Source organism: Leptosomus discolor, chromosome 7, assembly GCF_034619465.1.
Source record: "Leptosomus discolor isolate bLepDis1 chromosome 7, bLepDis1.hap2, whole genome shotgun sequence".
In the NCBI taxonomy this organism is placed as follows: domain Eukaryota; kingdom Metazoa; phylum Chordata; class Aves; order Leptosomiformes; family Leptosomidae; genus Leptosomus; species Leptosomus discolor.
In genome coordinates this window covers 495154-638267 of record NC_141397.1, presented here as the reverse complement: position 1 = coordinate 638267, position 143114 = coordinate 495154, and the positions used below count along the sequence as shown (strand labels likewise).

At 46.6% G+C, this 143114-nt stretch overlaps 1 protein-coding gene across 1 annotated transcript; it reads left to right on the top strand.

The window, feature by feature from the left end:
- Positions 1-84874: 84874 nt before the first annotated feature.
- Positions 84875-142806, top strand: CALCR (calcitonin receptor). Its single transcript, XM_086468196.1, has 12 exons — positions 84875-84922; positions 94558-94711; positions 98184-98294; positions 106588-106700; positions 108568-108659; positions 114253-114379; positions 124045-124198; positions 128964-129024; positions 129115-129181; positions 131676-131894; positions 135483-135524; positions 142585-142806. The coding sequence occupies exons 1-12, from the start codon at positions 84875-84877 to the stop codon at positions 142804-142806; spliced, it is 1410 nt and encodes a 469-aa protein (XP_086324322.1).
- The last annotated feature ends 308 nt before the right edge of the window (positions 142807-143114 follow it).

The following is a 143114-nucleotide window of genomic DNA, read 5'->3' as shown; positions in this document are numbered from 1 at the left end:
GCTATTTTTTCTCTCTGCATACTTCTAAAAGTAAACGCTCCTGTGTGTCCAAGTCATTAGAGGAACTGTCCAGATGCGCGTTCCTTCCCACTTCTCTCGTGCTTTATTCTAAGTCTCTCTTTTGGTCTCTCTGACACGTATTATTTCTATCATATCTTCAGAAATGCTGTTCCTGAAACCTTCTTTCTCTTACTTGGGAGCACCAGAGCCTCCATTGCAGAAGGACTCACAGAGGCTACAATGGCAGCAGAACTAAGACACACGGTGCAGGACAATCAGAATCAACCCTCACCCAAGCGCAGTGGTTCCCATAGTTTGAGAGGACACTTGTGTCAACATGACAGCGCAAGGTGCGTGAGAAATTTGCAGTGTTTTGCCCTGTGGGAAGTGGCTTCACCCATCACAGAATTTCAAATACGGGCAACACCAATGATTGTTATTGTCTCTGTATTTGCTGACAGAAGGAAAATTTGTGGAAATGTATCTCTGAAGACATCTTATGTCACACAGCAGCTCTTTTTAACACCGTGCTAACCCGCTAGAACCAGGTTCTGAGTGGTGCGGTGTATCAGAGCCCAAGGTTCCCAAATAACTCACACATCCTGCCTCATTTCGAGCATCTCTGTTCTGCTCTTCTAGTTTCACACCTCCCCATTCACCAAATGCACTCACACACCTTCCTGTGACAGCTTCCCTAAGCCACACGTGTCTCGCCTGGCACAGCACCGTTCTGCCCCCTAGGAATCCCAGTCTGAATTGTTCACGTGCCTTCCAGCCGCCTGAGCATTTCAGTACTTCTCCTGACATTGCCTTCATGTTTGGAACAGACTTCTTCAACGGGCAGTAGCTTCACAAAGCTGTTCACATGTCATTCACCAAATCCCTAATTCCAGAGCAACCTTTTCTTCTGAAAACGCAGAGAAGTGACCTGGGTAGGGACGCACGGCCCGACCAGCAGCTGCACCCACTCGAGACATCTCCTTCTGGCAGAGCTGACAGGGTGACAGGCAGGCGGGGTTAGGAGGCCTGCACTGCTGCTGACAGTGCTGTAACTGCTCTCAGAGTTTTCCATCAAGTCACTTCTAGGAGTGCAAAGTCATGATTGCAAAGTCATATGCACAAGAATTAAATGTTCCCATGGAAGCCTTAAAGGGGCTGGTCTAACTTGTGCTAAAGCTAAAGGCAAATTCCCATTCTTTTCTCCCTGAACTGGATTAAGCCAAATTACTACAATTTTGATAAATGTTGTCTTTCATTCCTTCCATTTTGTCGTCCAAATTAAGAGTGCAGCCCTTACTCAAGTGCATTATCTATAACCTGCTTATCAAAGGGTACAGCATGGCTGCATGGTCTTCTGGAGACAGCTCAGTGCTCACTCTTCCTGCGCTTCAAACAAACGAAATGTGAACAAACCCTTATCTGAAGACACCGTGCTCCAGGTAGCCTGTGGGGTACAGCATGCCACGTAGGAAAGATACACAAACTATGACAGGAAATAGTTCCCCTCCATCAGCTCGCAGTGCAGGCACAGAATCACAGGATGCCAGGGGTTGGAAGGGCCCTCTGGAGATCATCTGGTCCAACCCCCCCTGCCAAAGCAGGTTCACCTCCAGCAGGTCACACAGGAATGCTGTCCAGGTGGGTTTTGAATGTCTCCAGGGAAGGAGGCTCCACAGACTGCCTGGGCAGCCTGTTCCAGTGCTCTGTCACCCTCAGAGTAAAGAAGTTCCTCCTCAAAGGCACCTGCAAAAGAAGGTGGGAATACCTCTGTCCAATTCATGGAGAGCTCATAGGTCCAGCTGGGAACTTGGATTTTTATTTCAAATTCTGCACCTGACAAACAAAACCAGGACAGCGCCTGTTTCACGAGCGGCATCCCTACCTGCAGTGCTGCTAGAGGTAGACAAAACAGATCTACAAAAAATAAGATGGTGTAAATGAAGACAAACCACAGAGATGCACAACTTTCTGTATTATATGGAAAAATGTTTTCCTTCATAACAGAACGAAATCGTGGAAATCTTGAACCAGGTTTTGACTTTCTTAACTTGTCATGTACGAAGCAACGCTACAATCTCACAACACAAAACAGGAGCTCGGCCACCTCTTTCGTGCAGTAGTCAGTGTTGTAAGGACTCCTGAGCACTAACAGAAATAAAGCCACCAAGGTACAGTTAATAATAATTTTCCAGGAGTTATTTATATATCAGTATTTCACACACCTGCCAAACAGTAACTACTCATGCTTGCAGTCCCACGGGGCACGACAGACTTGCTTACGGCAGAACAAATCAGAAAGTGTTGCTTCTGTGCAGAAGGCAATGGTTAACAAAACGGGAGTTTACAAAAAAACCACCCAAACCTTAGAAAAGCTATTTCCAGATTACGGGATGACAGATTTATACTCCGGCAGATGAACACTACTCAGTAAGAAAACAGAGCGACACAGAATCTGTTTTGAAATAAGTATAAAAACAGTCCCTGAGAACGCGACGCTTTCCAGCCGCAGAAAGAACAGCATTAGCCAGACAACGGGCACAAAACCCCCACGGGTGGACTATGGAAGAGGCCACCGGTGAACAGCCCATCACCTGCCTTCCCGGAGTCGCGCCGCTTTCTGCCTCTTTTAAAGCCATCTGTGCTCATTAGGTGACCCACTCACCGCCCCCCCCCCCCCCTCCCCCTTAAAACCTCTGGAAAGGACAACATTCCAGGCCATCGGGCACGAAGCAAGCTCGCTGGTTTCCCTCTCAGCTCGCTGCTGCAGCGCCGGGAAAGCACGTTCTCCTGCTCCCCCTCGCCTTCCGCGCAGGGTTTGCGGCCCCGCAGCCCCCCCCAAGCACTGGGACCCCGGCCCGCCCCAGCCGGGGGCAGGAGGGCCCGGCCGGCCGCGGGGGCGGCTCCCGGGGGCTCCGCGCACGGCGCGGCCCTGAGCGGCGGAGCCCTCGCGGCGCTGCCAGAGCGCGCGGAAGCCGCTCCCGCCACCTCGCGTGGCCGCCTCCGCAGGAGCGGAGGGTGAGACCTGGAGCGGAGCTGAAGTCTCGGGGGGATGGTGACCCCATCGGCGTTGCTCGAGGTCCCATCTTGTGCTGTGAGTTCCCTGCTGCCCGCCGCCCGCCCGCGTACCCTGAGGAGGACGAGTCTCTTCGGGGGTGCCACCCCCCCCAACAGCGGCAGGAGCGCCCTTCTCTTTCTGCAGCGGGGGGGTGCCCAGCCCAGCGCCCCCTTCCCCGCTCCGAGCCCCCCCGCTGCCCTCCCTCCCGCCCCAGCAGGGCCCGCAGCAGGCAGCGGCCGCGGGCAGGTTTCTCTGAGGAGGGCGAGCTGTAAATCCTGCCCCTCGCCTGCCAGAGAAGGCGGTAGGTGGAAGAAAAACACTGGAGAACCACCTCAGGGGGAGTTAACTTTCCCCGCAGCAGCAAGCCAGGCTTAAAAGCCGGTACCGAAGCGCCTTTTATTTGATGGCAGCGAGGTCCCCCGCGCAGGAAGGCGACAGCAGCGGGCGTCCCTCGTACCCCCGAGCCGGCCGTCGCCTCCGGACTCCATCTGCCGGGAGGACGCCCCGCTCGCCGCCCTGGCAGGGCTGAGGGGGGAGGCCCCGGCGCCCCCTCGCCCGTCCAGCCGTGCCGCGGCTCGCTGGGCATTCAGAGCCCGGGCGGCCCGGAGCCGTCGCGGCTCGCAAGGCCCTCCCCGGCCGTACCCCCCCGGGCAGTCGGTCACTCGACGCTCTCCCGCGGCGCGGCGGGGGGGCGGCTCAGCCGCCTCTGGCTGCCCGTGTAGCGGGGCTGCTCCTGTGAGGAGACTCGGAACGGGCTCCTCCTCGGCCTCGCCGTTTCTGTGGCAGGCTCGCCTAACTTCGGGGGCAGCGGCGGGGACTTAGATGACTTTGCCGTCCGGTGAATGCTGCGGCCACCCCTCGTTCGCTTTCCCCGGCTCGGCGGACGAGGTAGGTGCACGGTACACGCAAGCTGCAAGAGCAGCAGAGGAGACGGGAGGACGCGGGGCTGACCCCCGGGGCGGGCAGGGTCCCCAGGGCTCCGCTGCCGCCCTCCCGGCCGGGCAGTGCCGCTGCCGCCCCCCCGGCCGGGCAGTGCCCCTCCCGCCCCGGTGCCCGAGCGCCGGGGTCTCACGGAGGGAGCTGCCCGCCCTCCATTCCCCCGGCTTTCCCCCTTCGAAAGGTGCCCGCGGTGGGACCGAAACGCTGCCTGGGGGCAGGGGAAGTTATCCGAGAGGAGGAGGAGGAGGGTGGCGGGGGCTCCGGCCGGGTTCCGGGGCGCGCAGGGCTCGCGCTTTTCCCAGGAGCCGGCGCTGAGGGGAGCGGGGCGCCCGCATGGCGAGCAGGGCCGCCGGCGGCAATCGCGGGACCCCCGGCGCCGCACCGGCGGGACAGAGGGGAGAGGGGGCTTTGGGCCGCGGGCAGCCGCGCTGCCGCCCCCGCCTCCTCGGCGGGGCCGAGCGGGAGGACGCGACCATGGCCCACGGGGTGGGTGTCGCTTCCCCTCCGCGCAGCAGAGACCACCCCCCCCACCCCACCCCCCCCTCAGAGGAGGTGCGGCGGGAGCGGCGTGCCAGCCCCTCGCCCCGCCGCCGCCCCCCGCCCCGCCCGCCGGCGCAGCGCCGGCTCCTGCGCGGCCGCCTCGCCGGCAGCCGGCGGCCGGGAGCGGCGGGGAGGCGGGCGCGGGGGAGGCTCTGCCGCCGGCGCCGGGCGCTCTCCGTCCGCTCGCCGTCCGCCCGCCGTCCGCCCCGCAGCGACGTCGGCGCGAAGCTCCTCCGGCGGCCGGGGGGGAGCGGCGCTGGGCGCGTCGCGGGCGAGAGGAGGCAGATGCTTCCCGGGGCGCAGCCCCGGCGGAGGGGCTCGGCCCTGGCCAGCGCCGGTTCCCGTGCCGACTGAAGGGCTGGGCCCGCCCGCCCCCTCCGGGACGCGGAGCCGCACCGGGCGGGTGTCGGGGAGCGGACGGCGCCATGCGCCCCTCCGAGGAGTGAGGGGCCGAGCCGCCGCGAAGGTGGCCCGAGGTGCCGGGAGGCCGGAGGGGTTCCGCGGGAGCGCCGGGAGCCCCGCCACCGCCGGGGAGTCCTGCCACCGCCGGGAGCCCTGCCACCGTGAGTGAGTGCCCGGGAGAGCGGCCGCGGGGCAGAGCCGCGGGGGTCCGGCCAGCGGCTGGGGGGGGCAGAATGCCAAAACCCCCGTTTGGGAAGAGGCGGGTGTGCCGGAGCCGTGAGCCGCAGCGGCTGCGGTGCTTCCGCGGGGGAAAGGGCGCGGGGGCAGCGCGGGCTCCGCGGGAGCGGGCGGCGCCGGGGGTCCCACGGCCGCGGCGGCAGCGGCAGCAGGTGAATGGGGCTGGGGGGGGGCGGCCGCTGTGGGTGTGGAGGCGCGGGGCGGTCGGATGCCGCCCGGTCACCGGGCCGGGCTTCTCCCGCCCGGCCGGCGTTGTTGCCGCGGTGTTTCCCTCTGCCGGGCCCGCGTCTGCACTTTCTTGGTCGCTCCACGCCGCAGATGTGAAAACAACATCAGCAGGTCTCAGAATATCGCCAGTGGTGACGGTAGACTGGTGCAGGAGACTAGTTACTGGATGCGTCCAAGGACAATATCGATGCCTGCCAGTTTGGTCTGGAAATTGCTGTGTTGTTTTCAGTCTTGTGGGCTTTTTGACAAGGTTAACGCAGTCGACAATTTGTAAAGAAAAGAGAAAAACTTCTGTTTTATTTTAGTTACGGAATGTCCGTGGTAACTGAAATGATGACAAGATCATTCACAGAAAGAGTTAACAGAAAGATGTGTGTCCAGGAGCTCTTGAAGTCAGTGTTGTCGGTACCTGTCAGATGCCCTCCTGCCGTGCTCTTACGGACACTGGCTGCCACTCGAACTTCTCACGGTGATGCAGCCGCTGATACTCCTCCCAGGAGCGTGCTCTTGCCCTGGTACAGTAGGGAATTTAGAATGAATTGATCGAGGCGTCGCATTAAAATGGCTTTGTCTTTTTGTAGGCGCTGAGTGAAATCAAGCTCTTGCTTCTGCTCGTTTTCCCCTCCAGCGCTGGTAGGGCAGGATCCAGGTGGGGAGCCCTTGTGTTGGGTGGGTGGAGGGGTCCCTGTGCTGCTCCAGGGCTGAATGTGTCAGGGCTGCATAGGGTGACATTTCTCTGCTACCAACAGCTCAGACTGCAGGTGGTGTCGAGCTGAAGAGCAAATTTAGCTCACCACTCGGAATCCTAAGCATAATTGTCAAGTAGGTGAATTAAATACAGGAGAGCTAATATTTCCTTTTAATTTCTTCAGACATCTGACAACCTTTCCCGGTTGGTAACCTTTGCTCATTTACCTCTCTGGTGCTTACTCTCGCTGTCATACGCTGGCTGACCCGAAATTGTTCTGAATGAACTAAAACATTGTGTTTCAATACCTCCTGGCATGTGGTAAAGTGCACTGACTTCATAGATACTGGGGAAATGTTGGCCCTGTTAAGACCAATGGCAAAATCCCAGTTAACCCCTCCAAAGCGTGGGCTTTGCCCCATGTCTTCAGTATCATTTATAGGGCGTGCCAGCCAACTTTTGGTTACAAATGCAAGTGGCAACGTTTCAGTTTGGCTGGTGATGGCGCTTCTAACAACTCTCCGTAGCACTGCTGTAGAGTCATGGCTAAGAGCCACACACGTCTTCATATTTTAGAAAAACCTATATATAGTAAACTGTATTGTGCTCTCCAGAGGAGTAGGCAGTTCGAATTTGTCTTATACGCTGATTTTTATGGGCAGTTTCATCAGAATGGATCGTAAACAAGTAAGATTGCAGTTTGCGTATGTACTGTGTTTCAACAGAGGTATCCAGACATCAGATTATGTTGCTTATGTCAAATAAGTTCACAAATAAACTGCTAAATATTTGGCTTACTATAAAAATGTCAGCGAACAATGGAGCTGTGTTACAGTTTAGTTCTTTGCGGCTCATAAGCTTTAATGGGAGGTGAAGGAACAGAAGCATCTTTTCTAAAAACCTTGTTGAAATACTACCAAATAATATATTCACATATTCACAAGGATTAGCTTGATAAACTGACTGAATCCAGTTTAGCAGACTTTTTTTTTTTTTCTTCATGTCTACAGCAGAATGGTTTTGAAAACCACCTGAAAAAGTTGAGAGTTTTCATTAGAGATGAAAAACAGTGTTCTGCAGTGTTTGCTGAATTGTTTTTCTTCCAACTCTCTTCCAGATTGCAGTAGAATGGAACAGTACTTAAAAGGTAGCCAGCTAGTGCTGGATGTTAGTTTTAAGTCTCTGTATCTATGGGCCTGTAAGAAGCTGGACGAGCACTTGCAAGTCCTGTTATATAATAATACTGGCATGACCAGCATAGCTGCCAATAATTTTCACTGATTTTGTGTAAGTGAAAATGGAAGAAGAAAGGGCATATCATGCCTTAGAGTTCCTGAAGCACAGAGTAATTCTCGTTCTTCTGAAGCAGGAGAAGCAACTGTGAAAGATCGCACAGCTAAAGAAATCATTAGGTAGAAAAAAAGCCTGTTCTGTATTTATTTTAAAAATGATGCATGCAAACACAGTTTTTTAGGAAAATGAGCAACTAAATAATGGAGCTACACTTGGCTGGAAGCTGTGCTAGGGAGTGCCTCTGTTCTGAAAATGCCCCTTGGTTCTCCATGCTAGTGCGCTGGTCAGGTCCGTTTTGTTTTACTTCTGGGAGTTGGTGTTTGGGTCCAGACTGAGGCCACTGAGGCCAGTCCTGAAGCTCACGTTAGTGCCAGCACGGGTCCTGCCTGGGCTGTCCCATTGGGCGCGAGCACCTGCAGCCGCTGGGTGTGTTGGAGCGGCATCCAGTGGCATCCAGTGGCATCCAGTCGGGTCCCTGCCTGGGGCTGCAAGCACCGAGTAACATGCACTCTCTTGAAGAATTTGCAATGTAAATAGTCAGGCGACAAAGACACGTGCTGAAGGCTGTGTAATAGGCCCAGAGACGATCTAGGTCTGAAACACGGAGCACTCTGCACTTGGCAAGGGTGCACCCGGCGCTTTTTAACAGGGTGGAGTGTTAATTGACTGTTTGATAAAGGTGCCCAGGGATGAATGACCAGTGCCTTAAGCCTGTCTGTTATTCCCCTCTGTATTAACCTCCGTGTTTCCTAGCAGTGGCCTGACAGAGAACAGCACACAATTACACGTTGTTTGTTCCCTGCTGGCTTTTGGTCTGCCACCCCCTCTCCATTTGACATGGCCTGTAGTCGCTGCAGGGTGAGCCTGGGGGTCCCCGCATGGTGCTGGTTACAGAGCGGGTGATTTCTGTGAGAACCTGCTGCAATAATGGTGCTGTAAGGAGTGGGTCTGATGCAGAGAAAGCCTAGATGTAAGGCTCCTGAAAGGTAATTTTTGTTCTTCTGAGGCAGGAGAAGCAACCGGGAAAGGTCACACAGCTAAATAGCACTGTTAATTTGAAAAAAATAATTTTGCTTGAAGGTCAGTAACATGTGCACCCTAGATATTTGGTGCTGAAGGTGTTTGTTATTTTTGTTACAGTTATGCTTCTGTGCATAGCTTTTGATGGTGGGATTTGGCAGGTGGGAAGAATGAAGAGTCTGTATGCAAGAACATTTTTAAAACTGTCCTTCATGTTGGATAAAATTTGAACTGGTTTTGCCTATGAAATGGAGAGACATTGAATTGCTTCTGTGGAGAACCAGCTAATACAAGGTGATGATGGCAGAGATATTGGCCACACCTCGGTCCATAAGGAGCACTGCTAACAACGCTGGGCTTGGTGTTCACCCAAAAGTTACAACTGGAAAACCCATGCCTCGTTGCTGTAGGTGGTATTTAGGGGCATTGTTTCAGCTGGATGCCTTTTTAATAACGATGGTATCCACAGGCTTCAGGTGATCTGCTGAACAAACCCAGGACGTGGTTTTGCCCCACCAGTGAGCCTGTGAGCTGCTCCGTTGGCTCCATGTGTGTGAGGTGACCCTTGGTTAAGGATGTGGATCCCCAGGGTGGGGAGGACCTGGGGCTGTAGTTACCCCCTGGTAGTGAGCTCCATTTGACTGCCTGTGCTGCTTTGTGTGGACATAGGCAAAGACTTACCACTAAACCAAGGAAGAACATGAAATATTGGTGTTCAGCCCTAAGGAGAAAGTGGAGTCATTGGCCGTAGTGGATAGGGAGTAGCACTGGACGTGAGAGTGGATAGAAAGCATGTCAGAGGTGTGCTGCCATGTATTTTCCATGGTTCCCGACATGCCTTCTGAATTCAGATCGTACAGTAGACAGGCAAACTAGTACTGCTTTTAGCAAGTTGCCCTCTGGAGTGCTGTAGTCCTGGAAGGTGGGTTACTGCAAGGATCAACTTAGTCTGTGCCCCAGAGACGGGGGAGCCCGCAGGGAGGAGCTCTCCTGGGACCAGGAGGAGCTGGACCGGTGGTGCAGTGCTGGTGCTCTGAGCTGTACGTCCTGTACACAGACCAGGCGAAAAACGCAGTTCGTGGGAGTGCATCCTGCCTGCTGCACCTTGACGTGACTGCAGGACGCCTGGGCTTTGGGACGGCAGTCCTGTGTGCTGCAGTGAAGGTGACAGGCGGTGGCATCAGTTGTAAACTGAGCTCCTGGACCTTGGCTTTTAAATTGTCACTGGCTGCAGCGACACCTCCTGAAGGACTGGGCTCAGGCCTGGCAGAAGTGGCTGTTCACACCACAGTTGCAGCAGTGGGTCTGGAAATAAGCGTGCCGTTCAGTTTCGCGGGTCGCCTGTCAGGGTTGTCCTTTCATCTGACGCTGGGCGGGAAATCATTTCCTGCTTGGCCGTGTCCGGCAGTGTAAGGTCCACATCACTTTGTCTGTGGCTTTTGGTGAATATCACTAACTATTACCGAGAGTTAGATGAGTATTACATTGGATAATTTTTGCAGTGGTTTTGAATGTATGTTTTCACTATATTTTATTCATGGTAGCTCTGGCGGTATGTATGTTAAAGGAGTAGAAAGATACGATGTAAGCTTGTTGGTGGCTTTGACATGTTGGATTTATTTTGTGATGGCCTCATTAGCTTGGGGTAAAGCACAGGTTAGACAATTGCTGTTATTCAAAAGCAGGTATTTGAAATGCCGTTCCCTTCCTGGATGTGCTGCAAAGTGCTGAACTACACCTCCACAGTTAGAAAAGCAGCTTTTTATTCCCTTGATTTGTCCTAGACATTGGACACTTCTGCCGGCAGTGCCAGTGAGTGCCCAGATGTATCTGGAGGTTGCTTGGGTCAAGATGAATTGTGTCTTGTCTTCAGAGTTGTCTTCTTAGAACTAAGCTGACAAAAATACCTGTTTTACATATGAGAAATGCTTCTGAAAACACAGTGTTACAGAGCTATCAAGGCCCAAGACTGTGCTGGGATACACTTGCAAAAGAAAGAAGAAACTAAACTTCTATTTTACTTTTTTATTAGTGACTGGAATGAGGCTCCACATTTGGCACAGTGTTCCTTCAAAGGTCAACTGAATTTTCTGCCTGTGTTTTTTTTTACGGTGGAATATTTACTTAGTTTTCAGTGCTCGCATAACAAAAATTGCTGTCATCCGTGGCACTGTTTAGCGCTTGATGGAAGAGTGAGAAAGGTAATCACAGGCTGAATAAATTCGTAGAGTGAATTAGCCACTTCTGCTCCTCTCAGACAGCGCCGAGGCGTGCTCTAACTCGAGAACGATGCCATGCCTGTGGCATCTCAGCGGTGCTGCATGCAGATGGGTGTCGCCATTTCTGTTGGTTTTGATTTCTCTCCAGCCGGTAGCAGTAACGAGTGTTAACTGCTTTGAAAAACCACAGGTAGCTCTGCAGTTGTGTTTCATTGATACTGTTTGCATCTTGATCCTCCCATGCGGGTTGCTGTGCCAGAGCAGTTATCTGTAGCAAATCAAGCTGTCTTGATTTCAGTGGGCTGTGGAGGAGTAACGTGAACCTCACAAGTGGTTTTTCCTTTTAAATTTACCCCTGTTACGCTGCAGTACCAAACTGGTGATGCTCTGCCCTGCCTTCAGTGCCGAACCTGTTTGTGTCTCACTTTCTGGTGCACAAGCTACGTTCGTTTGTGCAGAGCCACCACTGTGTGATTTGCTCCAGCTTTCTTTCTGGACGCCTGTCTCCACTCGTGCAGTCACCTGTAGCTGTGCAGCTGCAGCGTCCCTTGGCCCTTCACTTACACCGCGCTCCCTTCTCCATGCTGGAAGGCAATGGGTGGTTCGCTGTACGGCAGCTGACCAGCACGTGGTGAGCAGCTCTGCATGGACGAGTGCGATGCCTCGCAGAAGGGGAGTGAATGCTGTCCCATACAGTTACAGCTCCTTGTGTGTTACGGGCTGTCATCTCTCATCCGTTGGGGTGCAGTGAACAGCAAAGGGTGCCTGATGGTCTTCAGACAGTTGTGATAGTCCCTCTCAAACTCTTCTAGCAGCCTGAAACACCCCGTGGGCGTGAGCATTTCATGCTCTTAAACATGCTGTGTGCAATCTCCTCCAGTCTTAAGTGCTGAAGGAGAGGGGAGAGAGGATGCTTACACCATCACTGCTTTGATTGCTTAGAGAAGCTTCTTAGGTTTTTCTTGGCTTTGGCAGTGAAAGGTATCTGTGACTGCTGAGTTTCCTCTTGTGACTGCAAGTTGGATCTCTCCTGGTAGGAACTCTTTCTGTTCTCACCCTTCAGTCCGGCTCCTGACGGGATCCTCATTTTCTTTTCTCTCCAAAGCCCTACTCTGCAAACAATCTGGAAGGGCAACGGTAGGTTCGCTGCTGTAGTCCTCAGCTGTGCTGTTGCTGCTGGGCTGGAAACACTATGAAGACTGAAGGGTATGGGGTGCAGAAATTGCATCAAATAACAAAAAAATTAGAGAAGGAAGTGTTTTGCAGAAAAGAGAGAGCAGAGAAGAAAGAGATGCTTTGAATGATATGTGCACCTGAGCATTTAGTGGTAGAGATGACCTTCTGGAAAGTTGTGTTACAACATGCCCAATTAACTGACAGACAGCGCTGTCTTGCGTTTACGTGTATTGTAGCAGGGGAAACTTCGTTTACGCGCCAATATTTGGTTTTGCCTGTGCAATGTGTTGATAAGACAGATGACTGATACTGATTTAGTGGATGATACAGCTGTTTGGGTGGATTATTGCATCTTAGGGTTTTGTGTGACAACTCTTGCAGGAACTCTTATTTCTAACAAAGGAAAGCGGCAAACAAATTAGTGTGAGGCTGATCCGAAGGGTAGTTCAAGTCTGACCAATTCAGAGCCTCTCCGTAAGTCTTTGGCTTTGCTTCAGGCTGTTGAAGAACATCCATTGAGAAGCTGAAAGAGTGACCCATAGACAGGTGGTTGTTGCTCCTGGCCCTGCAGGGCCGTAGTGCCTGGAGTTCAGCAAAGCCTTTAAGCCCTGGTCTGGAGAAAGGCTCAGTGATGGGAGCGAACTGGGTGCGAGAAGGCTTCCTTTGAATTTCTGAGGGCCACTTCCCCTGCTGCAGACCGCTCAAGGGCTTGACTTATTAAGCCCTTGAGCTGTTTGCGTTACAATACCGTGTTTTCCTCTGTGCTTCCCTCTGTGTTCAAATGTTGCCAAGTACATTTTGGGTTGAAGCAGGATCAAGTAATAAATAAGAATTATTGTTACCATATGTTCTCACAGATAAAGCAGACACAGTTTTTTCTACTCCTCTATTTTTGATCATATTTTTAGTTTTTAATGTCTCACAGTATTTGGTAGTATACGCTTCCTAAAGACTGGAGTCATTTCAGCACTGAAAAGAGAACATGTATGTTTGGATTTGTAAGTGTTTAAACACCTGCTGACTTTATTGGCAATCAGATCTGCAGTGTTTTGAAGGAAATGTGTTTATCCCATGAAATGCCTGACGTAGTCAGAGGTCATCACTGAAAAAACCTGTAGGTATTCACGGTGTAACTGTGTCACTTCTTCTTCTTCCCCTACCGTCCAGAATAATTGATGTCTGAGATCTACCTGCAGATCTCAAACCCAAGCCCACTCCAGCACTGTCATTGCTGTAGCCATTTGAGCTTTCTGCACAGTGAGAGAAATGACGCAGAGCTGTGTATTTACACTAGTCCATGGTGAAAAATGTAGCAGCCTCCCCTTTAAGAAGAGGAAAAGAAGTGGGGCTTGGTGGCCTGTGGAGCGTGAGAAATCGGTACGGTTAAGCCAGGAGGAGGTGTGTGTGCACTGTGCCCAGAAAGGGTCCTGTGGAACCTCGACTGCTAACGGAAAGAGTCTTCACACCCTCACAAAAGATTGGGACAACATTTTATTAGGATCAAAGACTATAATTTCTCTACTTATGTAAATAACTTGTGACATATGGTCAGTATATTATTTACTATAACGCGGGCCATCAAATACGTTACAGCCATGCCACATACCACGTCAAAGAGTATGTTTGAGAAGAGGTTTCTTGAAGGGATGAATTGTGCTTTTCAACTCCTGGGTAATACCACATGGAGAAATCACACCGGTGTAACATTTAAAGACAGTTAGTTATGCCGGTTTCTTCAATGTAGAATTTTATGCAGTGTGTTTCAGAACTAATTTTTTTGTTGAAAATGTCCATTTTTTCAATGAGAAAGGAAACATACTAATTAATTGCAGGAATTTTAAAATGAAATCTAGTTTTTTACTATCATTATAAAAATCTTTTGCAGGTGAGCAGAATTTCAATTATATATGAAAGTATTTTATTAAAATAGTATTTTAATTCAAACAAATGCACCATAATATAAGAGGTGTCTGGTGCTCTGTGATGGGCATGGTTAGGACGGACAAGGATGCCACAGCCTGAAGGAGATACTGGGAGAGAATGCAGCCCAATTGACAGTGCGTGCTTACAAAAAAAGAAAAGTTAAATGTCTTAATCTTCAATCTGTTGAAGTTATTTGGAAAATTTTATCCAGATAATTTCTGTGCTCTCTGGAAATCTTCTCTAGTGCAGGATATATTGTTTTGCTTGTGTCCACAAGTTCTGGTTGCTCTTTTTCTCTAAGAAGTTCTTGTGCTACCGTGCGGTGGAAAATGGACTTGGCAGTAGCTGGTTTCTGAGTCAGGACTGAACCTTGTGCCGTTTCTGTAGGAACACACCACACCTGCACAGCCCTGGCCTTCCCAGAGCTTTGGTCTGCTGTGCAGCGTCCAGTTTGTGCTGCCTCACTGCGAGCAGACAGAACGTGATAAAGCGCAAAGGAGGAGCAGGGAGAGGTATCAGTAGTGTGGAGGCGGGGGAAATGGGAATGGTTTCAAGTGTGGAAGAGGGATACTGAGACTAGGAGGTAGTCCTTGGGGCCAGGGGAGTGTGGAGTTTGGGACAGGAAGCGTTTGAGAAGGACAAGCTTGTTGGACAAGTTAGATGCTGAGGGAAAAACTGGTGTCTGAAAACCACGGACATCTCCCAGGAAGAGGCATTTAGGAGCGAGTAGGGGTGGGAGCTGGCAGCACACCAGGACAGTAGGAGGAAGATGTGCTGGAAGAGACAGAATTTCCTCCCCCTTCCCCACTAAATGTACTGGAGCCATGAAGCCAGGAAAGCGAGATAGTTAAGAAGGGGAGAGACTGAAGGCCAGGGAAGGAGGTTGGTACTGCAGTGGCAGAAAGCCTGGAAGGAGTGAGGTCCGACTAGGAGTTGTGGATGGTGCTGAAAGAATGGAGAGTGGACATAGGTGAGAAGCAGCAGCTAAGGTCTGGGAGGAGACAGGAGTGAAGCAGAAGAAAGTTCATAATGCAGGAGCTCCTGATAAAGAGATGCATTCATGAAGAGTGGAAGTTCACAGTGGAGGTGAGAGAGGCAGCACCCTTGACAATGCACCAGTCATACATGACCTTCCAGAGTCCCACCAGTGCTCTGCTATCGGCAGATTCCTGGGAAGATTTCTGGTGAGGTTTTGTTTTCCTTCAGGACTTAAACATACAGGATGCCAGTCTGCCACTGCTGTGACCGGCTCAGCCCTGCTGACACAGACTTTTGCAGTGGACTTTGGAGGTTCTAGTCTCTTTCATGAACCGTTTCTACCATGCATAGTTCAAACACAAACACTCCTGTACTGATCTTAAGACAATGGGGATTATTCTCTGTGGGTTTATTGTGCCAAGCTTCAGAGGGCAGGACACGGAAGTTATCGGAAAACCTAGTTAATTTAAGCAACTCTGTTTAGCTCGTGACATTCAGTGTGCAAGCAGGACTTGCTGACTGTTAGCTAGGTACTGCCGGCTTTAAGGTTATAGTCTAAACCAAGTTCAAAGGCAGAATCTGGAGGAAATTTTATGTCCCTCGTACAGAGAAAGGCGAGAAGTGTACACCTGAACTTTTAGAAATCTTCACTTAATGCACAGGCTTAGTTGATGGAATCAGGTTTTTGCTGGACTGCAGGCAAAGAAGGAGAAAGTTTCTTTGTTTCTCATGTTCTTTTGTACAGACAGATGAGAGCACAAAAAGACATTTAAGGGGAAGGTTCTGAAGCTGACAGAAGAAATGTGGATGGACAACTGGAGCGATTTGAAGTACATGGTTTCAGAGAGAGGAGTTCTCTGTTCAGGGCAGAAATCTTCGGAAAGTTGAGGACCTGCTGAGTCCTTTGGTGTGATTGAAGCAGCCAGCTGTAACTGGTTTGAAAAAGACTTTTTGCAGAGGAGAGTGGGGTGCTAGAAACTTCTAATAGGATGAGGTAAAAATTAAATAAAAGTATGCATGTTAATAGAAGACATGTGAACGGTCCTAGAATACCACCAGAATGGCTAAAGCATAAGAAACTGTGGTTCTGTGAATACAGAGCAGATGAGAGGACACCTCAGCAGTGGTGACAACACGTAGATGATAAAATGTGGGAGGTCAGCAGTGGCTTGTATGCACAGTCCCCGAGAGAAGCATCCACCACAGTTCACATTGAAGAGAAGCATACTGCAGAGGCATGACCCCCACAACGTGTGGAAGTATCATGGTATCATGCAATGAAAAATGAAGAGCAGTTGTTTGAGAAGATGTGTGTCAAATACTGCAAAGCAAACTGGGGAGATCAAAGCCTTCAGTGTGTGCAGCTGAAGAATGTCTCTGGGGAAAGCAGCCAGCAGCGATGTTGCTGTTAAAAAAAAAAAAAAGGAGATTTATAGTGGTGAGGCATGCAACTTTTAAAATAAATTAAGAAGAAATAGCCATAAAAATGAGCTTTGGTATTGGGGTACAATTTTGGGGACTAATTACAGAAAAAATTGAACCTATGGTACAGGACAAGGCTAGTAAGATACAAGAACATTTATTCTATGTAGGTGAAAGTCCAAGGATACAAGTAAGCGTCCAGATACTCTCTAATAGGCATTCCTGCAGAATTAATTTTGGATGTAGAGTTTAGCTGTTGGTTAAGTTTGGTAAATACATTAAGAGCAGTGAAAACTGGGAAAGGACGTAGCCTGGCAGGCCTGCGTGATGCTAGGATTCCATGTGCGTTTGAAGAGAGGGGATGTCAACTGCTTGCTGCAAAATGGAGCTGTAAGGCAGTACCAGAAGTGCTTACTGCACTGTGGTAACAATTTCCACTTTGAGTCCCTCGGCAATAGAGACATTAATTAGAAAAGCGAAGAAGCCATGGGAAAGGGTGCACTTGATGATGGCAATAGAGAAGAAAAAAGATAGGGTATTCCGTGTATGCATAGATATTAAAGATCTTTAAGGCGGTGAATCAGGAACAAATCAACACAAGAACGGTCATGCAATGATTCAGGAACAAAACAACCCACTCATGCTAAATGACATCACTTCCAAGCCCTCTCTGACAAGCATATTCATTATGTTAGATGCACAGTTTGGTACTGCAAAGTCAGAGGGCAGCTAATTAATGCGTTCCAACACTTTATCCAGAAGGCAGTGTTTCAGAAATGCCTGCTGATGCATCGTCTGTGCAGGATACATCGAAGAAGAGAGGGCTTGAAATAGCAGAAAATCTCGCCCTGTTCCCAGAGTGAATGCCACTAAAACCCGAGAGTGTGAACCACACGATACTGGGGACATTTCTAGATCACAGTTGGATCCAGATTGTTAGTGAGCAGAAGAATGAGAACAGCTGAGCACCGGGACAGGTTGCCCAGAGAGGCTGTGGAATTTCCATCCTTGGAGAGACTCAGAACTAGCCTGGAGGTGACCCTGGATAACCGATGTAACTTTGAAGTTAACCCTGCTTTGAGCAGGGGTTACTGGATTATCTCCAGAGGTGCATTCCAGCGTAGTTTTTTCTGTGATTCAGGGAATTGCTGTGGTCTGGAAAGAAGGCATCCAAGCATATCCGAAAATGGGAAAAAGGGAAAAGGGCTGAAAGCACCAATCACCCCTAAGGAACTGAAACTTGGAGTAGGGGTAGCAACTTCCCTGCTAAATAGCATAAATTATGTCATCTCTATAAGAACTCAAAGGAGGAAGAGATTCTATTGTACAGTCCAAGAATGGCCCAAGAATTTGAGAAAATCGGGACACAATTTATCTTGAAATAAAACAGCATGTTGCATGGGGAAATACCGCTACAGGGTGTGCTGCATGAGCTGGGGACATTGCACTAGCGATATACATGGCAGCATTTATGAAAACATGACGACACACTGTCAGCTCTTTTAGACGTTTTTCCTTCCATGTGTTAGATCCTGCTTCTGCATCCTTCATGTGTATGATACGCTGAGCTACTGAGAGCAGGTGGTGGGCTTTAGAAGCCTCTCTTTGTGTAAGGAAAAAACCACCAAGCCGCCAAGAGGAAACGCACTGACTGCTCCTCTGTGGGATCACAATGATGCTCTCTCTCACCAAACGGCAGTACTGTGAAGGTGGGTTAGTTGCCACTGAAGCGTTGATACTGCAGTAATGAGCACCATGGAAAAAACGTGTAAAGAAATGAATAAATCTGTCTACCATGCAAGGTTTGATGTATGTACAATAAACAAAATGCAGTAAACACCAGTGATAAACTAAGGTATTGAATCACTTTTCAGTCGGTGGGCACTGTTCATCCTTAAAAACCCAGTGAAGAAGAATTCCAATGGAAAAAGAAGTGTGAGGACAGTAACTAAAAAATTGTAGTTCCTGTCCCCAAGAAGGATAAATAAAGGTTACCCAAGTGGCTTCTAACTTCAGTTACCTTTGTAATTGGAGAGTAATCATCTGACTTTATGACATGAATTTAGTTTTATTAATGTAATTCCAAGAGACTCTGTATGAGATAAGGACACCAGGGATGTACAAACACAGGAAAGTACCATATGTTTGTGTTTAAAAGATCTTTTAACATCACTGAACACAGAGTTTTTGCTAAAAATTTCACCCATTAGTAAAATCAACGGTAGAAGGTGAAAACAATGCAGAAATTGAAGAGCCTTAGGCTGCAAATAAAAATTTCAGAAAGCTAAAGCTGATAAACTTAGGATACTATTGAGAGCTAATATTAAAATTATCTTAATGCGGCTGAATAGTTAAAGCTCCTCAATCTTGGAGAAGGTGGCAGTGTGACAGCCAGTCTGTTAGCTTTCGCGTTTAATGCTGGCCCATGAAGAACTCTCATTTTCCCCGTGGATCATTAGCATTAGCCTGGTAAAAGCGGTACAGCTCTGCTCTTCATCCTCCGCTTCCTTGTAAGGTGTTTTTCTAAGAGCAGGTTGCACACAGGGCAAGAGAAGTGAAGTCGTGCTAGGGCATAGTTAGCTCCGTGGCTGGGAGCACTGCCGTCCGGCCAGCGGGGCTGCGGTGTGTCGGGAGCAAGTTGTTCTGTGGCAGGAACTGGTACGAGATGTGATCTGCTCTTCAAAGTGGTTAGAGTATGGGATACTGTAAGGCACTTGTTTACCGTACATAAGACACCTCCAGCATTGCTCGTAGGTGTTCCTACCTGTTGTAGTGTGTGCATAGGAATATCACACTGGTGAAGTCCCATTTGGTGCGCTGACTGCCTGGAATTCTGCTGAATCCCAGAGCAATATGGTTATGAATGACAGAACTCGCAATTAATAGTGAAAAAAGAGAGGGACAGACTTCTGGGGAGGGAGGAAACCACCTCGGGTGTTCCACATTCATTTGAGAGAGAGGTTTAATGGAAAAACGTCTTTTCTCTTTCTCCTTGTTTAACCTGTACACTGTTATTCCTGAGCAGCTTCCTCCTTCTTAATTCTGTTTGACATGTCGGCAAGGTATTGTCTGGAATCCCTGGGTATGGTCAAAGCATGAGGGTGGAAAGGGTGAGAAGGTGGCTTTGGTGTTCTTAAAAGCTGGTGATTTAGATTTTTCTGATAATGTTATTAAAGCAGTGTTTCACAAACTATTTTCCTTAGTATCCTCATCCTAAGTGAACTTAACTCTTTAGGCAGACGTAGTGAGTAAGCAGCACTGCCACACAGACGGGGAGAATGCAGTGCTTCTCAAAGTACTGTACCAGCTATCTTGTGCCGTGCAACTTTTCCCAGGATGAAGAGAAAGAAAATCTGTCGCCTGCTGTGTGTAGGCAGGTAGAACTGGGGTTTTCTGTAGCTAGGAGATACGCTCTTAAAGCACGGTCTGTGAGCGTGATGCAAATTCCTGTCACTCTGAAACAAGGTCTCTGTCCCATCTGCTTACAGATCCTGTTCTGCCATCCTGCTTAGAGCCAGTCCAGCTGGCTAATAGTAAGAAAACCCTCGCTTTGGCATTTTTCTTCCTGTAATTTCTGCTGTCCTTGGGCAGAACTCTTTTTTGGGGATTGGGAAACACTGTCTAATGGGCATTCCCATAAACAGGTCGTAACACCTTAAATCGCTAGCCTGAATTCATACCTCCAAATCAGTGGTTACGCAGGCTGGAACCAGAGCGTCTGTCCTGTTGTGCCTGGAGGGAGAATGGTAAAATATGATAAAAATGCCTGGCACAAAATTCATCTCCTCGGAGTCTGATGGGGAGACTGGGCTGATCTCAGGTGCTCCCAGCACCCAGGCTGTCTGCAGTGGGCTCAGGAACTGTGCTCCAGGGAAGATGCCGAGTGCTGGTGGCCCCTTTGGCTTTTGCTGGCCAGCAGGCACGCGGGGCCGGGCTGCACCTGCTGCCGCGATGCTGCCGGCGGGGCCAGGAGCCGCGGGGCCAGGCTGACGTGGCGCCGAAGACAAGGCTCTGCGTCCTCGCCCTCCGCTCGCTGCCCGAGGCTGCCGCGGTGCCGCTCCCGGGCAGGCACGCCTTTGCCCACTCTCAAGCCCTGCACAAAGGCGAGGGCTCATCCTCCTCCTCCTCCTCCTCCTCCTCGTCGCTGGGCTGTGAGGCGTGCGCCGAGCGTTCTGTGCCGCCGCGGTGCCTTTGGAGAGCCGCAGGCGTGACGGCCCTGCGAGCAGGGGTGTGAAGAGGGGGCTTGGCTTGGCGACACCCAGGTGCTGGTTGAGCGCACGTTACTGAGTTGTGATGGTAGAAGTGGAATGGTAAAAAAAAAATAACAGAGTTCCCGTGGAGTGGGCAGTGGGAACAATGTGAGCAGGCTCATCGGTTGTGGGTGAGAGGAAGCAGCTCTGCACTGGTGGGTAAAAAGCCCATCTGTGCTGTTACTGCAGCACTTACTGCACCAAATACTTCTTCCAGTTGCAAAAAGGAGGGTACCCTTAGCACACACAGTGATACTGGTTTGAGAACTACATCAAGCAACCCGTGACCCGCTGTACATCACACTGTAACTGTATTAAAGCCTTAATTCTTACTTCAAAACAGTTGATTCGTATGAAATCCTCTTTGTACTGTCATTGCAGCGATGGGTGACTGTGGTGAAAATGAGAATGGAGTCTAATGCAAAGAATTACAGTCTGCTTACATAATTAATGTCCCTTTGCATTAGTTAGTGAAGGAGTCTGGAGATGGTAGGTACAAAGGCAATCCATGTTTGTTCCAAAGCTTTCTAGCTCTGCTAGAACAGTATAATTGGTCCCCATGGTAAGTGAGAACATGGCCTTCTGTTTTCTTAGTCCTCCGACTCACTGCACAAGAACCACTCACTTTTCTGAAGGTTTATGTTTAATCTGAGAGACTTCATAAACTCACACCCTTTCTGCAGGTTTTTTCTGATATCTTGCGCTCTGCAACTGCAGGGGTTGTTAGATATAACAAAAGTAGTTCCCATACGCCTGAGAATTTCCTACTAAAAAGCAGTATTTTAAATAGAAAGGACACCCAATATTTGAAGCAGAATGTAGTGGCAGAACAATTAAGCCACACAGCTGAGATAATTTCACAAGGCCAGGAAATACAAGATCAAAGCTGAAACCTAATTTTTAACTTTTCTTTTTGACCGCACACCAAGGAGAGCCTGAAGACAGTCTGATTTTCCCCTAAAGCATGATATTAGTTCCATCATGGCTGTATCTCCACATGTGTGTGCCTCTGTTGCATCTTTTAATGGTTTTCAGTGGGAAGCCTGGACAGTGCCTGTTAACCTAAGGGAGGAGAATGGAAAAAGCTGGTGAACAGATCATGTTAAGAGGCAACCTTCTCAGCAGGAATATAGGCACCAGAAGGGGAAGAGTTAAGAGGAAAATACAAAGAATAAATGCAGATGAAACATGGCTATTGCTGCTGCTACTGCTACAAGAGAAAAAAGAATGCATGAGAAAGCTGGTAGAAAAGAAAACCCTGAGCTTTTGGGAAGCCCTGAGCTTAGGGAGCACAAAGTGCTATTATTTAATTTAATTTCATTTCATTTTTAATTATTATTTTTTTAATTTTCTTTTCAGTTTTCGGGATCTGGCCTGCCAAGCAGGCTTTTTCAGTTTTCTCAGATCTACTCAGGTACCTGCCCAGGTCTCTCACCGGAGGCTGGTGCAGGGCTCAGTAGGTGGCAGCCTTCTAACGCAGTGCTAACAGCTCTTCCTTTTTTTTTTCCTAAAAGCATTTTTCTGCAGAATTTAAATTGATTGTCACAGAATCGGCACATGCAGAAGTTACGTTGTTGCGAGGACTTTAAGTCAAAGCTCTCAAATTTGGAATCCCCAAACTTCAGAAAAATCTGTGTTTGGGAATCTAAATGGAGGAGAGGGAGAATGTGTTTTCCCTCCTTGGAAGTTTCTCAGGGAGTTTACAACAAGCTACAGCTTCACAGCACCTACCGAAACCACTTCTGCGGTTTCTGACCTAAGGGCTCTGGTCTGACTTAAGAACTCGTTGTTGAACGCGATGGTTGTAGAAGGACGTCACGTTTCTGTTTGAGCTGCTGACGACGGAGATCGTGGCGTTGTACAGTCTGCATTTAAGTTACTTCTCTTACAGCTTGTTCGTTTTGGCAATGTGTTCCCTTTTTCTTCCCAAGCAGTAGTCCCGAGGGTAGCTGGGGAAGTGGGTGTTGTTACAAACCCATCTCTGCTTCTGCGTTTGCGCGTAATTCTACAGACAAGAGATGTCATCGGATGCAGCCTGAATAGTCACCTGCGTCAAGCTGTTAGCGCTGGGCACGGGACATCGGTGTCAGGTCCCAGCTGCCCGCTCAGTCAGACCAGTGCCCTCTCTGAAAGCACATCGATAATCCACAGGCTGACAGTGCGCTTAAAGAGACTGGGAATGTGGAGTGGGTCAGGACACTGAGCAGCCAGGGGTGGCTTGAGAAAGCGTTGCCAGACGTCTGTTCTTCAGCTTGAACAGCCACCCCCTGCTCTGCCGGCAGGTTCACCTTCCTTGGAGGAGAAGCATGGCAGAAGTCTGCTCCAGTTCATCGTGGCTGGAAACTCAAAAAAGTCACAGCCACTGTCTAAAACAGAGGGTCTGAAATAAACGTACTTGGTGGCTGAGCGAGTCTCGCTGGTTCTGAAGTCCCGTTTGCACAGGGTGGGACTGACAGATCTGCATCAAACAGAACACAGACTGGGGTTTTTAAGCCTTTTTCTCCAGTGGACTGCTCTGAAGTTTGTGAATTACCGTGGGGATAAAGATGCCGTACTGTCTTTTGCGTATCTGCAAGGGATCCAGTCCTGTCTGCAAGCCCTAGCACTGTAACGAGTCAGTTACCCGGTTAGTCTGCATCAGATTGTCAGGACACTCTGAGAAGTAAAGTTTAAAAAAGCGAGTTTGAGATACTGACCTATTTTCATTCCTTCTGTCACTGAAGTGAAGATTTATTCCAAATGTATATTTCATCCCAGATTGCGTTGAGGGTGTTGTTTTAAAGGGCTTGCAGCTTTTTTAACATTCTCTGTACGTGCTCGCTCAGTGTTGTGCTTCTCAAGTATAGGCTGATCAGAGAGCTCATCTCTAACTTCTTCCATCCTTGTCTACTCTGCCTGGGACAACCTGTCTTTACAGAGAAAAAACTCCTTGGAACAAAACAGTAAAAAAAGATGGTGGATTATTGCTAGTAAATATTGACAGTGAAAGAATATTTCCGGGGCTAGGAAAATCCCTTTTACAGCAAGAGCGTGGGGAAACCTTTCCTGGTGGAGGTGTTGGAAAGCAATACTGCATTAAGTGAATGTGCCTGAGGATTATGAGGGTGATCTAACCAAGTGTGAACTGCACAGTCCTCTGGTTATCTGCTGCCAACCGTAAGTTTAATGGATTGTACCAGGCTGAAATTCATATGGTAGCTTCACACCCACCCCTCGGGGTGTAAATGGCAGCCTGTGAATCACGGTCATTTATACAACTGCTGCTGCTGTTTGGGAAGAGCTCCAAGGAGCTGTATTGCTGGGGTCAGAGGAAAGACCCCAGTAAAAGAAGTTTCAGACTTGGATAGACAATAAAGACTGCCTTAGATGTCACCGCCTGTGCCGTCACGGCAGGCAGACGTGCTTGGTGTTGGAGCAGGGGGTGTCTGGTGATGAGGGCCGCCTGGAATCTCGGCTCGAGCTCTGCAGCCATCGCTTAACGAGCCGGCAGCCTCCTCCGTGCGTCTGTCACGGGCTGGGGCGCGAGCACGGACCTCTGCTGGCACAGGGACCCCAGGGGTGTTTCAGGTCTGCACGTGTTGGAGCTTGCTCTTGGGTTGAGCCGGGGGGGGTGCAGAACCAGGCACCGCCAAGCAGGGACCCGCAGAGGGCCATGCACGGGAGCTGCTTTTCTTTCCAGTAAGAGGTACCCGTGCTAGTAAGGGGTCTGTAGGACTGACACCGCACATACTTGGGCAAAGCGAGGTCCGGTTTGAAGAAAGGAGCAGTTTTGGAAGCACCTCAGTGCATTGTTGTCAAATTCTGTAGGAAACCTTTATCCCTATGTATTATTACCATCTCTTTAAATTATACTGTTGTCAGGCTCAGAGTAGTTGGAGACTGCTCTTCAGGGCTCCTCAAACACCGAATCCAAACACTGTTCCCTTCCCAGAAGGTTTACCAGCTAAGCCAAGAGAAAGATGTAGTCAACGCTGACAGAAACGGGGCTAGTTAGGATGAGAGGCTGTAGCTAACAGCGACCTATTCAGTAATAGTACAGGTTTATTTGGAGTGCGTCTTTCCTGCCAGATGTTTCAGAAAATGTGGCAAAGTTTAGTCTTATAGTTACAGAGTTAATTAAGAAATTACAGCAGGCACTAAGTGAAATTAGGAACTGTAATCAGGAAGGAGAAGGTTTTTATAGATCAGCTTTGAAAACAGAAGTGTGAGTAAAGCCAGGAGAGAAGGGAGGAGGAAAAGAAACTGTAGGTGAACCAAGCAGGCTTTTGGCAGAGCATCGGCCAGTAGGAATAAAGAAAACGTGGCAGAGATCTAGTTACTGGGTACTAGCAAACATGAGTTCAAAAGAAATCCTAATGTTAAAAGAGGAAATAGAGAAGAGATCCAGAAGATCTGGATGTAAGTACTGGAGCAAGTACATGGGAAGTTTGAAGCAAGAAAAGTAATTTAAAAAAGGATCCAGAGCAGAATTGTAGGTCAGTGAAGTGAAGGGAGGATGGGGTGATCAGGTGCGGGTCTTTGGGATGTGTCATGGCAAAAGGTCCCTCTTGACAGCTGAATTCTGGAGAGTGAGTCTTGACAGGGGTTGCAATAACTAGCTGCACTGGGTGACCTGAAGCAGAAGAGGACTGGGTAGGCAGTAGTGACTTTTGTGTCTGGAACCGAGTAATTTTCTATCGCTTAATGGTTTTTCCTTTTATCCTTTCTGCATATTTGTTTAGAATTACATCTGCATTTGGTGATCCCCAAGGTAAGTTTGTGGTTGGATCGCTGGGCTGGGGTTTGGTTACACAGCGGCTTACTGGTTTATTTCTGTGTTGCTTGTTTGTAAATGTCTCCTGCTTTATAGCCCTTAGGATACAAACCTTGTAAAGGAAAGCAAACTTCATGAGTGCAGTAGCGTGTGTGCTATAATCAATATTTGGTCCTGTCCTGCTTTTGAAGCTCGTAACTGGAAGCACCTTTCAGTGGCTTTGTGCTGTTACAGAAAATGGTGTGGTCGTGCCTCACGCAGAGCGCTCTCGGTGGTTGCAAAGCGGTGCTTGGTTGGAAGAGGCAGATACTTACCGGAGCGAGTGCACGTTTGTTTTCATGATGTGAAGCAGTCTGGGTATTTAATACTTGCTACTAGCTAGACCAAATTAGGGATGTTACGGTCTTTGCTTTAGGCATGCTTTACGTGGTTCCTGCTTAGATACCTGAGTTGGTATTTGGGCACGCCCTCAGGATCTGGTTCTCTTCAGCTGAAGTCACCACTAAGACCATGACACACACAGCAGCGGGTCAGGCAAGTCCTTAACAACTCCCTCCCATACCTAGAGTGGATAATTCTGAGAAGACACGATTGATTTCATTGCTGATTTATCAACCAGGAGTTCCATGAAGTCTAAGTTAGCGAAAGAACTGGGCGGTTCAGAACACAGCGTCCCGTACTTCATGCCGCGTTTATCTATTCATTACATTTTCTGCAACTATCTCTGCCTACCAGATTGACAAGACATATGCAAAACTCACTGAAAACTATTTCACCAGAAACAGACAGAGGTAATGAGTTAATTTCTATGGAAATATTTCAATATTGTTATTGTTGCCTGCCTACCAACTGGTTTGTAAAAATATTTGTCAAAATTGAATAGCTTCTCATTTATCAAGAAAGAGTGAAAAAATAGTCACATGGAAAACACATAGGAGGTAACTGATTCATGAATAAGCTTGGCTTTCTATGAGATAATTGATATGACCTTAATTCAGAAGAAAAATTGATTAAGTCAATGTTAGTAGGTAGCACATGTAAGAGAGAGAAGTATCAACTGTAAAACCCATAATTATGTCTAGTGTGCTGCAATATTTCAAATAAATGCAAATCTGTTAATCCTTCTGAAGGTGTTCCTGCTCACATTTGATAATGTAATGCAAAACACCTTTGCCTTGAATATGATGATCTGCCTGAAAAAAACACACCAAGAAAAATAACTCTAAATCTACTCCTATTTGAAGTTTGTGTGAGCTTTCATTGTTTCTGAGCGTAAAGGTCTGCATCAGAAAAATAGTTTGAAAACTAGAGAGGGCGTCGAGCTCTAGCTGCTCGGAAGGCTGGAAACGCAGAGATGCAGTGATGTGTTGACACTTCCAGTTTTCCTTTGGGCACTAGAGTGCTCCATGCTTCTTCAGCCTTTCACCTCTTTCCAAGCGGCATTGCCTCTGCCATTAGTGAAGGATGTCGCAGGTCAAGCCTGAGAAGGTAAAGCGCTGAGCTGATGGGACACCTGATGGGTCAGATGGTGATTTCCTCAGATTTCAAGGGTTTATTGGCTTCGGGATTGTTGAAATTGTTCTGGAAAGTCAGCGAAGAATACAAGAGTGTAATGGGTGGTTCCTCCGATGGTGGGCTTTATCCAGGATCAACGCTGAACCGGTGCTACAGGGACGTTTGATGACTAAGCACAGAGAGCAGTCAAAAATGAGATTCTGATCAGTAGTCAATGGAAATTAAGGACACTCTTGGGTTTTATGTTTATTTCTTTATGAGATTATTGGTGGTAATTATGCTGTCTAAAAATAATTCCCAGGAAGGGAACACACTACAAAAACTTGCAAAATGTTTAATTCTTCCCCTGGCATCCTCTGATCCAGTCAACAGAAGACAGGAAGTTTTTGAGACTTTCTCAGGAAAGATTTTATGAAAAATTATAGAATCCATCTTTTGTAATTACATCATACCTCTAGATATTCTTTCTCCACGCAGTGTCAATACAATATGAATGGCAATCTTTCTCTGCTGTCCTAGATCCTAGCTCAGTGAAATATTTCATGTATTTGAATGCTCCCAGTTGAAGCATGCACAAAAGAATAGTTGCAAGAATAATCCTTAAATTATGATGTGGTACTGCTGTGAAGTGTTAAAAGGCTGCCCTGATGCATCTCAGTAGATAGAAATTAAGATGATTTGTGTTTAAAGGTGTAATCTGTAAAGTGACGGACAGGCTGGTGGCGTGTCTCGCACAAAGCACTGCGGAAGGAACGACCTCTCCGTAACTGCCATGGTCCTCGCTCTCTTTCGTCGTGTGTGTTCATAGTACAGGGCTAGTTTCAATACAACAGAGTTAGAATAGCAATTGCCTGTTTTTATTAGAGCACATTAAATGTTTAACCAAAGTGAAATTGATTGCATTGAATTGCAAATTTCAAATGGGCAAAAGCAGTTGAAAATAAAAATGGGATCGCTAGAGAGAAGTTAATGTGCTCTTTAGCTCTGCTGTGCAATAATACAAGCTTGGAATATGACTGCATATTCTGCTAAAATTGGGTTATATGGTTAGCTCTGTGTACTCGGCTTTACACAGTCTTTCGGTTGTTTCCTGAAGCTCCTCTGGATCTTACTGTCACCAGAATTAGCCCCTGCACGTCTGCCAGGGGGCAGAAACGGTTCACAGTGCCGGTCCTTCCCTCATCTCTGGTTTTAGTTTAGTTGCATGGGAGCTAAATCACACGACGTTCACCAGTGACCTTTACTGTATTGCTGGTATGACAATAAACAGGTACGTGGTTTTAATCTGAGTACTGCTCGTAGGTCTGCCAGCCACAGCGCTCCCTGCCCTGGCAGCTCAGCCGTGCGGGGGCTTGCCCTGGCACGGGGGGAAGGCACCCCGGCAACTGGGCCACCACGCCTGTGCCCGTGGTGGAAGGACAGAGCTCACTGGCGTTAGTGCTGGGCTCGACGCAGGCTTGTCCCGGGCTGTGGAGAGGGAGGGTCGGCTGGCCCTGACTGTGCTGGAAGGAAAAGGAATAGTTCCGAAACGGTGACCAACCAGAGTGACTTTGCTGCTGTGCTCGTTTCCAGCAACCAGCGACGTTTTAAACTTAACACTGGTGAGTTTACTGAACAGCAGAAAACCAGGGATAGTAAATGTCAACATTTTTAAGGCTTGGAACTGAAGAGCTTGCCACTTTCAAGCTGTGACTGATATGAGGAGTTTTCTAAATGTTTGAAATAAATAAAATGATAGAAACACCAAAGAAGCAGAAACAATCCTTCCTACCCAGTTGTTCTGTGATGCCTTGGCTTTTTGTGCTCCTCAGCTTGGTGTTGAGAGCCATCTACAAAGACATCTCGTGAGCGGTGTCGCTATCTTCACTGGTTGGGAGCAGCTTATTATTTATGTTGTATATTGCTATAGGATGTTGCAAAAGTAATTACATGGGCTTATAACTGTTTTTTTGTGTTTGCTAAATTCTTTGAGGCCTATAGCTTACTGTTTCGCAAGCTCGGGCCGCTTGTTGTCTGTGGGACTGTAGAGGTGATGTGTGAAACAATGGCGGTTTTTTGAAAAAAAAAACAAACCACAAAAACCAACCCAAACCCAACCCCTCTACCAGTATTCCACACCTGTAAAGGAAGCCAACTGGGGAAAATGGGTGAGTGTGCAAAATTTCACCTGTTTAAGTGAAAAGTATTTTTTTCGAGATGACCTGCAGCTATTTTTTCAGGAGAGTATGGTGGGCCTTTGTTTAACGTAGGTTAAAAAAAAAAAAGAAAAAGAATATTTCTTGTTTTGCAGGTTAAGTGGAAAGGAGCTTATTAAGAAGTTACCGCTATGACAGCTGCACGCTGGAAGTGGCAGACGTGCTTTTTGTTGCGGACAGTTGTGAACAGATGCTTTTTATTCTCTTTAGAAAGTAAGTGCATGACTCCTGTTAGGTTTTCTTGTTTCCTGCATCTCCATGTGTCTCCACGGATGGATGGCCTGCAGCACCGGGTCCCACTGCTTCCGCTGGCTGGGGATGGCTCCAGCTTGCTGACGGCTGAGGGAGCTGCTGCAGTGATGCTACATGGCATGTGGAGCCTGATGGGAGCTCCGGAGATGGCGAAAGTTCCTGGGAAGCGAAAAAAGTTATCTGAAGTTGTACCAATACTTTCCTGACTGGTGTCCATGGTGGTGGCCTTATGGTGGAACAAGCTGTCCTTGTTTCCAGCTGCTAAGTCACATTAAAGTCAGCTAAAAAGACATCAGTTTCCTGGTATTAGCTCTTTCCATGTCAGCAACTGATGTGAGGTAAAACAGAGTTCTGAGGAGGAACAGGACTGGTTTTTGAGATCTGAACCAGGGTAGGAATGCAGATCTCCGATTCCAGAAATGAAGGAAAATGCAGTCTGTGAAGTCTTGAAAAGGAAGGAAGTTCGTGTTTCGGATCACACATGGCAAGGGAAGATCTGTGCAAATTCTCTTTGTTAAAATGTGTTTGGGGTAAAAAAATACATATTGGGGCTTAACAGCCTGAAATTGGAAATGGCTGTTTAGTTTGTGTGCTGAAAGAAAGGCTTGGTTCAACCTCCCAGTGGCTGCTGTTGCGGCTGCACTGGGGGAGGGAAGCGGTTCCCCTGCCTGGTGTCGGGACTGAGGATGTCACGATGTCTGCTCCGTCACCGCCGTAGTACGGCGCGTGTTCCTGAGCTCCGTCACGGCCACAGTGAGAGCCAACCTGGTTCCTGACCAGGAGGGAACTGCTGGTGTATTTATGGCATCTGGTTTGGGTGTTGGGTTGTAATTGAGTCGTAATTAATAACAAGCTGTTCACGTCAAAACTTCAATTAGAAACAGCAAGGGCATTAGTAGATCGCTCTGCAGTTGTGTTCGAATGATACGCAGCTGTACAAAAAGTACTTTGTGAGTTTCATCTGAGTAAAACTTGTACAAATTACAATGAGCCTCTTGAAGTCAGCCTTTCTGAAATCTTCTGTCAGTGTAAGTTTGGAGCTCCCTGCTTACATGCGAGGGGTTAAATTTCCTTGTCTGCCAGAGGAAACTGTTCTGTCTCTTACCCTCAAATTGCTGTGGCTGTGAAGTCTTGAACCCTGGTGATCGTTTGCTGGCCAAGAGGGCAGACCGGTTCAGGTCTTGCACCAGATCATCTTGACCGGGGACTCTGGTGCAGCTCTAACACAGCTGTCATTCTTTTGATTTAGAAAATACTTTATGGTGGAGAAATGAAGGGATGTATGTGACCAGGTTGCCTTCCATATGACTAGACGGTCCCTAATTTGAGTGTCTGTGTAACACAGCGCCTCTTTCCAGTCTGTCCTGCCTGCCTGTACGTTACATTCACGTATATGCCTGTATGAATAGTTCCTCTTCATTCCATGCACTCCTGCTCTCCCTGTGTAGCTTACATTTTCTGAGACTCCAGTCTCTCTCTCCTAGTCTCGTTTCCCTTTACTCTCTTGTTAGCTCCGTGGTGAAGCATTGTATTGCATCTGTACTGCATTATGGTCTTCTGGCACAAATCATGACAAACCCACGGTATTTGCGGGTTACTGCAATCTGATTACAGGACAAAGTCACATTGGCCTCTTAGGATCAGTTTTAATCAAAATAACGAAAAGAGACGTAGAACGTTTCAATCTTTTTCGTAACCTGTTTGTAAACTGTGCCCACTTGCAAGGACATAACTTTGATGATAATTCTTACCACAAAAAAAAAAAAAAATCTTACCGAATAATGTTGTGGTGGTGGCTGTTGTCACATCTGGATTTTGAGTGAACTGTTTTCTGGAAATGCTACTACGAAGTTACTTAGTTAGTCATGTTTCTTACTACTTAAATGTGACATCACTGGCCTTGAAAAATCTGATTTTGTTATTAATGCAAGCTAGGAAATGGGAGCTTGACCATATCCTAGCTTAGAATCAGTAAAACTGGAATGAAAACATTGCATATTATCCATAACTTTCTTTTGGTTGTGTATCAAAACTCAGTCTTAAAACCATTTATTTACTTCCTAAGGGATGAATGTTACGGAATAGACTATTTAAGGGATAAGTAGTTTACGATTTCAGATCAGGTCTATGTAAGCATGTGTAAAGTCGGGATACAATATTGGCTGTTAGTGTAATGGCTATATAGAGAAAATTGCTTTGGGGTTTTTGCCCAATATTGATGAGTTGCAGAGGAGCAAGGTCTAGGCTGAGCAGTTCTGCCTACACCTGTCTGAAGAGGCGATCATCATGTTTAGGATTATAGTTGTCCTTCCTGCTAGTTTGACTGAATTCTTCCATCTGATAATAAGAACTATCTTCTCCTCTCACCAAATGCTGCAGGTTAAATTTATTTTGATTGTGATAGAGATTTCTCTGTAGTGGCATTTACATTCAGGTTGGACTGGATGATTTATTATAAACTGATTTTTTGGAATGGCATTAACAAAATACGGCAATAGTTTCCTAAAATCCCACTGTAGGGAGGAGCTGATGAAAAGAAAAACTCATAAGAAGGATATAAAAACCAGAAGGAAGACAAAATTAATAGATGCAGAATATCTAATGCAGCCTGATTTTCACAAGATTCTCTAGGGAATGGGTTACAAGTATTTGACATTTTGTACTGAGTGTGGTATTACTGGAGTAAAAAGAGGCCCTGTGGCTCAGATTTCTGTGATGAGTGTTGCTAGCGTAAGGCTTGTGTCCCTCATCATCGTCATGGTTTTTATTATGTAATGATAGGTGTTGCTCAGACAAGAATGCTAAAAGAGCCTGCAGGCATCACGAAGGGTTTGCGTTTTACCTGGCGGCATCAGGGAAGTGAACACAGGCTAATTATAAACAGTGCAACTTGGGGAATTCACCGTGGTGAAAGATTTTCTTTCCGTCTTTTTATATACAGATCATGGACAGCACAGGCAAAAAGCTTCTGTGCAGGTTTGTGCTGTGTCCTTGTAAAACTGCACAGAAAAAACCCGACTTTGATGAATTGCTTGTGTCATAGGGTAAGAGGCTGAAAGTTGTCACTAATGACTGGCTGACCGTGCGGAGTTGGTTCGTCTGCCACTGACCTCCGTGTGCTTGCGCAGACATAAGGGAGTGCACTGGGTGCCAGTGTTCCTGATCGGGGTTGAGAGGAACGTGGTTTGGCTTGTCTTCTCGACTCACTTTGTCACTTCACACCAACCATTTCATTACGTCAAGCCTGCTGGTTATTTCTTCTGGTGAAGGGAGGCTTGTGACCATGTACGCAATAGACTGTTGGAAGTTCTACGTATAAAATTTGATCACTTTTGTCCATTCTGCTGCCTTCTCTGTCCTCCTAATGATTTGTGCATTGTGGGGGAAAATTTTGCAGAAGATTCTGTACTAATAATAAGCAATATAATTTAATGTTGGTGTTGATGTTACTGAAACAGAAAAATCACTTTTGCCAAAACCATGAACCATATCATTGACTTTTCTGAAGTGTTATAGGTGTCTAGAAGAATCAGTAGTTTTGAGAAGTCTTAATTTCATTTTTTCTTTTCATCAGAGAGATAAGCAAAATAATGTCAGAAAGTTGTTCAATGATCAGTTTCTATAGTGGAAAACTTCGTTAATTGAGAATATAACCACAAGTTTATAGGAAACAAAAAGCTCAAAAGGATCCCAAATAAGAAGTCAACAGTAGGCAGATGTGAAGTATTTTGATATTCCAAAATAAAATTTTTTAATGATTTGTTGACTGTATTAGCTCATAGAGGAGAATATGGACAGGGGGAATGTGACTCAGCTCACATGAGACTACAGCCGCTCAGGCAGCTACAGACAATTGTCAAAGGAATCAGACAAAAATATGTCATCTTAGTTTAACAGCAGAAATAATATGATACTTCTTTTTCCCCATGTGTCCCCACAAAAAAAAAAATCATATTTTCCTAATGGAATCACAGTTATTTCCCAGTGGAAAATCAAAACACTTCAGTGAAATAATTATTTTCCCTTGGGAAAAACTGGAAGACAAATTCATGACCTGCTGTCATTGTAACGTACATCTAGTGTTTTGTGGGTAATTGCCCTTAGAGGGCAGAAAAATCTTGAAAGACTGAAATTAAGGCTCCTAGTCAACCTGCCGTTCTTGAACGAGGCTCTCATTTGGCTCATCCTCACTACTGAGTCACCCAGATTACGCATACCACACGCCGGTGGCTTTCTGAGACGATAAAAAGATTGCATACTGGATTTGTGTTCCTGCAGTTCTGACAGTTAGGTAACTCAGAGCCGTTACGGGTTTTGAAGTGGGGATACATCTCGGGCTTCGTGCCCGATCGCGGCAGTATCGTTGTACTTCAAAACTTTGGAACAGCCCGAGGCACATCCTTGTCCTCGGCCAACTTAGAGCTCTTCCAGGATCATCGCTGGGTGCCGTTTGGGAGCTGGCGTGGGCCAGGGACGTGCACGATAGCCAGCTGGGACACGGGTGCCCTGTTTTCAGTTTCATAGTATATGTGCTGGTTATTGCGTGCCTTGGTGCCAAGGAACTGCTTTGGACATGTTCAGATCCGTAGCATAAATGTCATCTCAGTGTCTTGAATGTGCTACATTTTGCATTGAGCTCATTCAGAAGTTTCATTAATAATGTTCTATTTCTATGGGCTGTACTTTAGAAAAGAACAGTTGACTATTGTTTTACAAAGTGTATATATAAATCCATCTTTTTAAGTGCATCTTGCTAATATTAATCCAAACTCAGTCAACACCCCGTGAAACAGCAGTCTGCCATTCTGCATCAAGGACTTCACTGATAACATTTTTTGTCATAAAGGTTAGAAAAGCAGATTTTTTCAAGCTGGAATAAGTCGTACCCTGGAGTCCTGCACAGAAAATCCGTTGCCTTTAGTGGAAGTCCATTTCACTGCCAAGGCAGTGGTATGAGGAAGATCCATTTCTCTTCTCCATGTCCATACAGACACCCGCCTTCAGGGAAAACAAGACCATGAGGAGACAGAAGATAGAAGTTAGCGAGGTTGTGCAGGAGCTCTGCTTGCCACTGCGGTCTCTCTTACGCTGTACTCTCCATAGAAATGACCTGTGTGTGCCGGAGACCTGGGAACTAATGCTTTTCTGCATTTTGCGTTTTTTGCAAATGACCTTCAGCCAGAGGCACTGGGTCGCTGACCCAGCGGTGCTGGACCAGGGCTCCCAGGAGCGGAGGCCCTAAGCAAGCGGCACGCCCCGGGGCTCCCCGTCTTTCTCCTCGGGGGCCCAAGGGCTCGGCAGGCCCGGACTCCATAGTCCGGAGCCCCAGAGCCCCGGGCAGACCCGTGGGGCGGGGGATCGGGGCCTGGTGCGGAGCGGTGGGGAGCAGGGTGTCGCGGCCGGGCGGGAGCGGGGAGGCAGGGCTGGGGGCCGGTGGCCCAGGGCAGGGCTGGGCAGCCCCTGCGGCGGCGGGGGGAGCCGGGGCGGGCGGCGAGCGAGCGTGACGGTGCCAAGAATGCCGATTTCACCGAGCAGCTGCTGGGCGCAGTGAGGTTATTTCCTGGAGGAAGCCTCACGTGCTGGGATTGTCAGAATGAAATATTCTCAGTTTCCAGTTCGTGGGAAATTGAAATAGAATATTTTTCGTCTGATTCAGAGTAAACCCGAATAACCCACCCCAAAACCTTTTTCACAAATCAGAAATCCTATTGTTCAGCCAGCTTTGCTCAACAGACAGTCCGGAGTCTTACTAGAGAATACGCTTTATTGGTGCTTGGACTGAGATCTGATTTTGCAGGCCAACGGAGGGCTGAAAATGGACATCTGATCTTAGACAACGTACCCGTTGTAATACTGACCTGAATCAGGTGGTAGTTTCTGCATTTGATCGACTCGTTCGTCTTCACATATGGTATTAAAACTCAGCTCAGAAGCTAATGCAGAAGTGCTGATCAGAATTCATCCTGATGCTTTTCAGAAAACCAAATTAACATTTGGATTAGAGAGCCTGATACCTATTCCCTGAGTGTTTGGAATATTAAAACACGACTCACACTGTAGATGTGAAATAACAGTACTCAGAATAATATCTAAATCACCTGAAACCCAAGCAAAGGAGCCATCTGAATAATGGAGGCCTGCTTTCATCTTGTGGCAGAAAGCACAATAATGGAGAAACCGTAGGTGTGGAACCAGCTTCCTCAATCTATATGGCATCTCAGTGGAATCATCTTCAGGGTTTCTTAAATGCCTTTCTGGCAAGGGTGTTTGCAGAGCATACCCTTGCCAGGTGGTAATTTTTACACCATTTATTACTCAGGATTCGTTTTTAAACTTGTGTTTATGTTCTTGGCCTTGACCATCCCAGGTTCAATGCCTCATATGTTGGCCAAGAAAATGGCCATTCCCATCAGCAGGGGCTTGTTTGGGATTCATCGGTGTGCCGTAGATACTTAGGACAAGGCTTTTTTTAATGGGAGGTATGTCACCATCTGCTGAATTTGTGGTCTGTTTTACAGAGGCTGTGTGTCAGTACAGTCCTCTGTAGTAGATTTTGCACCTGGTTCCTGAGGTCTCAGCTCTGTCTTGTGTCACAGCCAGGGCAGTATCGTCACACGTGCAAGACAAGCAGCTCTGGGCAAGTGGCATTTACCAGTTACAGTGGACTGCGTGACTTCATGTCAGCGTGGAGAAGCCAGCCAGCCAAGTCCTGTCGCTGTCAGCAACTGGATGGTAGATAAAGTTCATCTGAGAGAGTCTTCAGCTGCAGTGAGACAGCAAGAACTGGAGTTCGTAATGCCTTGCGACTAAGTGGGGACCTGTGCTTAATGTACCCACCCCTGGTCGAGCTTACAGACTTCTTGTGGGTTTCCTGGACCCCCGAGTGCTCACTGAGCAGTGCCCCTGTGTGGAAGCGCCACCGGCTCCAGACAGAAGATGGTGGTACTGATTTAACTTGAAAAACTAGTAAAATCTGGCTTGAAGTAGTTACTTTAGCCAGCCTTTTCTCCTTGATAATCTGTTTTATTTGGGGATAGTGTCTGACCTGTTAGGGAAAAGAGCATAAAAGTAACCCCCTTTCTTCCACAAGTAGAGACAAAAGATTTTTCTGTGTCACTTGCTGCAAGGTGGCAGTTGGTCCAGAGTGTGCAATAAAGGATTCTTCCATGTCTTCAGAGAGTGGGCTGAAGTTATGATGCTCCAAAAAGGTGGACAGTAACATGACAAAACTCTTGAATCCTTTGTGGACTCAGCTTTGCAGTTTTCTGATATGTTCCAGAGGGTTTTCCAGATTATATTTTTGGTGTTATATCAGACAATTTTTATCACAGAATGTAAGAATGTCTCTTTTAACTATGCTACCGGGTTTGAGGCTGTAACGTCATCATAAAATGATTGTCTTAGTGGTTGCACAGCCATGTGCTACTGTGCAATGAATGTTTCTGCAGAAAGGAACAGTAATAACTATTTTTCTGAAAACAATGGAGAAATACTTGGCTACACAATGACCACCAGGAGTAATGTTTGTTCTTCATAGAAGCATCTAGAAGATGCTTAATTTTACATAAAATACTGATAGTTGAGGAAGTTAGTCTTTTCCAGCTTCAGGTGCTTTCCCTCTTAGCTCAATAGGGAGATACCTCTGTTTCCTGTTTTGTTTTCAAGGTCGCTATGGAAGGAATTGCTTTTTTTGCAGAGGATTAGCAGGTATCATGTTTTCCTAAAACTCCCTGAGGTACCTTTGTGAAATGTCGGTACAAACCCTCTCTCTCTCCCTGCAAAATCCTCTAAGAGCTGAAATCTCTTAAAGCTTGGCAACTCAGACCAAAGTTGTGTTCCGTCGTCAGGGGTCATTCTTAGCCTGCTGAACCTCAGCTCTCCCAGGACTGAGGCTGCACGGCTGATTCAGCGCCCGCTGATGCCAGTGGAGAAGAGTCCAGTCCGGTCCTCACGCAGCAGCCTGATGGCCTCCGAAGACGACAGGTGCTGTAACACGTGTGCAGATGTAATACAGCAGCTGGTTCAGAAGTGAAGATGTGCTAATATCTGATAAACTGTTTTTCAACTGGCTCTCAAATTGGAGTGTTAAAAGAGCAGCCACTTTTGTTCAGGAGCTTTTTCATCAAAAGTACTTGCCAAATTGCTTGAAAAAGCAGTATGGAATTGCCTCAGCAAAGTGGTTCTAAAACATTTTCAAGAGACTTGCTTCTTGCTGTAGAAGTCTATAAAGAAGAGGCTCTTGAAAGGCCAACACCTCAATTAAAAGAAGCAGCAAAAGGTCATAAAATCCTTCATTGCAAGCACAAAGCTGCACATTTTTAAATGATATTGTTGGAAAAAACAGCATTTATCCTTTTGCTCTAGAAAAAACAAATAGCTGCCTTTAAGAATGGGAAGCAATCCATTAAGAAACCACTGAAACACTTCCTTGGTGTGACTTTGAATCCCTTCCTAGACCATGAAAGGCAGTCAGCTTCTTAATCTTGATTGAGAGGGCTCGCTGAGAAATCACAACAAAGAGATTAAGAGGAGCGGGTATTCTGGACGCCACTGAATTGCATCTGCATAGGGTATCCACAGCTGGTTTGGTGGAGATGACTTGAGGAGTATACTGCCCACGTACTTCCAACTCAAGTTTCCCATGTTTATTTTGGTAGTAAAATACTGTGTTCGTGGAAAGACATAAAACTCTGGGGATATCTCCATGTACACATTACTGAGAAATTCTGCTGTAGTTCTTAGCAAAATGTATTTTTAGGATTGTAGCTCTGGAGTGTTTGTAATTGTAGCCCTAAGAGTGGCTCAAAAGCTAGCACTAGTTATACCTCCTAAGTCTTAAGGGCAGATCCTTCAATGCCTATTGGGGAAAATTGCTCTTTGGTTTCAATGGGAATTTGGCCTCATCAGTAGGCACTGCAAAGCCAGGCCCCTAGAGAGTGCCACTTCATAAATCAATTTTAATTAATTCATCAAAGAAAAAAAATACTAATTCTGATTCAGTTTAGAACACCCAATCTCATTTCAAATCATTAGTTACCTAATCATGAAGGAAATTAAAATATTGTTAGAATTAATCATGTGTGACTCAGCAGGTCAAAAGACCTTCGGCTAACAGCTCGAGCTAGAGCTCTCCCCTGATGCGGTATGCCAGACAAATATGACTGGGGATTTTGTTCGATCAGATCATTGGTTGTGCATCAGCTGTTGTGAGGTAGGTCTGATGTAACATTATTGATAAGGCATGATGAAGAGGAAGCATTTCTCATAAAGAATGTGGTTATCTGAGGAAAACAAATGCTACTTGAGATTAAAATCCCGCTTTTCCACCTGGGAGCTGTGTCGACAGCAGAAGTGATGACAGCAGGAGCTGTCGTACCAGTGCCATTATAAAAGTGGCGGAGAAGCTGCCTCTGCTTTGCAAATGAACTTTGCTTATTTTTTAGAAGTGCTAGATGCCATTTAACGCAGGAGCTGTATTGATCCAGCAGTGAGGAGCAGTCATACTGCTTTGGGACTGTAAAGCAGTGGCTGGTGCAGCCGTGCTCAGGTAGGAACCTGTTGAGCTGCTTGTCCTTAAAAAGCTTTGGCCCTTTCCAGACAAACTAGACAAAAGCAGTAGTTTGTGGTCCTGCCTGTAAACATGGCAAGAAGTCAAACACGTGGGAACTTGTATCTGCCTTTCTTTTTTTTCCTTTACAATAATTGTCCGTGAACTTTCAGAAAGTCGGAATCAACCTGTTTATAAAACACATCACAGCTGTGTAAATAGAGTTATCTTCCTCTGGTTATTGTGCAGGCATCAGGACAAAATGCAGTGCTGCTGAATTCTGATGGTGCTACTGCAGAACCTCTGTTTGCAGCCTGACTGTAATGTTGCGCTGCAAGTTCGACTGTGAACAAGAAAACAAAACACCTGATGGGCAGTGGGGCTGAACAAGCTTTGGAATGGTCATTTTTGCGTTTTCTCTCTATTCCTGTCCCAAGGGCACCGCCATTCTATGGCACTGGGAGAGATTCTTGTGTCTAATGCATTTCTTTTGAATTAATTCAGCAGGTAATACTTCATGTATGTTTTGATAGTCACATCTCACTGAAGAGAACAGGATTTGTTCTTTCCTTTTATACTGATGCTGAATTGGATAGTTTTCCGTAAAAGAGAAGCAAGAATGTGACATCGTGCCTAAAACTCAAGTTTACTGCCCAGTAGTTTGTATATTCAAACATAATGAGAAAGAAATGTGCCTCGGATTTGTGATTACTAAAACTGCTGCACTCGTGGGTTGCTCTGTTTTCTTTTACTGCTCATGGAATGACAGTGCCGTGGTTACAGTTCCATTGAATACACATAATTAATTTTCTAGGACAAATAAGATAATAAAGCCTTCCTATGAGTGTACGCTTTCTCAATTAATTACAGTTGCTTCGACTAGTTGGCTTTAGTTTCTTTGGTAGCAGTAACAACAGAACGTCTGAAAATGTCCATGCGATGAAAGTGCCGTGGATTTCTCTATGACCATTATTAATGTGGTTTCTTGGGTAATACCAGAAGCCTCTGATACTTCTCTTTTGAAAATAAAGTGTAGGATATAGCAAGCAGTAACGTGCAGTGTGCCAAGAAGCAGCCCATTCTTAGTATTTTTGTCTGTGCTTAGAAAGTTAGATGAACCCCGCCCGAAGATGCCGTGAAGGTATGTTCAATACATACTCCACACAATATCTGAATTCTTAGTTGTGCCTTACATTTTACCAAGGAGGTCTCAATTCACATCTTCATGGTAAAGAATTGCTTGCTTTGCCATCAGAAGCAGCTTAACTCTGAATCTGAAGCAACCCTGCTCAGAGGACACATCAACAGCTGCTGTCTGTGCATGCAAACACCGTCAGGCACACACTTTCAGTGGGGCTTTTCATCTTGAAATTCTGTTCTGGAGAACAGGTCGTATCTTGTTTTATTATTGTCAGTATTATCGTATTCAGTGATAATCTTCCCAGAAATCTCAGGCCATTTACAAATCTCAGGCCATTTACAAAACCTTTTTCAACTCAGAAATTCTTACATGTATCGAGTACATATAAGACACCGCCCGGAATCAAGTCTTTCTCTCCTGGGGTGAGAGTGGTCCTGTAGGTCACTGGACCTTTATCTTGCTCCTGGGCGGTATTAGCTGGACTCCAGAGCCTTGTCCTGCAAAAACTGCCTTGGAGCTACTTGGCATGGATCGGAACAAATTGGAAAGAGAAGCAGAACTTGGGTTGGACAGACTTTCCTAGTCTTCTTTTGGAAATAGTAGAGAAGGACCTTCAGCTGTCTTCCTACATGGAAAATGAACTGCATTGGTGAGAGGCTGGATGGTTGCACCACAGGGAACAGGACACATTCTCCTATTGTGCCTTACAGGATATTTGGCAACCGAGAAGCCAAATAGCCAGATACAGTTCTGTTTCTGGGGAGCTGTTACTTGGCCAGTTCCTGTGGAAGGAGGAGGAGCATGACCTGCCTTCCCCCACTGCTGAGGAGAACAGGAACTTGGATTCCTTGTGCTCCCCTTTTCATTTTCTGCATGGGTGGTTCTGAGATTGTACTCTTCGTTGTAACTTTCCTTCTTTCATTTTAATGTATGGTACTTTAAGAAAAAATAGGTTTGGAATAATAAAACTCTTTTGAGGATGTACCAACTGAATGGCATGTACAGGTCTAATTGAGGACTTGAGCCAATAACCAAGGAATCAGCAATCCACGTTTCTGCCATACCCGGGAAATGCCAGTCAGCTAAAGTCTCTTTCTGACAGCTGTGGTGGCTTTTGTTAGCAGAATTTGGTCCCTGTCCAGAGCTATGGGCTTCATCCCACAAATGGTGAGATCAACAAGAGTTTTCTCATTGCTTTGGGCGGTTGATTGGTCCCGTTATTCCCACAGAAATACTGACTGGTCCAAATCACTTCTAGGAGTAATCTGAAAGCTACTGAAGTCAGAGAAGAGATTCCTGCTGACATCAGTGGGCTTCAAATCAGGTTAAACTTGCACTTCCAGCATAAAACCAAATAACAACTGTTAACTTGCATCAGGAAACTGGTTACAAAGCATACAAGACTGATTTGACAATAGCTAAAATAGTATTTGACCAAACACCCGTGCTTTAGTGAACTTTTGTTGTTGATGGGTTGGAAAGTCATATTGGAATACTACATCAAATACAGATAGCAAGCTGACTGTTTAGTTTAAAGGGACACTTTAAAAAGTTTTCCTGAATCATAAATTAGTCAGGGACTCTTAAAGTCACTGAAACAGGTAATTTGTCCTTGATTAGTGAAAAGTAGTGAATTTACCCCCCAAAACTGTGTGCTTGGAAAGACAGGTTGATTCTCTGCCACAACTTGTGTTTTGAAAGATTTGTCATGAAACTTGCATTTCTCTAAATCTTGTGTTGCACTCCAGTGAATGCTGTGGGCCTTCTTGGGTGAGCAAATACTATTTCTGTGAGTAATGGCTGCAAAGACTGAGCCATCTGGCAGCCACTGACTTCTTTGTGCTTCTTACTGCTTCAGTTGCCTTCCCATGGCAGCCAAATGAGATATTGTAATTAGGGACCCACCAACACTGTATTCATTTTGAGAGGTCAAGGTCTGAGCACACTCTGCTGACAAATCTCCTGGTACTGTCTCTGGGAATGTTATTTATGTCAGGATTAAGGCCCATATTTGACTGTTAATTTCATGGCAGTGTTTCTCAGCCTGATAATAGGGAAGCTCATAAAATAAAGATGCACTTAGCTCTGTGACTAAACTCTGAAATGCATGTGAAAATTGTTTTTGCTTTTTATAATTACAGCTGACGTTTCAGTGCTCTCTGCCAGCCCCCGCTTTCCTTCGTCCACACACTCTTTATTTGTTCCTGATACTGGCCCAAAAATTGATTTGAACACTTGCCAACACGTTTGTAGAGAATCGTAGAATCATGGGATGGTTTGGGTCAGAAGGGACCCTAAAGATTATCTAGTCCAACCTCCCTGCCATGAGCAGGGAAGATCTTCCATAGTTTGTAACTGGTCCTGACAGGATTGCTGAAACTAGGCAACTGATGTATATCCATGTAACTGCGTTGACTTTCATTCTGGTTTATGTTTGCAGAGGATAGAGGTGTAGATCTGTGTTTTCTTTCTGGCTGACCAAACAGATAAGGATAGTCTCTTTTAACATGTTACAAAGAACAGCAGTTAGAGCTGGTTTTCCTGCCAGCTATGTTTTGCAGCTGTAGGAATTACTCATTTCTCTGAAAAGCCCCCGTTTTTTATCTTTGCTTCTGACACACAACAAACCCATCCCTCCATTACCTGCATCCGCTGCAGCAAGAGGCCTGTCGGTCCTCGTCCTGCTGTCTGTGTCTGCCTTGGCAGGGAATGTGGTACAGCAGCATGAATCAGGAGGTCAAAGCAGTGGGTGCTTACGTTTGTCACATCTTCGTTATGCACATTTTGGGATTTTACGGCAGCCCAAGGCTGTCCATGAAGGGATCAGAAAGGGTAGATGGACAGCAGCTGATGTAGGGAAGTTCAATAAGGCTTCCCAGCTAGGACTAGAGAAGGTGAAGGAGGAAGGAGTGCTAGAGATTCAGTCAGGGGCTGCCAGTTGATGATAAATATGGCAGCAGATATACAGCATTTGGTTCATTTTGTAGCACCTGAAGGACCTCAGGTTGTGTGAGAAATACTTGGTGATTTAAGAGCTTTTTGATGTTCATGCATGTGGGGTAGAACTTTGTGACAGTGAGCCCACTGTTTGGATTGGACCTTGAGATCCTCTTTGGGGGCAGGCATGCCTTTCATTTGCACTTCGAGCACAACTTCTGGTATAGTTTCCTCCTAAGTGAGAAAACCAAGCAGCTCCGCCAACAGAACTGACATGCCCTACGTAGAAATACTCAATGGATTTGTTTCACAACTGTTTTACTGCTCTAAACTGAAATGCAAATGTGGATTTGGCCAGTGAGTCCCTGAACTGCCTTTTCATGCTGTTGGTGTGGATCTCTACTCCTCTTGCTTTTTTTTTTTCCCCCCAGCTCTCCTGCACAGTCTTCAGTGTATTGCCATTTTCCCAACTAATTTTCTAGTCTCCCAGTATCCCTGTCTGCTCTTCTTGGCACGCTAGATCTTCCTCCACGTTGTCATCCATCTTCTGTTTCTTTCTTTTTCTTATCTGTGTCTTCTGGAGCAACAAACCCATTCTGGAAGTTTTTATTGTTTTTTATTCCCTCCTCAATGCTTCTCTCTTCTTCCTCATGATGGCCTTCAGCTGTGCTCATCAGGTCCTCTCCTTTGCTGAACCATCTTCCTCCCTTCATCCTGTCCTCGGATCTTGCCTGAATTCCATCATGATTTCCAGCTGCATCTCCAGCGCTTGGGCACTCTTTTTCCTGTGGGTTCTCTCAGGCAGCACTTCATACATAAATAGCTCCTATCAAGTACCCACTTGATGGTAAAGTACATCCTGCAGCTTCTGCATTCAACCATCTGCAATTATTTGGTATCATCTGCTGCTACCTTAGCTGACATTATCTTCTCTTCCCTGTTTCTGTCTTCTAAAGAAGAGAATGAATGTCAAACACGTCTCTTTACTGCCCTCTGTTCAGGGGCTTCCTGCGTTCGATGTCTGCTTGCTGTTTTAAACATTTTGTGTAGGACAGCCTGGTTCTCTTGTGTAGACCCGGCAATTAACTGCTTGCTTGCTGTGTTCAAACAGTGTGATCTTTTTTGGGGCTTTTACCTGGAAGGTCTTGTTTCTGCTCGGAACACACAACCCGCAGAGCGCTCTGCGGGCAAGATCCACAGCACGTACCTGCAGTCTGCAGCTGACAAGCCGTGAGGACAGTTCTTTTTCACCACAGACAAGTCCAGTGCAGACTCTCCTGTGGACACTTTTGCACTTGATATCTTTATTGGACGCTTGTGTGGTTGTAACACTGGTTGAAAGAGCTGCCTCGCTGCAGAGTTGTGGAGAAGCCATTTTGTACTGCTGGACCTGCCGCTTTTCTCGTGGGTAAATAGTACAGGTAACATCACTGTTACGAAAGTGATAACGTTGGACAGAATTCTGTTCATGTGGCCAACAATGGATGTTTTCACACTGAACTCAGTAACAAAAAACTTTTAAAAAATAATTTTTTATGGCCTAGATGTCATGATGTCTGTCAGATTTGCGTTGGGAAATAACGTGTCTTTTTATTCCCCTGATGCTGATTTTCAGGTGACATAAATGGTCTACATAAATACACCTGCTAATATTAGCAGGTTTTACTACCTTAAAAATATGCCAAAATTCCTAAGAACACATTCTTAAGTTCTTTCAAACCACCCTTTAAGTATTTAAGTTTGATAAGTTGGGTTAGTGGTTTAAAATTCATGTTTTGTGATATGGGAATACAGCTCCTTTTCTTCAGGAAAATGAGAAAATTAAGTCTTCTCTTCGGAGACTTCCTTAGTTACAACATGGGTGTGATGATATTCACCCTTTAGTAATGCATATAATTTATTTCAACATGACCATGACGGCGGAGATATCCAAACCGGCAATTCATAATGCATGAACTTAATTAGCACTTCCAGTCCTCTTTGTGAAAGTGAACATTTCAGCCGAGTCTTGGAACAATAAGGTGATTCTAATTCAAACTGCATGACCCAAAAGAAACCGGAAGAATGCTGAATTATTTCAGTAAAGCCTGCCAAATTATATTATAAAACCTTAGCTTTAAAGCAATCAGGAGTCCTAGAACCACAGAATCACAACTTAGTTGAGGTTGAAGACGTCGGGAGGTCTCTAGTCCAACATCTTACTTAAAGTAGAGTCAGCTACAAGATTAAAACAGGTTGCTCAGGGCTTTCTTCAGTTGAGTCTTGAAAGTCTGCAAGGATGGAGGCTGTACAACCTCTCTGGGCAGCTGCTCCAATGTTTGACTGTCCTCATGGTGAAAAAGTTTTTCTTGTATGCTGTCAGAACTGACTTGTTGCAATTTACGTTCATTGTCTGTTGTCCTCCTGCCATCTTGGCGGCTCTCTGCTGAACTCACTTCAGTTCGTTAACCCCTTTTTTTTTGTTGGGAACCTAAAGGCCTATGCAGTATTCCAGATGTGATCTAAGAAGTGCCAAGTAGAGAGTGATAATCACTTCCCTGGATCTTCTGACTGTGCTTAATACAGCCCAGGGTACTGTTTGGCGTCTTGGCTGCCAGAGCACGCTGCCGGCTCGTGTTCAACTTGCTGTCTGTCAAGACCCCCAAGTGCAGGACTTTGCATAGATTATTGTCAAATTTCATAATATTCCTGCCAGCCTGTTCCTCCAGCCTGTCGAGGTCCCTCTGAATGACAGACCTCCCCTCGGGTCTGTTCCTCCTGGTTTGTATCGCCTGCGGGTTTGATGGGAGCGCGCTCCATCCCTTCCTCCAGGTGATGCTGGACAGGAGAGGTCCTGCTGCAGAGCCGTGCAGCAGAGTGCTTGTTACAGGCATCCAGGCAGCGTCTGACCCACTGACTGCTGACCTCTGAGCGGCTTTTTGCCCATCAAACTGCCCTCTCCAGGCTGTAAAGTTCTAACTTGGTTACTGGAGACAGTGTGGAAAACCTTGATAATGAAAAGTTACGCTTAAAGTAACGCCGCGGGATGAACAGTCAGCGCTCCTGTCGCTGTCCCTTAGGGCTGGGTTCAGTCAGCGCACCGAATGTGAGGGTGTGCAGGCAGGCACCGCCTCCCCGTGGGGATGCCTTCGTTACCAAATCCCATAAAACATTGTCGGCAGAAATAATGCGCACAGAACGTTAGGACAGCAGATAGTCTTTCCGTGCTTCATCCTTCCTAAATGTTGTTGGATGACATAATTGGTAATAATTGTTGGCAGCTTCTGTTTTTGTGGACACAATGGGCAATTTAATGTGGCTGCAATTAATAATTTTTAGGTTTAGAGCTGTGATACTGTTTAAAACGTTGGAGCTACTGTGCAGCATGGTAATTGGGCTGCCTTCCGCCTGCCTGCCCCATACCTTTTAAAAAATTCACAGTTAAGTACCTTATGCCAGGAAGAACAATATTTTTCTTTATTTAAATTATAGCAGAATGAAAAACATTTCATTCAACAGAAAACGAACCTCTTTTGCATATTTTAAAATGCTGCTGAACCTTTCCTTTCCTAGATCTAGACATCTGATTCTTTCACAACGTCTCATGAGACAGCTTTCTAAAACTCAGGTTTTATGTTGCTCTCCTCTGAACATTGATTTGTCCCCATCTCTGTGAAAAACCTGTGCTCAAAAGGGGACATCATACTCCATGCATAACCTCACACACTGGTGAGGAGGGGGTTTGTAATGACAACAGTGAGATAATGCAGGAGAGAGCTCTGTGGCATTGGTGTGTCTCGCTTTGTTGACAGGGAACCCTTTGTACCAAGTCCTTGGACCTTATTTCTCAGTTAGGTCGGCATCCGTCTCACAGTGCTGTCCTCTAGACCGTGTTTCCCAGCTGTGTCTGTGAGAATGCTGGGGGGGACTGTGTTAGAAAAGTCGTGTTCAAGTCAACCTACGTCACATCACCAGCAGTCTCCACTACTAGGTGACCTGGCATGAAGTTAGACTGGCTTGCTACGATTTCTTCTTGACACACTCACATGGATGGTATCTTACCAGTGTTTGCTAGGTAGTTAGAAATTGTTTGGCCACTGTCACACTCCAGTGTCATTTTGGATATCGAAGTTAGGCTGAGTTGTGTAATTTCTGCAATGTCATTGCACTTCGTTCTTCTCTGAATGGCTCTTCCGTCATGTTCAGGGGCCTCAGCCCTGCCCTGGTGTACCTCCGGGAGTGCAGCCTCCTCAGGCTCACCGTCTCTTTTCCTTCACTTTGGGGCTCTTCTAGCCTACACTGTGCTAACAGTCCGTGCCAGCCTCGTCTCTCGGGCATTACCAGTTAGTCAGCCTCCCTTTCTGCCGCTGGATAATCCTGCTGTACTTCACTAATGCACCGACCGCTCGTTAAGTGTTGGGGAAAAAAACGTGCTGTCTCCCATCCATGGGAGTAGCCCCTGGTGAACAACCACTTGGTTCTAACCCTACAAATCCACTTTTCCTCTCATTTTTTATCAGCCTCAGTAGCGGTCAGGCTGTTGAGACTGCCGGCTGTTACACTGAGATCTTCCTTTCACTCCATGGTCCCTCTGTGTTGAACCATTTCTCTTGTCGCTACTGAAGTTCACTTGCACGGACCGACTTCCCTTTGCACGGGTTTACTGTGCTGGACGCCAGGGGTTCCCGAGCTGTGACGGGGTCTCCTGGGGGCTGTGGTGGCACAGGTAGTGGTTAATAACAGAGCAGAGTTGGGGAGTCAGTCTGCAAGGTACACGCCAGTACGATGGTGGAGACTGCCTCAGTATATGAAGTCTTGTAGTTTCCTAGTGAAAGGAGGAACAAACCACAAAAATAAGGCGTGAATTCAAAACAGAAGCTGGTGTTTAGTTACTTCAGTGTGTGCTGAAAATACTGCTAAAACATCTGTCTTTCTTGAAAAAATAGTCTTTGAGGCTTTTATATAATTTTTAAAACGTTAGCTCCTGGCAATATTAAAATATCTCACTAAAATACAATAATTTAGCAATACTCCTGGGAAAAAATGTTTTCTTACAATTTGTCCCTCTTCTGGCATTTCTCTTTAATCTCGTTCCCTATCTGTACTTTTGCTTTCAAAAATTATTGTGAAGTCATTAAAGTAAACATTCCTTCTAAAATCTATCAATCACTGCAGGCATTTTTTCTGTGTTTTTATGGCAGCTCTCGCTGCTAGAAACACAAACTTTTCCATCCTTTGCTGAATGTTACAGATGGCATAAAAATACTGTGCTCCACCATTCTAAGTAAAATAGCTTCTCAGTTTTTAAGAAAAGCACAAATTCATCTCCCAGAAAAAGGAAAAACAAATTATAGTTCTGTATCTTTTAAAGTGTTGCAAGCATCAGAAAACCGTATTAATAAGACATGTTCCCCACACAGCTGTGTCTCCTCTAACAGTCAGTCAGCTATAGAGTGAAGTTTCAATTATTTACTATTGCAGGTTGCTCTAAATTCATTTATTTTGAGTTAAAAGCACAGCAAACAGAACTGAAACTATGATGATAACTTGAGCAATTTCTGTTCTGCTGTGGAACAGTGTTTACTCTTTCTTCAGGGTCTCTCCTGCTGTTTTTCAAAGCTGATCTTCTGTTAAAAAGTAAAGCTGCTCATTTATTCCTCAAGATTTTTTTTTGTTCCCTAGTAAGTTATTTTAAAGATTTAAAAACCTATGATAAAAACGTTCTGGTTTGGCTAAGAAAAGTCTGTTAATTCATGTGATCCTGTGAAACAGTTGAATGAAACGTCTTTGTAGGACCATCTTAAACATTTTTGATGAAGCACTTCTCTGTTAAGAAAATATTGCTTCGTTGGGATTGAAATGTTCATGGAAATGTATTCTCTTGATAGACTTTATTGGGAATTGCCAAACATGCCCAAGGTTTCAGTCACTCTCATTCTGTAACTTTGTGTGGGTGTGTGGGCAACAGCTAATTTGGATTGGCCGATGCGCAACAAATTTCTTGATTATCCTTTGTGAAATGTGGCCTCTCTCTTTATGGAAATTGTGAAGAACGTTATTTGTGTAATTAAAAAATACTCAGCTGGCAATATCCGTGAACACTTGAATTTACTACCCGTCTCGGAGATTTACATTTCAAAAGCAAATATATTCCAGAATTTTTTGCTTTGCTTGTTTTGCTTTTATCTGCGAAATAAGTTCTTCTTTTCCTGGGAGTGCAGAAGCACAGGGCAGCGTTTTAAAATTGCTATGTGTAGAGCAACTACAAATAGCATGCAAATTTGCTTCAGAAGGAAGGTGGCATTGTTGACAGCTGATTTGAATGCACTGTCATGGCAGTACTAAGAAGGCTTCTTTCAATCTCCACAACAAATTAAAGAGGAAAAAAAAATAGAGTGGCTGTGACTCAGTGGTGGGGACGGTTTGTCACAATTACTTAAGGCAGTTCCTTGCTGGTTTTAGGGCGGTGCTTTAGGCAGGACTTCCATTTTCAATCAAATACGTGTTTCTGAGTTCTACGTACATGAGTGATACTAGTCAGCTGCCTACATTTGTTGTCCAAAGGCTGAGTCACTACAAATCAGAAGTAATTTCTTAAAACCCCTGATCTGAGTTAATTCTTCGCATGGAAAGACTCAGGGATTCTCACTTCTGCGTCCCCGGGGGTGCCTGCCAGAAGGCAGCCCCTCTCCTTCCCGCTCAGCGCTCCAGGGAAGGGCTGAAATGAGCCATTCAGCAGGGTGACTGCCAGGAACAGCAGGCAGAGTTCCCAGCTCTGGCTGTGCTCGGTGCCTGTTGTGCCGTACCTGGTCTGTCAGCTCCTCTGCCCGACTGCGGGTCTCCTGGTGAAATGCTGGGCGAGTCAGAGTCTTAATTTCATGTTGTCTTTCCAGCAGAGGTGTTGAAATACGGGATTTCAGAAAATCCCACGGCATGTGCTGGAGCGCTAGCCACGCTTCTGAAGGATGGGGCTTTTGGTAAAAGTGAAGACTGGAAATGTGGGAAGAGTTTCTGCTGTAACAGGCCAGACAGAGGCAATGGAAACGGAGTGGTGAACCACTGAGGTTCAGTGGTGAAACTTAGGGAATGAGAGCTGCATCCCCGGGCCAGCTGAAAAGGGCACCAGACACAGGATTCAAAGGTGGATCTTCATCCAGGCTCTTTGTATTCCCTGTTACGGCGGGGAGAGACCTGGGGTCCAGTTTGCAGAACATTTCAGCTAGACAGAGGTATCTAGCATCCTTCCCCCGTCACCTGGAACGCAGGCCAGTCATTTTCAAGTTCTTCCCTTTTGTCACTCTGCTGTGTTACGTGCAGCCGTATGTGATTTCATCCCAAGTGCTGGCACGCAAAAAATCACATTATGCAATTCACACTCCTTAGATAATAAGGCTTAAAAAATGTTTGATGTTGACCCATCAGTAAAAAAGAAATCACCACAGCAGCACTAACCCATTGTTGCAGAATGATGAAAGCTTTTTTTTCCCGTTTTTGAGTTTTTTTTGAGCGGGTGGGGGTATGACTTATTATCATTAAGCAAATGGTTAAGAAAAAATACCATTTTAATTTGTGATTTGTGATGAAATTTGTGCTATTTTAGTAAGTTTTTCAGATAAAACTGATTTTCTTTTATCCACCTATGTCCTTTGGTCAACAAAACTCAATACTCACCACAAGAGAAGTCAATCGCAGTGCTTTCTGCTCATGATTAAAGAAAACGTTCCAAATCAGTGCTGCGTTTCAGAAAGGTGAAAGATGCATTACAGTTGGTTTTGGCAGTGTCTTTGTCCAGTCCGCTCAGCAGCGTTCCTCTGTTTTCCCAGACGTCACACTGTTGGACGCCGTCCTGGTCTCAGCTGACCGTAGTCCCTTGGATTGGTTTGGAGACAATGACAAGGTCTCAGTGTCTCCAGTCATCTGTCGTAACAACTCCAGCACAGTCATCCTCTTCCTGAGAAGCAGGAACATGTACAAGAATACCTGATTTTAACAGGAAGCTGCCACTGAATACACCAAAACCAAGCGCTGTTTGACTCTATGAGCAGTGACAGGCCGCCCGGTGCCCGAGCTGTCCTGTGTGCCACAGCTGGCCCTGTCCCACGTGGACACTCCTCCCTTCCACCCCAGGACTCGGGGGGCACTGGTGCCCATGGACGTGCAAGTCTTGCGGGCGTAGCCCGTCAGCGAAGCACGCCGAGGGGGTCGTTTGGCTGACAAGAGCGAGGAGCAGGCAGTGGGGTGGTCACCTGTGCTCCGCCTGGTTCTCCATGGGATGAAAATTGCAGCTTTTTCCTTGAGCATTTGGTCACCTTTCCAATTCGCAAGGTGACAACAAGTAGAAGATACTACTTCTGTTTCCGTCACCTTTGTCCCTTCTTCTGTGTGGACTCTCACTGATGTCATTTAGTACCAATATTTGTTTCAGATTAAGCCAGTTTGACAGTTTTAATGGACCTCATAGCTCTCCTGGCAGTTCGAGTGCTCTCAGCTACGACAGAATCATGCAAATCTGTGCAAGTGCTTTGTCAACAACCATTCATTCAGCCTCCTGAAATGTTTTTGCCATTTCTAAATGTATCGTTTATTACAGCGCTATGGGCACTACGTATATCAAACTTTTAAGAAAACTGGTATCAGGAAGCTAGTTAAAAGGAAGCTTTCTTCATCAGTTAGCTTTAGCACTAATAAAAGGAAATATATATCTGAGTTAAAGGGACCTGAAGTCTGTCTAGTGCCTTTCTAATACATATTCCTTTGCATATAAATACATTTTTGCAAATCAAGTTACTCTTTCAGGCCTCTGTGCACAGCTTTACCATTTGGTAATAGAAATAAAAGGAAAGCATATGAAAAGCGAAATAAAAAATACCCCACAGCATGTGGCATTCACTGAATGCTGTCCCTAGTTCACTCGCTCCGTAGCTCTCTCGATTTCCATCAAATCTTGAGGAAACATTGAAAGTGAAATAGCGTATAGAAGACAAAAATACTGCCTTTAGTAGGCTGATAAAAGGAATAAATCAGAAAATGGGTGGGTTATTTTCTTGGAAGGAGGAGGACTAGATACTACTGTATAATCTAATGGCTCTACAACTGAAACCCAGATCTTACCTCTCCATATATGGGGATACAAAAAACCTGGGTCAAGATCTATACTTGAATCCTGTGCCTAGAGCTTTTTTTTTAATTTTATCACCATTTGAAAATGTAGATATTTATTTTGAGACTTAGCATATGGAAGAGAAAGGTGAAATGCCCACCCGATAACGTGGTTCATATTTGACAGCAAATTAGAGCTTAAGCAACTTGGTTTTAGTTTCAGCAGAAAGCTGTTACACTTTGAGCATCAAATTTTGACCTTTTATTAATGCTCATATGCTAGTTTTTGAAAAGAATTATTTTTATCTGGGGTCATTTAGCTATGTTCCACAAATGTCGTACTGTAAACTGTTTATAAGTACTGGAGAGAGGCATTCTGAGCAGGACTCTTCTCTGCCTGAGCACGCCTGCATTCCCAAAGCTTCAGCTGCCGTCTGCACGTGCTAACCATTGCTCGGCACAAGGTGCTTCTCTCTAGCAAGTGAGGGCTCGAGGAGTCACGAAACTGCGGAAACAAAGCGGTTGCCAATATTGTTCTGAGAAAGTGATTAAGGATCAATATGAAAGGACTGTCTTTGAAGCTGTGCTTGCTGCCACTTCTTAATACTGATTGATCGTGAGTTACTGCCTGCCACGGGGGAATCCTGCCTGGAATTGCAAAGCTCTGACGGGGATCCAGGACTCTGCGAGAGGCAGTGTAGGAATCTGATTCATGGTTAGCGTCCTGAGGTGCCAGTAGTTTGAAAGCTGGCTTAGGTGAAACAAAGATGAACAGTGTGCTTGTCTCCTAGTTCAGACGTGGAACTATGAGACCTACGAATGCGTGCGGAAAGCAGCGATGAAGAGTGACGCTGAACAGAACCTGAGTGCTTCTGTATGTGGATGTTAAATATTTCTGGTTTCTAAATTAAGCCATCTGTCATTTCCTCTACTTATCTATTAATTGGTGCTTATAAGCCCTCATGCTGCATGTTCAAGGAAAGATCTCCAGAGTGAATGTGGTAAGAACCTGAAGTACGCAGCAGACAATGCTGAGTCCAGAAATACAGAGTCATGGCCCCGTTTGTGGTCAATGGTCCTGTTAAATTCGGCTCCTGTTGGTTTCAGTTCAGGAATGCATGAAAATGCAGGCCAGAATCTGTCTCCCTTGAATTATCTCTGGCTTTGCTGATTGCAGTGAGACTTCAATGCATGCTTACATTTACATATGCATTTATATCTTCTTCTTCTGGGTAAGGTTTTCCTGAAAGGGACTCTTAGTCAGAGGATGCAGAAACTGGCTTTGTGATACCAGAATCCATAATCCTGGTCCATCCTTTCCCGTAAATTATGCTGATTTATAAAAGACTTGATCCTAGAGTGAGCTGTGCATTAGCAAGATTAAGAGTGGAGCTCCTCGAGGGTGGTTTGGCTTCTGGAACATGCCAGTGACGTTACAGATCTGCCTTTACGTTAGTCGGTGTTTAGTCAACACGGGGCTGTGTCTCTGCTCACGGCTGTTGTCACACTGTGAAGATGTGTCTGTCCCCAGACCAGTGATTCCATCTGCGGCACAGCTGCTTGGAGTCATTTACACGTGGGGAGGTGCTGGCCTCAAAAGGAGCGTTCTGACTGCGCAGGAACCCTGGGGCCTGCTGCACTAATTGCAGGCTCTCGTTGACTTCACTGCATTGGAAAAGGAAGCTCTAGGACTTCAGGACAGTCTGTCTTTTCGCAGCCTTCATGGTATCTTGATAAATAAAGGTTTGAGGGTTGATGTTGTGTGGTTTACTGTGCTCCGCTCAGAAGGAAGGTTGGTGGGGCTGTACTTACACTGGTGATTTCTTTTGAACGGTCCGGCAGTTTTAAAGCAACCCCTTCCCCCTGGCTGCTTGTGCTCTGTTGTCCTCTCTGGTTTGGTTCTGAGATGGGGTTTTGGTGTGCACGAACAACACATCCTGCACACTGGAGCTGTGCTCCAGTGCTTGAGGGACCACTGGGGCCTGAGCTCAGGAGCCTGTATGCTCACAAGGTCCCCTACTGTGCAGGTGTCCACAAACGATTCCTAACCATCAACAGCTCCCGAGGCATCCCGACGTGGTCTTTGTCCTCCATAGCAGGGTAAGGAGCACGTCTGCCTTCCTGTTAGCCTGTGACAGCAAGCCCTCAGTCCTTTGAGACTCTGCCGCTCCAGCCTCCTCCATCCATCCTTCTGGTTTGAAATCCTCACCCTTTACCTTCTATGCTGAACCATGTGCTGAACCCCTGTTTCTTTTACTGCCTTTTAAAATTATCCCTCTTTTCTTACTTCTCTTTCATGCTCTGGTGACATCTGTGGCCCCTCCAGTGTCTCAGACAACTAATACAGTGTGACCTGGGTTCTAATGGGAAATGGTGCATCTGCTTTGAGTAGCTGAATCCTGCTCTAGGAGGCTGACTTGGCAGAGGCGTCACTTCTGCTGCTTCCAGCTCTTCAAATCGTACACACTTCATAGCTTCTGATTATACTACAACAGTAATATGTGCATAACTGATGGAAAAAGGGATTCTTATTATTCTTTGGATTTGTTTATAGTAGATACCTCTCTCATTCCTAGAATTATTGCTGTCGTATTTAGTACTAAAATTACATACTGAGTGGAACAGCGATGTATTTTTACAACATCCAAAAATAACAGAGTACCAGATTTACGAGATACTGGTCTAAGTATACTGAGCTGCAGCATATTCCAGTGATTCCGTTCTTTAAATGTGCCTGTTGCAGTAGGACTGAGTTCAGGCTGTGATGGGCTTAGGGGAAGGATGGAGGTTCTATCAGTGTATGGTGAAAGATAGTCTTGTAGCTGAGGGGTCGATTTGGCCTGTGAAGATGAAGACGTATTTCCCTGCTGTGCTAGAGGCTGCAAGTGCGAACTGAGACAAATCAATGTAAAATACCATTGGCTTCAGGGGCTGAGTTAGAAGGGCTGGTTCTGGAAAAAGGATTTAAGCATTTTAAGTACGAGCAGCCAGATACATTGCTCCTATTTCACCTGTTTGTGCCTATTCTGAGGGCTCTCATCCGTTCCTTTTCCCTTGAAACCTCATTTAACCTGATGCTGAGACACTTTCTCTTTTTGCAGGGGTGTTTAAGTGCTGGGAAAAGGCCTTAAGAAGCAGGATGTTTTCAAAACAGAAACCTTAGTGCTGAACTCTGAGGCACAGATCAATAGCTGTTGAAAACTCAGCTTACTGCCTTATTTTGCTCATATTATCCCTCTCCACGGGTTCTCACAAAGTTCTCAAAAGTGTCAAACGGAGGATAATGTACTAAGCAAATCTCATTTTGGTTCTTGTACCTCATTCCCCTAACTGCCTCAGTGCTCTTCCGGGGAGTAGACTGAGTGATATTATCCTGGACTTTTTTGGAAACCAACCTCAAAGAAAAGGATTGCAGGTCTGGCACAAGGAGATGTTTGTGATGCTGTGAGTGATTGCTTCTTATGAGATTGTTCCCTGGAACAGGTGACTCAGACCTTGCGTTGGCTGGAGTTTTGGGACAAGACATGAATTGTAATTTCTGATGAGGTAACCTGAATTCACGAACGCGAGAAGGCTCTGTCTGGCAGGGCAGTACACACACACAGGCACACGCACTCCCACTCCCACTCCCACTTGCTTCCAGAGGCCAGCAAGTCCCTTTACCTGTCCTCACACAGGCTTTGTGCCCCACGAAGCCCATCAGGGAGGGCTTTCTCTCTCAGTAATCCATCCTGCCTTTCCCTGAGGTTTTGGAGAGAGGTACTGTCTGTGTTGAGTATCAGCTGACGGAACTTCTTTTGACGCCGTGTCTGGGTATGGAGCCCTCTGTGAAGGCTCTGCTTGCCTTTTCAGAGTGAGGTCTGCCACACTTCCCTTCTCTCCATACCTCTTGATTACAAATTGGAGGAAGTTCAGCAAAACACTCTAGGCAACTTTGGCAGTTCTGTGGCTTGAAGGAACTCTGTACACATCCAGACAGCTAAAAGTTTTAACTAAACATTTAATTGGGTGCCATATAGCCTCTCCATCCTTCAGATCTCCTGAGGCAGCAGAGTAAATACGGAGACACTGTGGATGACACTGTTTGTTTCAAGCAGCTGTGAAATGACTCCTCTGTGTATAAAGCGAACCAATGCAGACGGCCAGAACTGACTGTAGCTGTCAAGGAAGCTGTGTAGATGCAAGTGTCTGGGGGACTGTGAGCTGTGGTTGTTCCATCAGGCTCTTTTCTTTCTTCATTTTTGCTGCTTGTCTTACTGTACAGCCTGAGTCCTGGGTGTGATTTGCCACTCCCCTGAACAAGGTGCTGTACCCGTTTGCATTGCAGTTACCGTGGCAGGGCTGCGGCCCTAATTTTGAGACCGCACTACAGTGGTGAAAATTAATAGCCCAGTAGACCTCTTACCCTGCTCCTATTGCTGTCTCCCTGAAGCAGAAGCAGTTATGAGCTAAATGTCTTCATCGTTTGGACAGATAACAAATTGGCAATTTAATAGGATGATAAGCCACTTCCAGAAACAAAGCAATTAATTTAATGTATGTTTTTTGTTTATTTGTCTGTGAGTACATTGGGCAGGTGAAATCAGATGCTGGAGTGTGGAGTCAGTGTTTGGGGATAAGGTGGACTCTGTTTCATTTTGTTTACAAGCACTCAGCGGTTCTCCAGGGATTACTCGTTCATACCCTTACTGGGCACCCCTCCGAGTGTGCTGTAAGAGCACTGGGGAAGCAAAGAGAGCCATCGAGGCAGCTAAATATTTGAATGCCTCCTTCCCTTCACTGATCTACCGTGTCCTGCTGGGCAAGTCCCAGTACCCAGCTCTTCCCCAGGAGGAGCCACCCCACAGCCCTGGGGAAGTCCGGGGCCAGGATAGGGGATGTGGGTGGGGATGTGGGTGGTCCTGCGGGTCGTGGGCGAGCAGAGAGCTGTTTGACTGGAGAAAGGCTTGTGCAGAATGACCTTCCCACATCATGGGATACAAGTATTTTGCTAGCTGGTGTTGTCCCTCTGGGCTGTACCTCTAGGAATGAACAACCCTCCGTTTCTCAAAGATACACGTGGACACATCACGCATAAGTCCAGTATTTTCCTACTTGGATGATTAATAGCCAAGGGTGCATGCAACACAGTTGGGGTGTGTGATCATGGAGTTTGTGCACAAAGGTATTACGGCATCGGTTTTTCTGGAAGTGCTTAGGCTTTTTCTTTGTTTTTTTTCCAATTCATGGCATTGCTACTGCTCATCAGCCTCACATGAGTAGTCCCACAACAGGCCAGTTATTCCCTGCCAAAACAACACAAAAATACTGTGCTGGTGTTCTTTGGGGTATTCCGGACATCTGTGTGCGAAAGCTTGCACTTCTTTGGGACCCCTTATTTCTCATGTTTTCCATTTTTAGATTTTGCTTATGGATTTGATCGTTGAAATTGGCTCCAAAAAGCTAGCAGGAGATAAGCGGCGTATTTGAATGGCTTTGCTCAATGAAAATTCATTTACTAATTTTTAAATTAATTTTCTTTAGTGCTTCCAACCAATTGGAGGGAGTCCCTTATCAGTAATGATTTAATCAGAGTACTGTATTACAAATGCTGTATTTAATTAGCAAAGTAGCATTAGTATTGATAGCGGGTAACCTGTTACAGTATTTCATTAGTTATAGATCTGTGTATGGTTATAAAAAACCTCGGAAGTCAGTAATCAGTACGATAGTGGAGCAGTCTGTGCTGTGTATCTGTTCTTGCAGAAGGTGTAATTCAGTTAAATGATAATCTGAATTAATTTACGGTTTCAGGTTTTCAGATGGCATAGATGAGCAAGAAACTGCAGGAGTTTGCACCACAAAAACAAAAAACGTACAAAACGTGCGCCTTTTAAATTAATTAAAAATGAGCATATCATAGTGACAAAGATGTAAACTAAATGGCATTATTAACCACAGTTCAGAAACAGTTGATAGTTGTATTAGGAAATATATTAAATGTAGTAAATGAAAAAGAAAGACTACTTGCCATGTCTTTTGGTCGAATTAAAGCCAACCAGCTCTTTCATAAAGAAAAAAAAGAAGAAAGTCCAGGTTGTGATAAACGCCCACTGCAGGACTATTGTACTTCACTGTCCCTGCAGTCACTAGTATTGTCTCTTTCAGAGAAATATAAATTAGTTCTGTTAAATTGATTTTTATCTGGGAACTACATGAGGAATCATTGAAATGAGTCAGAAAACACAGTTCAAATACTATAATGTTAGTAAGAATAAAATTAATTTCTGGATATAGGCCATGTTTAACCACTCAGACGAACTTTTAAAAATATGTGTAGGGTCTGAGCTGAGCTTTAGGAATAATATGCAGAATATTTTTTTCCACTGTAGGGAACATTAAACTTTTGAAAGTATTTCAGTTCTTCTGTAACCAAGAAAAAGTCACCTTTCTGAATACTTTCTGTGAAAAGGGAACATCGTCCACATATTGTGTTAGAAAAATCATCAGAGAAAGCCTGTGTGCTGCCTCTGGCATGTTCTGAGTTCTGATAATCATACCTGGCAGCATTCTGTTTTTCTGTCCTCTTTCCAGTTAAAATAGGCAGGTTAAATTTATAAGCAAGGATAAAAGTTAAAAAAAACCCACAACCGAAAATCCACTCCAATGAGCTTTTGCAATCTCCGCCACTATTCATGTTCATAATATTAAATAGATAGAAAAGTGCGTGCCGATTTGAGGCCTAAAATTGCTCTTGGCTAAATTCTATTCCGCCTTTACAGGTTTCACTGAGCTCCTGCTGTGGTTTGCTTCAGTACTCCCTAAAGACGTGAGGATTCAGCCCTTGTCACGCAGCCGTCTTTGTCACAATACAAAGCGGCATTACAGTAACTACTTCCAGATAATCTGAATGTGAAAGCTGGAACAGGACTTCATTATAGCGTTTGTTCTCCTGAAAGGAGGAGCTGAGCCTGTTCCTGCAGAACTGACGGAACTGGAGGTTTTACCTTCCAGGCTCTCGTTCAGCACAGGTTGGTCTATGATTTCAAGGACTCAGAATAGGGATGGTGTTAATGGATGAAACTCATCCACAAGAAATTTGTTATGCAGTATTTTTGTCGGTGTATTTCTTGGGACTTACTATTGTTCAGTCAAAGCGTAATTAAAAGGAACTGACTTTTATTTCTGGTTTCCCGTTTCTCCTGGTGACAGAGCAAAGGCCCGATGCCAGGTGTTCTTGGCGGGAGCCGAGCCCGCTGCTGGTGCGGGTTCGAGGCAGCCTGGCCTCGCAGCACCCCGAGCAGAGGCTGCAGGCTTCTGACCGCAGCTCAGCCCCATGTGCAAGCTCACGTCAAGTACAAGAACTTTCTGTTACGGTCTGTTCAACCGGGAAGTGCTGCTGTTCAGTATCATAACATATGTTCCCTTGTTTACTTCAAAATAAATACCCCCAAAGCGAGACTGAGCGGGTGGCTCCTCGGAGAACACTTGACTGATCCGTGGCTGACGCCAGGACGGATGCTGTTCTCTGGAGTACAGCTGTCACGTACTGTGCTTGCCTTTCACTCTTCCCAACTTCTTGACATAAAGTAAATTTCTGAAAGGCAGAGGTTGGACTTGAAGAGAAAAATAAAGACTAAGAAAGATGAAAGAAGGTTAGAAGTGGCTTACTGCTTCTTGGCATGGTAGTTCAGCTTTGTGCACGCTTATTAGCAAGCAAGAAAAGAGTTGCTTTGTCTTATTGGGCTCCTGCAATTCTCCTGAGATGGAGCCTGTTACAGATGAAACTGTATTGCTGAGTTTATATGCTAGAGGATTCTAATCTAGTGTTTCACCTAATTAAATTCTAGCAGGATAAAAGAAAAGTGCTGCTCCCTAGAGATAAGGGTGGGTGCATATTTCTAATAGCCATGTATACTACGCACCACTGACTCTAAGACAAGGCTTGAAGTAACTGGGTAGAAGTTCTGATAAAGCTGTCTTCTCTCTGGATATTCAAGAAGCCTTTCCTATCTCTGCGATCAAATAATTGTCTCTCCTCTCTTGTCATAACCTTCGCTGTCCCAGCCTCAGTGAAGAAGAAAGACTGATTGAAGGAATTAGGTAATCCTTTGAAATTAAGCCAATAACCAATGTAGAGCAAATGCCCCACAAATATTCTCCAAATGACACAAATTCAAATGAGCAAAAAAGGCACTAACTGTAAGCCAGCTTTTGGGTAGTCCTTCTCAAGACGTCTCTTGAGAGATGTACAGTTGATCCCTGAAAGGACATTGTATTGTCCTGTGTCATGCATGGCTCCCCAGGGGAGCTCTGTGGGGAGAACTGGGAATGCAGAACCAGATTTCACTGAAGAATACTGAGGTGAGTCATGTGTCTTGGGGGGAAATGCCAAGTTTTGGAGCCTAGCTCTGTGGTAAGGGAGGAACTAAAACTGTTGGTGGCTTGAATCATGGTCTTGAACGCTCCCCTGCTAGCAAGGGCTCACACCAGCTCTGTCTTGCAAAATCCTGCGCTTTCAGGCCTTGCACTGACTGTGGCGCATTCATCCACGGTTGTCTTTGGATAACAGGCAACTCTCCTACTGGGATTGTGAGTAATAGCTGGTTGAAGATGGCATCCTCGCACTTGTACTGAAGTTAGAGCAACCCAGACCTCTGTTCGTCCGTGTCTGGCAGTGAGGACAAGCGTCAGTTATAAATGCACGAACCCAGAATAGGAGCTTTGCCGTGCGTTGTGGTTGGTTGTGGTGCACTGCTTATCTGTACATTTATGTATCAGAGTCCGATCTGTGGCTCAGAGTTTAGAGCCATGTAAGTACAGAGATAAGCAGCGTGCCACAAAGCACTTCTTACACGTAGGAACCAAGACATGGACCCTTCCGTTTTATTCCGGTGGTGTTTCACCACAAGTTAGCAGTGCAGCCTGTACCTCTGCTCTTGATCTGCTCTGACGGGGTGCCAGGAGCTGTTCACAGGTACACCTCACGGGGAGCGCGCCGTGCTCGGTGCCGTGCGCTGGCACCTGTCAGCCGGGAGATGAAAGCAACCGTGAAGGCTGCCAATATCTTCATGTACAACTGCTTGCCCAGCCACTGTGACATGTTGTTCTGCTCTCTTATATCTTCTTCATCTGCAGCAAATAGAGCTTGAAACTACTATTTTCATAAAAACAGAGCATCCAGAAAGGGCTGCCTGCTCATGCAGGCTGACTGAAGCATGAGTTTGTGGCCACGGTTTATTGTGGAACACAGAGAGGGACCTTTGTATTGCAAGTGAAAATAGCAGTATTAAAAGGTGATTTATGCCTTTGATTTTTTTTTCTGTGATGTTTTGGTTTCCAAATTTCATGAAATATAAACAGAAATAGCTTGCTTATTTTTTGTGTGTCATCAAGGGAGATCTCGGTTGACTGACTGAGGTGAAGTTGGAAATCAACAGGAGGCAATGCCAGCGTCTTTGTTTAGGTGTTTTCAGCTGGTCTCTTTGTGCACTTTTCAAAGGATCCATTCTGACAAGGTGACAAGGCACTACTTGTTCAAGAAAGGAACAACAGCAAGCAAGTTTCATAAGAAAGGACATATTTTGTGGGTTTTTTTGTTTGTTTGTTTGTTTGTTTTAAGAGAATGCTGTCTGTAAAACTTTGCTTTTCAGTCCTTGAAAGTCCAGGCACCAGCCTGTTTCCAGTAATCAAGAGCCACATTCCAAAAACCGATCACATCCAGAGCCCGTATTTCCATAAGTAGAGCCCTCTGTAATAAATGTTTCCCTCAAAAACTGCTAGCAAAGCGTTCCAAACCTTAGCTGCCCCGGTGGAGATGTCATGAGAAGGACGTGAGTGTATGAGAACCCAACACCAGTCCTGCAGTCAGTCTTGCCAGCAGTGCTGTCTGGGCCTCGACGGCGGTTTGGCACCTAATGTTGCCCTGTTGCTGGACCTCAGCCTCCACACCTGCAGAAGTCATGTAGTAAGTTTTGCTGCATTTCCCACAGTGTTTAATGGGATCAGTAAAAAAGACATGAACCATGCCTAGACATGCGGGGCTGAACTTTCTTGCTGGAGTTACGGTAGAAAGGTTGGCCTCACGGCAGTGGAGCATCTTCTGTGTGCTGTGGGCAAGGCAGTGCCATGGGGCACTGCTGGAACCCCTTCAGCTGCCGTTTCCACCTTGGGAGTGACTGGGGAGACCCCAGGTCCAGCCAGATGGCCCCGGGAGTTCCTCGTAAATGCAGATTTGCAGGTTGTTCCCAGTACCGATGTGTATTTATCCCAGAGGAATGCAGAGATGCCTTTGGACTTGTCTTTGATCCTGTCATTGTCACCCCTTCGCACGGTTTGGCCTTCCTGAGGAACTTAATGCCATCATTGCGGCTGCACCCCGGTTTTCAGTGTGGCGTATCCCACTGTGTCCAGCGACGCATTGCAGCTGAAACCAGACATATCCGTGAAACAGAAGGGTGAACTCTGTCACAAAGTGTACAGTATATAATGGCAATGCAATGACTATCACCGTTAAATAGCAAAGAAGAAATAAGAACTTTGCCAAGCCATGCATTTCTTTGTATTTATTTGAATTATCCGTAAAATATTGAAATAATAGACCTTGTGAATTAATACTGAGAAATTTGTTTATTAGAGCTTCCTTCCTGCAACACTCCTAAAAATGTAGTTGTAATGGAAATTGTTTCCGGTAGGAACATAATAGGCGAGGTTAAAGGAATGAATAAAAGCTCAGTTCAAAATAGCTTGAAAGCGTATTGGAAATCTTTGATAGAAATCCAGCTTCTGTGGTGTAGAGTCTTTTTAAAAAATGAAATGGGCATTTTTACTGTAAGCAACAAACAAATTATTGCTGGACCCTTTGACAATAGAGTCTGGTGATGCAATGCAATCTTTTCTTTCATGTGTGATCTGCAGGTGGCTCATTTGAGGGATTTAATCTCATAAAACTGCATTATAGTAAATTGCTATAATTTATTTTGTGTATCCTAAATAACTGTGTATACATGAGAAAGTAAATGTATTCCTAGTCTGAATCAGACATAACTGATAATGAGCCATTCTGTTATTTCTACTGTTGCTTGGGCTGTTTGTATCAAAATGTTTTTTCTGCCTCATTATTTTGGTGGACAATGCCAGTTTGTTGAAATAAAAAACCTGCAGGAAGATACACATTTCAGTAATTTTCTTACAAGGAAAAGTTGGTGAGGTTCAAGATGGACAATTTGCAAACAAACGGAAGAGGGTAGAAAGACTGCATGTCTTTGCTAGGGCTGGGATGCGGGAGATTCATGTAAGGGACTCATCTGAAACAGGGCAGAACAGAAACAAGGCACCCACCCTCTGTTGAGCGTGTGCTAAACATGTAGGTCTTGGGCAGTCATAGCCAGTCCTCACTGCTGAAGCTCTCGCTGTTTGAATTATGAAATATTAATTGAAACAATTGGGAGAGATTGATTCTCATGGGAGCAGTAATGATGCAGCACTGTGGCGCAGCAAAGCCCAGTGTGAGACCTCAAGTGAGGGAAAGGTGGTTTTGTTTTCAAACAAAATCAGTTCTACTCAGTCACTGTTGTGCTGCATGTTCACAAGCCGCAAGATGCGTGTGCCCAAGTCCCCTCTTCAGCACGCGGACACCACTGTGCCAAGGGAGTCTGTCCAGGCTTTCCTGCAGTTGCTTGGGGGACAAGGGATGGAAGCTGTTGAGTCCCCTCCCGCCTCCTGCCTTCCTAGCTTGGAATCCCTTGCCAGTATTGGGTTGGCCTGTTTGTACCTTTTAGAAGTGGGCCACCGTGATTGTGATTTTTCATCTCTATCCTGTCCCACCTCTGTGAGTCATCAGGATTTGTACGCTGCTTTTTGCCTGCTTATGCGGGTCTTATGGCTTCTGCTCTGATCACTGTCTTCCCACCATCGTCTCTAAAAGCACCGAGTCTTTGCTTATGTCTGCTTGTAGGCTGCCCTTGGGGTAGGATGTCCCTTCTTTCAGTCTGTGCTTTGTTCACTTGGTGCTGGGTGCCCTAAGAAGATGCACATAAAAGAGCTGGCATCTCGGTGACCTGCTAAAAAGCGTGCCATACGCACATGCCGTTGCCATAACCCTTCTCCTGGGAGTTGTTCCTTCCAGTGCTTCCAAGCCCAGGTATTCGCAGTCATTCTCCACTGAAGTGATCTTAATGTTACTATGACCCGTGATCCTTCTGTCCAGCAGGAAGGGTGCTTGGGCTGCGCTGCTGTGTAGTGGAGAACAGCGGGCTGTAGCCAGCCTGCTCGCTCTGGAGCTCACACTCAGTGGAGCCCTCAGTGGCGGCATCGTTCGAATTCACAAGAATGGTGAGTGATTGCGATTAAGAGAAAGAAAAATTCAGCAGTCAGGTGCCTTGCCTTCCCCGGTTGCTTGCCCTAAGGATTGCCTCTTTTTGATTCAACTAATGGTATCTCAGTGCAAGGGGTTTGCGGGGCAAGGTTTTGGTAGCGGGGGAGACAGATATTCCAAGTCTCATTGAGAGAGGGACATTTAATATTCGTGGGTCCATCTCTTACCTTCTGGCATCCTTTGAGTCTCTTTGTGGAGTGAAGGGAGGGGAAGATGCCAAGGGGGACAGAACATGCTCTTATAAATACAACGTTCGTAAGAGGTCAGGCACAAACCTATTAGCAGAATCATTTGAGCGTACTTGCTTTGTGCTCCAAATGTTATATTGCTCAGTAGTGTTACACCCTAGAAAATAACAGCTACAGAAAGAGAAGCATGGTTTCTTTTTCGTATGGTGTTCTGCGTTTCCTCAGAGAGATATGGACATTTCCCCACCTGCCCTTCTGGTCAAGCATAAAGCAGCCCCTTGCTTTTCTTACTCTGTGATTCGTGCCACTGGTGACGTCAGGCCAGTTCTGGCGAGGGGTTTTGTTGCGGGGAACTGTGCTCCTTCTGGTACCTGATGACACTGGATGTGTCCGAAGTACCACAACAAAAGAAATGCCAGATCCCACTACTTTTGCTCATGCTGAGCTGAGCTTTATCCCTTGAATGGTGCCTGCTTGGGAAGTAAAAAGCTCTTTAGCATGGGTCACAGTGTCCCGATTCAGACCGAGGATCGGGTTTGTTATGTTGATTAATCATCTTCAGTAAGCGTTAGGTTAAACCTGCACACTTACCTCTGGCTAAGGACACCATCACAGTTGTCTTGCAATAGGAGGGCCTTCAGGATGCAGCAGTGCTTCAGGCTGACCATACCTGCCAGTCTTTTGTTTGCTCTTGGGAGGGAATTTGTGGCAACCCTGCATGCAGGTATTTTTATTTCCCCCATCTTGGTCAGGACACTGCTGCTGGTCCACTGAAAAGCTGAAGCCAAGTATCCAAGTTCCACGTTCAGCTCCTTTAAGAAGGAAAGGTTTTGGATGGATCTTTTCTGCTTGTGTTCGAGCAACGGTGTACCAGCGCTACCAGCATTACAGAAGGTAGAGGTGCAGGAGTTCCGAGGTAGCGTTAAAAATTAAAGCAAATGAAAATACAGCAGAGCAAGGGAGATAAAATCTCAGTAGTATTAGGTCCTCGTACTTCTGCCAAAATCAATTGCTGCCACAGCGGTTTTCCTACCGCTGCGATAATGGAGCCTGCTGTGACAGCCAGCTTTTGACACTAATCTGCATTTCATTGCTGTTAGACATTGCTGGGCTTTTCCATTTGCCAAGGCTTTGCTTGCTATGAAAGCAGTGCACTGACTTCCTCTGCCAGTTACATCTGTCTGCTGTGCAACGTAGCCGTGAGGGGTGGGTGATGTAAAGTCACTGTTGTTTTATATATGTAGGTGAATTCCCAGGCATTTGGCATGAAAAGGATTTCAGATGGGATACATACCGTAGCTATGATACCATAACCAAGATGATGAACTAGCACAGTTTACATTTTTATTCTGGAAAAATACTTATTTAAGCCATTTCCTTTTCTTGGCCAGAAAATCCTCCAGCGTGTAATGAGTGGATGACAACATGCTTAATATTTCAGGGGGAATGAGAAATTAGGCTGTGAAACAGCACTCTCCATGTAGAGAATCATTTCAGGGTTTGTAATTAAACCCCAAGGAAGGTTTTTGATGACTGCTTATCATACTCTCATCAGTCTGGACATGCATATTCTTAGATATAGTTAGGGTTTAATTAAGGGACCAAGCACTCTCTAGGCTGTGTGCATTAGCCTAGCTGGTTTTCTCTTGAGGTTAAAAAGTGGATCTCCACGTGCAGTGGTAGTACTGCCACGCATGGGATTAACTCCTGTTTACCCACGATGAAGGATGAGGATCTGTCCCATTACATTTCAAATTGTTCATATCCTGTGTCTCCAAGGCAAGGTGGGACCGCAGGACTGGTACTTTATTAAAGGCTGTGGCATTGATTTGTTCGAAAAGGCTTTGGCATTGCGTGGTGATAGCTTCTGGACAGTGCAATTCGGTCGGACCGGTGCGCTGGCAGGAAATTGAATAAAGCACGTCAGGGCCTTTCATAAACCCTCTGCAGCAAGATTTCTGTGCTGGTGATTCACTTTAGCCTGGGGGTACAGAAAATACAGTTATCCAATTTGTAACTGTATAACTGCATTTATAAACAACCCGATCTTGACGGCTCTGACAGATGAATTAGAAAGAAATATCAGCGAGAAAGAGCGTAAATTTGTTTTACAACTTAATAAGAAATGAACACTTTGAGGAACTCTCTGCAGCTCTCTGATCTGCTGCCAGGAGATCCTCTCTTTCTTGCTGCGGTCCCCTGGGTGAGAGGGTCTCCATCCCAGCGCAGCTGCCATGGTGCCACGCCGCGGGGTGGACAGCCCGGGGTGGCCTCACTGTTTGCATTCACTTCCGTGGCGCGGGCAGTGCACCTTGGCTCTCCTTGTACAGCTGTTTTCTGGGACTTCTGGTGTGGGAAGAAGCACTGATCAGCTGTTTCCCTGTGGGCAGGAGCTCACACGTGCACAGACACACGGTCCTGAGATGCTGGCCCTAGACTGCGATGCAGGAAGAAGCAAGGTCAGGAGGCAAATTTTCTAGATGAGGAAAAGAAGTTAGTCAGTTGATCCCCAGAGAACTGGATTGTCATCTTGTCCTTGAGGCCCCTCATGATGAGCATCCCATTCTCCTCCCTGTGTGAAGTGAAGCAGATGATCTGGGCTGTTCCTTCTCTTGCCAGCAGTAGGAATGACTGCACATTAGGAATTGAGTCGTTCTCCTGCAGTCCACCCAAAGGAGACAAAACCATTCGTAGTCAAGATTAGTAATTCAGAATTCACTGTGCTAGCTCAGGTCCATGTTTCCACCTGTCTGGTGGCTTGTCTGCAGCTGGTACCAGCAGTAGACGTTTCAGAGGAAGCAACAGTTGCCGTCCTCCAGGAAAACAGTTAAATGTGGCCCAGAGACGTAGAGACAGAATCTGGATAGAAACCAGATTTTACAAGAAATTCTTACGTTGCATAAAACACAGCAATGCTCTTTGTAACAGATGCTTAGTTAAGTAAAAGCTGATTATTTAATGAAAATTTCAACATACTTCAGTCTTAGTTTTAGGTTTGTTGTTAGAATTCACAACTCCTTGTGTCCTGTCTCTGTTTTTCTCAGAACAGGTGTCTTTGCAATTGTACAAAGAATGGATCAGAAAAATACTGCCTTTCCCATCGTCGGTCCTTCCTCAGTCCAACCCCCTAGCTAGCACCGTGCCCCAGTGTCACTCTTGTCCTGAAGTAGCCCGTTGCTTTCCTTGTGTAGAGAGAACTGTGAGAACTCGAAGGCTGTTGGAATAGGAAGGTAACACGTGATTTGCATCCTCGGTCCCAACCCTGCAAATTGCTCTCGTCTTCCCTTGTGGCTCTGAGTAATGAAGGCGATACTGTTGTTATTTTTATATGACAAATGTATTAACACCTCCACAGGGTACGGAAAGCTGCGGTTCAGGGCTTCAGCTTTCAGGGGTTTGCGTTGCTTCAGTTCCCTGCACGCTGAACAGAGGGACTTCTAAACACATAGACACCTCCCCTCATTCTGACATAAAACAAATGGGGATTAAATGTTTGACTGGTAGTTCTACGGCAGTGCTAGTCAAGGATGTTTGCTGAGCTTGAAGAGGCATAAAGTTACCGCACGTAGCTCTGTCCTGACTACAGAGCATGGTGGACTCAGGTCCCCACTTTGTACCTTTGGTGTCTCTGCCTGCGCAGAGGATGGCAGGGCATACAGGTTTTGTGTGACGCTTACAGACAACAGGAAAGGTGGGAAAACAGAATAGAGTAACATGAAATTGAAAAGGAAGCTCGCAGATCCCATTATGGCTTCTGTCCTTGCTGTTTGCCCTCCTCAAGTGTGCCTGTTGGTGACACCAGGATGGCGTGCTACTGGAATAGCCTGTTTTAAAAACTTGTAAAAAAAACAGGATGTGTGGCTTGATACGTGGGGAAAGAGCGAACGGTATATCCTTTGTGGTGAAACGCCTGTCACCGTAGGTGGAGAAGTGTTCTCCTGTCAGCATGCCGCACCTCAGAGAGTGTCGTGTACTGGAGTCCCACATATTTTCTGCAAGAATGCACCTTTGGTAATGATGAAGAAAGCTGCCTGACGTATTTGCTTGCATCCCAAAGCAAATGTTTCTCTCTGGAAGACCCAAAATAGTGTTGTAATGATGCTAATTCCAATGATCTAATTCCTCAAATGGTTTTAGACACCGGAATCTCCAGGCCAGCTGCTTGCTGTGCATAAGCAAGATGCATGTCTCTGTCTGACCATCTCTGCCACGCTGTTTTCTAAAAGTGCAATTGTTGTTAGGATTACTTCAAATAAGAAAACAATCCTTTTCTTTTCTTTTCAGGGGAAAGTAAGAATTTTGCATCGTCTCGTTCAAAAACAAGCCTGAAGGCATCAATGACAGCCTGTACATAGGAATGTAGAACTCGGTTCTGTAAGCTCAGATGAATTTACTTTGGCTATCAGTGCGGACAGAGGGAGTTTAATGTTATTATCTGATGGAACTGTATCAGTAGAGAATCGCATTGATTTTCGTGGTGCTGCCTCATTCCCATTTTAGAATATTTTTTCTTTAATCTCCAGGCTGGTTGGGAAGTCTTTCCATGATTTTTTACTAACTTATATTGAAGGAAGGTGCAACGTCCTGTTCAGGTCATAGATGGTAAAGTGAAAATAAGTCCTTAATTTGTATCCAGGGAAACAAAAAGAAACAGCTTCTCTTTGGTGCTGGCGTTAGAAACCATAACTGTTCGTTTTGGTATTACACTGTCGCAGTGCACAGGGTTTTCTGTCCTGTCCCTCCAGAATAAAACAGGTTGTTTCCATGTGTGACAGCAAACCTTGTCGAGCTGCCGCTACAGGAGTTTGGCTTCTGAAGCAGAATTTGAAGCGGCAGCCCAACGCAGGGAGTCCCACCGACCCGGCTGGCTGCGAGAAGGTTGCGCCCCGGACGCACCTTGTCCCAGGGGTTCAGCAAACGGCGGGAGCTGCACGCTGGCTTGGTGTTGGGCTGGGGCTGCAGCTTCTGCAGCCTGTGGAAGGAGCTCGGAGGGGGAGAACAGACTTGGCAGAGCGCGGTGGTGACGGGTCTGTGCGGAGTCTGTAAGACTTCTAACTGAGCAGGCTATCAGCTTTCTCCCAAGCCCTCATGATTAAATTTGCTTCAAGCAAGGTGTGGTTGGCCGTGTGGGCAGCGTTGTGTGCCCCAGCTCAGAACTGCAATGATCAGGGAGGATGTTTTAGTAAAGAAATGCGTGATGAGTGAAAGTGTTGGTCTTTTTGTCGGCTTTGCTCTCTGCGGGAGCCTGCCCTGCTCTTTGCAGCAGCATTCTTTTTCTCTCTCTGCTCCAAACTTCCTTCCGTCAAGATCCATACCAAATGTGGACTTTGTTTGAATGGCACCATTGGCCCAAAGTAAGGACAAAGGTAAATCAGAAAAAGTATTTCTTACAACTTCAAAATTTATAGTAATTAAACAATTGTTATATTTCATTTACAAAATATGCACCAGATGCTTATTCCATTTTAGTCAGCAGTATGTAATATTATTAATGACTGAGACCTGGAATTAAGTCCTGAAACAGCACTCAGAAATTAATCTATTTCAAAATAGTTTTAAGTTAAAAATCAGTTTAATTAAGCACATACGTTGATTCATACGGAAATAAATAGAACAATAATTTCTCCCATGAAATTGGCCGTGTTTCAGATATTTTACATGTCTCACAGCCTTTATTCCACTTTCACAAGTTTAGAGTCAGAAGTTCAGCGGGCAGCGGTGCTGGATGTCTGTTATGGATGCTGCCCTGCGATGTTCAGCATCCCCAACTGACATCAGCTTGTGGAACCTGATGTTAAAAGTGAAGTTGCCGAACAGTCTTGCCCAAAACTGTTACTTCTGTAACTGAAATGTCACCTGAGAGATTTATTCTGCTTGAACCTCTGTCCTGGTGCAAGAACTCCCGGTGAGCCCCTGTTGTCCGCAGGATGGGCAGTGTGGCTGGTCGCTCCTGTTGAAGGAGAGCTACGGACGGGCTGCCTGCGGCACCACCGTCCTGCTCTTGCAGAAGATCCGTCCTGCCAAATAAGCGTTTTTTGGGAAGAGCTGTCGCTGCAGCCGCTTGCAGAGGGACTCGGTGTTTGATGAAGGTGTAGCACTGGGGAGTTCTGCTGAGAAGGAGCTCTGCATTGACAACCGTCCAGCATCCAGCACAGCTCCAAAACGATGTCATCACTTCATTGTCTTGCCTTTGAAAATAAAGGCTGCAATGCAAATGCAGCATAATGAGAGCTAAAATTACAGCACTAATATACATCATAGATTTTCAACACATCCAAAGAGCAGTTCCCTAGAAAAATTTCAAGGTCCCTTAATAGGCAAATGGTTTTGTAGTCACTTTTGTGTATCTGCTGGTACCTCCGTAACTGTCTCACCAGAGCAGAGGAAGCTGATGGCTTTCTGGTCAATAGCTATAGGAAGAAATTAAAGTAAGATGCACATTGTAGAAAGTTACACTAAGCAGACTCTTTAAGTAACTATCTGCACAACAGGAAAAGACTGATCCAATACACACCTTAAAATAGGTGAGGTTAATAGAGATTGGCATCTGCTGCTAGCCTGTTTCTAATGTACTGTGTTTAATAGTCCGTTATGTTACTAAGATATCAGAATACAGTGAGATTGCTGATAGGGGGATAACACCTTTAGAATGAGTTACGTATCTGGACATACTCTAAAAGTCGGGTCTCGTACCCATGGGCGCCGCAGGACCTCAGCAGGCGTGCCTCGAGGTAACCCCAGTTGGTACAAATTCCACCCTTCTTTCACCAAGGTAGAAATGGACTGGGCAGTTTTCCTGGGACTTGATAAAACTGAAGGAAACTGGACTGTTGTCTCTCCTCCTGCAAAAAGTTACAGAACCACCGATCGAGTGTAAGGCTGGAGGCATCGCTGTCTGCCTGACGTCTCCTTGGCATTTGCCCAGGGACATCACCAGAAATCCCGGCTGGAAGGGCTCTCGTTCTGCAGAGCAGAGTCCCTCAAACACAGCCCCGCTGCTGCCTGCACGGGCAGCACCACAGCCTCCGGTGGATTAGCTCGCTGCATCGTCCGAATGGCTTCAGCCGTTGGGCTCCAGGGCCTCATTTCGGCAAACCAGTTAAGCAGCACTTAAAAAAGGTGCTTGAAGCTCGGCTTGCGCTCAGGTGCTGTGCTGAACAGGGACTGAGCGCGGTGCGTGTCGGAGAGGTGCGTCGGAGCCCTGCGCGCGGCACAGAGTGTGCGTGTGAGCTCTCCCTCGTGGTATGGGAAAAGTGCCCTGCAGACGTTTTCGGCAGTATTTCTGCTCCATTTTGTGGTTGAGGAGGGAGTGTAGCTTGAAGGGGAAGTACTTTGCTCAAGTAAAATCCAGTGGGACGAAGGGAGAGCGTTTCCTACAAACAAGGCCTGAGCGCAGCACAAGGGAGAACAACGGGCGTTCGCACCACCGAGAAGCTGTACTGGTGGAAAACAACCTCAAATACCTCTGTTAAAGCATTGCTTTTTCTTGTCCTTGTAGCTCTGTGAAACGCCTGCTCAAATGGGATCAATGAATGAGGCTACGGAAGTGGTATTCTCGTGCATGTACTGGTATCAAATGAGTTAAAAAAAACCCCAGCGATTAAAATATGAAGGATATTTTTCTCTTGATAAAGCAAAACCATCCAGATGCTGTTTGCTGTCCACAAATAAAATACCTGGCTTTTACGTTGCATTTTTGCTTGTGTGTGTGCAATGTATGAGCTGTATGATATGCAAAACTAGACCTTACTCCAAGAAACCAGAGCTGGGCCTCTCGCTGCCGTGGTGAAGGCGGCTATCCAAGTGCAGTGCAAAAGATTCAAAATGCAGCCATAATTAGAAATACATAGATTGTTTGAGAAAAATAGTCTTTAGGTGCTTTTTAATTTAGTGGTGCCTGAAAGATGTACTTCATAGAAAGGTCGAGTGCTGCACCGGGATGAATACTTGGCAAGCTTCAGGCAAAAGCTACAGGCTGGTTGTAAACCAGTAAAAGCCTAGACTCCTTGCATCACTGGAAAGCCAAATCAGCACCAGGAGAAGGGCAAAACGCCTCAAGGCACAACCTCCACAGATCCTAGAAGAGCCAGGCTGTGTTAAGTACCCTGCATCTTGAGGTTTTAAACAGCTCTGCGGAAGCTTGTACACCCATGCCCACACGCTTGGATTCAGCGAGACAGTCAGGACGTCAAGCAAGGTCAGCCCTAGCTGCTGCTGAATAGACTATGCTGAGTCAGAGCCAAAGCCATTAGAAATCTTTTCTGAATCTCAGTGCTCATCCAAATAGGCTTCCCTTTTGCCCTCTATCTGCTATATAAAGTACTTTCCGTATGAAGGCACTTTGTCTGGCAACATAATTTATGGAAGAGACCGTCTATTATTTTTCCACATGAAGCTTTTGATCATGGATGGGTATTTGAGGTTATTAACAGCACAGAAAGGCTAAAGTTTCAGGTCTTTTTACTCATTGCCAGTGAAATAAATACTAAAGTTGGCAACCTATGGTATAACAGGAAAAATCTTGCTGAGAATTACAGTCTACTTCCAGGTTTTTATTTTGAAAAGCCTTACAAATAGGCTGCTATATTTGAGTCATTTATTTTCATGTTCAACTTTATCGCTTGTGGTCCAGATTATCCTTTGTCTCTGCAGCTGGAGTTGGTAGGAAGGGTTGGGGCAGCCCTAAGGCTGGCTGTCACACAAGTTTTAGCTCTATAGGTAAACTGAAGAACAGCCCCATGGCACCTGCATGGGTCTGGGCTGTGCTCAGAAATGCAGAACGGACTCTGTATTTTCATCTGACTCTAAACTTGGAGACTTGTCCTTGTGGCTTCAGCTGTCATTTTGGGGTTGGTTCTGGATTCCTTGGGTAATGGAGCCAGAAATTCAGTTCAGCAGCCCCAGTGAAATAAAACCCTGCTAGAGACAGGCTTTAGTGGATATCAAGATTTTACCACAAGCAAACCTTGCCATAAGGAAGCATTCGGGGTTAGTTTTGGCAGCCTTAAGAAATACGTTAAGTTATAAGTGATCATAAATGGGCTTTGACTGACTTGCTTGAGAATTGCCGTGGCCCCGAAGGCTTTCAGTCCTGCAGCGGAGCAGGTGGGAGCCAGACCGCCCGGTGCTCTACCCACAGCCTGTCCCACGGGCCCGGGATAACAAGATGCCTCAGAGCAGGCCCCGCTCCCCCACAAAGTAAGGCTGTGCATTATCCGTCTGATAGAATGTCACGTACTAAAGAATGCATGAAAGGAGAGCAAAATCAGGTAAATGAATTTTAAATAATCACAGCAACAGCAGATGGGACAGTGACAGTGCCAAGAGGCCAGTAAAAAGATCTGTATTGCATTTAACAGGTTCTGAGAAGCCAACAGTGGTGATGACAAACGGTTCCCAAGCCGTGCCGCTTTCCTTTTCAGGGTGTGCAGGTTAGCTTCCCAGGGCTGCCTCAGAGCCCCACTAACATGTGTGATAGAAGAAGGAAAAGCCAGGGCTCACAGAAGGGCAGTTCTGCTGCTTTGTGTCTGTGTAGCAGCTTCTGCTGAAGGCAGGGAGAACCTTGGCCCTTTGGAGGATCCAGCACAGAGATGACCCTCAGCGTAGTGGGCAGTAAGAGCAAAGTGTCACTCTGTAATCTGTGAGAGACAGCCCAAATTCCTGTCCTCACACTGCAGGGTGGGAACAGATCTTCAATAAATGCAGCTTAATACGAGCAGAGTGTCACCAACTCAAGAACTCATTCATACTAGCTCATCCTGGAGCAGAGAAGGCTCCGGGGAGACCTTACAGCGCCTTCCAGTACCTGGAGGGGGCTACAGGAGGGGTGGGGAGGGACTCTTGATCAGGGGTGTGGGGATGGGACGAGGGGTAGTGGTTGCAGACTGAAAGAGGGGAGTTTGAGATGAGATATTGGGAAGAAATCCTTCCCTGTGAGGGCGGTGAGGCCCTGGCCCAGGCTGCCCAGAGCAGCTGTGGCTGCCCCCTCCCTGGCAGGGCTCAAGGCCAGGCTGGATGGGGCTGGGAGCGACCTGGTCTGGTGGGAGGTGTCCCTGCCCAGGGCGGGGGGTTGGGACTAGATGGTCTTTAAGGTCCCTTCCTGCCCAAACCATTCTGTGATTGTGTGATCTTAGCAGAAGGATGCAGTCGAAGACCTGCAGCTCCAAAGTCTGTACTCTGCTCTTCCTGGCTGGCAAGGCTGTGTGAAAGGGCTTGTTTCTCTGTTGTACTGGGTTCCTCCTGCTTCACCATTTTTCTTTTTTGAGGAACACTACATCCACCTCTGATCTGCCAGAAAACAAAGCCTTTTTCGATGGACCTGGATACTTGGGTACCAGTAAAACTTCTGTGATGGGTGGTTGGCCAGGGATAGTTGTGTGTATTTAGGATCTGTGTGAGGTCTTTGCTGAGACTCTGAACCCCACAAGTGATTATGATAATTCTTCTTATTAATATTTGTGAGCAGAGGAAGAGGTCACCAGAGCTGCTGTCTGCATGGCATGGGGGCTGGCAGGTGATTTCCCTGACAAGTCAAAGCCAATGTTGGTAGCAAGTAGCGACAGACCTTTCTGCTCACAAGGCACACGCACACATTTCAGCCACCATCTAGTTTAGCCGTCTCCTGCCCTTGTTTTCTTGCAAATACCTCGTGTCTCACCTGGACCCAGCTACCCCTCTGGGACACCTGGATGAACCCTGCAGTCCAGACTGCAAGCCTGGAAGTTTGCTGGGGACAAAGAAACAAGGCTTTTTATAAAATTTTCTAGGAAGATGTGAATGAGTTACACCAGTAATGGCTTGTCTCACTGTTCTGGTGATTCCCATTCCCTTATCTTGGTAATCCACTCCAGTTTACAGAAGAAAAGAGGAACTGTAAAGAATACACTAACCTTCTCTCTGCAAGTCTCTGCAAAGACCCATTCCCCCCTGTATTCTAATTTGAGCACGTGTGTGTCCACTACAAACCTCACCTGCCTGGTTATCATTGAAAGTAAATCCCTTCATTAGGGATTGTTAGTCTGGAAGTCTTCCACAGAATTTTGGTTTAAGTGGCTAATAGCTACCTCCTGGTAAAACGTCAGTTCATAGTAACTTAGCATGTGCAAACTGCCCTGTTCAACTTCTGTAGTGAACGTGCAGTGCCACAGTGAGCAATGTGTGGATTTTGCCCTAGCTGAAACTGGAAATTTGGACTGTTATGTTGAATATAACCCTTTGTAGTAGTGGTGCCCTGATTCCTACGGGGACAGCACGGTATCCAAGCATGTAATAACTGATGGAGACAAACTTGTTTTTACTGATTATCCTGTTTTGGGCGGGACAGAATCCCACCCAGCCGTGCCAGGCAGGCCGTTAGCAGCTCATCAGCCGGGGCAGCTGCCCTGAGCCAGCTGCAGGGGCAGCCCCTCGTGCCGTGGGCCTTATAAAGGGGGAGGTTGGCTGAGCAGAGGGCCCTCCTGGGGGGTTGCTGTGGGGTGCTTCTTGCTGCTTCTCTGGCTTTTCCTTGCTCCTGAGGACTGCTCTCTGGTGGACTCTGGCAACTGGCTATTCATTTGGCTGAGTATAACTCCATACATCTCTGTTGGTGTTATCTCCTTAAAATCTGTTCTCGCTTCCACCCCTGGGTCTGCTCTCCTTTTCCTGATTCCCCTCCCTGGCTGGTGAGGGGTTGTTTGGTGATGGAGCGGCTGTTACAGCTTAGCCCTGGGTACAGGCTGAACATGGACACTGCCTTACCCATGTTTTGTTGTATGTGCAGGGTTCAGTGTGTCAGGTGTGAAAATAGTCTGAAGAGCAGTGACAGCTTTGGGTCACTTGCCTGTGTGCTGTGGTGTAGGTGTGGTAACAGAAACAGCGGTGTTGCAGTAGGCTTGGCAGTTTAAGAGCATAGGTAAAGCAGGGTTTACCAGCGGAGGTAAGGACTCTCTAAGCAGACCAAGTGGAGTGTCTGTGAAAGTTAGCCAGGACCTCAGAGACACAAAGCCTCCCTCCCTCCTTCAGAGGCCGTCACAGGAGGGCTCATGTGCCCTGACCCTCCCTGATAAGGCATTTAAAATTTGTTAGATACAACCCTTACAGATCAACGGTGACATGCTCCTGACTTCAAATCATAATCAGGATTTCTATTAATTGTTAGCAGAGCTGCTATAAAATTAAAACCAGACTCAAGAAAAAAGTCTCTGTTTCAACACAGGCTTGTTTTTGTCAGGGCAGAAATGAAGCCTACATCCAGCTGTAGCATGGGTGATTCTGCTGCCAAATGGGAGCAAAATATTTTAGATTTGTCATGTGCATTTGATTTATAGCAATCCACTTGCAGGATTTTTCACACTTTATATGATTTATATAAAAAACAGCGATGTAATAAAGTATAACATTTTTCTTGGTTTTTTGCCCACCCCATAAAATACTCACTTGCTTCAAATAATCTATAGGAATGTACGGTTACAAAAAAGTACCAGCGGGAGTTTGTCGGGGGAAGGATCAAATGGAAAACTGCAAGAGAATAGGCCACAAATAACATTAAATAACTATTTTTCTATCTAGTATATGCTGCAGCCGAAAGAAAAATTGTAACAGAAGTCTCAATGTATGGAATCAAAAGTATTGATCCAAGAGGGCAGAGGGTATCACATGAGGTTGCGTTTGTCTAATTAGATGATAGTTCTTCTGATGGGATACAGAAAGAATTTGAGGATTGGAAAAAGGAATGCCCTTACATTCAACATGTATCCTGCAGTTTTTCCTTGCTTCTCCTGAGCTCTTCATGTGTGCTTCCAGACTCCATCCAGATCTGCCTTGTTGGTACGTTCTTCTTTCGCTGAACTCAGATCCTTGTGAGGATATTTTTGAGTGCCTTGATGGGCACGTACGGTGCGTAAGGGCTAGGCTGTGTGTACGGTACAGTCAGGATGCTGGTCAGTTAAAGTCATAAGGTGGCCATGGAGGTGGCTTTTTCCTTAACTCAGTTTTGACTGAAGCTGTATAATATATTTCAGTTTATTTAGCTCTACCCCTCACAGTTGTCATTGTAAGTTATATTAATGCTATTAATGTTAGCCACAAAGATTATTTTGCAGATGACGAGGACTGTTAAAACTTTCTTCTCTGAAAATAAGAGAATTACAGGTACTGATTTATTCCAAATGTCTGCTTTAATTTTGCAAGCTATGCAAAAGATTATAATCTGACATAAATGTATGCAACTCCTTTGAGGTCTTTCCTCTACAGCAGGGTAGTACTCATCCCAAGCTTCTGGATGTGTTCAAGCTGCAGTGTCACCAAGGTTAGATAATTACATACTTGCTCACTTTACAAGCAGTGCTGCAAAGCTCTCCAAAAATTGCAGGCACTTCCGAAAAGACCTTCCACAGCTGTGCCTGAAAGGCTGAAATTACGCTGTGCTGCTATGTGAGATGCTAAACCACAGCTTCACAGTGGCGAACTGGCAAGGAAGTGTTCTGCTTTGAGGAGTGTTCAGTGATGAACTGGCATTCCTGCAGCGTGGTTCCTTTCATCTGAGCATGGCAGACCAACAGCCAAAGCTGCTTCATTTCATCCTGTTATTCAGGCACTCTTAGGATAGCAGGAATGCTCTGCTACAGATTTTACTCCTTTGCTTTGTTACACAGCTTCCTGCTTCTTTGTTCTGTAGCTTGAAAATATTTGACTTTAACATGATAACATTTACTGGCATTTAATGAGTTTTTTAAATTATTGGTGGTTTTATCTTGTTATCCATTGCTGAAAGCAGAGCTAGTAAAATCTTGAGTGATACTTCAGAAGTGTAAGGTTTGTGTTTAACATTAGCATTACAAGTCTGGTTGTAAAAGCCAACAAAAATAAAGCCTTTGGCATCAGATATGAACAATGTGATGTGCCAGTGGCATCAAGAGCAGCGTGGCCAGCAGGTCGAGGGAGGGGATTGTCCCCCTCTGCTCCGCTCTGGTGAGACCCCCCTGCAGGGCTGCGTCCAGCTCTGGGGGCACCAGCACAAGGCAGACACGGAGCTGCTCGAGCGGGTCCAGAGGAGGGACATGAAGATGCTGAGGGGCTGGAGCAGCTCCCTGTGAGGACAGGCTGGGAGAGCTGGGGGTGTTCAGCCTGGAGAGGAGAAGGCTCCGGGGAGACCTTAGAGCGGCTTCCAGTGCTGAAAGGGGCTGCAGGAGAGGTGGGGAGGGACTCTGGATCAGGGGTGTGGGGATGGGATGAGGGGTAACGGTTTCAGACTGAAAGAGGGGAGATTGAGGTGAGATATTTGGAAGAAATTCTTCACTGTGAGGGCGGTGAGGCGCTGGCCCAGGTTGCCCAGAGCAGCTGTGGCTGCCCCCTCCCTGGCAGAGCTCAAGGCCAGGCTGGATGGGGCTGGGAGCGACCTGCTCTGGTGGGAGGTGTCCCTGCCCAGGGCGGGGGGGTTGGAACTGGATGGTCTTTAAGGTCCCTTCCTGCCCAAACTGTTCTGTGATAGTTTGAAGGGTGCCGAGAACCTGACTTGATTCTTGTGTGAGCCATCGTTGTTTTGTTACGGTGAGATTCCTGTAGGAGTGTGCCCTTTGGAGGGTGGCCGAAGAGGATGAACTCCTCCTGCAGAGACGCAGTGTGATCCGCCCTCTGTGCTGCGTTATGGCTTGAGCACGAGTGTAACTGTGTGTGGTGTTGCTTATTTCACCAGAAAAGCACCACAGTATTTTCTTTTAATTTCAATTCCACAACAGCTTAAACTAATCTATCAGAGCAGATGTACTGTTCTTACTTGCCATCTCCTCCAAACTATTCTAACCCCTTCCTTTTGCCGCTGCCTGAATCGCCAGAGCCTGGGGTAAGTTCAGGGAGTTGCAGAGGCGGAAAATGTTGTCACTTGTGCACTCCAGGGCTCAGTTCTGCTGGGATGGTTGTCTGGGCTGCATCTTCACAAGACCAGCACAAGGGAGGGCTGGGAACATGTGGCTGAGGAACAGTACACCAAAAAGCAATAGTCATGTAATGTATTGCAGCAGTAAATGCTTATTACTTATAGTTAAAGATTAATTGTACAATATTCTCCAGTATTTGTTTTTATCTTTTTTTTCTAAACAAAGATGTGTTTTCCTGGGATAACTTCGTGTCCAGCTTAAACCAGATGCACGAAAAATAGGGTCATATATATTGTTCAGGCAACTATTCCTGGGTAAAACAGAATGATTCTACCAATTTCAGAAAAGTGCAATAAGGTACAGGGAGTCCTGTAGAGGCTAAACTCCAGAAGTGCTTGGAATGCCTCTCCAAATACTCTGCTAACCCTTTGGGCTAAAATACTTCATGTTTTGCACCTTCCTAGAGTACATTTGATAAAAGGTAAAAACTAAAGCTTTTGGGGGAAAAAAAAATGACACAATCCAGTCTTTAAGTATTTCAAACTCTGGCTACCGACAGATCCCCTGACCTACTTTGCTAGTCCCTTCCTGAAATTTTCTTTGCTTTTACTTGCTTTTAGACCTCATGAAACCCCTTGGTCAGCAGCCAAGAGGGGGATTGGGAATGGCTTCCTAGGTACTGAAAAAGTAGTCATTTTCTTGGCTACTAGCAATTGGAAGCTATCGCCTCCCAATAACAGCCGTTAGAGGATGCAGAGATGCCGTACACAGGTATAAGTGTAGTGCAGATGGGATCCCTTTAACTTCAGGGACGTGGAAGTTAGGTGCTGGTGCGTGGCTGGGTACCTCTGCTCCCCTCCCAGGTCATGGGAACCTCCCGAGGGCCCTTCACCCCAGGTGCCCCAGGCAGGGGGAAGGAATTGGCTCCTCTGACTCCTCTAATGCTTTACTGCCTTCTATTTCATAAAAAGGTTCAGCAGTGGGGATTGCACCCATGGCATTTCCTCTGCCTGAAGGGGCCGAGCTGCAGGGCTGGTCTGTGCAGGACCTGGGATTATAGAAGTGTGAGGTACAGCTCCCTCCTGGCCCAAAGCAGTAGCCTAAATTAGGAACCCGGGGTAAAATGTCCAGCTGGGAATGAGGGGACAACTTTAATACTTTCCCCAAAGCTATCTGTGATTCGGCAGTGCAAACAGAGCTGCAGCCTCTTCCTTGGATCCGAATTCCCTAAACGCTTGGCAGCAAGGTCTGCTGGCTGGCCTGTGTCTCGCCCAGGGGCCTCTGCCCTGCCTTTCCCATGCCAGTGCTGATGCTGGCAGAGTGGGCTGGTGCCCTTCTGTGGCAAGGCATTCCCCAGGAGGGTCTGCCAGCCTCTCCACGAGTTAGGAAGTCCTAGAGACCTTGGGGCTGGAGGTGGGTACACCGCTGTACAGGGTGGAAGGGAAGCCTTCTAAGGAGCTCACAGCCGAGCAGGGAGGTAGCAAGTGACTTTTCAAAGTTTCTGGGGGTAATACACCAGCTGAGAAAGAGATACTCTTATGTCACACTTCTGTACGTAGCCACAACCCCCACAAGTCCTGTTTTGTGCTGTTAAAACCATTTCTTCCTCCAAAGGTGTGTCAGCACTGTTGTGAAAGATGGCATTGCAGAATTATCAGAGCAGAATAATTAAATGAGAAATTTTCCAGGTCTTTGTCCAGTAAGGCCTCTCTCTCATCATTTCTTCAGACCACAGCAAAGAAATGTTGCTCTGCTGCCCTCTTTTGAATCTTCCCCCTTATACCCTCTTTTCTGACTAAATTTGGCTCCCCTTGTTGGCCTTGTGCACACACACGGCTGTGCAGGGAGGGTTTTCCCACCTTCTGGGTATCCCGATGGTAACTGTAATTGAAGCCCTGCTCAGCTTAGTGCTGCAGCTGTAGGAATCGGGACCAAGCCACGAGAGATGTCATGAGGAAGGAGGATGCTGTGCTTGTTCTCAATGAGCTTCAGGACTAATCACAAGGTGTCAGTGATACTACTGTAATAGCTGAAGCAGGAGGAATAACTTGGTACGTAATGAGCTACGCTACGCTTACAGAGAAAGAAAGAACAATAGTCTAGTTTGAAAAACAGGCGGGGTTGTCATATGTAACTATTATAAGCAACAGAGGGTGAAGAATTAATGCAATCATGGAAACGTACTGGGCTTTAGCAATGTGCTTATGATTAATCACTGAATATGGATGTTCTGAAATGGGAATGTGTGAGGCACATTATCCTAACATTGAGCCAGGACATTGCTGGACTTAGGAAAAAGGGTAAATAGTATAGAAACAGGAATCGGGACAGCACCTAAAACCTGCTTGAGAACTTCAGCAAATGAGACACATTTGGGGATTGTTGTAAACTGTATTAAATCCCCATAATAATAATACTGATATTAGCTCCAGTGATCCCAAAAACTATCAGTACATTATCTGTAATTCTGGTTGCTTATTGTAATTATCATCATCTCAGGAAAGCCTCATGCATGCCTTGAAACATCTGCAGCGAAGGGCCATCTAGAATACCTGTGCGTGAAACAGCTTGAGAGGTCAGAGTCTGTTGTTCCTCCATACGGGAAGGTAAAAAGCATGTGTTCTGTTTCAAAAGTGTGTGGCTAGAAACTGCTTTCCTGACCTGCTTTGTGGTGTGGCTGTGGAGGCAGCACAGGTCAGGCGGCCGTAAGGAGCCGGAGGAAGGCCGGGACGAACATCTCCCGTGGGTACGGTCAGGAGAGCCGGCGTGTGGCGGGGTTGTGGCGCGAGCGTGCGCTAGGGACCAGGCTCGCTTTGGGTGCTCCCCGTGCTCCGGATAGCACAGCTCCCGTCCGGCCTCCCCAGCCGCCAGCAGCTGTCCGGGGCAGGAGTGTCCCTGCGGAACAAAGCGATGGCTCTGGCGCAGGAGACCCGGGGCGCTCGAGGGAGCTGCTTTGTGCATCCCGGCTTGCCTGTCCTGGACACCTGGGCCTGGGGCGCTGGAGACGGGGCAGAGCTGGGGAGATGCTGGTCTGTTCCTCCATCCAGAGGCTGACAGGGGCCACCTCCTGGGACCACCCTTTATGTGACTCTCTCTGCCTCCCTGTTGTTTCTGCCCTGACCATTGACCGGCACCTTTTACCTGCCTGTACTTTTTCCTCTCAATGCCATAATCCTCCTCGGTCCAATACTGGTGCTGACCCACAGGCTGTAGTGTTATGGGCTAGTCTTGTGGTTAAAGCAGAGGTAAGCCACTCCGTAGTCAGGGGCTTTATACGTGGATTGTTAAAATATTGTTGTTCAACGGTGGTTGAAATTGTTGTCACTGGAAAAGACTCCTGTGAAAGAGAGAAAAAAGAGGTGCTGGATTTGCTGTAGCCTGTCAGCCATTCCTGTGGTTAGAGCTGGCTAGCAGGAGGAGGACTAGAAATATCCAGACTATATAAGATTTAGTGTGGGAAATAATTCTTACGCATTTACTCGTACGTAGTATCATATGGCACAGTCATCATGGTTAAGAGGAGAAAATGTGTTAAATAGTTTACAGATGGCTTTTTTAATTGGGAGAGATGGAAACAAGAATCACTTTAAATAGCTCTTTCTGTACATAATAACAAATGTTCACAGAATCTCAGAGGGTAAGGTCTGCCTCAGCTGCAGCTGTAACCCAACACAGTGCCGCGAGCACTCCCAGCACGACGTACGGGATACGCAGATGTAGTGCAGGTAGTTTCGGTTGCTATTGATTCTGCTTATGCCTTCTAGGTTACAACACCGCGTTGATCTCTGCCATTTGTGGAAGGGGATGTGTATTTCAAAACTGTTGATGGATTGTGAGGCAAAGTGCTTCCTTTGCCTGCTCTTCACCAAATCCCTGTGGGAGCAGCAGAAGTAATGAGGCTAGCAGGAAGATTAGAGGCACCTACCAGACTGGCTTTACACCACATTGCAGAGCGCTTTACACAACTGTGTACCCGTGTGAGCACCGTATTTGGGCTTAGATGTCATTGCACAGCGGAGCGAAACACGTGGTTTGTATCTTCATGGATCTTCTTGGCAGTTTTGAACCAACACACACCGCAGTGAACAGTCTGGAGAAGATGCAGACAATCCCAGGCATTTTCCTCTGATCTAGCTGTCCAATTTTTGCCTCAGTTGTGTTGTCTACCATTGCTGATCAAATAGAAATAAGTGGCCAACAGTGTAATTGTATATTATTTCTGTGTCATTTGCCTGTCCCCTTACCTCTGCCGCACCAGAATGGTTCTGGCAAGGCTCAGGCAGTAATAAGACAGCTACTTGTTACAGGCAAATCCTCTGAACCCTCTTTTCCATCACTTTGTTTTATGTAATCTCAGTGACACATGACTGCCACGGTCCCGTTTGGATCTGGTGGGAGATGACATCCACATGTGCTGCATTGCCGTGGAAGTGCCACACCTTTACTGCATTTTGAGATGACACACTTCTACTTTAGGTGAGGAAGTTACAACTGATCTCGTGTTTTCCTTCCCCTCTGAAAATGGGTGACCTTCCAGACCATTTCCACATGAGAAAAAGCTGTTACCGAGCCATTGCAGAGATAAATGTCACACAAGTGGTGGTGTGGCTCACTACGTGTCAAGCAGACTTAAGCATCCAAGTCCGTGTGCCTTTTTCCCGTCCAGTTTCAGGGTTCCAGGTGTGTAGGGTGCTCGCAGGATGGTTTGCCCAGGTAGAAAAGACCTCACTCTTACTTCTTAAGCTGTCTGAAAACTAAAGGTGTGTGAGAGCGCACCGTCGTGCTGCGGCTGAAGGTGGGCTGTAGGCTCAGCCCATGCTCCGCTCGTGCTCCATGAGGCATGAGAAGGCACCGTGTCTTGCCAAAAGAATGCAGAAGTCCAATTTTTGTAAAACTAAAAATGATGTGTTGATGCAGAGAGCTTTGCTTGCTTGAACTCTCATGACTGCAAAGCAATATGATGGTATGTGGCAGCCCTGGCCCTGGAAAGACCAGATGGGTGTTGATTTAGGGGGAAAAACAAAAAAGGAAAACCAAAGAGCTGCCGATGCGGTTCCCTCCAGGCCTGTGGAGCTGTGGCCGTGCTGTGCCTCTCTAGGGTTGCACTGCTGTCTGTCTGTCCGTTGGTGGACCAGCTGGCTGCGCAAGGGACCCTGCGATTCCCAGCTGCTCCCTTTTCCTGCCACACTTGCTGGTTCACCCAGCTGGCGATTACCCAACCTCCAGCTTTCTCTAGCCCCATACATGTGCCTTTTGAGCTCCCATTACGCCTATCTGGAACCAGATCTTTCTGGGGGCTTAGGTAATTTTTTAAGTATCCAGATTCTTCATAGGTCTGCAGCCGTATGCGTAGGTTAGAAGCAGCTGAATCAGGGGAACCAAGGCAGCCTCGGGGGCAAAGACGTTGGGCTCAACCCAGATCTGCTGCTGGTGGCACAGCGACACGGAGCTGTGCCTACGCCACCGGAGATCCGCTGGGGAGAAAAGCACACCAGCCTCCAGTGAAATCGCACACCAGTGCATGCAGGGCTGGGGGCACAGGGGCACAGACTCCGCCTTGCGCCTAACAAGATGCTCGTACACTAAGACAAGGAATTTGCCTTGACAGATCGAGTCTAATACTGCTTTTGTTTCTGTTGTTGAATTCCCAGAAGGGTCAGCTACAGCGGGGCTCTCCAGGAAGACTCCACAATGAAAAAAACAACCCACAGTTGCTTCTTACTGATCATCCTCCTAGTTGTAAGTACGAGAAAACTGAACTGCTCGTGACACCTGCCAAACGTAAACTTGTGGTGATGTTCAGAAAAATGAGTGCTGAGCTGTATTTGTTACGCTGCACAGGTGAAGGAATGAGTTCCCTTACTGATAAACTTCAAAATAAGGTTGTTAAAGTTTCTAAATAAGATCTCTCGTAGAAGTTTGAACTTGAAACCATCGTTTCTTGGTGAGGCCGGACTGCAAGTCTGAAGAAGGTAGTGCTTGTCACTTTTCATTTCTGTGCTTCACAGGCTATGACACATCAGTGACGTGGAAACTTGTGTGTTTAAAACTTCTTAATGTTGTGTGAGACTTAGACTGCCTTAAGTAATTGTGGATTTTCACTGTTTATAGTTACTCTGCTATTAGAAAAGCAACTGAAATAGAAAACAACAGTATAAAGTTTAGCTGTTCAGTTCAAATTATGTTTTCCATGTTTAATATCAATATTACAGTTACTGCAGTGCATGCAACATGGCTGAGTAACAGTTGTTCTATGTAGTGAATTAATTTCTAGCTGACTAAATACCTCTCATGTAAGTTGAATGCTTTCTCTGATCTCTACTCATGAAACCTCAAATTATTTGCAATTATCATAAGGTTGTAGACAGCACAGGTAGGCAGAAATGAGAATACTGCCCAGGGTGTTGGTTACAGGACAGTCAGAATATGCCTGAATGATGCCACTGGGAACAAGCTCCTCTGCCTTGGTGTGGTACGAGTGACTTGTGAGCTGTATGCCACCTTATTCCCCAACCAACTCTTACCTCTGTGTTCCTGAAGAAAGCTTTGATACTTCTTGGGTTTTGCTGGTTAGCTCCCCATGCCCTCTGCTTCTCGTCTTCTCCCCCAACACCTGAATGGGGACGTTTGTGCGTGTCTCCCCATCAACTCCAGTCCTTCCTGGCTGTAGGTTGTTGAAATGGGGCTAGAAGACACGTTGGGAAACAGGAGAGACTGCTTCCCCTGGTTGGTTTGCTGGGTTGGGTCCCTCTCAGCCTAGCATAACTTGCCTGCAGTGTTGTTTGCCACTTAAATTTATATGGATAAAAAGGAGGGAAGGAAAGTAGAGAACAGTAAAAAAATGGTGGATAGAAGGAGGTAAAAAGAAAACAATTAAATGAGATTGTAGAGAACCCAGGAGAACAGCAAAGAACACCTCACTTTGGTAAAATACTGAATTCGTAGCTCAGGATTAGGACCGTCAGCTGAAGAAGAGCTGGAGAACAGGAGAAAGAATGGAGAAGAGTTGATACATTTCTGCTAACTTGGTCTCAGAAGAACTTGTCCAGAATTAGTGAGCGATTTGAGGAATCATCCCTGTGCTTGGTAGAAGTCTTCTGCCTTCAGATATAATGGGGTGTTCTGGTGTTTGTGACCTTTTGTGGCTGTTGCACGTAGCCGTGCAAGGGGTGTGTGTAGCAGTGCACTGGCTGGGAAATCGCCCGTGGTCAGACATCTGTCCAACAAAACGGCCTGACAGAGACCAGCTTCCTCCGGGTTTGCCCCCCAGCTGGTCTGCGTAGTCTGGCAGGGGCCTTGGCAAAGAACAGCAGCTCTTCCTAGAGCAAGCTGGTGCTCGCTGAAGGAACAGCTCCAGATTATTTTTCTTCCCCAATCAAGTGACAGGACTGTAAATATTCCGGTAACTAAAATTGTCAACAGCATTTCTGAGCCTCTGAGGTGCTCTGACCTACAGCGTGGATTTGTAGGCCAGCCCTGAAGGACTGGGCTGATCCTTGCCCTGTCATCTGCAATTCTCTTAAACCTCTCGCCCGTGGTGGCGTGTGTGCAGCGTTAGCTCTGTGCTCGCTCCCACAGGACTCCAGGGCCAGGATTTCTCTAAGAAACTCTGCAGTGAGATCTGCATCCCCTTCCTTTTGGCTGTCTTTGCACCAGAGGGCTCTGCAGTTTCTGACCTCAACAGGTAACTTAAGCACAAGTTCCTTTACATTTTCACTGTTCCAGTCTGTGTTCCTTCCTTCCCCACTCCAGTGGCAATACTGTGATCTACTTAGAAACCTCCTAGAGTAGTTTATCTTCTGGTATGGAGGAGCCACGGGCATAGAAGCAGACTGTGAACAAGCTCTGTTTCCATGATGACGCTTGCCAGAACACTGCTGTTAGATCAAATATGAAAAATATTTGGCATTAGTCTTTTTTCCAAAAATTTCCCCACCTGTAGCTGGTAGGAAACACTCATTTTTTACATTTTATTTGTGGTCTGTAATGAGGAAAAGGTGTCTGTCTGTCTTTTCCAAAAAGAATGTTCCCACTCTGTGGGTTCTTCTGATTGCTCCTTGGTTCCCAGAGCCATGAGCCCCTGGGACTTACCTGTCAGCGACTGCCTGAGGTTGAGGAAGATACAGAAGTTAGTGATTTGTGACGCAGGGGTGACGTCCCATTCCTGTTTTCTACTCACCCCACAAACCGTCCTCCAGGTCTTTCTTCTTTGTCTTTGGTGGTTTACTGTCACCCTCTTGTCTGTCCTGCACTCCCAGCTGGTGACCGCAAGCTGTTGCAAAGGACACAGCCTTTCGAGGTCCTTGTGCTCCTCTGGGCTCCAGGCGCTCTGCTTATGCCGTTTGTCCCGCTGGAGGTGCCAGTCCTCCTGCGGTGTCACCACTATTGAGAAGGACATGCTTTTTTCCTGAAATATCTTTTCTTGGGGTACCTGTGATTCCACTCTCAGTGTTGAAGCACTCCCCGCTCTCTAGACAGTGGCAGTGCTTTGCAGAAGACTTCCTCAGACTCGTTCCGTGTCTCTCCCTGAATGGTTTGTCGTAGACCCCAGTTACATGGTGTCCACAGGCCCCCCCCCGCCCCACAGTCTCCTTTAGACTTGTCACCAAGGGGGTTTGGTACCTTCTGACAGAAACACTGTCTTACGCAAGTCATTTTTTGTGTAGAATAAATAACACTTAACTCTTCTGTGCACAGGTCCGTAATAACTCGCCTTTGCCAAACAAAAACTAAAGGGCCAGTTGCTCCAAAACCTAATTTAGAAATAAAACTAACTGCCTATTGTTTTCCTCTTTGAGGCTTCCCTTGCTTTGGATGCGTGAGAATGCATCTCCAGATAATTGTCTGCAGTTTGAAGTGAATTGTGTTAGAAAATTTAACAGTTCATTATTTCTTAGTTCACTTTATTCCTGATGCCTCTTGGTTTTGATAATTGTTGAGAGACACCAAATGTGATAGATTTGTTTCCTCAAGTACGTGAGCCCCTGTGAGCTGGAGCGATTAGTTCATCTCCTCACTGCACTCTTCTCTCTGCAAGAAAGATGGAGCGTCAGCACAGTGGGTCCAGGGGCATCAAGCTGGAGAGAATGAGGAGGACAAAACAAGCTTGGGTCTCCTTCCTGTGCGACCGATCAATTTTGCAGGACACTGAGAAAAGACAGTTCTGTTCTGTTGTGCTTTATTCCGTACAAGTGAGAATTTGTCAAGTGAGAATTGTCATCTAGTGCCTACAGATGGTAATTTGGTCTTAGCCTGTAAATGAGGATTGATGGAGTAGTTTTTCTCGCACACTCCTGTTTAGTTGTCCTGAGCCAACCACAAAGTGCACAGTAAGGCCAAAATGGGTGCTGCAGCTGAAGACCACGCTATTATTCAGGGGACATTAGACTAAGGTTGTATTTTAAAAAAATTCATTTTGAAGTAAAAAAACCCCAAATTGTATGAGTTCATTAAGTCCAAATCTGTCAAACTGTTTCCAGGCTCAGCCACTGAGCTGTACAGTCTGATACTTGTCTGAGCTCCCAAAAGCTCGTGAATAATTCCCGTTCACAAAACATGGAAAACTAAGTGAAAGCCTAAATGTAGTTTTTGGCAACTGCACAAACTGGCGTGTTTCAAACACAATTTAAGTCTCCAGAAGCCAATTAGTGAAACGTTTGCCGCTGTGGTGAGGGCACCGCCGATGGCATACCCGTTTGGTCTGTGCAGCTGGGAGCACAGCACGCACTGGTGCCAGTCTGGCACCACTGGGAGCCCAGGGGCTTCCCCAGCTGTGGGTGGTGAGGTCCCCCAGGTCTCGTCGCCCGAGACCAAGCTGTTGAAAGCTGCTGTTCCGAAGCTCACGTGTCCCTTGGTAACTGGGTTGCTTCAAGCAGCCAGGAGGTGGACTTGCAAGTTGTGGAGCTCTCCTTGCGCAAGGAAAACGCAGGAAGGCACGCTGCTGGTGACTTCAGGTGGTGAGAATTAGTGTGAGACTTGAAGACTCGAGCTGCTCATGGCTTCCCAAGAGGGAGAGGAGTGCCCTGCTCTGTTCTATTCACCCACCTTCAGGGGTGATCAGGACTTCTTGTCTCCATCTTTGCTTTATAAAAAAAGAATGTTACTGTGCAGCTGGTTGCCCTAAAGAGGCCTCTGGTAAGATGATGATCAGAGCTGCAAGCAAAAACCCATGAAGTATTCTGCAGCCTTCCTTTAAGCCCACAGCTTGCATCAGTCTTCTCTGGGAGTAAAGCCTCACCGTGTGAGCAAATCCTGCAGCAATGGAGAAGAACTGTAAGATTCATGAGTTGCTTTTTGTTAAAAATGCTGTGTCTTCATCTGCTGTGGCTGATCATCTCATGCTTGTTTAAACAGCTGCCAAAGTCTGCGATGTGTGTTGTATGGGATCTCGTGGTGAGATGAATTCCATCCTGCTTCAACAGCAGTTGAGTATGGGGAAACTTTAACATTCAGCAGTTAAGTAAAACATGTCATGTTGAGGTGGTTCCCCCAAAAAATTGTCTGCTCTTTCCTAGCACATTTGTGATGAATGAGAAATTATGTTTACTGAGTACCTTGCACTAATGACCTTCCGAAGGCATCGCAGGTGTTTTCTTCTCTGCCCCAACACTTGCAGCTGTAAAAAGAAGTTCAAATGTAATTGAAGTATGAGAGGGGCTCTGCAACCAGTCTAAACCACGCTGAGCTGTCGCTCAAAGCTGTGGTGTATTGAAGGACGGGAGTTTAGTGACCACAAGGTGGTAACTACACGTAACAGTTGGGAAATAGGTGTACCAAATGAGTGTCTGAGCTGTCGGAATCGATAACGAACAGTGAGAGCATTCAGAACTTGAAATATATTTTGACTGAGCTCAACAATACAGTAATTTTGCAACATGTATGTAGTGGAAAGAGGGAAAAACCAAAAGCAAAGCAAGCTACAAATACCTTCTTTTCCTAAACATCATGTATTGTCAACAGTTAGTATATGTCAAGCTCCTTGATGGTGAAAGAATAATATTTGGAGATGCTTGTTCAGTGTCCCGTATTTTGTAGAAGTAAAAAAAGAAGGAATTTTATGCTTGCTTTATCTGGATTCTGTCTTGCAGAAATGGGCAGTCTTGCACAGGTTCATAGCAGGTGTCTGTCTTGCAGAAACCAGGGCACCATTTGTTCATTTTGCTGTAGCTTAATAATGAAGCCAAATTGTTTTGTTAATTCTAGGTATAAAGTGAACTTCGGCACTCCTAGCAGCCTGGTTTTTTCTCTTTGTAATGTTAATTCATTTTCTTACAACAGTCATTTGTCACGTGGTGGCTTGGTGGTCGTATGTATGACGTCATTTACTTGGACTTTTAGGAGTGACATCATATGTACGGCTGCTAAACTGCTGCATGGGACATCACTTAAACACTTTTCTTCTGAAGAAATACCAATCATTTCAGGCTATGAACACATCCTGGTTATTAAGCTGTGAATTATTTATTCCTCTTTAATAAAGAGTATTTATAAATGAGGGAGGCATTCCTTTATTCTATCAACATCGTTTATATTTCCATCTGAAGTGATGGATGGATGGGAACGGTTTTTAAGGTGCACTAATGGACTCCGAACAGTCAAAATTTGTTCAATATTGTAGGTAGTAACGAGGTGAAAATTATTTAATCTTGGCTTTTTTTGTGGTGAAAACGTGTGTTTTAAAACTTAATTTCTAGAATACCAAGATGTAATCATTAAAATGTAGTAGTAGAGGCAGTTCCTAATCATTAATTCTATGAGACCACACGCAGAGGCACACAGAGGCTTGTGGGACATTCCCAGCCCCTTCCATTAGCATGATACACACTAAACTTTGCCCCTGTGCAGCCCTGCCCAAGCTCCTGCTGCTTCTGATGAGAGAATAATGACCCAGAGCTTGCTTTCTGCCACGTTTGCCTTTTCCTGGCCCCTCGGGAAGGTGCGCAAGAAGACTAAACCAAATAATATCTGACATCACAGACTGTAAAACTGTCCCAAAACTTTTGTCAGACTGAGCCCTGGGAAGGTGAGGCGGGGTCATCGGCCCCCTGACCTGACTGCGGGGAGGTCGGGCTTTAGTGGGTGTGCGGTTCTCCTGCGCACGTGGGATGTGCCGGCATCGCAAACAGAGCTGGGACTGCTCAGCCTCCAGCAAGCCACCAAATTCATTTTTCATTAATCTGCTGAAAGGGTCGTCTGATTTTCAGGTAGAAGAAGATACTGTTCAAACTTCCTGGCAGCTTCTCAGGTCCAGGCAGACAGGGTGAGCGGCGGCAGCAAAGGGAAGAGGGCATTTCAAGGGCGTATCACGGGTGAACGCCACTGGTAGGACACCTGTCTGTAGCCCCTTGGCTTGATTTCACACAAGCTATTTGATTACATCAAAAGTGCCTGGAAAGATTTTTGTGCAACTAACTTTGAAAAATCTGAGTCTTGATGTTTGCTAAAAAGAAAAAAAAAAAGAACTTAAGAGGCTGTACTCTAGTATTATTATTCCAGTTTTCACCCAAACTTGCTCTAGATTTACTGTAGGCTGTTAAGTGATTTCCACTGATGACATGGTTTCCATTGAGCTTTAGTGACACGTTCTCATCCCTATTTTTCATCACTCAGAGTGAATCCTGTCCTGGACGTGGACAGCGGCAGTTTGCTGGCCGTTTCAGCTGGGCCACAGCTGCCTTGCGCCAAGGCAGAGGACGGGCAGTCCTCCTGGCTTCATGGTTGAGCCCTTTAAATAATGTTGTGCACAGTCCGAAACATTTATCCTGTCCACCACCACAGGTACTCTCCACCTCCAAGCACTGAAATATTCCCATTAACCTGCATCCAGCGACAGCAGACTTCCTCGGGAGCTGGGTTAGCCCCTTGCACACCGCAAGTGCTGAGACTGAGTAAGGTGCCTTTGGACTCTGAGTACCCCCCAAAATCACCATCCAACAGTTACGAACTGTTACGTCTTCACCAGTTAAAAGATATAAGTAGAGCATCCCTTTTCTGATGGCCTGTCTTTGGGTTTCAGCTTGTGTGTCTGTACTGTGCAATCTTCTGGGAGCACTCTGTCGTTTTGGAAATGGTGTGTAAAAGCAGCTCCAAAAAATTTTGGAATAGGGGAAAGATGTTCTGAAGCACTGAACAATTTCTGCGGTTTCTGTCTGTGTAGCTGGCATTTGCCAACGGTTTCGTGTCCGCGCCGTGCTGTATTCCGTACAGATGAAGCAGATGAAACCGCAGCAGTGTTTACAGCCAGCAGCACCAGTCTTTCCAGTCTGTCAGCGCGGAACGATTTTGATATTGTTTAGTCAAACAGGTGTGAAGAACAGATCATCTCCTTCCTAGAAGAAAACAAAAATAAAATAAAAGCATTTTTTCAGGGCAAGGAAAATCAGCGATGTTTTCCAAGCATAATCAGATGTTTATGCTTTCAAAACATGGGTGTGTGCCCAGGCTGGCCCAGCCTAACAGAGGAGCCGCTGAGAACTGAGGCGATGCCATGGAAGCCCCCCCAGCTCTCTGTGACGATACTGTTATTACTCTCTTGGATGCAGACAGCTTGGGACTGAGGTATTATTCAAAATAACGACTGGGAAAAGTTAGTGTGGAGTGTCTGTGAATCACTTCAGAGAAGCAGCAAAGCCTGTGGTAATACACGGACACGAAGGGCTGAGACACAAGAACCTCATCTGCGCTTTCCTGAGCTACGTGATAGTGCTTGGCTGGTTTTTAAATGATCCTCACGGAGTCCAGCCACCCCTTTAATCCTTCCATAAGTGAGGGATCTGCAATGTTAGTTGGCTTTGCTTCTCTATCTCCTGTTCTGGCTTTCTAGATGCTTAATTTTTTACTTGGATGGGCAGATGAAGTGTTCCAAATGGCTTCACTGTCTGAGTACATCTCTGTGTGTGTGTGTGTATACGTACACATAAGATTTATATAAAACTGTTTCTGCCAGAAACATATTTCCAGTACCTATTTAAGTGCAATGAGATAAACTGCCTTCACTGTGCTCCAATCTTCAGGTAATAGCTGTATACAGTTGAAAATTAAAATGTTTGTGTCAAAAGAGATTAGATTAAATTAAGAAGTAGTAATGTATTAGGTATAAGAGTATGAAAAGATTGAACAGATCATTTGGCACAGAAGTATCAGGATAAAGTAATGGCTTTTTTTTTTCAGCCAAGTCCAACATACTCTGGTTTTGCTGTGTATTTTACCAAGGTGTTTTAGTTGCACAAATGGGAGAAAAGTAATGTATTAATGAGATGCAACTACTTGTGAAGTGCAATAAAAAAAAGCGAAGCAAAAATGTAAGTTGTAAGCTGATACTTGAACTTTCAAACCTGTCGTGTTTTCAGTTTGAACGACTACAAATGCTTCCTTGAAGGTCTGTGTACTGGTATTTGCTGCTAAAAGCGTCAAGTTTGTGTGTTTATGAGAGTCCTGTTTTGAAGCAGCCTGTAAATGACTCTGTATGTGTGATGGCTTCGGTACGGTTTGGTATTAGGGAAAAACAGAGGGTCGTACAAGAAGGTGCCACAGCAGCATTGCTTTTTGCCTGGGGAGGCGGAGGAACTACTCCTTTCCTGACCAGTGTCCTGATACAGGATTAAGGCAGAGCAGAATTAACTGTAAAGCTCTGCACTTGCATTTCTACCCCAGCTCACAGACCTGGGCTGTGCAGCAGAGGGATGGATGGATGGCTGGACAGATGGGAAAATAGATGACTGACCTCTCTACCTGAGGTTTTTGCCTTCCAGAGGCAACAATCCTTCGCTTTGCCCTGCAGGCAGCTCAGAGTGGGAGAAGTCAGGAGATGCCGCTTGATCAGAGAGGACCTTGCTATGCAGGCTCTGGGACGTAGGGATGCTTTGCTTGGTGCTTGCCTAGGAGCTGAGGGCAGGTGGCGATGGCTGAACCCTCTGCACTGTGTTTCCGTGACCTCAGTCATTGAAGGACCTCGACGCAGGCGGTGTAAAGCATGAAATAGCCCGTTCTGTTCCGAGGCTGTGGCGCTGAGGCGTTGTCTGGGGGGAAACCGGCACAAGAGAGCGGAAAGGTGTGGGGGTGACTTCGGGCAGATAGGAGATTTTTTTGCAGATCGCTAAGCTGAATGAAAAGATTTGGGAGACTTTATCAAGTATTTAATGGTCGTCTGTCTTGCCAAGAAAAAGGGCTTGGTTAAAATCCTGACTTTATAGTGAGGTGAACTAGTGAAAATTCATCATTTAGTTTGTGAGCAGTATAAGGCCTGTTGTAATGCTAAACACGTGCGCAAACAAAAGGCCTTTGCAGCGTGCGTAGTAGAGATTCCTGATCCTCGCTTTTTTATTTTATCCTCCTGGTTTATTCACTTGTACTAACAGTTTTTCCTTTCTGCACAGAGAATGGTTCCAAGTCTTTCTTCTACTGTAAATTACACTGATCCTACATTAGAGCCTGTAGTAACTGAAAATTCAGTCATACGACAGAAGATAATAGATTCGCAGTTCAAATGCTATGAGAGGATGAACAGAGCTCCTCCGTATAAGAAAAAAGGTAAAAAAAAGTTTTTGAAAAACCTGTTTGTGTATTGCCCCTCTTGCTTATATCGCTAGAAACATTTTCTTCCGCATGCTGACCCCTTGTCTTCCCTGGGGTGCAGCTTCCTCCCTGTAAGCAGTCGGCAGATTCGCACTGACGTAGCGTCCCCTGGAGCTCCTGACTTAGCTCCTGGGCTGGAGCGAGCCCGGGGAACGAACCGCTCTTCCTCCCCGTGCGGGCGGTACCCCCGGCATCTGCCTCAGTGCTTGGCTGCTTGAATGTCTCTTGTTCTTGCTTAGGGAATCGCCTTCCCTGGGCCCTTTCAGCGAGCTCGCAGGGACCTGGCTGTGACAGCGATCTCTTCAGGGTAGCTGTCACTCTGCTCCGCTCGCTGCTTGGTTCTTTGTCATTCTTGCACTGACTGATCGCTGCCATGCCCTGTACCACCCGGGTGTGCCACGTATTCCGTGTTGGCCAACGAGAGCTTCGTAAAGCACTGAGGACACATCTTTATTGAAAACAAGACACATGTTAATAGAAAGGGAAATGACAAATAATGGTGGTGCTACAGTGGCGCGGTATAAACGAAGCAGCGTTTCTGGTTGGGACTGAGTGTTCTGGTCGCTTTTTCTCACAGAAAATAAGTTACAAGGAGGCTAGAGAAAAAGTACTGGAGGCATTGTGGGGATTTATGCAAGTAAAGAACAGAGGTACTGAGGACACAGTTTAAAGAGAGAATGTATTAAAAGTTATGATTAAAAAACCCCAACCTAATAGATGGGGTAGAGATAATGTGGGATTCTTCCGAGTACAAGAACAAAGACATTTCTACAGCTTGTTACCATGAAGATTTTACCGGCCTCTTTAAGACCCAAAGAATAATTAGATGATAAGATACTCAGGTCTTGATGCACAAGTGTTTTGGAATGAATATAGAGATTCCCATTGCTTCAAATAGGTTTTCATTCTGGCCAATAATGGGGAAAACCCACAAGTATTTAAGCAGGGTTATGAGGTAGAAAGCATCATGTTTCAGACATAAACAAGCCTTTAGTTGCTTTAGGGGGAAAGAACTTACTGTCTGCTCAGATTGCTCTTTTAGCCTCCAGCTCTATAAATACCTAATTTTTGCAACCGTTGATAGTTCCTCTGGATTCACTTTCTCTTGCAGCTTGCTTGTGTGATTAGCTGCAGAGGGCTGAAGTGTTTTCCCAACATAAGCTGGGAATTCGTGTGTCTCGTGACATAGGGATTCCTGATAGTGTTCTCAAGGGCAGCATTGTCCCAGGAGGCCAGCAGTGGCAGACCCGCAGCCATCGGACACAGCGCGGCCGTTCCTGCATTCCTTCGACTGGCAGCTCGATTTCGGTGATGCCCCTGGGGCTGTTATGTTCATAGCAATGTGCACATAATTCATTTATAACCCAGAGTGAAGGTAATGGGTGACTAAGGAGTGATGCCAACACTGCTGAAGTTGTGTTTTCAGCTGAATTCAGGATCCTTACCAGCCCTCCAGCATTTGCACATTCACAGAGGGTTGGAAGGCAACAAGGGTCTAAGTCTCTTGGCTGCAGATTCGAAAGGGAAGATGGGATGAGATGGGAAATTCCCTTAACTCAAAGGACAGCTGTAGGGGGGTCTCCTGAGGGGAAAAGCCCAAGGCATGAGCCGAAGGGGTGTAGCGGGTGCGCGTTTTCAGCACAGACAGCAGTGGAGTCTGACCCTGAAGTTCCCAGAAAAGCCCAGTATGACTTCACAGAGCCAGACGAGGTGTGTCTGATTTTTCCTTGGTGTCCCTGCAGGCCCTGGCATAGCCCGTTTGTAGACTGGTGCGAAGGTAGTGTAGATCCTTCATAACCCTGGGGCTCTGAGCGGATGGCAGTGAACCGCAGAGCTGCGCAGTCCCTCGTGCTCAGGAGCCGGTGTGACGGGGTGAGCTGGGGCAGCGCCCCACGTGGCCGCGGGTCAGCAGAGCCCAAGTGACGGACCGTGTGCGCGCACTTGCCTTGCACATCTCAAGGTAGAACTGATTGAGTCCCAACGAAATAACAAAATGAGGAGCTCAGGCACGTGGGAACCCCTGATTGTCCCTTCAGGACAGCACGACACTCCCACAGTCCCTGTCCAAAAACATAGTATATTTAGCCAGCGATACAGCAAGGTGGTGTTCAGCTCTTCCTTGTCTGTTTCATTACTTATGTGGTTTTATTTCCTGCAGCACTTAAACAACATACGTGTGTGTGCACGTGTGTGTATATCTGTACGTGTCTGTGTGTATATATATATTTATGGATGTATGTGTGCCTATAAATCCTCTTACCTTGAAAGACCCGTTCCACACAATGTATAGATCAATGTCGGTGATTTGTTTTCCTTTGTCAGGCAAGGCAAAGGATTCAAAGCTAGAAATCCCTACAACCCCATTCTACAGCATCTTTCAGACACAAGCTCAGGTTGCGCTCATTTTCTACGCTTCTTTTTCTTTGATATTGCAAAATTATCCCTAAAAGTCCTTCAGCTACATCTCAAAGCTAGAGAAGAGCATGAGAGTGCCTGAGGGAAAGATAACAAACCACTGATATGATGGTTGGTTAATTACGTTAACAGTAGCATTAGCACATTTAACTTGACGATGGAAAAGTAGATGTGCATAGAATCCTAGCTAAGGAAGAAAAAGTCTTCATAAAAATACCTTTTTTGCTAGACATCTAATCTGGAAAAAAATAATTTGCAATGTTTTATGCTTTCAGTTTTTAATCCACAACTCTTTTGACTTAAACCAGTTATTGGTGCAAATTTGAACAATTCGGATGTCTTTTTACAGCTTTCTTGCTTCAGTAAGAAAGCCTATCTGTGGATAATTTCGAAAGCACCAGAAGCAATTAGCTGCCCATATTTTACTAACTTTTGGTGGTTATTAGGAGCTTTCCATATGATTCTTTCAAGAACAACCTACATGGTCATAGCAGCAGTTCTGAAACTCCCTTAGGACCAGGGCAAAAAAGGCGAGATGTATCTTCTCGCTGAGTTCCCCTTGAACCTGGTGGTCATGGTGGGAAATACCTTTTCCCCGGCACAAACCGATTTTAAATGGGAAATAACTAAGAGGTATAGGGGGGTTAAAGTGTTACTTGAATAAACGCACACTGAGTCATGAAGTCATGTTACAGCGGCCGTCTCACAGCCCGGCTCTGTGGGCATCTCCAGCGGGAGCCACGAGCGAGCCCGGTTCTGCCTCCCGGGCACGGGCGCCGTTTCTGGGGCTGGGCACAGCCCGGGCAGGGGGCATGGCCTGGAAACGAGCTCCGCTGGCGCCAGGTCAGCACAACCAGGCACCTGGCGGCGCCTGAATGCCACTCGAAGGGCTTGTATTGCCGCAGGAGAGCGTGACCGTCTGCAGACGGCAATGCCGCTCGAGGGGCTGGGACACAGCAGGTTCGGGAGTCGCTGTGTGGAACTAACTCCTGCCTTCCTCTGAAATGTCCAGGTCTGTTCTGCAACCGGACGTGGGACGGCTGGTTGTGCTGGGACGACACGCCTGCTGGGAGAATCACTGCTCAGAATTGCCCGGATTATTTTCCAGACTTTGATCCAACCGGTACAGTTATTTCTTTTTCTCATCTTATCTCTTGAAGGAAGCCTTCAGAACACTCGTGCCATTGAGTGGAAGCATTTCCAATGGCATTTTTGCAGCATTGTGAAATCTCAGAGTTTGGTTGGAATGAAAATATATCGAGCTTTTGGGTTGCCTGATACATATTTTTTTTTTCCATTTGTAAATTATTTTATATGTATTTGTATTTATGTAAATATAACCCATGGGTTTATGGAACCTAGTTTATGAAAACATTCACTACTTTGTGGTAATATCAAAACACTTTTAGCACTTCATTCTAGGTCTTTATAATGAAGAGAAAATGCTTATATGCATGAAAAATGTATCAGCATGTTCTTTGTTCAGTTTTTATTGGAAAATATCTTTTTATGGAAAAGGATAAGCAGAGTAATGTTCTTTCAGTCTCCAAGTTTCAGTTCATTGAATTCTTCATACAAATACTAGCAGGCTTGGAGACTAAGAGAAGTAATTCAAGAACATTTAAAAGGACAAATTAAAGGAAAAATCAAGGACAGAAATATGGCTAAATACACGTGAGGAAATATTAGACACAAGTATAACTTCACCAAGAGTATTGTTTGAGGAAAGACACGGTTGTGTGTTTCACGCTCGGGACATGTTGCTTATAGGCGGTGCTTGATGCCACGATGTGCCAAATCCAGCATAGACACGGTGTGCCATGAAAAACTATGAAAATAAACATTTGGGGGAGGGAGGGTATGTAAATCTTCAGTTTTCAACAAGGTTAAACCGAAATGTATGTGCCCGACTGGAAAGTAAGGAAACGGACTATTGCATGGCTGTGAGTTAATTACCGGTACCATTAGCTGGGGCTGTTGATTTTGATTACCCAGTACCATTAGCTGGGGCTGTTGATTTTGTCGAGCTTGTTGCCTGTTTAGAAATGGAGGCGTTTCCGGGTTGGATCAGACCCAGTGTGTCTTTCGCTGAATCCCATTTGCAGAGCAGCCAGATTGATCGATATTTCTGTTCTTTGTGAATCAAGTTATCCACAATTAGAGAATTCACCCAGCGAGTGGGAAACTTCCAACCTCAGCCCCAGCCTGAGGGGATTCAAACCTGCATCCCAGCTTCGATGGACGAACCTCCCCCTTTCCAGTGGAAGGAGACGTTGGACAGGACGGACTGGGGGATGTGGGTGCCTGGGAAGTGAGCTCGCGTGGCAGTGTGACTGTGCGCCTCTTGTGGGAACACCCCGGGACCTACCCCACCAGTCTTTACAGCAGTTTGCACCCCTGAGACACACAACGGGCCCCAGTCACAAAGCCTTCTCTTCTGTGACCTGTTGTTGCTTTCTGAACACTTGGTCTCGACCGCTTCTTGGTGCAGTGTCGTCGTTTGCAACGAGGAGCCTTGCAGCAGGGCCACGCTCATGGCTAGTCCTGGGAGCACTGGGGGAAATGGGCTCGGGGACGAGACCCTCAGCTGGAGGGGTGCCTGTGGCCTAGGTCTCACTCTCTGTGGGAGGCTGCTTCGACCATTAGGATATTTGCACAGAAGGTGCCAAAGAGCATTTTAAAAGAACTGGCCAGACTTGGTTCAGTTCCCAGACAGAAGTACCCACGTTCAGGGGAGAGCTTGAGGCTCTGGATCCTGAGGCTGCACAAGCCTCTTCCCGCATGTCAGAGGAGCCTCTTGGATGGGGTCTGTACCTTTCACTTCAGCCCCCCCTTTGTTCAGGATAGCCTCCCTATGTGGCAACAGCCCCTCTGACAAACAGGACAATTTACTACAAGGCTTCTACTGTCCCTGCTTCCATGGTTTTCATAGAAAAAACCCTGTGGCACTAACAGTCCTAGTTTGTGTGTACTCCGTGCGCTGTTGAGCTAACAGCTGCGAAAGGTGGTGCTGGGCAGCCCTGCGATCCCAAAAGCCTCCCCGCGACTCGAGGTGCTCATCCTTCAGCTTGTGGAGAGATCACAGAGCCACTCTCCTGCTCGCTGCCGAGCCAGCCTTTCCCAGCTTTCCCGCTTGTCTCCAGTGACTCACGTTCTCAACTACTTGCTCTGCTACAACAGCGCTCTTCAAGGGAGCACCTCACTCCACTTATTAGTGCTTATTAACACCAAGGTCCATGGCTCCTACAGCTGATTGCAAGTCACTCCGTCATGTACAGGTGCATGCTGCAGAGTCCGGCCCACAGGGTGCGCATACTGCCGTTAGGTTTTCTGCCATGCTTTAAAACTTGAGAATTTGGGAATTTTTTTAGTACTCCTGGTCTCTGTACACAGCCATAGGAGGAAAAGCCTCCACTGGGAATTAATTTCCTGCTGTTCGCTCTCTGTCCTGCTTAGGAACAATGCCTGTGGTCTTCTGGAGTCAGTATTGTCCCCTGGCAGGTCTCTCTGCTCCTTGTCAGTGCCCTGTCAGCCTCTTTGCTGCGTCCTGGTCAGTCGTCACTGCTTCCCTGGCTCGGCAGCGGCTCAGCATCTCCTGGTTGAGCCAGAGCTGCTTTCCTAGAGTAGCTGTTGCCTTCCCCAGCACGTGACGGCTGCAGCATCAAGCCAGCGGGTGGCCAGCCTTTGCTTTGCCGGGGGCTGATTGTCATGCCGGGACCAATAAAGTAGGAGGGAGACAAGAAATCGTGGGGGTGATGAGAAGTCTTTCAGCTGCTAATGGAAGTGGCTGCCACTTAGAGGTGGCCAAAAGCACAGGTTCAGCTGTCCTGAGAGGTCTGTCAGGTTTTGTGTCACAAATGATTGTTTCCTTTGGTAGCTTATGCCTGTTAAACAAAACACAGCTACATTTTCTGCTGAGAAACAAAACTCATCCTAAAGAACAATGATTTTACAAGATGAAAACCGCAGTGCCTGTCAGATTTCCTTCCCATTAAGTCTCCATGATACCAAGCCACCTCAAGATGTATTTTAGGCATGCAAGTAGCTCCATGGACTGCTGAAACAAGGATTTCACGCTGTACTGCTTTGGGCTGCACCGAGATCTGCAGAACCACTGTCTATCAGCTCACTGACGGCTCAGTTACTTTCGTTTGAGGCCGGGTATGGCTTTGAGTCCTGGAATAAACCGATGTCCTTCAGCTCTTTGTGCTTTGAGACGTGCATTGTTTGTAGCTGGAGAAGTGAAAGGTTACCTGGCAGCATGGGATCGGATCCTCCTCCCATCGGCACCTCTGGGTGCTGTGTAGCAGCTTTCTGTATCTGAACCCCTGACAACGTTTAGCAGTGGTTCCAAGGCGAAATTGGTAGAGCACATTAGAAATGAATACAGCAAAATCCTGTTCTGAGGAAAAGGACCCCGAAGCAAATGGTGGAGAACACACTCAGTGCTCTGTTCGTTTTGTGCCTGACGACTTCACAGCTAATGACCAGATGCTGTCCCGCTTACTTCACCGAACTTGCACCAGTTCTTACTAGAGAGGAGTCTCTGTTCTGAGGGAAGGAAGGATGTCTGAGATAACCTGGCCTGTTCATTTAGCCAGGGCTTCCCGCACTGCTTTCCCCACCTGAGGAAGCTCCATCCTGTGAGAGGAAGTCGGTATCCTAAAGCTCGCAGACAAACAGAAGCCCTTCCCTACAAGCTGTGACAGCTTCGTCCTTTGCCATAAACAACTCTTGCCTCTTGCTGCAATCTCTCACAATAACCATCACGCGCAGTGTGATAATGCATAAAACCAGGCCAGTTTGTCTGGAAAGCATACTGGGACCTACTGCTTTAAATCCAGTGACAGCAGGAAATGCATTGTCTCATCCGCTCCTGCCTGTGAAGCTCTGAGCAGGGCTGAGTTTTATACTCCCCTATCCAGCGACAAGCGCAGTTTCTCTTGAATTGTATTTTATATTCATATTTTATCCAGGTTAGTCTTTGGTGTAATCCCTTTGAAATGGTTCTAGGTCACACTGGAATTGCTAGGAATTGAATTTGATAGGAATGTAGTATGTAATTCATGCTGGTAATAGTCTGGCTAAGAAAAAAAAGGGGAAATTTATTGTGGATGTGATGGCCTTCTAGCAGGGCAGCTTTACGGGGGGCAGCAGGAGGAGCAAAGCATTGCCCTGGGCCGTGCACGGGCTGCTGCATTGGTGGCAGGGTGGTGCGGTGTGACCCACCTCGCTCTCCCTGGACGGAGCGTTTGGTCAGGATTTATCTGGTGCCGTCACGTAGCAGTGGAGCTGAATGTGCGAGTTGCGCTGTGGCAGCCGTACTTTTTTGTTCCATTCCGCTTTTCTGCCTTTCCTCTTCGGCACAGAGCCGTGGTTAAGAGCGGTGGTCACCACGGCAGGGAGCAAGCCCGGCCCAACTTTGTCATCTGAGGCTGCGTTTAGCAAAACTCCACTCAGTTCTCCGCTTCGTTGGGTTTCTGCCTTTGGTTCCGTTTTGTAAACCAGTTACAGCTCTTCCTGTGGCTCCAAGGGCGAAGTTTCTATAAGTGCAACTGGGAAGCGGATCCGTTTGAGTCCATAAGCGATCGCCTCGGATGACGATCGGCGTGTTGTTACCTCTCACAGCCGCGGGACGTGGAGGTGCAGCCTTGCCTGCCTGCTCTGCCGCCGGCCCGTGAGCTCCCCTCGCTCCGGGGCGTGGGTCACGGCGGCGTTTGTGTTCTCTGCAGCTCTCCCGGTGCCATGCTGCGGCCCAAATGGCTTTGTCCTTCTTACGGAATACCTTTAGAGAAGTAAGGATGAATGCTCCGTGCAGGAGGAGGGGGAACAGGTTGAGCGGCTCTTGCAGACCCTTTCGGACATACCAGCTGTGACGCCTGTGACCGCAAGGGACTGGATTTGAGGGACACGGGCACACCCTTCTCCCAGCCAACAAGAGGCACAAAGCATTGAGCTGAGCGGATTGCCTGAGAACGCCAGCTCTGTATTTCTGCTGGTCCTTGAAGTCGCATCGTTTAGACAGTGACAAACGAAACAAACCTGAACTCTTTGTCCAGCTGCTGCTTCTCCTTTTACCCTGTTTCTGTCCTGCTTCTCAGCAGCCTTGTCAGCTGTATTTTAAAAATCGGTTCTTATCCCCGCAGTGCACAATATGCCAGTTCTGCTGACTGAGGCATTCTGATGATGGTGATAACTCTTTGCTTCTTAGGACACTGGTTTTCTAGGGTCTCCATTGTGTTGTATCAGATGATTTTTTTTGTTTTTGAAAAATGTTCTTCTAGAATATTTTACTGAGGGTGTAAGTAACTCAGACATGCTACATCAGCTGTTCCCTCATCTGCAAAACTAAGTACCACACAGGTCTATCCAAACGATGGCAGAGAGTCCAGTGTCTGGTATGTGCTAAGCACGTACTGCAACAGGGGAAATCTTCTACTTCCAGCTTATAACTCAACAATAAGTAAAAAAATGATGTTGCTCTTCTAACATCTGCTATAGACTTGGTCTAATTGTGAAGAACCTGATTGACAGAGCTCTCGTATTTGTTCCAGAGTTGCTAGGTTAAGATATTTGTTACATATAAATGACTGAGCTGTGTTTATGAGAATATGATACATGAAAGCACTATCAGTAGCACAGGCAATACCACGTGCAAAAATATTGCTGCTGGCTAATCTTTTCAGGCACTTCGCTACTCCAATGAAACTGCCCTCGTGGACGTGATTTCTCTTACCCCATTTTCCCAGACAGCTCTTGAAGCATCTGTCTGCCTAAGCTGGCCACAGAGAGCCTGCACACCTGCCCGTGAATTGCACAACTTCGAGGTCACTAAAGCGGGTGAGAGGAATCCCACGCCCTGTCACTGTTCCTCTGCTTTCAATAATGTGATGCCCAAGTGGTGCCTTATCCAAGCTGACAGCATACAGACAGAGCCTAAAAAATGGGTGTTTACATAGTATTTGAGTAATCTTAACTCACACGCTTCCATTTGGCCTTGCTAGTATTGCCTTACCCATCCTTAGGCACTTGTGTGTTTCTTCAGAGCTTGCTGGTTCTTCTGGTTGGCATAAAAACCGACATATGCCCACGTTCTGATCCCACAGCTGCTGCTGGGCCGCCGTAGGATAACGTGCAGTAGAACAGTGGTTGGGTTACAGACTCACGGCTTTATTTCCGTATAAAGTCAGATTGGGAAGAGGTGTTGGACCTGTTTGTCACTGGGATGGACAGTAGGGAGGCTTATCCCCCAGTCCTGTCTTCTGGGAACATCACAGCAAGAAATCCCTGGGCCGTGGCTGCTTCCAGACTAGGATCAGTTGTGTTTGTCTGGCTTCAAGGAAAAGTATGAGGCGACAGGTTTGTCTCTTAAAGAGGCCACATTAAACTTGGCAGAGTGCAAACCTAGGCACTAAAGTACAGAGATGACAGATGATGTCACTATTGTACTCCACAGCATTTAACAAAAGCCGTGGACTTTGCAGAGCGCACGGGATAGTAGGTAAGATGTTTGTACACTGTGTTCTGCGGGAGTATAACCATTAATCTTTCATCTGTGGCTGAAAACATGTTCCAGCTTTAGATAATATCTGGCAACGAGTGCAAGGGGAACATTGCTACACAGGCAGTCGGAGATTATCTCCGAGCTGCAGTGATGGAAGGCTGAGATAACGTGTACTGTTCCTCTTGGTGGTGTTGATGCACATACTGATTTTCAACAGGTCCCCCAAAACAATGGTTTGAAACTCACAGTAATTTCAAAACTGTACTGTGTCCTGAGGATTGTTTCTTGCAATGGCAGTCTGTAAAGTGTGTTTCTAGTCAGAGGAAGATAGCTCGGTCTGTACAACCCTTCCCTTGCTGATATGATCGATTGCTATCCTTAGGGCATATGGAGGGAATACAGATCTTCCGAATTAATAGAATCATTAGTCGTCAGAGATGATTAAGAAAAATAAATGCAATTGTTTAACATGAAAAATGGAGATGTGTATGTTTAAATGGTAGTTGGCTCTGTAAAAGTGTATTGACTGGAAACGCTGATACCCTGTGTATAGAGCCCATAAAATTCTAAAGCTAGAATAGGCAAGGGGAAGTCCAGGTGGACTTTTAGACTATTTTAAAAGTCAGACTTGAAAAACTGTGTTTTTCATAAATAAACAGCTGTGTCACTATCTGAGAAAACATCAAATAATTTAAGTTTCTGATCTTACCCTGCCTCTGTTACTCGCGCAAACTTTCCAGTGAGTCCAGTGGGGCTAATGCCTGGGGGGCGGCCGAAGGAGCTGGTCCAAACCCCGCGAGGCGACTGGGAGTGGCTGTGGGTGCTCGGCACCCAAGATGTCCCAGGCGGGGATGTGAGCCTGGACGGGAGGGCCCGGGCACAGCCCATGACCGTGACGCCCGGCGCTGGAGCCCCTGCCATCCCCTGCCACCGCGGAGGGACACGCGCGGAGGAGCGGGAGCCCAGCAGCGATCTGCGCGGTGGGGCTTTCGGGAGGGATGCCAGAGCCACCCACAGCGCGGGGACCCGCACCAGAGACGTGCGTGGAGGGCCAAACACCCGTCGGGTTGCTCCAGCGGGGTGCTCTGCACCCGTTTTAAATTAAACCGGACAGCTGGGACCCGCACCAAGACATTTGCAAGGCTGCTGCTGCCGGTGCCTGCGGGCTTTGAGCCTGCAGGGACAGCGAGCGGTGGTCCCGCTCGCCGGCAGAGCCGGGGCAGGGCAGGGCTCTGCCACCCCTCTGCACAGGGCATGGCCGCCCCGGGGCTGCCACCGCCTCCAGCGCCTGCCCACCGGCTCATGCCCCGCTTGCTGCCCTGTCTCTACGCGGTGTTTTTAACTGAGGATTTCCCCCCATACCTGAAACCCTGCTGCAGGATTCAGCCCGCGAGCGTCAGTGTGTGGGTGCCAGCGTGTCCTGGCAAGAGTCAGGTTTGAAAAGGAAAAGTCACATCCACGTGCCAGCCCGTGGGCACGTCCGTTCTCCAGCCTGCGGCAGGTCGGGACGAGAGCCGTGGACGTGCCGGCGCCGCTGGCTCTGCCTGCCTGGACACACCCCCACCAGGTTCGGCGCCGGCGCCTAAGGTCACTTTCTCTTCCATCGACAGCGTTCAGCACCCTCTCAGAATGAGTTATTGTCACATAAATAACTGCATCCGAACGAAGGCTGGGTATATATACTTCACTGTGATCGTTCAAGACAAAAGGAGACAAACAACAGCACACCCTCAGATAAATCTCTGAGGAAAAACCACGAAACAGACAGATGTGTATTAATTGCACAGGTTGAAAATCCTTTGGATTTTGTTGCACAGGCATTTCGTTTCCAAACATAGAAATTCTTTCTGACAGTTTTTTAAACGTGTCGCTTGCATATGCTGAAATAACTCTTGTTGCAATTTGTCGTCAGAGAGGGCTTCAAAATACTGCGATGAAACTGGAAACTGGTTCCGCCATCCCGAGAGCAACCGGACTTGGTCCAACTACACCCTGTGCAACTCCTTCACCTCTGAAAAATTGAAGGTATGCCACAGTGGCAAAGGCGGTGGTTGTTTGGGAATAGTTTTGGGCTGGGCTAACGGTAAGACGTGTATGAGAGAAGCCAGAATAGTCCCCATCTTTTAGTTCTGTTTGTTACACAAGACTTTATTGCGTTGTTCTCATGATTTTACCTTGTTAAATTATTTGATGAGTGCTCAAACCTAAACATAGATTTGCTACAGGGTAGATAATTTAGTAGCAATTCATGCTACAGGTTTTGCACTGTTTTTCAAATGCATTTTTTAATTCCTGTGGTCTTCCATGATTGTCCAATGGTTATAAAATGATCCTTTAGCATTTCAGTTTTACTTTCTGTAACAAGTATCTTCCAAGCTGTTGATGTCTTCTCTGCAGGGCTAGAAATATTAACGTAAGTTCAGATTATTTTTCTTAAACAAAGAATATCAGCCTGTACTCGCTCCCTTTGAAAAGGAATATTTATGAGGGTACCATTAATCCAGACAATCCTACAAGCCTGAACACATTTAACTTTTAACAGTTTGACTGAAGTCATTGAGACTATTTACAGTAATGAATTAAGCGTTTGCATCAGTATTTCCAAAATCAAGTTGCTAAGGTGAAAGAAGAGAGCTAAATATAAAAGCACCAAAAGAAACAAGGAGAGAGAAATCTCAGAAAAGCTTAATAAAAATTAAGTTAGGGAAGCTCATGAAAATAAACATATTTCTCAAATGTGAGTGGAGCTCCAGGAAAATCTGATTACAGATTTGTGGCAGAATAATTTGTGACTGTTTGGAATTGTGGAAGGAAAAGTCAAAAAGTTACTTGATTTGGGGTTTGTGTTGGAGGATCGTTTTTTATGCCGCCAAAAAGCAGTATGTGGTTATATTTAGCAATGATCCAGCCCAAAGGGCCTTGGAAAAGTCTACTGGACGTGGCAGGAGGTGAATTCTAAAAGTTCTTGCAGCATGAAGAACCATCATGATAAAATAGGGCTCACCTATGTGACAAAGAGAATAATAGTAACAATCTGAGCTCACAGAGGCATTAAATGGAAGCACCATAAAAATATAATTTTTCCAGATGTTGGCCCATGTAGGGAGGCAAAAAATGTAGTTCTGTTACCTATTACCAAGGCCTTCCAGAAGAACAGTTTTGAACGTCATTCAAGCAAAGTGCAGATGGAACACAAAGGAAAATTGTGTGTACATGGAGATTCTTCCGAAACAAAAAATAATGGAAAATACAGACGGAATCTGTCTTTACAGAAATGCCAAGACAGATTATGACTTTTAATCCAAGTCTTCAAAAACAGGAGTATGCTTCATTTGTAGACTGTTTCCATGTACCTAAGGATAATATAATTAACCCAGCAGGAGGTATTCCTATTAGAGAATTCTCTTTCCTCAAGTCAAGAATTCTAGGGGGACAAAAAAGAATATTTAAGTGTTCATTTCAGAAGTTTTCTAAACCCAGAATGAAAAAAATCTGCATAGGCTAAAAATATGGTGAGTCAGCATGTTAAAAGTCTTTTAGGTGAGAAGGGACATGACAGGTTGCCATTTCACGGACTGCAGAAATTAATAAAATAGTTCATTATTTGTTTGATGTTAACTGGAAATACCAATATGCTGTACTTTTGAGACAGTTACCTCAGTGCAGCAGGAGCAGATCAGCTCATACGTGGAACACACATTTCATCTCTAGACCATGACTCGTGCTGTTTAATAGATTGCTGAGATTAAATGTGTGTTTAGAAAGAACCTTTGAAAGAAAAGAAATACAAAATGGGAGGTTGATTTTGTAGATTCTTCCTCAGTGAGAAAAAAAAAAACCCCGAATGCCTGCGAATTGTCCATGTTTGCCTTTTCTTTTTGTTAAATTGCAGATGGCGTTCATACTTTATTATATGGCGATCGTTGGCCATGCTTTGTCTATAACATCCCTGATGATTTCCTTGGCAATTTTCTTCTATTTCAAGTAAGTGTTTCTTACAGACACTCTTGTTTCCCTGGGGGATCTCAAGTGATAGCCAAAGAAAAGCTTGGAAGGGGACGTGGCAGTGAGAAACGGCTCTTCTGAGAGCCTTTCTGTGTAATCCTGGTAAAGAAGTCTCAGCGCAGGGTCCTCTCACCAAGAGGACATCTCCCAGTGGTGTGTGGCCAAGATCACGCTGTTAGATTCACCAAGACTGGTGTAAAAGTGCAGCCCCCATGGAAATGGTGTAACTGGGGATGCGTAAGGCCCGTCACTTACCAGTCGCCCATTGAAGGGCACGTCCAGCCCCGGCAGGCGCAGTGACGGCATGGGCAGTGGCCCAGAGCCCCCAGCTCCTGAAGAACAGGGACGCCTCCACCCGGCGCTGGAGGACCGAGCTGGTGAGTAGGTGCTTGCAGGGCTCAGCGCTAGGGGTGGGTCTGAGCCTGTCGCCACCCTTAAAAGGGAAGACGGCGACGTGCTGCGTCAGGGCTTTGAAGGAGCCTGGATCGGTTTCACGAAAGCGTTGCAGCTCCTGTGTGGCAGCTTCACTACAGCATTTAAATCTTGTCCTTCGGTGAACCCGTCTGTACGCTGGGTATTGTAGTGTGTCTGCCGTGAGGGAGCGGAGGGAGCTCAAGATTTGCCGTCAGACCTGTAGTCACAGTCTCAGTCGCAATCAGCAGTGAAGGGCTGTCCAGGAACAGCCCTCGGTTTTCAGCTCAGGGAAAAGCACTAGAAGGCATCAAGGGCACTTGACAAAATATTTAAGAATAAACAACAGACAAGATCCTGAGCTATTGTACATCCACAGCCAGGGTGACTTGCATACGTTATATTCTTCTAGCTCTTAAGCAATCTTCTTAGGGTATTTCACTTTCATAGCATTACTGTGAAGTGCAAACTTCCCGGGCTGGTAGCACGCTCAGCAGTCAGGGTGGTAATGTCCATTCGCAGATACGGTGAGGAACCACAAGGATACATCCAGTCTAGTGACCCACATGGGATGGTTGTCTTGCTCTAAAAATCTGCGGTGAAGGACCCTCCACAGAACCCCAGTGCTTAAATCAGTTCTAGCCTCAGCGTCCCTGTATTATTTAATGTAAATCTTAAGTGAGGTGCCTTAGCCTATTTCTGGTCCCAGTTTTGATCCGTATCTATGGCTATATTCAGGTTGCCTGCCTTCCGATAGCAGTTTTGTTAGTAACGTTATGCAAAGCTTCTCCCTGGTTATGTCATCTGCTGCTGGTCCCTGGGAAGATGCGCCGTGGATGAGGGTGTCCAAATCGGCTGGGAAAGGGTATGCTTAGTAAATAGGGAGGTGGGGTAGGTGGGATAACTCTTAGGGCTGTACAATTAGATGTCTGTGCCTTGACTGCCAGACAGGAAGGGTGGTGAAAGAAAGCCCCCAGTGTCACCACCACCAAGAGTGAGTCTAGGAAACACAGGAAGATGACGTGGTTGGACTTTGCATAGACCACAAGAGTTTGTAAGATTACAAGCTCAAAACAGGTGGATCCGAAATACAGGTTGTGAATTCTGCCAGAGAGGCAGTTCGATGAGTGACTGTGATAACGTGCAGTCATCAGCTACAGAGATAGCTGGAAACTGCCCAGTGAACCGATGAGTCCCCTTCCCGTACAGGTAAAGATAAAGAGCACAAAGCTACAGCCGCAGTAATGCTTTGAGAAGAGTAGGAAGAGCGCAGTGTAATCTGATTTGGAGTCCTATACCCAGGCTGCAGAGTTCTTCGGGGCAGTAAGGACAGGATCTGGTTAAACTGGCTGCCCGATGTGGACCAGGCAGGTGATTCCTTGCAGCGAGCGAGGCAGGATCAGGCCCTCTGAGTCACTCCTGGCGCTGAGTCACGGGCAGCGCACGATCCCGACCGATCCCAGGCCGTGCTGACAGGCTCATCTTTGCAGCAGCCTTCCAGACAGTAACACACCTCCTCCTCTCTCTCCTCCTCCACTTCTTCCCCTGCCATGACTAATCCATGGCACAGAGGTCACAGGAAGAAGTAGAGCTAGGAATTAAAACGAAGACCTGCAGAAAGAGGAGCCCACGCTACGATCACAAGGAAATGAGAGTAAAGCTGTATGGGAGCCGGGTTCACGTTACCTTCGGCTGTTCTGTCGTCTGGCTGTGACGGCAATAGCTTATTTGACCTTCAGTGGAAGGCAAGCTGTCAATCAGACAGTCGGATAGCAAGGGGTGGTTTCTGGACTGCGTAATAGCCTTTGACTGGAGAGGCAGCAACAAACAGCTTGCAGAAGTTGCTGTTTGCCACGTCTAAGACTTTCCTGGCGGAGATGTATTTTCCTTTCAGTCTTGGGTATCCAGATTCATAATGATCTGTCATCACAGATGTTGCAGCGCTTTCGGAAGGGAATACTGAATCAGTAGTGAAGAGCATCACTAAGCGATACTAACTCCTAACAGGAGACAGAGTATTCATAAAGTAGAGTGTCTTAACATTTACTTGCATCATCACGTTATTGCAATATTTTTATGATTGCAAACTGAGACGCCATTATCTCAGATGATAAAATACAAAAGAAAAAAGGGTCTCATAGCTCCAGATCACTTCCAATTGAATTATTAAAACAAAGGCATTTGTATAAAGACAGATGGGGAGTACAATAAGTCTAGATTTGCCAGAATAATAGATGGCGTGTTGTGAATGCACCTGCAGTCTAATGGTTGCCAGGGCTTTACAAGGGAGTTGAGGAAGGATAATGGGTGGAAGGACAATTTGTGGAAGTTTGTTGGGAGTTTTCCCCAGGGGTAAGGGAGAGCATGGTAGAAAGCATGAAAATAATTAGAAAACTAAACAAGTGTGTAGGAGATGGAAAATACCTGACTGGGGGTGAAAATCAGTATTCTCAGTGTTCATGAATGAGAAGAAATGACAGATTCACAGTGCAGATCTATGAAGAAAATAATGCTGAACCGTCCTTGGAAGTCAAAATATCCTAGATGCAATAGAGAAGTGGAGATAGGAACTGAAAAGTAAGGGCGACCTGCTGAGTAGATAGGAGAACCTGTCTCTGTCAAAGGAAATACAGGAGACAGACTAAATGTGAAACACAGGGAAACCACAAGAAAAACAGGAGACTGTGAAATAATTGATAGAGACATAGTGACATGAAAAACTAGTTACCTGTTTTAGACATGGATAACTGGCTTAGTGATGCCTTTTTGCATACTAATTAATGAAGCAGAGTAGGGAGCATGCAGAAAGATGGGTGGGGGATGACAAGGAGCCCTCAAAAACACAACAAAGGAATGATGAGGGAATCGGGAAGAGGGCCAGGAAGAGAGCTAAGAGGGGTCAGAGGAGGAGGAGATCACAGGTGACTGTCAAAACCAGCAGAGAGGATGAACCAAGTAAGGGATTTGGTTTTGCTAAACTATTCTCCTCTTGGTGTGGACCAGGTCAGGTAGGTGCTGATGCCATTTTGATGGCAAACCCTGAAGGTCAAATTAAAAAGTGGGGGTGCAGAAATACACATTTTATGATCCAGATGGGTCTTTAACATGAAAGCTGGAGTCAAGGAAAAAAAAGGTGAGCAATACTGAGCGGAAAGGAGGAGAGCAATGCAGGAGTGAAAGTAAGAGAGGAAAGCAGGCAGGGGAAGGAGCTTGGACAGGAGACAAAGGCAACATGCAACGAAGGACAGTCCAGTTTAATAGAGCAGAAAGACTGGCAAAAGTCAAGCGGAGCAGTGAGGAAGCCCAGGAGTGGAAGTGGAGGCACGTGTACCTGGCAGAGGTACTCACAAAAGGCTGTCTCTCTGTACTGGTAGCCAGGTAGAGAGGCCACTGGAGGGACAAGGGTCTGCATTTCTGTGGCCAGGAGATGAAGAGACTCCTCTGGGTAATAGGGGAACCTTTATTTGTTGGGAACAGGACTGGCATGACACCAGTCCTGTTCCCAGGAGTGCCAGAGAAAGACAGAGGGTGATGGGCGCGTGGTAGTGTCCCAAGAAAAGTGGGGTCAGTAGCATAGGCAAAGTATAGTGATGGAGAGTGGGGAGAAAGGAAAACTCAGGACTGATAAATACCAGCAGGGCTTAGGAGCAGAAAAGGAACATTAGACTGGATTTGTGATGGGGCACATGCGGGTGGAGTAAGCACAAGAACAGTGTAGCAAAAATAGCTCCAAAGAAAAAGCTGTTTTGCCCAATGTCCTGTGCTACAGTGGATCGAACTGAAAGTGCCCCTGGCCCCGTATCTGGTGCTCAGCAGTTGCCAACAGCTGGTGCTAAAGGAGGACTATAAAATCAGGGCAAGTGTAAAGACATACTGTCATTCCTAGCCCCCGGGACCTGCATCTCGTGGACATCCTGGTCCAGAGAAGGTGTCTTGGTGAATAAGGAGGTCAGCTAAAGCGATGAGCATTGAGGGATGCTGATGACCATAACCAGAAAGACGACCTCAAGCTAAAGGAAGAATTCCATCCAGTGACTGAGAAAATAGGTGTAAGGAGAACGAAGAATAAGTGGCAGGTGACGAAGGACCTGAAAAAAAAGTAAAATAAATAAGCAAAATCAAAATGAGCGGGAAAGAGTTCCACTGGTTAGATTAGCTCTCTGGTTTTGAAGTGCATTCTGCGCACAGTGAGCACCAGAAAGTCACAGCCCCCGCTCGAGTCCAGGCTGCAAAGGGCTCCTCGTGCCGAGGGGGAAGCTGACCTCAGTGAGGCGGCGACACTCGCTCGTCTCAGCTGGTTTTTACCTGCTGGTCCTGCCCCGGGTGCTCGCTGACCGCAGCCATCACAGCACTCTCTGACAGCTCCAGCACTGCCTTTCTGCAGGCGCCTCCTGCCAGCCCGGCTGCGCTGTGGGGGCATTGGCCCCCGTGCCGGGGGTAGCCGAGGAGGTGGCATGAGGATTTGAGCATGAATTAGAAAGGGGAGACAGTTCAGGTCTGGAACTGCAGTCACGATTTGGCTTCACTGGAATTCTGTGGTCTTCTCTTGTGCAATTCCCCTGCCCACAAGAGCAGAAATCCTACCCTCCCCTGGTCATTCAGAAAAGATTTCCTCCTGAGCAGGAAAACAACCGCTTCTGGTTTGGGATCTCAGCTGGAGTTAGAAACATGCAGGATACTGACCCAAATCCCCCTGTAATTTAAGGGGATTCCTGCCCAAAGTCCCCATCCTGTCTCACCACTAATTCCTGAAGTAGCAAATAATTTTCATCTGAGTATTTGAGAAATTGAGTCTCCAGGGAACCGTTACTTATAAAGCAGTATTCCTGGTGTTCATTACTTGTATTATGCGCATATAATAATTCTCAGGGTTCTGCTTCACTGCTTAATAGCTCGATTACCATGAAATAAAGAAAGGCATCAAGCGCTGAGAATGTAGCTGGATGGCTCTTTACAGCATGGTCTAAAAGGCATGTGGTGCTAAACAGGTGTAAAAACAAACCCAAAAATTTGTCAGAGGTTACGGCTGCGATGCAAGGCATGTATTTTCCGATTGCGCCTTGCCAAAAGGCATTCTTGAGAGATTGCTGCCAGAAAGAGCTTGTTAAAGTGACATCAGAAGAAAAACACTAATTTACGACGTGTGCTACATATTTTTCAGGAGCCTCAGCTGTCAAAGGATAACGCTGCATAAGAATTTGTTTTTTTCTTACGTGCTCAACTCCATGTTTACGATTGCCCACCTGATTGCGGTTGTGCCTAACCCGGGCCTTGTAAAAAGGGATCCTGTAAGTACTGCATGACTCCTCTCCACCTTAACACCCAGGTAAAACCACTGTGGCCACGCCGAAACCAGCCATGCCCATTCACCAGTTAGTGATAACCATCTTGTAAAACAGGCACAGAGGGTGCAGAGTCTGAGAGCTTCTCAGCCTTGCTCAGATCGTTCCCCGGCAATAAAAACCTTTGAATCTGGTACAAGAAGCCTCAGACTTGCTCCAGCCAGTACATGTACCCTGCTAAAAGGTCGGTTTGCTGCATTTTTTTCCTCGGGAGGCGGTACGTCAACGCGACAGCTTGCTCCGCTGCTCTTGGGCGGCAGCACGGACTGTGCCAGCCCCTCCGCCAGTGACCATGTCTGGCAGATCTCCGCCACCCAGCTCTGGTCCTGCCCTCTGACAGAGGAACCGCACCGTGCTTGCTGTCATCACGGCAGCCCCGGCTGATGTGAAATTCATGCAAGCCTGGGAGTCTCTCAAGTTATGTCACAACACTGATCAGCTTGTGTTCTAATAAGATCGTTCAATTACGGTTCAACCATTTATCCGCTTCTAATTTTGTGAAAGCAATTAAACATTAGCACCTGGCGTTACCTGATCACATGGGTGTCTCTCAAACGTGTGCCGATTAACTGAGCTAATTAAAGCAGGAGATATATAGACTAAAGAAAACATCACCAGTCCCAGGGACCATCTGGAGATTATAAAATAGAAGAGCAGAAGAATAATTAAAAAGTCACACATTTTGTTTCTCCTTACTGCATAGCATCATACGTAGGTAGCCTATGCAAGAGATGCAACGAAAATACACTTGATATTTGAAGATAAAAAGCTGGGAGATGGTACCAGACACCTAAATTGAAGTAAGATCGTTACCTCAGGGTTAAGAATGATACCTCCTGACAGCAGAAGTAAATTATCTGAAGTGCTTTAAACTAAAAGTCGAGGCTGTGGCAAGGACTCTTTTGCTCTAAGATTTCATTAAAAAACTGTGTCTAGTCCCTTTGGGCTGGATCTTTATTTGGAGTGAAATCTTGACCCCAGTGAAGTCAACGACAAAGCTTTCAGAGGCTCTGGCAGAGCCACAGGCCAGGTACCGGCGCCGAGCATCACCGATGAAAGCCCCAACCTCCGTTGCTATGGCAGCAGACGGTGTAAGGGGACAGGAGCGGTTCCCTTTGGAGGCCACGGAGCCCCGGAGCGGTGCAGTCGGCGAGCAGGTCGCCGGCCGGAATACGAAGAGGACCCTCAGAGCCGAATTCAGCCCCGGGCACTGCTGCTGCCGAGGCGGCCGTGCCGGCAAACCTGGCTGCGGCGGGTGAGCGAGCGCGGGCTCCGACCAGCCAAGCCCTTGTCGTCCTCCTTCCGCACCGCCTTTGCCTGTCTTTGGCTCGGCGTGAGCTGCTGTCGGGGGGCGAGGGACAGGACTTGGGGCCAGAAGACCTGAGGTCTCCCGCCTGTGTTCTGCCGTCAGGCGTGGGGTGAGGGTACACCCGCTGCTTCATCTTGCCTCACACTCGAGATTTCCCTTCCTTAGAAAAAAGGGGAAAAAAAGGAGGTGAGGTGACCTGTTAATGTGTTCAAGGTCTCTCAACATGAGTAGAAAGTTTATTCTGTCATTTTAGTAACATACTAAACTTCTAAATACATGATTGGGAAAAGAAAATGAACAGCCAGGGCGTTTTTAAATTAAGCATGATGAAATTCCATGTGAGTATATGAAGCCTTAAAGGATTTATGTTAGAAATTTACTTATTCCACCAGGTAGATTCCCATAATATTTTTATTTTAATGCTGATTACAGTGCAAATGAAGGCTTTATAGCTTGTTTTTTTCTGTCCCTACTGCACCCTCTGTTTTATCAAGTCCGTTTTAAGATGACTGCTTCTGACTTTTGCTGCATTTATCCACCTTTCACCTGTGCATCTTCTGAGCTTGACAGGCTCCTCTGTGTATGGCTCCTACCTGCAGTACACACAGAAATACTGAAGTGTGTAGGAGGAATTTCAGTCACAGGTGCCCCTTATGTAATGGCTGTATAGAGAGGTGAAGTTGGTGGTATTTATTCTGCAAAACAAATGTGTTTCTATCCCAATAGCTCCTGCTTTTCTTTCCCTGCCTGAAGTTTCACAATACATTTTAACTATGCAATGCCATGGGAAAACACAGTGAATACATGTTTATGGTAATATCAACAAATCCATAGAATTTTGAAGGAAAGAAGGTTCTGTTAAATAACAAGGAGAAGAGACAGGAGGAGCAAGAGAGGAAATTCGTCCCTAACACCAAGATACCCGCATTCTCCCTGTGATCCAGACACAAAAGATGTGAGACAACCCAAAGAATCGTTTACATGAGGAGAGGCTGTACTGCATCCTTGCTTGCATAGAGTTTGCTGCACAGTTAAACCCTTTGATGATCGTTCTGCTCGTGCGAAATGGTAAGTCAGGCCACTTTTTCGATATATCTTAATGTGCTTTTTTACCTCATAATTTTTCCTGCTTTATGGTTATATATATTTTTTTTCTCTCTCTCTTTCTCTTGGATTTCTCTGGATCTGAAACGATGGAAGAGAAAGGTGTGAGCCCAGGTGGCCATACAAGAAGCGAAGAACCAATGAAAAAGGTTAAGGGACACTTGACAAAAATAAACAGGACACGTGTATGAACACTTATTTACATATACTGAAAAGTGTTAGTTGAGCTGATTTTTTTTGTATGTTGTATCTAAAGTAGCAACTGCATTAATTACACTATTACTAGAACAGATTTTGTAGGAAAGGGTATCTTCTATCACCTTCTTAAATGAGACTGACCCACAGAAGAAGGGTGATCTGTGAAGAGCACATTATGTTCGCCATTAAAAAACCTGGAAATATAAATAAAAGTCTTGCTGCCTGATCTGTTATTATGGTCTTGCACATCAGGTCTGTATTTTTCATTTTTTGTGTTCCACAAGACCGGTAATTTTAATACTCAGTACTAATGGGGGTAAAGGAAGCTACAAGTAATGACTGGAGGGGTAGCTCTGCAAATGAGAGACCGAATAACTGATCAGCTCCATGGGCACCAAGATGAATGTGTTTGTAGATGGGACTAGGTTTGGTCACAAATCAGTGATGGCTCGGTAATGAAAACCTCTTCCAGGAATCCTTTAAGAGACCTTGCTGTATTTTTATCACTTTCCTGTTCTAGTGCAGACGTCTGTTCTCTTTCTCTGGGCAATTCTGTAGCCTCTTCACCTTCCATGCAGTCATTTCACCCTTGCTTCTGGCATTCATTGTGTGGTGTGGAGGTTTCGATTTCAGCTGCAGTTTATAATTATAGAGCCCGTAGCAAGGGCCAATGCTCCACGGGCAGCTCCTGGGAGCCCCGCGTGCGCATGGGCAAATCCAAGTGCAGACCGTGACTGCCCAAGTGTAGGGGGTTTTCCTCCCTGTCACAGTAAAACAGTGGAGATAAAACGTGGGGCTGTGAGGGCAGACAAGGTGTGTATAAAGGGGAGTTACTGTGATTTACGGGGTTACGGTAGTGGCGACTTCCCCTGTTCTCAGAGGAACAGAGAGGGCCTGAGAGCCAAGAAATCAAAGGAGATAGACAGCATTTTGGGAGCAACATTAATTTTAGGACTTTTTACCATGTAAATGTTACCTTCTCATCTCTTGTTGCTTTCAGTTCCTTCTGATGTAGCCTGGCAGAGCCTGGGGTTTTTTGAATGTCTTTTTCTCAAATGAGAGGCTGATAGCTGATACCAGTGAAGATAAATGGCAAAGCTGCTGCCCCGTGTGGCTTGTGCTTGCCTTGGCAGTGCCGGGCGTCCCCGCAGTGCAGCCCCCCGGGAGCAGCAAAGGTGGAGCTCCACAAAGGAGAAGGACGCTTTGATCCTCCGAGTCATTTCATGTATTATGCTCGGGGTAAAGCTTCAGGAGGCTCCATTCTTGTTAAATTAATTTGATTCTTTATTAATGTAACTATTTTCAGAGCTTTCCTGTCACTCTCAAAGCATCTCCAAAGTCTTTCATCTTAGTACATCTGTTCCTCCATCTTGCTTCCACCGGATTGCTCACAGGGGCCTCTGCAGCCAGTTTAGCCCCAAAGAGATGACTCAGAGCTATTCTAGAGTGTCGTCTAGATGAAAAAGCAATTAAAGACCAAACTTCTAACCAAGAATCACTAGCCAATGCCTAGCAGTCATGGCTCCTGAGTCTTGTAGTGTATCTTCTGTGCTAGGAGAGGGTCAGTGTTCTTGTGAAAGCTGCCATCATCTGGCCTAGGAGCCCTTTGTCTAAGGAAGGGCCAGCTGGCAGTTTAAAACATTAAAACACACAACAGCGTGCCCAGAGCTCGGGTGCGGCCGCAGCGGCAGCCAGGGCAGCGACTGAACGTGTGTTGAGTGACCTCTGCCTTGCGCCATCCTCCCGTGCCCGGCGGCTCTCGCCGTGTGTGGTGGCGGAGGAAGGGCGCCGGGAGTCACGGCAGCTCTTGCCCCGGGTCGCCGGGGATTGCCTCCCACCACGGGGAGAAGGCGGCAGCAGATCTGGTGAGTGCTCTGGCCGCGCTGCCGGCCCGAGCGAGCAGCAGGTCGAGCAGTGCCCATACCGTGATTCAGGCTGCCCTGACTGCCCCTCTTCTCTCCTCCCGGGGCCCCTCTCCGGGGCTCCCTGCCCTCGCCGTCGGTCGGGCTCGTGCTTGCGGCGCCTTCCTGAAGCGCTGCCTCCCCCAGCGCCGAGGCCGAGCTCGCTGGGGGTGACGAGGCTGCCTTTTGCTCTGCCTCTCCCCCGCCTGACGCTTACCACAGCGCTCCCTGGGCGAAAGCCACAGCCCCAGGTGAGCGACGGCGGCGGGGACTCGAGGGCGTGCCGATGTGGCCGTGTTGATGCCTGCCCGGGGTGCCTCGTGCTGGGCTGGCTGCTTCGCTGTGGCGTAGACATGGGCACAGATGCTGCTAGAAAGATCCCCCGCTGTTTAATTTCATATTTTGCTTTCTTGTAACACAAAACGTAGGATCCCTCTGAGCAACTGTGTACATTTTGTTCTGTAAATGGTTTAGAAGTATATTAAAACATTAATCTTAGCGCGAGCCCCTGCGTGCCAGGTTTCTGACTGGAACACAGTTTAATGGGTGACTCACAGTAGATATATTGTACAACTGTGTGACATTCTGATAGTCAGTGATTTATGGCTCCAAAACTTAGCGCTGTCTTGCTTTGGAAAGTCCTTTTATTGCTTATTTGTGTAACATATGGATACTTGGAATTGAAGAACATTTTCACAGAGTGATGTTCAAATAGCCAGAAAAAAACCCAAGCAAACACATAAGGCAGATTAGTAATCGGACTTCAGGCTGCTCCTTTAAAATGCTGAGTTAAGAGTGTCTGAGAATATACTGTGTTGCCTTCAAACTGAATTTGGATAAATCCTGTCTGGCCTCCGCAGCAAGCGGCACAGACTCTCCTCGAGGAGGGTCCTTCGCTGCCGTCCGCAGGGGAGGTTCACAGCGGTGGAGAGGAACCAGACTGATAAGGTCAAATATGTTCGTTTCACTTTAAGCAGAGAAGCGCACAGCTGTAGCGATGGCCCGCGTAGCTGGCGTGGTTTGAAATCGGTAACCTCGGTTGGCCTGTTCCTCACAATTTGTGTGAGATGTCGCTCGGGGGCATCTCAATGGATAGTGAGCGTTTGAGAAGAGAGGTTTGGCTGTGCACACCGAGGGGCTGTCCTGCCCTCACCTTCCGTGGGGCAGTTGGCAAGGGCGGGTCTAAGACACCCACCTCCTGACTTGCCAGCCTGAGCCCCTTCACCCAGGAGAGCGTTGTGGGGACGAGGACACAGGAACCTGTACGACTTGCATGTGCCAAACCGAGTCAGTCCTTTCACTCTGACTGAAGTACTGGGATGACCTGGTCAAAAACAGTTGGCAGTCTACTTCCCATTAGATGTTCTTGAAGACGATATTCTGGGGTTTATGTAGTCTGAGTGCTTTGGTTTGATTTGCCCTGGTGGGTAGGGATGGTAGTTAATTTTGCAGCTTTCTGTCCATTAGCTATTAACCGATAACCACGGAGAGCCTCAACAGGGAAAGGACAAGTAGATGTGATGAGAGGCTGCCGGCCTGGCCAAGGAGAGCGGCATGCCGAGTACAGGACTGCGCCATTGCAGGGTCCTGTGTCGGCAGATGGACCTTTGGGGCTGCTTTGACAGGGCTGGAACATTAATGGTGTTTATAATACGCCAGTATATCTTGCAAAACATCATAGACACCAGTTCTAGCTCCTTCTTGTAAAAGGAGAATAAATGGTTGTATTTCTTCTCTGTGAAATGGTGCCAGCATCCTTTTGAAGTGGTTTCGTTGCGTATCGCAGCTGAGCGTTTCCAAGAGTTACATGACTCTTAGCAAGATTTGCAAGAGAGGAGGCTGTGACCGGCTGTGTTCCTATTGACCCCTTTTGCCCCCAAGCAGTTAGCCAGGATTTAGGGCCGTTGCAGGTTGCTTTCATGAGGAAGGAAGATCAACAGTAAAGGAGGTTTTTTGTCGGGTGCTCTCCTGCAGATCTGTAAAGAACTTTCCTCAGCTTTTGTGTTCACCAGCACAGTGAGGACAAAGCAGGAGGCAGCCTCCTGCTCACAGATCGAGTTTCTCACCAGGCTGCGTTCTGCCAAGAAAGTGTTCGTCCTTGGCCATCCTCCCAGAGCCACGAAGGAGCCGCTCGCTTCGGCCGTCACCTGGCTCTGGGACTTCCCTTGCTGCGTAGCCACCCACCTGCGCAGCGCAGTGCTGTCTGTCTCCGGGCTCTCGAAAAGAGACACGTTGGCTTATGCCTTTGTGTCGGGGACACGCCAGCCTGAGCAGCAGTCTCTGGGCTGCACTGGAAAGGACCGGCGATTTCCTCGCAGCCTGCCTCGCTCGTGCATTCAAACCCACCAGCTTCAGTCGCCCGTAGGCTGGGAGCTCGTGACGTTTTAGTCCCCTTCATAGTGTGAAGGTCCTGCGATAATCCTTTGAGTCCTGGCTTTGACTGTGCTGCATCTTGTACACGATACAGCAAGGACAGAGCCTCCGCCTCAAAGAGCTCGCGTACAGGAGATGAGCAGAAGAAAAAACCCTTGGACGTGTTTTTATTGCAGAGTTCGCAGACTGTCAGTTATCAAGCATGGGAGTGGTGGAAGATTTGCTTCTGTATCATCTCGCAGTTTTACTTTGTTTCTGTGAGAATAAACACCGTAAAACTGACTCGTTCTGTGATTTTCCCAGCTCAGACTGATGTACACTGAGATGTTGGTTACGTTTGTCGTGTTTTATTTGTATCAGGCATGAACCCAGTTCTCATCAGTAACAGATTCTTCTCTTTTACCTGCTCTGACCTAAGAAAAACTCTCTTTTTATTGTAGGAAAACATTTCCACTCCATCACTTAGCCACAGATGAAACGTGCTGTGTTTGTTAGCTCATCCAAAGCAAAGACTGATTTTTTGCTCAATATGAATTTTACATCATGCATCTCGATGCATTGCTGTGCTTAAACTCTTTGTGCTAACTTTTTCAGATTCATTCTCAAATTAATGCAATGTGGATCTAAGTACTAATCAGACTTGTCCTGCCTGCTTTGCCAATGGTTTTCTCAGTTCTTTAACTTACTGCATAGGAAGTGACTAAATCCCTTAAAGAGTCATGAGCTGGCTGCATGGCCATTGCTCTAAAGGACAGGTATATGATTTCATTTTTAAAGCCACACGTGATAGTTCCCATGGAAGGTACAGAAAGAAAGAAATGCTGAGGAAATAGGTAAATGGAGTTTAGGTATGTAGTTCTCGGGCGATGTGCTTTCTGTGTGTGCATTTGTGTGAGCTACAGCCAAAAGTTCCAGCGAAGCCGACGGTCCAGAGGGAGGCTGTGTTCAGGCGGGCTCTGCTCAGAGGGGCGCAGATGCTCCGTAGTCGTCTCCCTTTCAGTTCAGCGATAGGAAGTGGTGGAGGCATTAAGTTAAAATGACGGGTTTGAGAGCGTATCGTGGGTTTTGCTCAGAGCTCACGGCCGTGCTCTGCTCCCCTCCAGCTGCTGGGCTGCAGCACAAGACTGTTCCCCGCCAGCGGGGAGGCTGCGCTGAGCACCAGGAGCGAGCGAGGCAAGAAACGTACTGACCCGGGCTGTGAAGAACGGCCCGAGGATGATTTGAGAACCTTAATGAACGTGTGTCGCAACAAGAAAAGGAGCATATGCTGCTTCTACCTTTTTATTTTCTTTTTATTTTTTGTAAGCTTTTCCAACCACTATACCACCCTTTCGGGGCACGCTTTGTAAGGACTGTTCAAACACAGTGTGGAAAAAAAGATGTGTGTGTCTGCTCTGCCCTGTGTGGTGACGAGGAAAAATGAATCACCAGAAAGAAAAATCAGTACCCTGTATCCCCACCTGTCAACGATCCTGTAATTTCATGGGCGCCAAGGTGCCTGCAACTGTTGGAACAGAACTAAACACGCACGTTCAGGCAGTTGCTTCGGGAGAGATTTTCAGCCATGGAAGGCGGTGCACTGGGTGGCTGACGAGCTTTTCTGGTCCAGAGGGGCAGTCCAGGCGGAGGCAGAATGTGCAGTTCTCTACCTGCCGAACTGCCAAAACGTCTCTTTCAAGAGACACGTGAATCCTAAGGACAACTCTCAGGGCCCAGGTAGTCAGCTTGGGAAACATCTGCAGAAGTTGAGGGGAAGGGGTATCTTCCTGTGGCCACAGATGACTGCTGTGCCCTCGGACTCCCCAGTAGCACGTGGTGCTCCCCTGGAGCGGTGGGTTTCTGTCGGCACAGCTACAGCCTCCCGCTCCTCCTGGCCCTCGTGGGTGCCAGTGGCATGGAAGCCCATGGGAGGACCTCCTTGTCCTCTCCGAGGGGGCGGGTGGACGTGGGATCCTCTCAGCGGAGGAGCAGCTTTGTCCCTCCCCAGCTGGCGCTGTGCAGTGGGCACGGCGCCCTTCCCTCCACCGTCTGCCCGCTGCTTCCCAGCGTCCCGCCGCCGCTCGTCGAGGCCTGTGTCTGCCGCCTCATCGGAACTGCAGGCGGGAGCCGCTGCCCGGCCTCGCCGGCGCCGTTCCGCTCCGTGTGTCGCTGGGTTACTTGGACAAAAGAAAGAAAAGCTGTCTTCTCGCAAAGAGGCGAACCCAGTAGCCCTCGTACCCTACCAAAAAAATCGCCACTGCCAGCAGCACCCGCCCTTCCCGGAGGAGTGGGTTCAGAGCTGGCTGCAGGTTAAAGAGTACGTGACTCTGGCTCAGGGAGAGATGAACAAACCTTACAAAAGTTTGATCAAAAGTGAAAGAAATCACCCAGGCTGGAGCTCTGAGGTACTGTCTTCTTCACAGCCTTTCTTGTACATCTAGAGCAAGTTGCTTGTTTCAGTTCTGAAAGACACCAGATTACTGACTTTTGAGGGGATTTTTTCGTTATGTGGTACTTTTTGGAGCGCTGTTACACATTTTTTCTATTTTGTGAGGGCCGTTTGTTCCCTTCATCTCATTTATAAAAGTTTAAAATCCCTGTTACTGATCAGTGCCGAACAAACCCAGCAAGAGCTGGGGATTTTTGTTCCACTTTGCTTTCTTGTAGCCTAGCAGTAGCGTTTGTCTTTGCCTGCTTAAATGGAAAATGCTGGTCAGCTGTGTGACATTATCTCGTTTGCCTAACAGGTGAGCTGCAAGGTGCTGCAGTTCTTTCATCAGTACATGTTGGGCTGCAACTACTTCTGGATGCTCTGCGAAGGCATTTATCTTCACACGTTGATTGTGGTGGCGGTGTTTGCTGAGGAGCAGCGTTTGCACTGGTACTATCTCTTGGGCTGGGGTACGTATGTTGTAATTTGTAGTAAGATGGACGGTTCTTTCAGATGTTTGTGTTCTCCTAGCACTTAGACACCTGAGTTGTTATACTTGTACCACTAGATCATAGCTTAAGCTTGAGATCTTGGGTCCTCAATTTGAGAGCATTTGTTTGGATGGGCCTAGAGACTCACAGAAATCATCAGCAGCCAGTATCTGTTACTTGCTGCAGCTTGGGATTTGCTGAAAGAAATGCCTAAGTTTTGTTAAGCAAAGCTTTGGGAGAGAAATAGGTTTTTATCCAAACATATCTCTTCTCTGAACAAAAGTTGTATGTTTCTGCCACTTCATATGCAAAAATATGAATCTGTGACACTATGTATAAAAGTTTATTTTTTCTGGAATGGAGAAGAGGAAAAATCAGTATCTGTGTCTCCTGAAGTGAAAAAGCCTAGCATGCGGAAAGAGGAACCAGAATTTCTCTGGAGGTAGTGAATCCAGAATCAGATGTATTTTGGCAGAGGTCGTTTTAACGGAGAAGATTCAGTTTTACCTACAGAGGAGTAGATAATGACTCTGCTGTCAGGGCAGATTTTGTCCAGCAGCGGTGATCTCTAAAGCATGTCAGAGAAACACAAGAGAGGTTACAAACCCGTGTGCTATGGATGCAAACTGTATGTAGCTGCATGCATATTGCCCAAGGAACCATGGCTAGGTCTGGTCCTTCACCTCCAAATACGCAGGTCTCATCTGTTCTCCCTAAGGGATCCCTTGCCTTTTAATGCAACAGCAGGTATTTATCCTTTGGACTGTCTGCTCCAATAAAAGGCCATATAGATACAACCAGTATATTACAGTGGAGTGCAGTCGCTTTTAGATTTAAATCACTGCTGTGAATCCAGTCTACATCAGCGTTGACAGCAAATCATTATCAAGAAGTTCTTCCCAGTTTGGAAACCATGAGTCTCTGGCCTCATTCCAGTTTCTGGTGAGCCAGTCCTTGTATCTTGAAACCACTGGTGCAGATAAGCAGCGAATGATGGTTCACTTGTATTCATCTCTTGCAATCCCAGTCTGAAGCAGATCGCATTTACTCCGTAGTTGCTATCCTCTTTGGAGATCTTATCCTTGTTCAACATTATTTCATTTACAGCAGGAAAATAAAAAACAGCCCTACTGCTTAAACAGAGAAAAATCAGGAATTAATTAGAGAAAAATGACCCAGTTCTAAATGTTCTGAAGAACTTTAAAACTCTGATTTCAGCCACTAGTTAGGCATCCAGTACCAGGTCCTAAACAGGCAGTAACAGCCAAGTGGAAAGTTGTTCTTCCCCTGTTTGAATTTTCATTTCAGAGCCTGGTAGCTTCCTTATGTTTCTTATGAGAATGGCATCTTTTCTGAAAAGAGAGGGACCTGTCATGCTCTGGGAATTAAAAGTACGTGGAATATCATCAGCTCTTAAATGAAGACAACCTTCCCGAAGAACCCTAAATTGAGTCAAGGTTTCTGGGCTTTGTCAGTCCAAACAGCTAAGCCCTCCTGGAGCAAGCAGCCGTGCTGTCGCAAAGTGTCCATAGTTCAGAATATTTGAATATGCCAAGTCTGGTAGGGCTCTGCTCTTGAAATGGCCGCCCAGTGTGAAGGGTCATTATAAGCGTTTCCTTCCACATACAACTTTTTCCGTTTTCATGTCTTGCAGCATAAGCCCTCCCCGAATAGTGTAATTCCATATCCAATTATGCAAGAGGAAAATGGTCATAAACATATTTTTTTCAGGTGACAGTAAATTTAGTCAGTGCAATGTAATGTGACTGGGACAGGCAGCCTGCGGTGAAAGCTTTCGAGCTAGCTGTAATACTGCTGAGAATGGCACTGGCATCAGGGGGGGTAATCAGTGAAGTTATCTGAGGAGATACTCGTCAGGATCTGCAGCGCTGCCCAAAAAATAAATAGGGTGCTGGGTGTGGTAACAGGGCGATGGTATCTTGAAAATGGACACAACTCTTGACTGTGAAGTCTGCAGCGTTTTTGATGGAACTAGATGAGTACTTCCACAAAAAAGGCAATCATTAGCACCTCCTAACTAGGGCAGAAATCATTAATAGCAAAATGATGTAATTAGGACTGTCTGGCCACCCCTTCAGTTTGCATAATCAGTGTAATTCCACTGATTCCAGAAGCAGTAGTCACACAGTCTAACTTTAAACATCCAGCCATGTTAATCGGTGGAGAGAGATACCTTTCTCCAAAGGGCAGTGCAGAGCAGCCCGAGCAGGCTGTGCTCTGAATTACAATTCAACAGGTCAAGGTGTATGCACCACACAAGATGAAGTTACTCGTTATTCATTGTTGTAACTCATCCCTCTGCAAGAAGATCTAGATTATTTTATTTGGAACAATCACTAATGACATTTGTAAAAGAGCTTTATAAGAAAAATAAGAATGTGAGCAACTATAAAACTCTTCTACAAAAGGTTTGAGATGATCAAATAGGATCTGATGTGGACAGATGTATTTCGGGGCTGATGCCTTCAGGTGACCACTTCTCTGGGAGCTGCTGCTGGGGGGTCATTTCTCGTTTGCTGTTGTTTCACTGGATCAGGAAATCACCCTTATGCAGGGCAAGAAACCAGTATCAGACGTTGCTCCCAGCTACAGTCTGGCTGCTTCAGGCAGCTTCATCCACATTAAAGTGAGAAGGGAAGGAATTATTTGGGCAGCGCTGAAGCAGAGTGCCTTCCAGATTCAACTGGAAATACAATTAAGCGTAATTGCCAGTCGGTGCCATGAAGGACCTGGCATGCCCTGAAGGGATATGTTGTACCTTTTCCTGGGATGGCCAGGTAGGACCTTTTCTACGTTGCTCACTGCTCACCACGGGTTGGTGGGACCCCTGGAGTGGTACATGTTGTACCACCAAGAGCCAGCAGACCCCGGTGCTCCAAGTCTCACCAATGATCTGCCTTTTGGCCCTTTACAAGAGAAGAGCACCATCGAGCCCTGGAAGAGCCCATCCAGCTGGCAGCTGGAGGTTTGAGCCGTAGACAGTCACGAGCTTCTTGCCCTGGAACTAAGTAATGAAAACTTTCCGTCGCGTTCTTAAGATTTGCTTGGGAGTTTAAGCCAAATATTGTAGGCTAATGCATTTAGCAGAAGAAAAAAGGTACCTTGGCATCATGTGGAGCACTCTACCTGTGATACTCCAGGCCAGAGCTTTCAGATAAAGAATTTTTGCTATTACAGAAAGGCCCCTTAAAAATTGCTCTTCGATCTGTCTGTCAACAAACCTGGCCCAGACTTGATCCGTTTCCAAATCAAAAGGATTTGGAAGCTCCTTTCTTTCCGTTCTGAGGTTTTTGTTGTTCTGCCGTGCATCATCACCCAAAAAAGGCATTCTGCAGCCAGAGGCCAAGTAATCATTTTGTAACAATATTTAAAGGAGAAGGCAATCCTGTTTGTTCTCCAACAGCTGCGTTGGCCTCCCAAGGTAAACTGCAGTAAAACCTTTTTTGGCAGTAGAGTAAGTAGCTGTTGCTTAAAGATACATGGAGACATCAGAGTGTCCTATTTACGTACTTTTTTGACCTTATTCTCACTCCAGCATTGGCTGGCCTGTGCTCTGAGGTGAGACTTCCCCAGAATTTGGGTAATGATTCTCTGTCTCTTCTAAAAGTGCTCGTGAAATCACTAATGCCCGAAGAAACAAGGAGCCACGTTCTTCCCTCTGCCACTAATCACGGTATCAGCAGGACATTGTCACACATTTCTGTTTCTAGTTATAGAATATCCAAAGCTCAGAAGAAACATCCGTGGTTTATAGAGAACAGGCAGCAGCAACACCAAAGGTGTCCACAGAGCTCTCCGCACAGGGCAGCCAAGGCAGCAGACCGTCTCCCCGCTGCCCTGCGGGCTGTATGGGCAGGGCTGTACAAACTGGGGTCAGCGTTGCAGTGCAGACTCCCCAGCTCCAGGCTTACAGCCTGTTGGAGAGGGACACGACGTACAGGTGAGCTGAAGGAAGGTGGACAGGAGTGGACCAGGTTGTCACTCTTAAAGTGAGGCTGGAAATAAGGATTTGAGGCTTCCAGTTGGTTACGCGTGGCGTGTTCCCAAGCCTGTGTCCAGGTGTGGATTTGCTCCCTGTCGGAGCAGTGGCCTCCCCTGAGGCTTCACAGGTAAGTCAGGAGATGAGGCTTTGTGGTATCCACAGCTCCACTCCCTGCTGAGATAGAGCTGTGTAGGGTGGACGTGGCTGCACAGAGGCTGGGGACCTGCAGGAGATACCACAAAGCCCCATCCCCGAAGAAACCTCCAAACATTTTCTCCTCGCTCTGTTGTTAGTGCTCCGTAACCTGGCATGCGAGTTAATGTGCCTCTCTCCTGCTCAACAGTGATTTTTGTGCTTTTAACAAGTGTCCCTGGTTTCTCCGAGGGAATACGCCGCTGAGAACCAAACGGTCCCGGCATCCTGCCTGCACTGCCTGCCCGCACCCTTGCCCGCACAAGCCGCGGTGGTGTGGGGGAGCCTGGCAGCAGCTTTTGACGCCCCAGGAGAGCACGGCCGGTGGGCGCCGCTTCTCCTGTGGGCCTGCCTGGAACCTTGTTCCCTTTTGCATCTCCCCACCGAGGTAACGCCAGGGCCCTGGGTGCGATGGGATGGCAGTTCTTTCCTGAGAGCTGTGGTTTCACATACATGTGTTTGGTGGACGAGGGACTTGCTAGGGTGTGACACGCATGAAATTCAAGCTAAAAAAGTACCAAGACTGATCTATAACTTCAATCGTTTCAGCGTTCCCTTTAGTGCCGGCATCTATTCATGCTGTTGCAAGAGCCAGATACTTCAATGACAAGTGAGTAACATGTCCTTCTTGAAGGAACTTAGCATTATTTAACTGTGTATTACATTTTATTTGAGTTAATTTGGTGTGTTTCACCCCCAGCTGCTGGATGAGTGTTGACACGCACTTGCTCTATATTGTTCATGGACCCGTAATGGCAGCTTTATTGGTAAGGACGTTACTTGCTATCAACATTGTAATAATTATTTTAAAAATGCTGCTAACCTGCACAGAACAGAAGTTTCTGTACTTTGAGTATTTTGGTCAAAGAAGTATCTGGAGGTTTTGTGCATTCAGTGTTACGAGGACAGGTTCTCAATACTTTGCAAAAGACAAGTCCTGTAAAGGGACGTCCCAGTAAAGAATCAGATCTCGAGGCAAACAGCATCACTGACCGCTTTTGAAAACTGGGGCGGTCGCGCTCTCCCAGCATCACGTGTTTGTGACAGATGTGGTGCCTTTATGTGACGCCAGCGAGGCATTCAGCTGGGCCTTAGCTGGGGTGAGCTGAGCGCAGGCTGGTCGCTCGGCGTGAGTTTTACCAGTCACTGAACTGGTATGGCCCAAAGGTAGGGAGCTAAACCAGTGCAGGGAGGGGACGGGACTGGGCTGTCTGTGCAGGAGGACCAGATCCAAAGTGTAGCTCGGCAGTGAGCGTACGCAGAGCACCTTGTGTGGTGCCGTTTGGCACGGTAGCCCTGACCTTCCTGAAAGGTGCAGAAAGGGTTTTGTTCGACCCAAGCACACCCCAGTGTGTCACCCAAGATGCACTTTCAGCTTTTGAGCTGCCTCTTGCTTGCGAACATCCACGTGGACGTACCTGCAGTAATTACCTCGGAGATCAAACAGTTGGGCAGTGAATACTGGGAACGCCTTTGAATAGAGAGACAGCTTTCCATCTAATAGCTGAAAATCCTGAAAATCTTTCTGCCCTTTCTTGAGAAGCAGTCGTGCACATCAGCAGTGTGAAGAAGCCCGTTCCTCCCTGCCGTACAGGTAGTCTGCTGTTCCTGCAGAATCACGTCTGTTGTGGGTTTACTGGTTCTTGATTGCTTCTGCTGGTGTGGTGCCAACTAACTTCTAGGAGAGGCCATTCAGCCTTTGTTCTTGTCACCGTGCTCCAAGTCTGTACATCGTAGCCACAAAGAGAAAAGGAGGGACTGTTTTTTATGGAAAAAGAGCAATCTTTAAGTGTTTTCAAAATAAGGCATTACAATTTATGGCTTGTGCTTATGCCATTTCCAGCTTTATTCTTCTTGTGAACGTCTACAGAATGTCCTGCATGATTTGCTGCAAAAATCCCGTAGTGACAGACTGACTCAGAAGAGCTGAGGATTTTTACCTTTGTAAAGTCTTTTTTCCACTTTTCACATTTCCTTTCAGAAATTCCAAAAGTGAAGGTTAAGCAGAGTGAGTAAAGTCAGAGTAGGATGGAGAATAAGGTTCAGATTTAATGCTGAAAGGGACCTCAGAAGTCATTTATTATTCATTTTTTCCAGTAGAGCACAAATGTAAAACAGCTGAAAGGTCTCTCAGTAGTTGAGAAGTGATGAAATGTATTACCAAAGCTTACTGATTCATTTTTTATTGTTCTGAAAGATTCAACTGAAATTTCTCATCTATCTATGGAATTTGGGCTATTAAAATATCTATGTAAATTGTGCTTATCTATGCAACTTACATACCTATTTTAAAAAATCATCTGAAAAAGAAGTCTACTGAAGTTCTGAGGCGTAGGTGCCTGGTACTACTGTAGCAGAGTGGAAAAGAGTGATCTGGGTGCCCTGGAGAGAGAGAAGGTCTGTGATACCTGGGATGTCCCCAGGGTCATTGTCGGCCTGGGCCGGCCCTCCCCGTTCCTCCGCAGGCTCTCGGCACCAGGAGCTGGCCGCGAAGCCAGGCTCACGGCAGCTTTCCGTGGGCTGAGCACTCCCAGCTGGACCAGATTTCCAGGAGTGACCAAGGAGATGAGATGCTGAGCTCCTTGGCATCGCTGGCTGTAAGGGCCGGGGTAAAAAGCGTGTTAACCGTTGCCCGTGGGTCGTGTACCACGGGGTCCGTGCCGTCTGGGGGAGGCACGGGGCACCCCGGGGTGTTCCCAGGAGCAGCCTGGCCCCCCTGCTCGTACTCAAGCCTGCAGTATTGGCCCATGTAAGCTGGAGCACCTTCCTCGGAGAAGCCGTGTGCCCCAGAGGTCCCGTACGGCCGGGGACACGCTGGGGCTTGTCTCGCCTGGCTGCGGACATCCTCGGTGCGGGTGGAAGCGAGGCGCCTAGGTGACCTCCAGGCACGGACGTGGTTCTCCTAGGAGACAGTTCGTCTGTCCCCTGTAAACTTGAGACACAAAAAGGAGATGAATCGTTCCCTGGAAATCCTGAATTTGCCCACATCAGTGTCAAAACAGCCAGTGCTTCCAGATGTGATCCCTGCCTGCCCAAACATCCGTCGGGCTTCCTAAGGGAAGTGTGTAGAGCAGCTTCACATCTCTTTTCTGCAGTCATTCAAGGTGCTTTCTGGGGCCTGGCTCCCAAGGAGCTGGCCTGCTATGAGCCACGATAAAGCTAGAAAGTTAACGCTTTACTGCCGTGTATGTGCTCTGTGGTTTTATTGTGAATGTCTGTTTAATCTGAACGCTTTCACCTATGGTGGCTTTGCTTTTGCAGGTCAATTTTTTCTTTTTGCTCAACATTGTTCGAGTTTTGGTGACAAAGCTGAGAGATACCCACCGTGCTGAGTCCAACATGTATATGAAAGCCGTCAGAGCCACTTTAATCCTGGTGCCCTTGCTAGGAATTCAGTTTGTTATTATTCCTTGGAGACCAGAAAACCGACTCGCTGGAGAAATATATGATTACATCATGCATATATTAATGCATTACCAGGTATGTTATATCGTGACAGCTCTGCTTAGGTGAGATGCTTGCTGTGAAGTTAATTTAGCCAAAGATGCTGTTGCTGGTTGTTTTGCCCTGAAACTGAGCATGACCCTGGGTTTGCAGTTCTTTTCCAACCACTTTCACACTATTGGATTATCTGCCTTTGCACGAGTAGCACTGCTGCATAAAGACCAACCACAAGATAGGGGAAATGATCAAAAATGTAGCAAAAATGATCAGATGGCACTACTTCTAAACTAAGGAGAGAAAACTGAGATCACAGAGGGCTTTTACATTCCAACGTGATTTCTGTTGAAGTGCTCAAATTGACTGAAACTGGTGCTGTGAGGTCAATATTAAAATTAGCCATGTATGGAAACCATTGTACAGAGGGAATGCCAAGACACAGAAGAAAAGACTGAGACAATGGATCTTCATTTAGGAGTTAAAATTCCATTATTAGTCAGTTTAAATTAAAATATAAGACTGACATTTTGATTTAATAAATGCTTTGAAAATACAGCGTCATTCAGTAAGTCTGGTTTGTTGGCTTTTAAAAACAAAACAAAACAAATCTAAATGACTTTAAATGCTTGGTTCTCTGCTCTACTGACTGTAATATATCCAGTCCTACATAGACTCGGAAAGGCAGATTGCTAAGGCATTTGTGAAAAGTGGTCAAGAGGGGTGAGCGCAGTGACCCGCTTCTGGTTTTCTTTCATACAGGAGCTAAGTGCAGAAATTATTTCAATGTTGTAGTAAGAAAACAGCTTAAGAAAAATCAGTGGTGCTTTTTCCTTAAATGAAGTGATAAATAATGCTACCAAAATCCGTGCATCCTGTCATCTTAGGTTGTATTTTCTGTTTATCTCCCTTACCCGTTCAGAACTAGGGACATGCACGCTGCTGTACGCGTAGGATAACTGATGTTATGGGTCTGCTTTTGCAGTGTGTGCCGTCTTGTGTTACAGTTCTGCTTAAATGGAGTGAGTGTTTCTTCTGTTGTTGCCTGTATTGTCGTTTCCTGATCTCAGTGCCTACAAAGGAACATCTCCAACCAAGTTCTCTGGTGACAAGCTGCTTACAGTTTTAGCAAGTTAGGATAAGGCAGAGAGTTACAATAATCGTTTTACTCTTAATTAAAACATCTTTCAAATCCTGTGAGAATTACAAAAAGGATGTTAATTGTCTTCATTGAACAATCCTAGTTACGGTCGTTACGCACCGATGTGTGGGATTAGGGGAGGGAGGGATCCAAGGAGGCAGAGTTTCATCTCCGATGGGTTCCTTCTGCCCCTGTCCCCATCATCGGGCACGGGTGTCCCTCCATGGCTTGTTGGCCCCGATTGACCCCACCAACACCTTTTGTTCCGTTTCAGCAGTGGGGGTGGCGCTGGGGACACCGGTGTGGGCACGAGGTGGGGGCTGCCCGTGCCCCACTGCCGCTGTGCCCGGAGGCCACCGGGCATGCGGAGGGGCGACTCCCCGCCGAGGGCTGTCCGGAGCCGGGGCAGCAGTGCAGGGGTCACAGAAGAGCTCTTGGCACCTCTGCCGTGTCATCCCCACGTGCGTCCCACCGGCACGTACAGCTCGGCCGGGCGGGAGGACGGGCACTTGTCCTGCGGGCTGCAGTGGGGATGTGGTGGCGACGCTCCCTTTTCCACTCAGAGCAGATTTTTAATGGTGTTCTGAAATAAACCTTCTTAATCCTTTCCCAAGCACTCCTAGTATGCATCTTTAAGGCAGCCAGCTCTACAGTCACTCCTCGGGTGCTCTTTTTCTCCTAGGCCTGATGGCGTCATTAGCAGGTGCTGTATTAGCTGTGCAACCGCTCCGTTTCCCCGCTAGCGATTGCGCTCCCGTCGCCCACAGCGCAGCCTGCCACTCCATAAACTGGCAGCAGTCTGTTAGTTTTTGCGTCCCGTGGCATGTCAATCATATACAAACAGGCATCGTGGGTGAAATAGCAATTATTTTGGTGGAAAATATAATACATTCTCCATTTCTGCACTGGTTAGACAATTTCTTAGCCTTTTTCTAGAACAGTTTTTCAACAGCACATCAGTGCTTTAAGTGAGCCCTGTGCTTTGATGTATTAGTTACATCATCCATGTACACAGAAGTGGTGCAAACAAGCACTGCAGTCTGTTGTAAAAATCAGAGGGTTGAAGATGATGAATGAGAAAGAATTTGTTCCCACAAGAAACGGTAGAATGCTGTTTCTTTCAGAGAATGGTTTTCCCAGTTGAAAAGCAGCACATCGAGATGTCACGTGCTGGGTTTCCTCTGCCGAAGTCACTTTTGAATTGTCCTGCTTTTTTTTGTCTACCCCTCCTCGCACATGCTTTTCTGTGTTCATATTTGAAGTCATGGCAAATTACAAGTTATGCATTAAATAAAATGTATCGGGGTAGAATAATTGCCAAAATTCAGGTGGTCATCACCTCTTCAGACCAGCCTGTGTATCTCTAATGTATAAGTATTTTGTTAAAACAGTTATTGCTTACCCTGCGTTTGTGGTCCAAAATATACACTTGAGAGTCCAAGACATTTTACAAAGTGTTAGCTGCAATTTAGCTGGTAATCAGTTAAATGAGGGTTTATAAGAAAGATACAGCTGTAAAGCTCTTCAGTGCAGCCCTTGGGAACACAAGCTATGGTATTGCAGTTTTTCCTCAATTTCACGAGCTGCCATACGTTTAGTTTATAACAACTGCTTTAAATAATTTCTAATGAAGGCATTTGGCTCCCAGTGATGCTGTGTAATGCTGTTTTAGTGAGCGCAAGTGCAGTCAGGACATGGGCCAGTGTAACTACATGATTCTGAATGGCAGGTCCCGCGTGCAAGAATTTTCTCTCTTTTTCACACTGTCTCACCTCATGTTCCTGCTTTGGCCCTGTTCGATACCATAGCAGCAGTGAAATATTATCTGAACAAAAGAATTAAATTAATTTTAAGCCATTTAGGAGCAAGTTGTGATCTGCAATCTCTCTTTTATTCTGCCCCTCTACCTTCTAACTCACCTATTCTGGTGGTTTTTTTTTTCTCCCCACTTGTACCTCTTTTCACATCCCCCCCATCCATTGTGGTGCCTCACATACAAGTTCACTTATCCTGACATGGGGTTCAATTTAAAGCCTTCCTGGGGCAGCTGGACTCTCCTTGGCCAACACGTTTAACTGGGGCACTGCACCCTGACGAACCAGTGGCAGCGCGTAGGACGCAATCCCTCTGCCGTCTCTTCAGCAAAGTCAGTGGCAGTGGGGTAATCCTCTGTGAGCAAAGTATCTTATCGACCTTACATACCATTTAATTTTCCTTCTCTAGGCCTCTTGAACAAAAATAACTTCATAGCCAACACAGATGATCTATAAATGCTAGTAACATAGGAGAAAATGGTAAAACGTGTTGAAAAGACAAGACTCAGTGTAACAACCTCACTGTGAAAGAGGGGGAGGTTGGGTGAAGTGTCTGTGATGCAGAGGCAGTGGATTAATGTTTTTATCTTGTATCCATCGAGTCCAAATTTCCGAACAACGCACAAAAAATTAGCTATTCTGATTTCTAAGCTCTTTTCTTTTCCTTTCTCTTAGGGCTTACTCGTGGCAACCATATTCTGCTTCTTCAATGGCGAGGTAAGCGTGAGAAATATGGCAGATGAACAGAACTTGGAAAAAGTCACCGCGGGTTCATTAATGCCGAAATGAAGCGTGTTCCACCAAAACTCTGAAACCACACCAGGTGGCTCTTCGCTGTCTGTGCACCAGCAGCAGCGTGTTGCTGAAAGCTCAGCGCAGAGCGTGTCTGCGTGGACGACCCCGAGCGTGGCCGTTGCAGAGCGGGGGGCTCCGGAGGAGGCGCAGGCGCGGGCCTCTCCCCTGCCACCTGCGGTTCTGAGGCAGAGGTCCGGGTGAAGAGCAAAAGGCTCTGCCCGCTGCCCCGGCTGGGCGGGAGGCAGCCCAGCACCCCGTAAGGAGCAGTGGGATCTCGGGAGTCGGTCCTGGAGAGCCGTGTGCCGCGTCCCGCCCCAGAGCCGAGGCCGATGCCGTCCCCGGCCGCACTGCCGGAGCGGAGGAGCCTGGAGGAGCGCAGACACTCTCGCTCCTTGGAGGATTAGCGCTGGCCTTTCTAAGGTCAGTGTTTCTCGCGTAGCGACTGAGAAACAAAATCCCTCGAGGCAAAGATGTCTCCCCTTCTCTTGCAGCTGGGTCAGTATTTCATGTACCTGCAGCTGGTTTTAGGCCCACTTCACGGCCTTTTTTCTTTTTACAAAAAAAAATAGCAGGTTAAATACGTCAAGAGCTATTTCCATTCTTACAGTAAGCCATTTTCCAAAGATGGTTAGCAGAAAAATGCTTTTTCGATACATCAGGAGCATTCAACTGTAGCGAATAAACCACCATATACCTTAGCAAAGCTAGGAAGTCCTTTAAAAAGTTAATTTTGAAGCCAGAGCAGATGAATTAGATACAGAGCAAGCTTTGTGATGCTGACACTCAATGTGTCAACCTGGAGAGGTATCAGTGCTCCTGTTTATCCCTGTATGTTATTCGAAAGTAGCAACTCCCAAGCAGTGACACACACACTGGTGTTTTAATCGTGACTTGAGGCAAGTTATGTTATTGACGGAGTGCTACTGGCTGCTTTGCTAACTTTCAGGATGGCAGAGTGTATTAAATTCTGCCACTGCTTGCCGACATCGCTGCACATTTGCCTCTGGCTGCCGCCCTGCAGAAGTGCACACAGAAATGCACAGTGCCGAAGAGTAGAGGCCTCCCACTGGAATTCTGTATTGCGGCTTCTCAGGAGACACAGAGTGGCAAAACATGAGCAGCTGGTGACACCAGACCCTAACACGAAATGATAGCTGTGAAGATCACACCACAGCTCCTGGTTTCATGGGCCCAGTCAGGCAAAGCTGGAGAGATGTGCAGCTCTCTTTTTCCATCACGTTTCCGTCTGCAGGCTGCTGCCATCTTTGTCCTTCTCCCTTACTGTCATCACCTTCTGGAACAGTCCAAACTCCATGCCCTGGAAACACAGACAGAGTTCTGATTCCCCCTGGTAGGGAGGACCTGGCGTGGAGAAAGATGAGACCAGCCAGGCAGTTTCTCAAACATCCTCTCCCCAGGCGTGCCTGCATAGCGGTGTGCGAGCAATCCTCTGGGAGTCCTTGCTTGCCCCCAGACCATGTGTTACCCCAGAGTCCTGGCCTTGAACATTGCCTTCTTCGTTCTCCCCGGCGTCACGCTCCATTTTTTTCAGATTAGATTGTGCAAAACATATTTGCTTAATGTTTTATAGCTTTAGTGTGAAAGGTCAATTACTCTGTAATTCTCCAACTCTAATGAGAACATACGGATTTGTGCCTAGATTAAAGGCTGTAGCAATGCTAAGAAGGAGGAAAGGCAGCAAGAAAATGCACTGAAAACGTCAAGTAGCTTAGAGGCTGTTTGTTTCTTAGATGTTTCATCAGATAGCCCTGATTCCAAAGTATTTTTGGCAATGCCGCAGTGTCAGAAAAGCATATCCACCTTTACAACTCCAGGAATACAATTTTCAGCAGTGACTATATCTGGAGCATCTGCTTGCCAACATCGTGGCAGACCGTATGTATCATTTAATTCAAAACTAGATTGCGGGGTGTGAATGAGTTTACCTGTCATATGAACTAACCTGTATTGTGCAAGGCAGACTGAAAGCCACGTTCTAGGAATGAAAATGAGTCTAAAATAAATACACAGCTCTTTTTTTGTTCATTAAGTATTGTATTACACTGAATTTAGAATTCAGAATAAATATCTTTGGATTAAGAAAATACACCATATTCATACATGATATTCAGACGTCCAACCTCAGGGACACGCTGGGCTTTGTGGAGTTCTGCATCGACTGAGCTGATGTTAGGCAGCAGCAGTGGCAGCCAGGCGTTCCTTACGTGGGACTGAAGATGCACAGTGTAGGTCCAAATCGTGAGTAACAGCAATAGTCACCGAGCCCCTAGCTGCCTGAGAAAGCCTTTTGACGCATCTGGCAGCCCGCAGGAGAAAGACCTCTTCCTTGCAAAAGGCTCTTGTCTGGATACCCGCTTTTGGTTCTTGAGTGGCCAGCGAGCCATCTCTGAGGGGACCCATCTGGAAAGGTGGTGCCCACAAGGAGATAAACATTAATCTGATACTGGAATGTGGCTTCCAGGTTTGTACTCTGTTGCTCCCATAAGTAATCGCATGGATGGAGTAACGACCTCCTGGTAGTGCCAGACTGCCTAGGGATTAATGTACTGCAGCCCTTGGTGGAGTGGCTGATCAGAAATGCTCCTCAGTGTCAGGCAGTAAGAACAAACAGCCGTGGGGATTCGGGTTTCCCAGACATGTTGGGAGTGATTTTTGTGGGGACTTTTCACCATTACACCCATTTTCAGAATTGTTATATCTGCTTCAGACTTGCAGACTAACATGTCAATGGCAGGGATGCTGCAAAAACTCTCTCATTATTTTCTTATAGGAAATTTTATTTACTAGACAGTAAGGGAAGCATTTTTTAGAGTTTCCCACTGAGGTGGGCAGGGAGTCAAAGATGGCACCTCTCTAATACGGACTCGAGATGGTTTGGTGCTACTTGCATCAGCATATTACCAGTAAACATCAGGCAAGTTTATGTACTAGAGTAGCTGGGCTGGGCTGTGCCAGAGGACAAGGTGGAAGGGTTATGACCCCTTTCCTCCGAGTCCCATTTGTTCCTACGGTTACACAAGGTGTTGATGTATAAGGCTCAAAACCTAGCGAGGAGCAGCTACAGACCAAGATGGTACTAGGTCCTTCCAAAGGGAGCACTGGTGTGAGGTTGGCTGCCCGGGAGAGCTAAGCAGAGGTAACTTCCCCCAGCCTTGCTGTGCCCTTGCAGCAGGACACAGACCAAAGCCACAGTCTGCTCTTCAGTCGTGGTAGGCGATCGTTTCCAGGCTGCTGTATACATCTGCTGTCGTAGAGCTCAAAATTGTTTCTTATGAGAAAATTCAGTGTGGGGAAAGGAGATTAATTTTAGTACCACAGGAGCCTGGATACAATGGGATTTACTTTTTCCTACCGGAACATTGAACTTCAAGGCTGAAATACATGAAGTTTAGCCAGGACAAACAATGCTAAACTCAGTACCACCTGACAGCAGTTTATATTGCGTTCGTCGCCTACCGCCTCACCAACCTCGCTTCAGTACCGTGAGCCCAACTGTAGAAAGAAATGTAAACATAGTGATAAGAAGCTGGACTGGTGATGAACACATAAACAACGGATTTGTTTTGGACTTCTAAAATGACAGATCTTCTTGTGCATTTTCATATAAAATCACAGTGTCCAGCAGCGCTGTAGTTTCTCCGTCCAACAAAAACAGTGTTGTACAGATGATACAAGGTCTCTGCAATAGTCGGCTCACCAGACCAAATTTCCAGGCCTGAGATTGCTTCTAGACTGCAAGGCTGGCCAACAGAATGGAAAGTCTGTTTGGAAAAAAAACCAGCCGTGTATCTTGTGTGCCAAAGAGGCATGAAAGGCTAACGGAGAACAGAGAAATCTTTAAAGACCTGAAGAGCAGAGTGAATAAACTCAGGCTCTTGATTTCTTTAGACTTTACTTTCTTCCATCTCCTGTCACAGCAGAAAGCATGGCAGGCATCGCTTGCCCCTCCTGGTCCCCAGGAGCCTCCGTGGTTGTTCATACGTCGTGGCTGTGCGTGTGATTTTCAGTAATGCTGCTTACACCTTTAAAATCCATGTCTGAACAGTTTTAGTTGGCACTGAGTAACGATCATCTGAGATCCTTGGAATCATGGCAGAAGTCTAGATTAACACGTTGTTTTACTCAAGTGCAGCAGCTTGTGCTATCCATTCTCCATTTGTGGCTGGATTCTTGTACAGGCCAGCAGTTCAGAGAATAAAAACACAGCTGCTTTGACCTTGTGCTCTGCTCCATGGAGCCTTTTAAACCTGTAGAGTGGCACTTCTGATCATGGGCTGTACTGGAAGGGATGTGCCTGTTCTCTCCCTGGCCATAAATTTCAGTGTCAGTCCCTTCTGAGAAGAAAACTACAAGCTCCTCACAGCAGGCTTTGTAAGACTCATGGAATCACAGAATGGGGTGGAAGGGACCTCAAAGACCCTCTAGTTCCAACCCCCTACCACGGCAGGGACACCTCCCACCAGACCTGGTTGCCCAAGGCTCCATCCAACCTGGTCTTCAGCACTGCCACGGATGGAGCATCCACAGCTTCCTGGGGCAACCTGTTCCAGTGTCTCACCACCCTCAGGGTGAAGAACTTCTTCCTTGTATCTAATCTAAATGACTAGACTTAGTGACATTGTTCTTCCCCTTTGGTTAACCATGTTATCACCCCCAGACCTGTGGTTGTCCTGGTGTCTTGTTAGACTCCAGTTCAGCCAAGAGCAGTTTGAGAGCTCAGCAGGAGCTCATCACCTCCACAGGAGCTCTTAACTATTTCCAAATGAAAAGAGCTCTTAACTACTTTGTCTTGAGCTAAACAGTAGCAAAAAAAGAGCTAGTACTAGAAACTGGGCATGGATATCGTTTTCAGTTAGTTTTAAAGGACTAGTCCAGCAAGTGTTTGTTTACTCAAGAAAGCGGTCGTACCAAAGTCAGTGCAAGTGCTTGCATGAGGAAGGATTTATGGCATCAGTCCTCATACCTTGGCTTGCATCTTGGATTAAAAATAAAAAGCCAAATCAGTTGAACTATCCATTCTTGGCATGCTGCATAGTCCCGCTGTACACTCAGTAAGCATCTCAGATTCACAGCAGTTCCTTAGGAAGCCTTGTCCTTGCGTGACATGAAGCAGCTTTCTTGCAGGCAGCTGTGGGTGGTGGGTAGGTGACATTTTACTATGTACATATCAATAGAGGGATGAGAATTGTGGAGACTTGGTAAATGTGAAAGTCATTCAGATTCGTCTACAAGAATCAAAGATGCTGTTCTGCAGAGAGCTAGAGAGTGACTGCAGGCTGCTGCCTGATCAAAACCGACCTGCAGCGTCCACCTCAGGAGGAGCACAGCAGCTCTGGGACACTGCTGTCACCACGGTGCCTCGCCTGCGCCTGCCTTCCTCTGGGGGGGTGTTCACAGCAGATTGTTACGGCAAACTGCTCCTGTCCTCAGATATTGCTGGCTGGAATCGCTGATCTAAACGAGCAGAGCCAGGGTTTGCCCACTCCCCGCTCACGTCTCAGCGCTTCCTGGCAGGACTCGATAGCTTAAGTCATATCCTCGTGCCGTATACAACATCACTCTTAATGTAAATGTCAAGTAAAGTATTTTATTCCTAGAAGATGGATGTCCAAAGGCTGAAACTCTCTGCTACGCAGAGGGCTGTGACCAGTGCTGGGTTTTTGCCAGCACAGAACCGGTTCTTAAGTTACCAGAACAAAGCCTCTGATGAGCTGTGCTGATGCTCCAGCAATTCCTCTCTACAAAACCAGCTCTTGAAGGGTACTTGTGCTTTGCCATTTGTGGCCGGTTTTACTGAAGGTTGAGTTTCTTCAGGGATCACCCAGTGTTAGCCGTGCCAGGGGCGAGGGTCCAGCGGCAGCATCGGTGGGCTCTGATCCCCGTCCCGCCTGCCTCTTCTGCTGGAGCAGCCTCCCGTGGGCCCGCGCCACGCCATGCCACACCATGCCACGCCGTGCCACGCCGTGCCACGCTCACCCCTGACGGGAGCAGGCGCCTGTGCCCGCTCCTCACCGGCAGCAGCTGGGCGGGCCGGGAGGGAGCTCCAGCGGGAGCCGAGCTCTGCTGCTGGTGGGGCTGGGAGCAGAGGGAGGAGAGAGGTGGGATGAACCTGGTGCGCTTACGCCTGGAGCTCTTTTCTTTTTCCTTTTCCTTTCCCTTTTCCTTTTGCTTTTCCTTTTCCTTTCTTTTCCTTTTCCCCTTTTTCTTTTTCTTGTTCCTTTTTCTTTTTATTTTCTTTTGGTTTTTCTTTTATTTTTTTCTTTTTCTTTTATCTTTTTCTTTTTCTTTTATATTTTTCTTTTTCTTTTATCTTTTTTTCTTTTTCTTTTTCCCTTTCTTTTTTTTCTTTTTCTTTTTCTTTTTCTTTTTCTTTTTCTTTTTCTTTTTCTTTTTCTTTTTCTTTTTCTTTTTCTTTTATATTTTTCTTTTTCTTTTATCTTTTTTTCTTTTTCTTTTTCCCTTTCTTTTTTTTCTTTTTCTTTTTCTTTTTCTTTTTCTTTTTCTTTTTCTTTTTCTTTTTCTTTTTCTTTTTCTTTTTCTTTTATATTTTTCTTTTTCTTTTATCTTTTTTTCTTTTTCTTTTTCCCTTTCTTTTTTTTCTTTTTCTTTTTCTTTTTCTTTTTCTTTTTCTTTTTCTTTTTCTTTTTCTTTTTCTTTTTCTTTTTCTTTTTCTTTTTCTTTTTCTTTTTCTTTTTCTTTTTCCCTTTCTTTTTTTCTTTTTCTTTTTCTTTTTCTTTTTCTTTTTCTTTTTCTTTTTCTTTTTCTTTTTCTTTTTCTTTTTCTTTTTCTTTTTCACTTTCTTTTTCTTTTTCTTTTTCTCTTTTTCTTTCTCTTTGTCTCTTTATCTCTTTATCTCTTTCTCTTTTCTTTTTCTCTTCTGTTTCCTGCAGCATATTTTAAAATGTCTACAACCGCAGGAGTTTAGACAATGCCTCTCCCTAACTGTGTGTTTCTTTAACAGGTACAAGGAGCTGTGAAGAGGCAGTGGACACAGTACAAAACCCAGTGGGGCCAAAGGCGCCGCGAGCACTGTTCCACGCGATCTACCTCCTACACTGCAACGTCGATCACAGAGGTCCCCGTTTACCTGTACCATCGTGATTCCAACAGCGAACAGTTAAATGGAAGATACATGGAGGACTCTGAACTCGTTGCATTAAAATCTGGAGAGACATCTGCCTAGCTCAGCACCAGCCGTTGCAAACGCATCATTTCTCATCCTGCTTGTGAACAGCGTGGGGAGAAGGGTGGGAGTGTGGAAGTCCAAGCTGCTGTGGGAGAGGGCACGACCAGGTGAAAGGACACGTCCTGTCCAAACACGTCAGCCTCTGAAAGCGATGGCGTAGGGGGAGTCTGACGCAGCCCTGGGAACAGCATCTCTTGCTGTGCGCTGCAGCAGGGAGTGGACATGGACCTGCCCACCAGGCCGTGTTGTCTCCACATCCCCTGATACCCGCTGTGCGAAGCGACCATCCGAGAGCAGTGACAGTG

What these genes read in the sequence shown, in the direction of transcription:
- CALCR (XM_086468196.1), top strand. Translation starts at nt 84,875, where the DNA reads ATGAAAAAAACAACCCACAGTTGCTTCTTACTGATCATCCTCCTAGTT. An exon ending in GCCTTGTAAAAAGGGATCCT is followed by an intron (nt 114,380 to 124,044) that starts GTAAGTACTGCA and finishes TTTGCCTAACAG; the next exon opens with GTGAGCTGCAAGGTGCTGCA. An exon ending in ATATATTAATGCATTACCAG is followed by an intron (nt 131,895 to 135,482) that starts GTATGTTATATC and finishes CCTTTCTCTTAG; the next exon opens with GGCTTACTCGTGGCAACCAT.